The sequence below is a fragment of the Pipistrellus kuhlii genome, unplaced genomic scaffold (genome assembly GCF_014108245.1).
Source record: "Pipistrellus kuhlii isolate mPipKuh1 unplaced genomic scaffold, mPipKuh1.p scaffold_m20_p_1, whole genome shotgun sequence".
In the NCBI taxonomy this organism is placed as follows: Eukaryota; Metazoa; Chordata; class Mammalia; order Chiroptera; family Vespertilionidae; genus Pipistrellus; species Pipistrellus kuhlii.
This window is the reverse complement of record NW_023425404.1, coordinates 77,190,722-77,312,617: the sequence shown is the minus strand read 5'-3', so window position 1 is coordinate 77,312,617 and position 121,896 is coordinate 77,190,722. Positions and strand designations below refer to the sequence as shown.

General features: G+C 41.7%; 1 protein-coding gene and 2 pseudogenes across 1 annotated transcript; 1 reads left to right on the top strand and 2 right to left on the bottom strand.

Moving 5' to 3' along the window:
• Positions 1-20,664: 20,664 nt before the first annotated feature.
• On the bottom strand, positions 20,665-118,580 carry CCDC3 (coiled-coil domain containing 3). Its single transcript, XM_036432414.2, has 4 exons — positions 118,199-118,580; positions 115,666-115,840; positions 21,591-22,794; positions 20,665-21,397 (listed from the first exon to the last, which is right to left on the bottom strand). Exons 1-3 carry the CDS (start codon positions 118,573-118,575, stop codon positions 22,519-22,521), a joined length of 828 nt encoding a protein of 275 aa, XP_036288307.2. The 5' UTR covers positions 118,576-118,580; the 3' UTR covers positions 20,665-21,397; positions 21,591-22,518.
• On the top strand, positions 86,320-91,283 carry LOC118704191 (annotated as a pseudogene).
• On the bottom strand, positions 106,878-107,883 carry LOC118727193 (annotated as a pseudogene).
• Positions 118,581-121,896: the final 3,316 nt, after the last annotated feature.

Here is a 121,896-nt window from a genome sequence, read left to right as displayed (position 1 = left end):
GAAGCAGGGCCTGAGGTGAGCTGGGAGGTCATCCCGAGAGCTGACACAAATGATGCCCTGGCTCCAGACAGGGCCACCAGATGCAAGGTGGGCATAGGGCTTATGGCAGGGAAGATAGCTAAGTCAGCAAGCCCAGGTGCATGGCAGGAATGGCTGAGTGCCTGGTGGGCTGGGGGGAGTAGAGATATTGCATGGACAGCTTGGAGCTGGGAACATGGAGAGGAGTGCTAAGACCTAGTCTGCTGAACTTGGCCAGTGCTCAGAGCTGCTGGCAGGCTTGGATGGAAATCTGTTCACAGAGGAATAAAGCATGAGATAAGTTTTGTGGTGGAAGGAAGCTATGATTCTCAGTCAGAATTTCATAATTAGAGGGAGACAGAAAGCTGATCCAATGGAACTTGGGCTGGTAAGGCTCTGGCAAATCTGAGGCAGAAATTTGGGTCTGGGGTAAAACCTTGTTTAGTTTATAGGGAAGTGATCCCAGAGAAAATAGAGTTTTAGAGATTTCACGGTTGACTAACATTTAGGCCACAGACCTAAGAATTTAGTATTCTTTCCTTCCCCCACCCCCATCCCTTGATTCTTTTCTTTTGGATTTTATTTAAATAAACTGTGTTTAGTAGGAGACTTGCAAATAAGCAAATTCTTACTTTTTTAAACTTAGCAATATAGGTTTCACCAGGAGATGAGGATGACTAAGATGTGAACATATAGTACTTATTAATGTGTTACTCATGATTCTCCAGAGAAACAGAACCAGTAGATGGATGGATGGATGGATGGATATAGAGCTATAGCTGTATCTATGTGTCCAGATAAAGAGATGTATTATAAGGTATTGGCTCATTCAATTATGGAGACAGAGAAGTCCCACAATCTATCAATACCATCTACAGGCTGGAGACCCAAGAAAGCCAGTGGTGTTGTTTGAAGGCCAAAGAGCAAGGTAATGGTGTAGATTCTCATCCAGCTCTGAAAGCCTGAGAACCAAGGAGATAGAGTAATATTGATGAGGAAGAGAAACATGGATCAGCTACCTCCTGCACGCCCCCTATAGGGAAATAGTTCACACCAGGGTATGTTTCCTGACCAGTAATTGAACCAGCAACCTGCTGGTGCGCTGGATGACACTCAACCAACTGAGCCACACTAGCTAGGTGACATTGGCATTTTAATAGAGATTGCATTGAATCTGTATATTGTTTTAGATAATAAGGATATCTTAAAAATATTAATCCTTTCAATCCATGGGCATATCTTTCCATTTATTTCTATCTTACTGAGTTTCTTTCTTCAGTGTTCTATAGTTTTCAGAGTACAGGTCTTTCATATCTTATTAAATTTATTTCTAGATATTTTATGTATTTTAGTGTAATTGTAAACAGGACTGTTTTCTTAATTTCCCTTGATTGTTTGTTATTGGTAGAAAGAATTGCAATATGCTTCTATATCTTTCTTCTGTATCCTGAAACTTTACTGATTTCATTTAATTCTAATAGTTTTTCAATGGAAACTTTAGGGTTTTCAATACATAGTATTATGTTTTCTGCAAATAGGAGTTTTGCTTCTTCCTTTTTTATTTGGATGGTTTTTATTTCTTTTTTATGTCTGATTACTGTGGTTATGACTTCTAGTATTATGTTAAACAGAAGTGGTGATAGTGGGCATCCTTGTCTTGGACCTGATCATAGGAAAAGAAATTAGAATTTTTCACCTTTTAGTATGATGTTAGCCATGGGTTTGTCAGATATGGCCATTATTATGTTGAAATATGTTCCTTTTATACCAATTTTATTGAGAATTTTTATCATGTAAAATGTTGAATTTTGTCAAATGCTTTTTCTGCATCAATTGAAATGATCATGTGGTTTTTATCCTTTATATTATGATTATGATTTGTCATGTTGATTGAGTAACAGATGTTGATCGATCTTTGCATTCCTGGGATGAATCCCACTTGATCATCTACAATATATATTAGTATATAAAAGGCTAATATGCTAAGTGTCCCTCCACCCATCCAACTGGTAGCTATGATGCACAATGACCACCAGGGGGCAGATACTCAACGCAGGAGCTGCTGTGACATGTATTGGCCATTTACAGAGAAATGGCAGTATGGACCTAGTGCCCACAAAGCAACACTCGGCTTCCCCCAAGTGGACACAGGCCCTGCCACCATCCCAGAGCAACACCCCACCAAATCACAGCCGAAGCTGCCATGGCACAAAAATGCAGCCCTCAGCCCAGCCCAGAAATGGTGGCTATGGGCACCAGGTAATGATGTCACATATCAAAGCCCGGCTTTCTCTCCCTAGTGACTAGCCTCCTTGGAGTTTCTTCAGCCCAGGAACACGATTTGCTTTATAGCCAGGTGGAAACATTTTATACTTTAACCAAATGTTTGTGAAATGTTTTTCCATGCCTCATCTCATTTGATTCTCAGAATTTCTGGAGTAGGTAGCTAGGAGACTTGGAAGAATCCTATTTTCTTTTCATTAGCCTGAAAATGGAGATTTAGAAAGTTTAGAAACTTGACCTGACTGAAAAGAAGTAAGAAATGATGGACCTTGAAAATGACTTCAGATTTTCTCACTGGGAAGAATATGTCAAACACTGCTGCAATTATCGGGTATAGTAATAATTAATGTCGTTTTTAAACATTCGTTTAAAATCTTGCTTGGCATTGACTTGTATTGACATGACCTTCAAACACGTGGTATCTACAGAATGTGTGAAGTGCAATTAACAAGTTTTGCTTGAAAAAGTTTGTGTTTGGTTTGGTTTTTGTTGCAAAACTAGGGCTAAGAAGATGGCGGATGAAGAGCATATTCGGCACTGCATGCTTTATGAGTTCCAATTAGGAAGAAAAGCAAGTGAGGCTGCAAAAAACATCTGTAGTGCTCTTGGTCAAGATGCAGTTAGTGCCAGAAAATGCCAGCGTTGGTTTGAGAAATTTCGCGAGGGAAATTTTTCGTTAGATGACAAGAGTGGTCGAGGCCGTGTGTCCAATTTTGATCAAGAAGCTCTTCAAGCTCTTTTGGTGCAAAATCCTCAAATTACCCAACAAGGGCTTGCGACAACTTTAAATTGTTCACAAAAAACAATTTCCAATCAATTGCGTGCACTTGGCAAAGTCCAAAAGTTTGGAAAATGGGTTCCTCATGAGTTGACCGACAATAACCGTTATCAAAGAGTCACAATTTGCAGTTTGCTCCTCTCTCGTCAAAACCGTTTGCCGTTTTTAGAGCAAATTGTTACCAGAGATGAAGAATGGGTGCTGTATGTTAATTTGAAAAGGCGGCCTCAATGGTTGGACAAAAATGAGGCTCCGCAGCCCACGCCAAAACCTGACTTGCATGCGAAAAAAGTTGTGTGTTTGGTGGAATTTTAAAGGAATTCTTCATTATGAACTTTTACCATCTACCCAAACCATTACAAGTGCAGTGTATAGTGCCCAATTGGAAAGGTTAGCCCAAGCTTTAAGAGAAAAAGAACCCGCACTGATTAATCGGAAGGGCGTAATTCTTCACCATGATAACGCATGATTGCATACTGCAAGAATCACTGCTGAAAAACTGCACCAGTTGGAATGGGAAGTTCTCCCTCAACCTGCATATTCTCCTGATATTGCCCCTTCCGATTACCATTTGTTTCGTTCTTTGCAAAACTTTCTTCTTGGAAAAAAATTTAATAATGAAGAATGCCTCAAAAATGCATTGACCGAATTTTTTGCATCAAAATCACAAGAATTTTACAACAGAGGGATTAAAATGCTTCCTGAGCATTGGGCACAAGTAGTAGAAAACAACGGAAACTATATTGTTGATTAAATTTTGTTGTATTGTTTAAATAAATTCGATTTTAAAAAGTATTAGAAAACGACATTAATTATTACTAGACCTAATAAATATTTTACTCTTTTTTCTCCCTGTGTGATTTACAATAATAATCTGCTTCATGTTTATATTTATTGCTGTGTTGCTGAAAATAACCTGAAAAAAAAGTTGGGGTGCTTCACTGGGTTGGGAAAAGTTTAGCTAAATCAGAAAGCAGGTCTAATTAATAAAGTGTATTCTGTTTCCATAAAAGGCTAAGTTGACTCACATATGCGCAATACATATAAAGCAAACTCTCACTGGTGCCAATCACACCCATGTGTTTCAGTCTGTCATTGTCGATTATGAATTTGGTTGACACTTCTAATATAGAGAAAGGGCGAACAGCGATATTAAAATATTTCTTCTAATTAATTTTCTTTCAATGTGCACGAATCTGTGCTCCGGGCCACTAGTGGTATATAATATTTTTAAAATATATATATATTTTATTGATTTTTTACAGAGAGGAAGAGAAAGGGATAGAGAGTTAAAAACATCGATGAGAGAGAAACATTGATCAGCTGCCTCCTACACATCCCCTATTGGGGATGTGCTGGCAACCAAGAATCGAACCTGGGACCCTTCAGTCCACAGGCCAACACTCTATCCACTGAGCCAAACTGGTTAGGGCAATACTTTTAGCGTATTGTTGAATTTGGTTTCCTAATATTTTGTTGAGAATTTTTGTATGTATGTTCATCAAGGATATTGGCCTGTAACTTTCTTTTCTTGAAATGTCTTTATCTATTTTTTGTATCAGAGTAATACTGGCTTCATGGAATGATTTTTGGAAGCTATTCCTTTCTCTTTGATTTTTTGAAGTAGTTTAAGAAGGATAGATTAATACTTCTTTAAATGTATGGTGGAATTCACTTGTGAAGCTGTCTAATTCCAAACTTTTATTTTTGGGGAGTTTTCTTTATTTCTTATTACTGTTCAATATCATATCTAGTAATTAATCTATTTACATTTTGTATTTTTTCTAATTCAGGATTGAAAGATTATATTTGTCTAGAAATTTATCCATTTCCTCTAGATTGTCAAATTTATTGATAATACTTTTTAATGAATCTAAAATACCATTGTATTTCTATGGTTTCAGTTGTAGCTTCTCTTTCATTTATGATTTTATTTATTTGAGATCTCTCTCTCTCTCTCTCTCTCTCTCTCTCTCTCTCTCTCTCTCTCTCTCGTGAGTTTGGCTAAAGATTTGTCAAATTTCTTTGCTTTTTTTCCCCAAAACACAAACTTTTTGTTTCGTTGATCTTTTTTCTGTTCTAAAATTTCTATTTGGTTTATTTCTATTCTGATTTTAACTATTTCCTTCTTCTGTTTACTTAGGGTTTTGTTTGTTCTTCTTTTTCTAGTTCCTCTAGGTGTAGTTGGGGATATTTTTTTGTTGAGGTGGACCTATGTAACTAAGAACTTTCCTCTTAGAAATGTTTTGGCTGTATCCCATTAATTTTAAAAAGTTGTATTTTCATTTTCACTTGTTTCAAAATAGTTTTTGATTTTCTATTTGAGTTCTTTGTTTCATGGCTTGTTTAGTCTTCATGTGTTTGTGTTTTTCTATTTTCTTCTTATACTTGATTTCTAGTTTCATGCTATTATGCTCAGAATAGATGCTTGATATGATTTCAATGTTCTTACATTCACTGAAGCTTGTTTTGTGGCCTAATATGTGATCGATCCTAAAGAATGCTCCATGTGTGCTTGGGGGGGAAATGTATATGCTGAAGTTTTTTAATGAAATATTATAAAAATGTTATATGTCCATCTGGTCTAATGTGACAATTAAGGCCATTATTTGCTTATTAATTTTCTTTCTGATCTATGCATTGATGTAAATGGGATCTTAAATTTCCCTACTATTATTTTCTTACTGTTGATTTCTCCCTTTATGTCAATTAATAATGTCTTTATGTATTTTAATGCTTCTGTGTTGGGTGTGTAGATAGTTACAACTTTTATATCCTTTTCTTAGATTGTCCCCTTATAATTATGTAATTACCTTCTTTGTCTTTTTTATTTTTAATTATTTTTTGTTTTAGCCCTAGCCAGTTTGGCTCAGTGAATAGAGCATCAGCCTGTGGACTGAAGGATCCTGGGTTCTATTCCAGTCAAGGGGACATACCTGGATGTGTTTTTTTTTGTTTGTTTGTTTGTTTGTTTGGGGTTTTTTTTAATATATTTTATTGATTTTTTACAGAGAGGAAAGGAGAGAGATAGAGAGCTAGAAACGTCGATGAGAGAGAAACATCGACCAGCCGCCTCTTGCACACCCCCCATCGGGGATGTGCCCGCAACCAACGTATATGCCCCTGACCAGAATCAAACCTGGGACCCTTCAGTCCGCAGACCGACGCTCTACCACTGAGCCAAACTGGTTTCGGCCCTGGATGTGTTTTTAATCCATTCAGCCACTCCGTGTATTTTATTGGAACATTTAATCATTTGCATTTAAAGTAATTACAGTATTTCTAAGAATAGCTACTTATTATAGTTTGAGTTGAGTTTAATGCTTTTTTCTTTTGACTTGGCTGTAGTTTTAAAAATTGTCTGATCATTGTATTTATTAAATATTTTGCTTACTTGTGAGATTTTTTTCTTTCTCGTATTTTCTTATTTCTGGTTATGGCCTTAATTTTTCTGCTTAAAGAAGATCTTATAAAACTGGTTTAATGGTGATAAATTCCTTTGGTTTTTTGCTTATCTTCAATTTTGAATGATTTCGTTGCTGAGTAAATTATTCTAGGTTGTAGGTTCCTTTATTTCAGCACTTTAAATAGTTTCTGGCCTATAAAGTTGCTGCTGAGAAATCATATCCTCTTCTTTCTTAAGATTGCTTTTGTGATTCAGCATTTTTTTTCAGTCCATACAAATTTTGTGATTATTTGTTATTACTATGAAAAGTACCATTGAAATTTTTATAGGAATTATAATGAGTATGTAGATCACTTTAAGTAGTATGGCTATTTTAACAATACTGATTCTTCTAATACATATGCAAGAGATATCTCTCCACTGGAGTGTTCTTCAGTTTCTTTAATCAGTGTTGTACAGTGTTCAGTGTGCAAGGTCTTTCACCTCACTGGTTAAAATTATTCCTAAGTATTTCATTATTTTTTTTACACTATTGTAAGTGGGAATGTTTAAATTTCTTTTTCAGATAGGCTGCATTCATGTATAGAAATACAACTGATTTTTAATGTTTATTTTGTGTCTTGTAACTTTATTGAATTAATTAAGAGGTATAAAAGTATTTTGTGGACTCTTTAGCATTTTCTGTATATAATATTATGCCATCTGCAAATAGAGACTATTTTACTTTATCATTTCCTATATGGATGCCTTTTATGTTTTCCTGCCTAATGTCTAGGACTTCCAGCACCATGTTGAATAAAGTTGGTGAGGACAACCTTGTCTCGTTTCTGACCTTAAAGGGAAAACTTTCAGCTTCTCACCATTGAGAGTAATGTCAGCTCTGGGCTTGCAAAAGTGGCCTTTATTATGTTGAGGTACATTCCTCTATACCCACATTGTTGGGAGTTTTTATTGTGAGTAAATGTTAAATTTCTTCAAGTCTTTTTCTGTATCTATTGAGATGATCATACGATTTTTATCCTCCATTTTGTTAACATGGTATATCACATAGATGAATTTGCAGATACTGCACCATTCTTGCATCTCTGGAAGAAATCTCACTTGATTGTGCTGTATGATTTTTTTAAATGTATTGTTGAATATATTAAATCCATGGGCTGAGCACCTACTGAAAAGCAGGCATGTCGGAGGTTCTTTACCTACCTGGCCTCATAGGCACTTGATGTAGAGCTATGGGCAGCTATCAGTATCTCTAGTATATATATTTCACTGCAGGGTGTTTCTGGTCCTTTTACTACTCTAGTTTGCCTCCTCTCTGGAACTGAGATGAGACAGCCAAGATGCAAGGATAGTAGAGAAGTCACCATTTCTGCAAGGAAAGAGCATATATGTTCCCATTATCTCTAGTACTATCATTCCATTGGCTTTTGTAAAAAGGGAGGAAGACTAGTGTAATAGAGTAAGAAAGCTCCTAGAGGCCCAAGGAAAGTTCTCGGCTCTGAAATTATCTAGTTGTATAACTTCATTATTAATAACTGCCGTAGACTGACTTTTGTCCCCATCCCCAGATTCATATGGTAAAAACCTAATCCCCAGTGTGATAGTATTTGGAGATGTGACCTTTGAGAGGTAATTACACTTAAATGAGGTCATGAGGGCAGGGCCCTAATCTGATGGGACTGGTGTCCTTAAAAGAGGAGGAGGAGAGACCAAAGAGCTTGCTTGTTTGTTTTCTCTCCCTCTCTCTCTCCCTCCCCCCCCCCCCTCCCTCCATGCATAGAGGCGTGGCCCTCTTTTCCCCATTCCTCTCTCTCTCCCTGTCTCCTCCTCCTTCCCTCCTTCCTTCCTTTCCTCCCTCCCTCCTTCCCTCCCTCCCTCCTTCCCTTTCTTCTCCCCAAAGGAATGGTCATGTGAGGACACATGAAGATGGCTGTCTACCAGCCAGGAGGAAAGCTCTCACCAAAAAACAAATCTGCTGGCACCTTGATCTTAGACTTATAATGTCCAGAACTGTGAGAAACTGAATTTCTGCTATTAAGTCACCCAATCTGCAATATTTTGTCATGATAGCCCAAGCAGACTAATAAGGATTTTATTATGAAAAAGTTGAGTACTGCTGTAACAAATATCTAAAAATGTGGAAGTGGATTTCAAACTGGGTAATTGGTAGAGACTGGTTGCTTTAAAGAGACCATTGATAGAAAAATGAACATTAAAGATGATTCTGGTAGGTCTCAGATAGAAGTTAAGAACATGGCATTAGACGTTGTGGCTCAGTTAGTTGAGTGTCATCTCAGGCACAGAAAGGTCACTGGTTTAATTCCCAGTAAAGTCATATGCCCAGGTTGCAAGTTTGATCCCTCATCAGGGGCAAGGCCATCACAAGAGCTGAGAGGAGGGGCTGATGCCTAGAGCCACAGAGGTGACACTGCCACCCCAGTAGGCCTGCAGAACCGACCATCCAGTAATAGAGTATTATTCTAGAGCTGTAAGATCTAATGGAATTTGTCATGCTAGCTTCTGGACTTGCTAATGACCTGCTACCTCTTTCTTCTTTCCAGTTTCTCTTTTTTGGAATAAAATGTCTATCCCATGCCTGTCCCACCATTGTATTTTGGAAGCACATGACTCGTCTGATTTCACATGTTTATAACCAGAGAGGAATTTTGCCTCAGGATAAAACTTACACCATGTTTTCTCCATATCTGATTTAAATACTTAAGTGAGATGTTGGACTTGGAATTGCTGCTGGAATGAGTTAAGACTTTGGGGTTGTTAGGATAGAATGAATATGCATATAATTTAAATTCTTTCTTGTTTAATGTATTATGTAAGTCTAATTTTCCCCCCCATGGACCATTCCCTGGCCATTCCCAAACCCCAGCACATGCCCTCACGGCCCCTCCTCATCTGTGTCCATTAGTTTTCCATATGCATGCATACAAGTCCTTTAGTTGATCTTATATCCTCACCCCCCACTTTCCCTCATATGTTGTACAGTTTATTCGATGCTTCTATGATTCTGGTTCTATTTTTGTTCATCAGTTTGTTACTCATTATATTCCACAAATGAGTGAGATCATGTGATATTTATCTTTCTCTGACTGGCTTATTTTGCTTAGCATAATCCTTTCCAGTTCCATCCGTGCTGTTGCAAATGGTAAGAATTTTTTCTTTTTTACAGCAGTGTAGTATTCCATTCTGTAGATGTACCACAATTTTCTAATCCACTCATCTGCTTATGGGCATTTAGGCTGTTTCCAAACCTAATTTATTGTAAATTATGCTGCTATGAACATAGGGTGTATATATATACTTTCTGATTGGTGTTTCTGGTCTCTTGGGATGTAGTTTTAGAAGTGGGATTACTAGGTCAAATAGGAATTCCATTTTTAACTTTTTGAGGAAACTCCATGCTATTCTCCAGATGGCTGCATTACCACCAGCAGTGCAGGAGGGTTCCTTTTTCTCCACATCCTCATCAGCACTTGTCATTTGTTGATGAAAGCCATTCTGACAGGTGTGAGATGGTATCTCATTGTTGATTTGATTTGCATCTCTTGCATGATTCAAAAATTTATCTGGAATAAAAAATTAAAAAAAATAGACCCCGAATAGCTGCAGCAATCTTGAGAAAGAAGACCGAAGTTGGAGGAAGTGCATTACCAGATACCAAGCTATATTACCAAGCCACAGTTCTCAAAACTGCCTGGTACAGGCACAAAAATAGACATATAGACCAGTGGAACAGAACAGAGAACCCCAAAATCGACTGAAGCCATTAGGCTCAATTAATATTTGACAAAGGCGGCAATAGCATACACTGGAGTTAAGACAGTCTCTTCAATAAATGGTGTTGGGAAAATTGGACAGACACACCCCCCCCAAAAAAAAAAATGAAACTAGACCACCAACTTACACCATACACAAAAATAAACTCAAAATGGATAAAGGACTTCAATGTAAGATGGGAAATCATAAGAATCTTAGAAGAAGCCATCAGCAGCAAAATAGCAGGCATTTGTTGTAGCAATATGTTTACTGATACAGATCCTAGGACAATGGAAACTAAGAAGAAAAATAAACAAATGGGACTATTGAATACATCAATATAAAAAGCTTCTGCAGAGCAAAAGAAACCATCAACAAAACAACAAGAAAGCCCCCTGCATGGGAGAACATATTTGCCAATGTTATCTCCAATGAGGGTTTAATCTCCAAAATTTAATAGGCAACTCATACAACTTAACAAATGGAAGATAAACAATCCAATCAAAAAATGGGCAAAGGACCTAAATTGACACCTTTCAAAAGAGGACATACAGAAGGCTGAGAGACAAATGAAAACATGCTCAAGGAATGAATATATGTTGTATATGAGAAGGACAAGAATTTTGGGGGCCCAAGAGAGGGAATGTTATGAACTGAATTGTGTTTCTTTTAAATTCATATATTGAAACCCTGACTGCCAATGTGATCATATTTCTGGATAGGGCCTTTGGGGAACAATTATGGACAAATGAGTTACAAGGATGGGACTTAATGCAACTGGACTGGTGTCCTTACATGAGGACAAAGAGCACCAGCCTATCCCTGTCCCCCTCTCAGGCACAGAAGAAAGGCCATGTGAGGACAAGGTAGGAAGGGAGCTGTCTACACCAGAAAATGAATCTTTGGCCCTTGATCTGGGACTTGCAGCCTCCTGAACTGTGGGAAAATAAATTTCTGTTTTATTAGTCACATCTATGTATTTTATGTCAGCCCAAGCAGACAAACACAATAACTAGCACAATTATAAGCAACTATTCTAATGTATATGCATATGAGGAAGATAACTACTTTATCACCTACATAATAGGGATAAGAAGCCTGAAGCTTGGAGAGGTCAGATACCTTATTAGTGAAAAGTCCTTCAGGCACCCAAAAGTATAGGCACTAATGGAAATATCAGTATTTGTTTGATGCCAGGACAATGGGAATTGATTGAAAAGTGGAACAGGAAAACTTTTAGGGAGGGGGTGGTAAAAATAATTCTATATCTTATTTTGTATCATGGTTCCATAAGTATATATACATAGGATGTCCCCAAAAATGTATACACAGTTTTAATTATTATAAAGCCAGTGTTCGTTAACATACAGTTCTTTTTCAAAATTTAAAAGAATCTACAAAAATGAGTAATTTTTTGTCAATGCCTGTATTAAAACTGATGATGGTCTGGTCCAGAAACTGCTGATAAGGCAAAGCAGTGGAATTGTGAGCACCAAGAATCATTTCATTCAGTATTTGTGCACCCTTAATTTGTCTACTGTTGCTGGGTTTGTACTGTAAACTTTATCTTTTATGTATTTGCATAAAAATATATTGGATAAATTTTCTTTGCTCAAAGCTTAGTCTGGCTTCACACATTATTTAAAATCAGTTAAACCTGAAAAGGAGTGAAAATTGAGTTATCAGCTGTTAAAGTGAGTATATAGTCCCCTCACAAATGTATACACACTTTGAGTAATTATAAAGGCAGTGTTTGTATTTCACCTGCATTTTTTTTTTTTTTTTTTTTTTTACTTCCAGTAGCATTCTAGCATGAATTTCTTTTGTTCAAAGCTTAGCCTGGCTAAAAAGAAGCATCAATTAAGTGTGTATACATGTGTCTGGGACAACCTGTATTTGTCAAAACTTACCAAACTATATACTTAAAATGGGTACATTTTATTAATAATTTATAACTCAATAAAAATTATTACATTTTTAAAATAAAATGCTCTTGGTATTAAAAATTAAAAAACGTAACTGGAGTCAAATTTCTGGGTCTAAATCCAAGGTTCATTACAGATTAATTGTGTGATTTTGATTAAGTTACTTCATCTCTCTGGGTCTCTGAGCCTCCAGTTCCTCATCTATAAAGTAGGGATGAGAATATTTTTGTAATATGTATTTTGAGAGTATCATAAAAATATTGTATACTAAAAGAAATTTTATACTAAAAAGGATATTTATGCATTTCTCCAATAAATACCTAATGAACACCTATTGTGTGTCAAGTACTGTCCTAGATAGGAAGGATGGAGCCACCATTCTGGGCAGGGGTAGCAGTAAACAAAACAGACAGGGTTCCCTGGAGCTCATTTCCCTGGGGGTGGGGGACACCAGGGGGGAAAAAAGATAATTTCAGATCAAAATATATGCTATTAATGAGATAAAACAAAGTATTGTGGTTACCTAGGGAATATATTAGATAGTGTGCTCAGGGAAAGACATCCTGAGGGGGTAACTGAACCAAGTTTTAAAGGCGGAAGAGGAGGAGACAAATATTTGAAAGATAAAGGTGCTAGGCAGAAGGAATAGTATATTCAAAGGCCCTAAGGCTGGAATGAGTTTGGACAGTCAAGGAATAATAAAAACAAGTGTGTTTGGAGAGTAGTGATTACAGTTGAGAAACTGGAGCAAGGAGAATGATTTGAGATAGGCTGGGTTGGGGGGATCGTGTATGGATCAATGGTTTTGGGGGATTATGAAGGCAATGAAAAGCCCTTGGAAGGTTTACAAAGGAGTTAAGATATGACTTTACATTACAAGTGATGCTGTGGAAAATTGGTTGTAGAGGACATATTGATAATTATAGAAGCCAGGAAGCTTGTAGGAGGCATTACAGACACTGGAGGTTTGGACCATGGCGGGAGCTTTCAGAAGGAGAGAAGTAGGTTGATTCTGGATTTACAATATTTTGGTGATAAGAGTCAGTAGGTCTTGCTGATGTATTACATGAGTGGATGAGAAAAGGAAAAGAATGAAGAGTGACTCAGGATGTTTGGGGCTTATATAACTGGGTAGATATCATTGCCATTTGCTGAAGTAAGGGAGTCTCAAGTAGAAAATCAGACTTCTGTTTTAGACCTGATAAGTTTGAGATGTGTAATAAATAACCATATGGAGATGTCATATATGCAACTGGATATGAGAGTCTGGAGCTCAAGGGCAAGATCAAGGCTAAAGATATAAGGAGATGTCCACAGCAACATGAAGTGTGTTGTTATGCCTCCCTGCAATTGCAGAGGGCACCATTTCTCCTGTCTCCCTCTAAAGTATAGTTCAGGGAGCTGAAGTGTGCAGGGTGGAAGGGAAAACAAGATCAAAGTTTGTTCTCAGTAGACACTGAGAGCCAATCACACATTTCAAAAAACATTTCTCTTTCCTACGGGATCGTGTATATTTATAGACTGCTTCTAACTTCTCATTTTTCAGGTCTCATGTTAAAGGTCACCTTCTCTAACCATCCTATCTAAAATTAGCTTATGTGTTTTTGTTTCCTCTGTTGGAGACAGAATTAGTCCCCATGGTTGGAACCTGCCTATCTTGCTCAGCCATAATTAGAAGAGCACCTGGCACATAGTAGGTACACAATAAATATTTAACATTTACTGAAGAAGTGAATGAGCTGCTCCTGCCTGAGATATCATTGGTGCTCTAAGCATGGGCTAGAGTAGCCTTCAAACTCTCAGCTCAAGAGAAGGAATGGGTTTTGTTTTGTTTTAACATGAGATCTACCTTCTTAATTAAATAGTCAAAGTCACAGAAGCAGAGAGTAGAATGGTAGTTGCCAGGGACTGGGATGAGTGGGGGAAAGAGAGCATTGCTATTCAAAGAATATAAACTTTTAGTTATGCAAGACAAACAAGGTCTAAGGAACTAGTTTTTAAAGACTATACATGAAATAATTATCAGGGAACGTAAACACAAGCAACACAGAAATATCCAAGAACCACAGGCCCAGGAGCCATTTGTACCATTCACCAAGCCCACGGCATATGCACCCTTGTTATGAATCAGATTCCAGCACAGAAGTGGATCCACTCCAACTCCCCACTCAACCCCAGGGGCTAGAGATCTTTGTAAGCTTTTTGAGTTGTTCTCATGAGACATCAGGGCCAGCAAACTGGAAAACCGTGTGACTATTTGCCAGCTGCCTGGTTGAAAAATCTAGTCCCTTCTATGGAAAAAGAAATGGAGAAAGTATTTTAAGATTTCTAATCAGGATATGTCCCCCGCAGGGGAGAAGGCTATTTTTATGTTCGATCTCAAAACACTAGAGAGTTCTGGGAATACAGCACGTATCCTGCTTCTCCGAGACTAGGATGAGAAGCCAAGTACGAGGTTTGCTCCTGAGGAGAAAGCTGGAAATAGCCCGGGGTCTCTGGGTCTCAGCAAGAACTGTCCTCCAGCTTTCCTGAGAGACAGACTGGGACACAGTGGGTCCAATAAGAAAGTAAACAGTGAAGTAGTACAAACATTATAAAGGAGGGTAGAAATTTTTTAATCTGAACTATGGATCTCATACTGTTCTGAAGAGTATTCATTTATGCATGTCAAATAGCCAATAGGGATGCATAAAAGCCAAGGGGAAACCTGGCAAAATCTCCATCATTACAGAGGAAGGATGTCAGAGTTCATGAGTAGAGATAAATCATGACATATGCAGGGAGATGTTAGAATTTTTCCTTTTGAAATACTGTTTATGTCTCTTTTTAGTCTGATGAAAGAAACTGTCTCTTCCTCACTAAACAGTTAGTGTGATGTGCTAGTAACATCTGTCTATTATCAGTCACAGTATTTCAGAAGGGAAAGGGAGGGCTTACATCTTTGTAAGGAAAGTTGCCAGGAAAGAGGCACTGGTGAGCCTCCCAGCCAAAACCTTGCTGACATTTCATTATTTGAGAACCAGTAAGTGGGAAGCGCCTGATGTGTATAACCTGTTGGCTTGTTGGCACTTGGTGTCCGATGCCAACACAGTAAACATGAGCTGAGATGAGAGTCTTTTCCTTGGAGATGTGATAGTTCTTTGTGAAATGCTGTGCAGCTCCTGTTTGTGTGTTCTGCTCTGAGGGTTATAATGTTCATTTTTACCACCACCATCCTTCAAAAATTAAAGAACAAGAATCCAACCCTTGAGAATCCCAGTGCAAAAGTAAAATCAACAAGTGATCAATGGCATGGATTGAAAATGTGTTGACATAGCTGACAGAGGGCTTTTAAAGCAGAAATAGTTTCTGTGGGATGGGAATTAGACTATGGGACAATTCTAGTCATTCCTGCTCTTCCTGAGCTGAAAGCCAGTGGCAGCTTCTCCACCCTCAATGCCTCCCACCCCATAGTGACGCAGCTGCATGTCACCGACGTGCTATCCATCATGGTGTACAGGTGGGGAAGACAGCCTCAATGATGGGTGGGATGGAAATTCTGTGATGGTGGGACAAATACTCTACCCATCATCACTGATGCTCATGATCAAAACAAGAAAAAATTATGGAAATTTAAAAAGAAATATTTCAGACTGATGTATTTCTTTTGCCTCTGAAGTCCCAGGGTGTGTAGTTCTTGGCAAGCAGGCGAACTGGGTAGATCTGAAAGGCTTGTGCCTCTGGGACATTGTCAGGGTACCTGGAGAAGAGCCGCGGAAGGGCTAGGCTGGTTCTCCCTCCAGTGGATGCTTAGAAAAACTTTCCACTTGGCCTTAGATTGGGTAACCCAGAGATTTGCAATAGCCTCCTTCTTCCAAACTAAATACTTGTGTCTGAGTTATTAACTCTAAGTAATGAGACCTCCTCGAGGCATCCAAAGTAAAATCTAACTGAACAAAGAAAGTGGGTTTTAAACCCTGCCTACAAATAACAAGTGCAAAAGGTACAGCACTTGAGCAACTATAAAAAAAAAATTAGTCCTTTTGACTTTTAGAAAGATCAATTCTATTTTCAGGGGCTGTGTTGGAAAGCAAATCTATAATAATAAAAGCATAATGTGCTAATTAGACCAGACAGCCAAAAGATCTTCCAGACAAAGTCAGGGCTACAAGGGCCAAGGGCAGCAACCACAGCTGCAAGGGTTGAGCCCCTTGCATGAATTTCATGCATCGGGTCTCTAGTATAGATATAAAGATGATCAATAAATAGATTGGTTGACTTTAAATTTACTGATGGGAAACTATACAGAGAAGCTAAATCATTTTCACATCATAGAGAAAAAATTTCCAGGGAACAAGAATAAAACTCAGGCCATCATTGTTTGCCTCTCACATGATGGCCTTCAGCTCAAGCTGTTCTTTCCATCTTTGAAGTCCCTCATGGGTTCCTGAGCCATCAGAGAGAGTATTATAGACTGAATGTATGTGTCCCCCCCAAATTCTTTGTTGAAATTCCGAAAAATCCCAAGTGTGATGGGTTTGGAAATGGGGCATTTGGGAAGTGATTAGGTCATGAGAGTGTAGCCCTCATGAATGGAATTAGTGCTCTTAGAAGAGACACAGAGGGCTGCTTCTACTCTCTGCTCTCCTTCCTGAGAGAATACAGGGGAGTAACAGCCATCTGTAGACCAGAAAAGGGCTCTCCCAGACACCAAATCTGCGGACTCCTTGTTCTTGAACTTTCCAGTTCCAGATTTGTGAAAAATAAATGTTTGCTGCTTAAGCCACCTAAACTATGGCATTCTACTGTAGCAACAAGAACTAAGAGAGCAAAATAAGGGATTTGAGCATGGGTAGAAGTTGGCCTGTGGAATCCCTCAGCATCCCTTTTACCCTGGATTTCTATATGCTCTTAATGGACTCTTATAGACTCTTTGTTGAAAGTTGGTTCCTTGGAGCATGGGGTGGCCTGGGTGAGGGGCCTGTCGTGGTTTGCAGGCCAGCCACACACCCCGGTGACCCAAGCAGAGGCCCTGGTATCTGGAATTTATTTACCTTCTACAATTGAAACTTTGTAGCCTGGAGCAGAGCCAAGCCTCCTGCTTGCTCCGTGACTGTAGCCATTTCTGTTTGGATTTGTTTACCTTCTATAATTGAAACTTTGAAGCCTTGAGTGGTTCTCAACCTTTCTAATGCCACGACCCTTTAATACAGTTCCTCATGTTGTGGTGACCCCCAACCATAAAATTATTTTCGTTGCTACTTCATAACTGTAATTTACTGTTATGAATCATAATGTAAATATCTGTGTTTTCCAATGGCCTTAGGCTCTACAGCATTGGTTCTCAACCAGGTTCCCACAGGTTGAGAACCACTAGCAGGGTCACCTAAGACCATCAGAAAACACAGATATTTACATTATGATTCATAACAGTAAATTACAGTTAAGAAGTAGCAACAAAAATAAACACAGATATTTATATTATGATTCATAACAATAAATTACAGTTATGAAGTAGCAACAAAAATAAATTTATGATTGGGGTCACCACAACATGAGGAACTGTATTAAAGGGTCATGGTATTAGAAAGGTTGAGAACCACTCAAATACAGAGAAGCAACCAAAATGTGGAGATAAAGAAACATGTCACAAATGAAAGAAATGGAAGCAAGCAAACTCCTGGACACAGAGTTCAAAACAATGGTTATAAGGTTACTCAAGGATCTTGATGAGACTTTTAAGAACCTTAGTGAGACTGGAAAGACATGAAAAGGGACCAGTCAGAAATTAAGCATACACTAACTGAAATAAAGAAAAGTTTACAGGGATTCAATAGTAAAGTAGAGGATTTGGAGAATCAAATCAATGATTTGGAATATGAGGAAGCAAAAAGCACCCATTCTAAAGAGCAAAAAGAAAAAAGAATAAAAACATATGAGGATACTGTAAGGAGCCCCTGGAATAACTTCAAGAATCCAAACATTTGCATTATGGGGGTTCCAGAAGGAGAGAGAGAGTAAGATATTGAAAACCTATTTGAAGAAATAATGACAGAAAACTTCCTCTACCTGGTGAAAGAAATAGACTTACACGTTTGGGAAGCATAGAGAGTTCCAAACAGGAGAAACCCAAAGAGGCCCACCAAGACACATCATAATTAAAATGCCAAATGTTAAAGATGAAGAAAGAATCTTAAAAGCAGCAAGAGAAAAGCAATTAGTTACTTACAAGGAAGTACCCTTATGACTGTCAGCTGATTTCTCAAAAGAAACTTTGCATGCCAGAAGGGAGTGGCAAGAAATATTCAAAGTAATGAATATAAGGACATACAACCCAGATTACTCTACACAGATAAGCTCTCATTTAGAATTGAGTGCCCAATAAAAAGTTAAAGGAGTTCATCACCACCAAACCAGTATTATATGAATGCTGAAGGTTATTATTTAAGAACATAAAGAAGAGATTTAGAAAATATGAACAATAAAATGGCAACAAATACATATCTATCAATTGAATTTAAAAATCAAAATGAACAAGAAATCTAATGAACAAAATAAACTGGTGAATACAACAGAATCAGAGGCATGGAAGCATGGAATAGCCTGAGGAATCTCAGAGGGAATAGGGCAAGGAAGTGGGAAGAGATTAACCAAAGATATTACCCTTGGTCATAGACAGTAGGGTGGTAAAGGCCTGTGGTGGGACAGGAACCAGATAGAGGGGGCAATGGGTGGGGGAAGGAGGACAGCTATAATACTCTCAACAATAAAGATTTTTTTTAAATGTTCATGTGTACAAGATTATTATTCAACATCTGTATATTCTACTAGTATTATGTGGCCCCACTCAAAGTCTAGTTTTCTCCTATTACCATATACAATACTTTATTCCCTTCACCTACTTTGCTCCTCCCCCTTTCCCTTCTGGCAACCTCCCTCCTCTTGTTTGTAGTTAAGAGTCTGCTTTTGTTTATTTTATTATTTGGTACTTTTTGTTTATATTTTACATAATCTATCGAACAAACAAATCTAAAAATCAAAATGAACGAGAAATCTAATTAACAAAATAAACTGATGATTAAAACAGAATCAGAGGCATAGAAGCATGAAACAGATTACAAGAATCTTATACACCTGAAATTATGAGTGGTATATGATTTTTGTCTTACATTTTCCATCTGACATTTCATTTAGCATAATATTCTTAAAATCCATCCATATCTCATCTTCATTATAGCTGAGTAGTACTGCATTATGCACACACACACACGCACACACACACATGTATTGTGTACACACACATGTGTATATATCACATTTTCTTTATCCAGTCATCCACAATGGACACAGATTGTTTCACGTGTTGGCTATTGTAAATAATATTGAATTGAATATAAGGACACATATATATTTACAAATAAGTTTTTTTTTCATATTTGGGCAGTAAATTTCCAAGATATTGATTGGTGGATAATATGGTAGATCTATTCTTAATTTTTGAGAAACCTTCATACTGTCTTCCATGGTGCCTGCACTAATTTACATTCCCACCAAGGTGTAATGTAATAAGTTCCCTTTTCTCCAACACTTCTTATTTCTTGTCTTTTTTATAATAACCATTCTAATGAGTGTGAAATTATATCTCATTGTGGTTTTGATTTTCATTTCCCTAATAACTGGTGATGTTGAACATCTTTTTATAGGTCTGTTGGCCATTTCTTTATGTCTTCCTTGGAAAAGTGTCTATTCAAGTTCTCTGCCCATTTTTTTAATTAGATTGTTTTATTTTGTTGTTGAGTAGTATGAGTACTCAAAATGGATTAAAGACCTGAACATAAGACCTGAAGCAATAACTACTCAGAAAAAAACATAGTCATTAAACGTATGGACTTTGGTCCTAGAGGAACTTTTATGAACTTGACCCCAAAGGCAAGGGAAGCAAAAGCAAAAATAAATGAATGGGATTACATCAAACTAAAAAGCTTCTACACAGCAAAAGAAACTGTCAACAAAAAGACAACAAACCAAATGGAAGAAGTTATTTGCTCTCTTCTTTTTTGATTTGATGATTTTCTTGGATTCTTTTCTCTATTTTTTAAAAATCCTACTAATACAATGAACAGCTGGCAAGGACTATGGTTAAGATAACACAGCAGATAACAGGGATCCTGGGAGTCCCCTGTGGTAACTGATCTGGGTATGCTTTTGATGACTTTGATTAATGAAGCTGCCATCCCTTCTGAGGAGCAGGCTAGCAAAGCTGTTTTTCTGCAGGTGTACTGAGAGATGGAAACCCCAGGAGAGGCAGGGTTAGGCCACATCTCAACAGTGAAAGCAAAGTAGGCTTGAGCTCGGTGTCCTAAATGCCCCAGGTGTTATTCACACATGCCCTCCCTTCCACTCCTCCTCCCCCACTCACCCATCCCCACCCCCACGAAGATCTAAATTGCCTTTCCAGGGCAAATCTTGATATTTCCCTGACCCAAAAGGAACACTTGCTTTACTTTTATGACTGAAATATTGCTCATATTTATTGAAAAAGAACATACTGCAGCTGTAGAGACCCAGCTTCCACAGTTCTGCAAACAATGACTGTAAATCACCTTTCGGCTTGTCATTCCCTTCTGTGAAAGCAAAACTGCCCTAAGGAAATGTCCCCAGAAAGACTAACCTAGAAGATGCATCTTCTCTCATACCCCACTAGGAAATATACAGCTAATAAAGTGCTGGCAGAAGCTTTGAAATAAAATACTTTTGAGCAAAAAATTCCAATGCGATTCAGTCCAGGGCATATGTGTCTGAGGCAGGAGCCTGGCACCAAGACCCCAGTGGCACAAAGTCCACCCCTGAGACTGGTTGCCAGTAGGACTGAAATCTTACAGGAACTGCCATTGCCAATGTCAAAGGCAGTAATCAGGGTGGCTTATGGGCAGCTGACACCCCCCCCCCCCCCTAGTGAAAGGCCAGAAGCTTCTCTCTGGAAAACCGAGGGAGGGAAACGTGGCTTGGAGGTCCAGCAATAGAGGATAATCAGGAGAGGACCCTCAACTGACCTCTCACTAACACAACGGGGACTTGACTGAATGTGCCTAAATCAAGAACTCAAATGGCAGGTATAGTGAACCTTCTACTTTTTACTTGTAGGACTGTCTTTAAAGCTTTCTATCCCAAGAGGATGAGTGTTTTGATTGTATATAGGTGCAGTTACTATAGGTGCACAAATGTACAAACATTACTCTAGGGCAGGCGTCTTCAAACTGCGGCCCGCGGGCCACATGCGGCCCGCAGAGGAGTCTGATCCAGCCCGCCAGGTTTTTTGGGCAGTGAGCGCAGCCAAGGTGTTACAGTAGGAATTAGTAGTTCATATAGTCCGGCCCTCCAGCTCTCTGAGGGACCGTGATCTGGCCCCCACTTTAAAAAGTTTGAGGACCCCTGCTCTAGGGCAAGGTCAGTCCTGGTGGTGGGGAGTGTTTGCATAAAGAAGCAAGAGATTGGAGCACCTGGAACAAGCCCTTTGGGAACCTGGATGGGAATAAGGTAAGGTCATCTGACCCCAATATGTAAGGAAGTGTCTTTATAGAAAACAGCTCACCTTGAATTTGGAAAAGCTGAAAGAAATTACAGAGCCAACAGAAGTTAAAATTTAGAAGAGGCAAAAATATAATTTTGGGTTTTCCAACTTCAGAATGCAGTGTGATGAAACCTGACAGGCCCCTAAAGGCCATGTCTCTCTTGATTAGAGCTGGTATTGGAAATTGGATATAATTTCTCTTTTTAATGACTTACTGCCCAACTCAGTTCCCCTACCTGTGCTGAGCTCGTTAAGTCTAATGTGCCTCAGCTGTGAGAAGATGCTGGCCGGAGGAGGGACACCCTGCACATGTTACATGCAGGCATCCTTGAGTGCTTAGCAAGGCCAGCATCCTCTTCCAAAGATCAAAAAATGAGACACCAGATGGTTCCATGATGTGATTCAGATCACTCCTCAGAACTAGTAGTTGTTCTGTAGCTCAGAGCTACAACCATACTACCTTCTCTTTGGAAATAAGCCCAAGTTCGCTGATGTCTCATACATTTAGAGAATTTACAATAAAATGTTCTCCCAGAAGCTGAGGACAGGCCTTAGGCAAGCACTCAAGGATGCTGCCACCTATGGACTTCGAAGCACTGTGTCTGGGACCAGGCCAGGTAGGGGCAACAAGACTTCCCTTTAAACCAGCTAGACACTACCAAATGCCTAGTAAAAATGTCTTCTACAGGATCTGAAATGTGTGTATGTCCAACACGAGCACCACCCTCCATTCCCTGGAGAGAGGCAATGCACCCAGCAGTGTGGCTGAGGTCCGGTGGGGTCCCCGCTATCCCCGCAGGTAGGTGCTGCCTGCAGGCTCCTGCCTGAAGGCATTGATGTGCGGGAGGGCTCCCGCTGTGGCCGCCAGCTTCTCATTGAGCTTCTGGTTCACCAGTTCCAGGTGGCGGCCGTTCTTCCGCGCCTGCCTCAGAGACCGCTTGACCTTCTTCACCCGGTCCCGGAGCTGCCTGTTCCGCTTCTCCAGTGTGGCCACCTTCTGCTGCAGTTTCTTGACATGGTCCTCCTCCTCAAACAGGGCCTTCTGCACCGAGGAGCACATGAGCTGGGGAGATAGACACCACAGAGGGAGAGACAGGTGAGCTCCAGGAAACCGGCCCAGGTCAGCCCCAGTGCCCAGCCACCCAGACCTAACATCACCCATAGCACTGACTCCAGCACACGGACACCCCTCATGACTCCCCAAAGAAAGCTAGTGGGGCTTGTGTCCACCAGGCTACAGTGAGCTGAGAAACAGTTCTTACAGGGCTCCCACATGGACCGCCCACCCCAGACCCAGCACAGAGGCAGCAGACTGAAAAGCACCTAGCCTTCCTGTGAAAGGCCTATTTGCTTATCTTAATTAGAAGCCTCTTGGGCTGCAACTTTAAGTTCACATGTAGAGGCCTACTGCAAACTCCTCCAAACACTGTGGGCTCAGGACTCTGCCTTGCTCCAGGTGACTGGTACCACCCAGAGAGGAGCCTGGGCACACATTTGATGCCCCAGTGGTTGTGGCTGTACCCAGGGAACACTCCTTGATCACTTGGTTCTGGTAGCTAGTGGGGCTCATGCTTGCAGATCCCATAGGACTATAGAAAGTAGAAACACAGTTTTTAACCGGTTACCCCACTCAGCACCATGGGGCGATGTTGTAGATTAAAACTCTCTGTGATCTGGCATAGTGAGAACCCCAGGGCCTTCGAACATATCAATAAACACGCACACTAAGAAGTCTTGGATGGCCCAGCTTCTCTTCCAAGATGCCTTCCTGAGTTGTTATGCCAGCAAAATGGAAAAGTATTATGAGGGGAATAACATACCTTTCAACGTTTTGTTTATTGTGGATACTGCCCCCAGACACCCACCTTTTACTGATCTTCATCCCAACATCAAACTGGTGTTTCTACCTTCAAACACAGCACCTCTTTGATCAAACAATGGATCAGCTTTCAAAGCCTACAACACCTGAGGAAAACCTTTACCAAGGCCATTGCTGCAACTGAGGAAGACACTGATGCAATTCTGGAAGGATTATAATATTGATGACTGAATCAGCACCCTTGCTTGGGCTTGGAATGATGTGACCAAAGAATGTATGAATGGCATTGGGAAGATACTCAAGGGGTTCATCCAGGACTTCAAAGGATTTTCCAAGGATGAGGTGCCTGCAAAAATCAAAGCTGTGGGTGAGGATGACATTGAGGAGCTCCTAGAGCTGGTTCCTGAGGAACTGACCCATGGGGAACAGGAAAGCTTTGCTGAAGACGAGGCATGAGAAAAGGAAACTGCAAGAAAAGGAAAGAAAGAACCCTCAAGAGAACTCACAGAGGAGGGCTTAGCAGAAGCTTTTGCAGTCCTCAGGAAGCTCCTTAAAAAATTTGAAAACATGGACCCCCAACACAAAAAGGTTTTCATTGATAAAGAGGAATGTTCATGTTGCATCATCTATGACTAAAATACAGAAAGACCATCCTGAATACTCAACTGAAAACTAGATGGAGCAAGGATGGAAAGTGGAGACTGCATAGAGACTAGTAGAAAGTGGAGAGGCACAAAAGGGCTGGCTGAGCTCCCATGGACAGCAGCTGAAGTTTTAGAGAGATATCTCAGCTATGTGTGTTGTGGAAGTGGGGAGGTTGGGTTCTACTGAAAACTCTGGGGCTTAAATACCAAGCTGGGCTCCCCAGTCCAGAAAAGCAGCAGGGGTGCTGTATGCCAGGGAAACATGACTGGAAATGCAGGCACACTCTTAAGGGCAACACACAAAATGTCATGTGCAGCCATTCTCCTTGGGCTCTGTCAGAGGGAGAGCAGAATGGACTGGAGCTTTGTGAGGGTTGGGGGCTCTAGGGTTAGATCTCAGAAGGCAGACACCACATTTCCAGTGCTGAGCCATTCTCTCTTACTGCAGAGCAGTGGTGGTCCGTGAAGTCCGAATGTTTGGCAAACACTGCTGCAAAGGACATCTTTCTCCAGTAGACCTCTACCATCCCGGTAGTTTTTGCTGTGGGGGGAGGGATTGAACTACCCTATTGAAAACCCCTTGCCCCACCCTATGAAGTTTCTAAGGCCCATTAAGTGACTGAGAATAATAGTCGGCCTGTAGGCAGAAGCATTTGCCTACCCTGTTGGAAAAACTCTCACCTGACCAGGTGGTTGATATCCTGAGGCTAATCAAGACTGAATAACAATCAGACTGCAGGCAGAAGCAGATCTTTGGAGGCTTTGAGTCTTTGCCTGGTCTAATTCAGGGCCAGGCTAGGAAAAGTAGACCCTGGTCCTTTCTAAAGATATCTATCCCAGCAGGGGGAGCCACAAGCTATGGATTGCTGACAGCTCCAAACAGGGTACTCAGGACCAGTCAGAAACATCATCTGGCATTGTCCAGCATTAGACATTGGGAGTGATAGCAGATCTATCTAATACACAGACATAAACCCAAATAGGCAGCAAAATGGGGAAAGAAACAAAAAAGCCTGAAATGAAAGAACAAGAGAATTCTTCAGAAGATGAACTAAATGAAATGAAAATATAAAATTTATCAGATATAGAGTTCAGAATAATTTTGGAAAAAATGCTCAACAGCATGAGGAAAGGTATATTAACTATAAAAAAAGACAAGTCAGAAATTAACAGCACTAAAAAAGAACATATTGGGCCCAGCCGGCATTGACCTATGAACTAAGGTTGACCTATGAACATGGTTCAATTCCTAGTCAGAGCACATGCCCAAGTTTCAGGCTTGATCCCCAGTGTGGGGTGTGCAGAAGGAAGCCAATCAATGATTCTCTTTCATCATTGATGTTTCTATCTCTCCCTTTCCCTTCCACTCTGAAATCAATTAAAAAAAAAAAAATTTTAAGAACACATTGGAAGGAATACACAGCAGATTAGGGGAAGCCAATGGTTGGATCAGTGAATTAGAAGACAGGCTAGGAAAAAAATTACTCAGAGAACAAAACAAAAACAAAAAAAAATTAAAAAATAGAACAGTGGGATACTGTGAAATGTAACAATAGTCACATAATAGGAGTACCAGGAGGGGAAGAAAGTCACCCTCAGAAGGCATCCAGAAAATAATTTGTGGTCTTTTGAAATGTTGTGAAAGTGAAAATTAGCCAAATTAGCCTAATAGCTTATCTCTGGACAACAAAGATCCAGATAGCCACTGGGAGCAAGATCAGTTGGTAATATGCTCTGTGGGGAAGGTCTTAGCCAGAGCATCCACCCATTTATAGGGCCCTATAGACACTCAGCCTCACTTTGGAGTTGTATCTGCCTTCCAGTGCTTTGTTTATTAGTCTGCTGGCTACCTGATGATAAATCAAGTGGCTGTTTCTATATGAAAGTGCCATCATTCCTTATCATGGTGAACTATAAGAGCCTGCAAAAGCACCTATAGGTCTGGGCTCACCACTGGCCCCAAACCATTAAGCTAGTGCCATGGTCGGCAAATTGCGGCTCATGAGCTGCATGCAGCTCTTTGGCCCCTTGAGTGTGGCTCTTCCACAAAATACCATGGCTTGGGTGAGTCTATTTTGAATAAGTGGAGCTAGAAGTTTAAGTTTTAAAAATTGGCTTCAAAAGAAATTTCAATCATTGTACTGTTGATATTGGCTCTGTTGACTAATGAGTTTGCCTACGACTATGCTAGTGGATCCCCACTCCCTACCCCAGGCTGCTCATTAGAATCACCTAGGAAATGTATATGAAATACTTGTGCCTGCACCCCACCCCAGACCAGTGAAACAGGAATATCTGAGATGGAGGCTTGGGCCTCACTTTTTTTAAGGGGCTTCTCAGTAATTTAATAAGCAGCTAGGCTTGAGGACCATTTCTCTAAGATTTTAATCACTGTTTTTGCTGGAAACAAAATTTATACAACTAAATAACTGTAAAAGTGTTACAGCTATTCTAACTACCATCAATTCTCATTGTAAACCTCACTCAGCCTGCACTTCACTTCATTAGCTATGCTGTAATTTTAATTTGCTGCTTCCAGTCCTTTGTGTACAGAAAACCGGAATACCACGGTTATTAGGACTGTAATCATCTGAGATCTCACCAACATGTAAAACATAGAAACTGATATGTAGATGTTAAGGCATCCATGCTAGTCGCCTAGAGTGGTTTTTTAATTATTCCTAGGTCTGGGACATAGGTGAAATGATTAAGTGAGCTCAGGGTAAAAGAGATGTTAGAGCCTTTCTCCAAAGGGATGAAAGTTTCTCTTGATTAAAAGAGAATCTGGGACACAGATATTCACATAAAACTCAGGGACTGATCCTGGCTTTACCAGCTGCATGGCTACTATCTCTCTCTTTAAACTTGACAGTTTCTGTGTTTATATCCTAGGTCGGAATCTAGTTGTATCTTAATTTTTCCAAACATTTTAGCCAATTTCCCAAACACTACTGTGTATGCCGTCAATTATCTTTCCACACGAGATTTCTGACACAGCTGCTATTGAATGGCAAATTCCCATGTAGAAATGAATCTGTTCCTGGGCTATATTCTGACCCATTTGTTTGCCATTATCCTAAAACCACTCTTTAAAAAAAAACTATGAGTTTGAATTTGAAATACTTGATGGGTTAGGCCTCTCTTTTTGTTATACTCTTTTGCATCTCTGTATTTTTTCTTAATAATTTTAGGATTTTTGGTATTTCATTGAATTTGTATAGTTTAGGAAAATCTCTTGTATTCCTTAATAAAATTTTATAACTTTTCCCATAAAAAAAAAGAATAAGGTTTTTAAAGTAAGGCTTGAGCTGCAAGTTACCTCTGCTTAGAAATATCCATCGATCCCCAACATATACCTAGCAATACAGTAAAATGGAGAAGTGTCACCTGCCTTGGTTTGAGTCCTGCTTCTTCCACTGAGGAGCAGTGTCACCTTGGCTAGCTTCTCAAGCTCATGAGAATGAGATCTCTGCTGCACCTGCCAGACCCCCTGAGGGAGGAAAGGTGTTTCCCCAGCTTCCTGGCATGCTGACAGCCCTCAGCTGAGTCTCTCTCCAGAAACTGCCCTAACTTAGGAGAGCTGCCTCATTCCCATATTCATTCCCCCTTCCCAGGGTGCCCACATCAATGACTGCTTAACCAGGGATATGAAAGCCAGGGCCCTCTTCCCAGCCCGGATCATTTCTGAAGGGCCCTCCCAGCCTTGAGCACACGTGAGGTAGGCCATGGCCTTTGGTGAAACTGCATCTCAGTCTAGCTTCTCCCGCTGCTCAGTCCTGCTCTTCTCTCTCCTTCCCTTCCCCCACTCAGGTGTTGAACCCAGGCATACTCAATAGAAGAGAAAAACTTCCTTCACACTACTCAGCTCAGTCTGCTTCCCTGAGGACCCAGCCTGTAGCACTCACTGCCCTCATGTGTGCAATGGAAGAATCCTGATCCTATCTTACGGAGTGTTTCAAAGATTTAATGTGCTTTGCTTGTAAAGTACTCAGTACCATACCTTGTGCTGAGAACCATACCCTATGCTGCTATCTGAATCTCTCTCACCAAAATTCATATGTTGAAATCCTAATGTCTGATGTGATGGTATTTGGAGGTAGGGCCTTTGAGATGTGATTAGGTCTTCGGGGCACAACCCTCATGAGTGAGATTAATGTCCTTATAAAAATAAAAATAAAAGACCCCACAGAGTTCCCTCATCCCTTCTGCCACATAAAGAAAATAAGTCTGATACCTACTCAGCCAGTGTGACTCAGTGGTTGAAGTAGGAGGTCACAGTTGGATTTCTGGTCAGGGCACATGCCCAAGTTTCAGGCTCAATCCCCAGTAGGGGGCATGCAGGAGGCAGCAGGTCAACAATTCTCTCCCTTTTGATGTTTTTCTCTCTCTCTCTCCCTCTCCCATCCTCTCGGAAATCAGTAAAAATATATTTAAAAAAAGAAGTCTGAGACCTGGAAGAAAGCTCTTAGAGTTTTCTTGGCACCTGGATCTTGGGCTCTAACACTATGAAAAAATAAATCCCATTTATAAGCCATCTAAACTGTGGAATTCTGTTATGGCAGCCCTGTGCTGATGTCTAAATAGACTAAAATACAGTAAGTGTTAAATGTATAAATAATAAATGTTAGTCATTATTATGGCATCTTTTAAAACCCTTTGTGATTAGACGTGGCCTAGATCTCCACTCTCATTTTTCATCCCTCTGTTCATCCACTTTATGCCCAAAGCAACTGGCTCCTGGTTGTCCCCAGCAATCCTGTTCTTTTCGTCTCTGGGCCCCGCCACACTCATCCTTCCTCCTGGAGGCCTGTCTCCCTCGCCTCTGTCTGGCAATGCTATAGCCATCTGTGGGCCCTTCCGTGACACTTTCCACGGGGTCTCCAGGAGTGCACCACCTTTCCTGCTCCCGTGTCCACAGGGCCCCTGTACATGTCCATATGACACATATCAAGCACCACACAGCATGGAGCATGCACTCACGTGAAGGCCAACTCCACCTTGCTCTTTGTAGCCTTGTTCCCTGGCCATTTTAGGGATACAATACAAAATCTGAATCAAGTTAAATGTTCCAAAAATACCTGTCATTTACTAAGGAGCTTTGGCCTCTTGGGGTTGCCACGGTTCTGGGGGAGACCACAAGTGCAGCATAGTCCTCTTCTGGCCAAAATGAGCCCCATCAGAAAGAAAGAGAACAGGAGACACCCTTGAACAATGTAAGGGTTAGGGGTACCGACCCCTGTGCAGTTAAAAATGTGAACATAACTTTTGATTCCCCTAAAACTTAGTTGTCTGTTGATGTCTATGGGGGATTGGTTCAAGGACCCCTCTCAGATACCAAAACCCAGGGATGCCAAGTCCCCTGTATAAAATGGTGTTGAACAATGCACACAGTGGGCCCTTCACATCCACAGTTTCCAAGACACAGGTTGAAAATAGTACAGGTAGTTTTTGGTTTTTAATCTGCATATAATATTAGTGGGCCTGTGTAGTTCAAACCCATGTTGTTCAAGGGTCAACTTGGAAGTGTGTATGTATGAGGGTTGGGGGAGTGAGGAGGATAGTGTAGTTATTAACTTGAGTTGGCTTTAACAACTAAAGATCTGAGTGAAATTTGTCATTCTCAATTCCCACAGTCTCTCTTTGATAGGGATAAAGTTTGAATAGCAGCAGAAAGACACAGAAGGACTCTTAGTAACTTGTCCAGTGACCAAGGACCCTTAAGTAAGCCCAAGGTCTTCAACTCCACAGAAAAGTGGGCTGTCACAAGTAGGGAAACCCTAGGCCCTAGGAATAGAGGGTAATCCCATAATAAGATGAAGCCACTACCAACAGTATCTCAATGAGCACCCCCTGAATCCTGACCATTGCCTCAAAAGAAAATTCTTTTTCATCAAGAAAGCAGGAATTTCCACATAAGAGCTGTACTTTCAAATAGATGTGTTTCTTTAAGAAACTGTGCTTTCTCTGGAATACTTTCAAATGGCATCAATCTCTTTAGAAAACATATATATAGTCAAGGCAGCATTTGCTTATTTAGCTTTGTTGTACCTTTTAATATACTGAGAAGAGGAGGGGGGAGGCCAGGCCAAGCTGAAACAGGTACTGCCACATTTTCTTTGGACAGGAACACAAGAGAAACAAATGATCCCATCAGGGGCCCAAAGCAAGATTCCTAATGCCTGTCTCCCTCGCCTCTGTCTGGCAATGCTATAGCCATCTGTGGGCCCTTCCGTGACACTTTCCACGGGGTCTCCAGTAATGCACCACCTTTCCTGCTCCCGTGTCCACAGGGCCCCTGTACATGTCCATATGACACATATCAAGCACCACACAGCATGGAGCATGCACTCACTTGAAGGCCAACTCCACCTAGTGTGCAGGAAGTTTTTCTCTTCTATTGAGTATGCCTGGGTTCATACCTTCCTCAGGCCCCAGTCATACCGGTGCTGATTGGCTAAGGAGAAACACGCACCTGTCAGATGTCTGAGCACCCCCAGCATTCACCTGTGACAAGTCTGTTTTTCCTATAAAGCTCCATGCCTGTGCCTTACAGAGTGCTTGCTGCAGGAGTGTTTGGATACTGAAGGTTGTCATAGGGGAGCCTGTCCTTTTATTCTCAGTAAGAAGAAAGGTAGATTGGGATACCCATTCCTTCTCTTTTTTAAATAACATATTTTGAAACTATATAAGCAATGCATATTCAGAGTACAAAGTAGGTGGGATCTCAATACCAGATATCAAGCTGTATTAGAAATCCATGGTTCTCAAAACAGCCTGGTACTGGCACAAGAACAGACAAATAGATCAATGGAATAGAATAGAGAACCCAGAAATCAACGTAGGCCACTATGCTCAATAATACTTGACAAAGGAGGCATGAACATACAATGGAGTCAAGACAGTCTCTTCAATAAATGTTGTGAAAATTGGACAGATACATGCAAAAAAAATTAAACTAGACCACCAACTTACACCATACACAAAAATAAACTCAAAATGATTAAAGGACTTAAACATAAGATTGGGAAACCATAAATATATTAGAGGAATCCAGAGTCAGCAAAATCTCAGACATATGCCGAAGCAATTTCTTCACTGATACAGCTTTTAGGGCAATGGAAACTAAGGAGAAAATACCAGGGGTCCTCAAACTTTTTAAAGTGGGGGCCAGATCACGGTCCCTCAGAGAGCTGGAGGGCAGGACTATATGAACTACTAATTCCTACTGTAACACCTCGGCTGCACTCACTGCCCAAAAAACCTGGCGGGCCGGATCTGACTCCTCTGCGGGCCACATGTGGCCCGCGGGCCATAGTTTGAAGACGCCTGAAACAAATGGGACTACATCAAAATACAAAGCTTTTGCACATCAAAGAAAACCATCAACAAAACAACAAAAAAGTATCCTGCTTGGGAGAACATACTTGCCAATGTTAACACATATATGGGCTCAATCTCCAACATTTACAGGGAATTCATACAACTTAACAAAAGGAAGAAAACAACCCAATCAAAAAATGGGCAACAGATATAGAGTCTTTTCCAAAGAAGACAGAAGGAAGGCCAAGAGGCATATGAAAATATGTTCAAAGTCACTAATCAGCTGAGAGATGCAAATCAAAACCACAATGTAGTACCATCTCACACCTGTCAGAAGGGCTAGCATCACCAAATCAACAAACGACAAGTGCTGACAAGGATGCGGAGAAAAAGAAACCCTCGTGCACTGCTGGTGAGAATGCAGACTGGTGTAGCCACTGTGGAGAACAGTATGGAATATCCTCAAAAAACTAAAAATGGAACTCCCATTTGACCCAGTGATCCCACTTCTAGGAATATATCCCAAGAAACTAGAAACACCAATCAGAAAGAACATATGCACCCCTATATTCATAGCAGCACAATTTAAAATAGCTAAGATTTGGAAACAGCCTAAATGTTCAACAGCATATGAGTGGATTAAAAAACTGTGGTACATCTACACCACATGTGTCAAACACAAGGCCCGCGGGCCAAATCCGTCCCGCCAGGCCTTGCAATGTGGCCCGCACCGCGCTGTCATCACTGCACTCCGCTGCGTTTCCATCACAATGACAGTTTATGACTGTTCAGTAAACCATTCGGCCCGCGATTTAGGCTGGATTTTAGATTTTGACCCCTTCTCTGATTGAGTTCGACACCCCTAATCTACACAATAGAATACTACACTGTGGTAAAAAGGAAGTTCTTACCATTTACAACAGCATGGATGGGAACTGGAGAGCATTAGGCTAAGTGAAATAAGCCAGGTGGGGAAAGATAAATATCACATGATCTCACTCACTTATGGAATATAATGAACAACATAAACTGATGAACAAAAATAGATCTAGAGACAGAGAAGCATGGATCAGACCATTAAACCTCAGAGAGAAGATAGGGGAGGGTGAGGGTAAGGGGGAGAGATCTACCAAAGGACTTGTATGCATGCATATAAGCCTAATCAATGGACACAGACAACAGGGGGGTGAGGCCATGAGGGGGATAAGGGGTGTAATGGGGGAATAAGGACACATATATAACATTGTAATCAATAAAGAAATTTTTTAAAAAGAAAACATTCATTATAAAAAATCGTTCTAATTATAGAACAAAAAAAGGACAATTAAAATCACCTAATTCTATTACATAGAGGTACTGTTGACATTTTAATATATTCTTCCTTGGATTGTTTTTTTAGGAGTGGAGATAATATTTTAAGCAAAATTAGAATTGTGCCATCATTGGATTTTCATCCTCCCATGTTCCCTTTGGCACCTCAGGTGACTTTTTGCTAGACTTATGCTTGTACACTTCCCATGAGCACTGCCTGGGAAGCTGGGGAGGCTGAGTCAGCCACCATGAACTGCAGGACTCAACCCCAGTTGTTAATCTTCCTCTCTCTTTATGGCCACGAGCCAATGGGAAGGGTGCTGAGATGGGTGTTTTTACATCAGTGAAGCTGAGTGATTTGTGTGGCTTTTTTTTTGGGGGGGGGGACATAGAAGGTGTCTCACCTGAACCTTTACCTCAGTTTCCTGTGTGTTCTCTGGTCTGCCCAGGAAACTTGCACAGTCAACATCATGAAAGGTAAAGGGGCCATTTACAGTTGTCTCTAATGATTTGTAAAGAAATCATTTCTAACATTTTCAGCTTCCATATGTTTATTCATTCCAGCAAGAAGCATTTATTATTCCTTACCTGGCACTGTGTGTTGCAGAAAGGTTTCCTGAATTATTCTGCAATATACTGGAAATCTCTGTACCTAGCTAAACAGAATGTATAGTAACAATTACTATTTCACAACAGCAAACCTCCTAAATGCTGTAAAGGATTATTGCCTTCACGAATGCTTTCAACTTAAATCATCACCTATAAAGGCAAGACAAAGTGTACTTTCTGAAATGTTAAAAATAAGTGGAAGAGAGTCCAAAAGCAACATCATAGGCAAAAGAGCTTGCCTTTTTAAACACTTGTTCCCATTACTGGATTCAAAAAGAGAAGGGAGGTAAAAGGAGAGAATTAAAATCTAAAGCATGGGTAGTCAACTATGGCCAAGTGCAGCCCAATACCTGCTTTTACAAATAAAGTTTGATTGGAACACAGCCACATTCATTTGTTTATATGCTGTCATGGCTACTTCCATGCCACATGGCAGAGTTGAGTATTTGAAAAACAATCTAGTCCAAAAAGCTTAAAATGTTTACTATCTGACACTTTACAGAGGGGAAAAAATCCTAAACCCTAACCTTGGGAGGGGCTTAAAGCAAGTGGAGATGCCAAGGCAGCAACTGGATGGATTTGGAGGGGAAGAGCCAAAGGATGGAAGGAGGGTAAAGGGACAGGGAAAACACCTGGCACCAGAGGCTCCCAGGACCTTCAGCGCCCACCTCACCTTCTCCACTCCACTCTACTCTGATCTGTGATTACTGCTTTCGGTTGCCAGGTCTTAGATCAAGTTCTCAACAATCCCTGTCAGCAAGGATCCTTTTGACTCCATCTCAACAGACTGCTGCCAATTTCAAGCCTCCGAATAGAGATGAACAAAACAGCTCTTCCCAAAATGACTAGCAACTGTTTCTAAAATGCTTCCCCAGCAACTGGAAAGATGAGCTTTCTCGAACCATCAAATGTGCACGACCCACGAATACCAGTGCTCAGTGTGAAGATCAGGGAATCGGTGACTCTAGACCTGCCCTTTGTCAGTCCTGTAAAGGTTACATTAAGCTGTTTTCTGGGCCGAGAGCAGACGCCAACATTCCTTCATTCTCTGTGAGATTTGGGATGTTCAGGGTTGGTGGAAAGCTCCCAGACCTCAGCCCACGTACTCCATGCCATTGTCTTCAGCCCGCAGACAGATGTGTGAGAAGGTGGCGGCAGGGTCACGAAGTGCAGAATGGTTTCCTGATGGATTCAGCCCCACCAGGCTGGATAACAAACACCCAGAGCTACTGAAAAAGCTTCCAAACCACAGAAGTGACAGCAAGGCAGTTCTCCTGAGGACTCTGAAGAAACCTGCGACTGTATTTGACTTGGTAGCTGGTTCTCTACTCCACCCAAAGGTTAGAGTTGTTTCCCTGTGCCAGGAGCCCGGAAGAAGGGGAAGAGAGTGCCCAGACAGGCTGTGGCTGGAAAGTGAGGGGAGTGAGAACAGGAGAGCGGGGACTGGGGTCAAGCAGGGAGTCAGGAGGGAGCTGGGGTGGGAGTGCTCTCCCCCCACCCAGGCACTGACCCCAGAGCGCCCCTCCCACCACTTGGCCCCAGCAAGCAGGAGGCTATCTAGCATCTGGAGTCAAAACATGGGCAAAACTGTTCAGAATCAGGCAATGTAACCCCTTTCTGGCTCCCCCATTATCTGCCAGTGAGGCCCTACATAAGTCAGTGAAGCTGCCTTAGCTCAGTCTCCTCATTTACACAATAGAGATGATAATGACTCTGCCCCATTTGCTTTGAAGATTAAGTCAGATGGCATAGGTACTGCATTTGACCTTGGCATAGAGTGAACAATAAATGGAGCTTTTATTATATTATTATTCATTCTGAGTTTGAACTTTCCTGATCAAATTGCTACTCCCTGACTCTCTCAACTGGCTACACCTTTGCATATGTAGTTAGGTCCTGCTTAGAAAATCTCTACCAATTCACAATCCTCACACTTTAATCTAACTCATGAAATTCTATTTATCCTCCAAATCTTAGTTCAAAGGTCACCTCCTCTTTGAAGAGTTCCCTGATTCCTCTAGGCAGGGCCATGTGAACTAACCCCTGATTCCTCTATCAAATTTACTGCATCGTGCTCATTAGCAAGTCTCACTCTTTCCTAGACCATAAGCATACCTTTACAAGAATTCTACCTTTTCATCTTTGCATCCAACACCTAACACACAGTAAGCATTTAATTAATGGAGGAGGGATGCAGGTTGAAACAGAAATAAGTTCAATGACTTTTAAACGGGCAACAAACGGAGAAGCAGGAGCTGTCATTGGAAAGTGGGTGCTAGGTTCCCCATGATCCTTGTGAAGTCTTGTTTCCCAAGAAGAAAATCAGTTTTGACCAGTTGTTCTGGGAAGATCAGAAACTGGCTAGTGCTTTTATTTTCTATACTCTCCTTACACCCCGGACTGGATTAGTTTGTAGAGGCCTGTCCCAAACCCCACAAAGGTTGCAGGTCATGATGGAGATGAGAAAGGACAATGAGTTTTAGGGGAGTGATGCCAGGTTACAGAATACATAGGTAAACTTAGAAGATGGGATCACATTTCAGAGTCTGCAGAGAGAAGGGAAGAAGGGGCCAGTTCTTAGACAGCCAAAGCATGAATTGTGAACTGACCATTATGAAAACCAGGAAAGACTGCACTGCGTTGGGTCTCTTCCTACCATCATGGAAAGAAAAGTTCTCGGTTAAGTTCAGTTACAGAGAAATACCTTTGTATCTCCAGATAAATCCACTACAAAGTATTGCCCAACTTGGGTCTACATAATGCTCATCTTATGAGATGCTTGCATGGGGACAAAGGGATTCTTCTGCCCAAGAAAAGTTCAGAAATGCAGCATATTATGTTTCCCTTTGATGTAAAGCTCATTAACATATGTGCCACTGCACATTGGTCCTAGATTACATAAATCTCTAACTCTGCTTTATTCCATATCTCATTTGACCATGGCAGAGCCCTCCAACAGACAAGTACTGACTACAGGCTCAGAGATTTTTGATCCTCTTGGCCTGGAGATGCCCCAAGTCCCTAGCCAATCCATTCAGCTATGGGCAGCCTGCTGCATTTATCCCAATGTTTTTCAGTCCATAACAAAAATCTTACTGTTATAGCTGAAAATGGCTGGAGTATAGAAGTTTAATAACTTTTTAAATAAGTTAATTTGAAGATATTTTAATCATCAGTTGTAAAAAATAGATAAATAAACAAATAAATAAATAAATAAATAAGATTTTCTCATTGCATCCCACTGCTCTCTCTCATATATTATTACTAGAGGCCTGGTGCATGAAAATTCATGCATTGGAGGAGGGGGTCCCTCAGCCTGGCCTGACCCCTCTCACAGTCCAGGAGCCCTCAGGGGCAGGTGACCCGGGCAATCAGGGGAAGGCGACACCCCATCACACCTCTGATGCTGCCATTGCTGGCAGCGCAAGCCTTGGCCAGCCCTGGTTACCTGAGCCTTGGGCAGCCCTGGGCATCTGGGCAGCTGCCATTTGAAGCTTGCCTGTGCCTCGGGCCACCCCTGGGTGGCTGGGGGGCTGAGGAGACTGGGGAACTCCAGAGGCAGGCATCCCAGCAGGGCTGAAGGGAATGGGTGCTGCCATTTTGTGGCTGTGGGCGCTGCCACTTTTGAGGGCATGGCATTCAATTAGCATATTCCCTCCTTATTGGCTGTGGGTACCACCATCTTTGAGGGCAGGGTAGTCAATTAGCATATTCCCTCCTTATTGGCTGTGGGCACTGCCATCTTTGAGGGTGGGGCAGTCAATTAGCATATTCCCTCTTCATTAAATAGGATTACTCAACTAAAGGCCCAGTGCACAAAATTTGTGCACAGGTAGGGACCCTAGGCCTGGCTGGCAATCAGGGCTAATCAAGTTCCCTGCCTCTCCACCTCCTCCTTCCCTCACTCCCTCAGCACCCTTCCACCACCGCTGGTCACCTGTCATGTTCCATGATGCCCCCTTGTGATCAGCACATGTCATAGCAAATGATCAAACTACCGAGTGGACAATTTGCATATTAGCCTTTTATTATATAGGATTGTATGCATGTGGCCTCACTGACAGGAACTGGACTTGTCCCATTCTGTGGCATTTCCGTCTAAGTTCTGAGCCTCTGTCGGTGAATCTACATCTCACCCAGGGAGTTTTACAAATATAATTTCATTGTTTATGATATAGAAGACTGGGAAGCACTAGGCCAAAGAATACTGACTCTAACCCACAATGCTTTTATAGACCTACCAAGGGGAGGAAATACTGAAACACAGCTCTCATTCAGTGTCCAGCACTTTCCGTGGTGCAGTGGAGAAAAAGACTGCAAGTAAAGTGAGAAGGAAGCTGTTTTAGTTTGTTAGGATCCCAAAGAATCGGGATCATAGATGAGTGAGTGAGCTTACTGAGTCATGGTCCTCTCTGAATCTCAGTCACAGCCTCTGAAAGACATCTTCTGCCTCTAATGCCTCTGAATGTTTGCACAAAGCTTCCTTGGGCATCTCAGTCACTATCTGGCCAGTCATCCTGGGCTGGGATTCCCTCTCATGAACACAGCAGGCAGGAAACAGGCCCGCTAGACTTGCTGATGTGGGAATTCCCTTCAGAGGGATTGGTGCTGTTCATACTCACTGGAATCTCAGAGATTTGTAAAGATCTGCCCACTGGCCTTCCGATGTGTGTGTACTCAGCCTCCAGGGTATCTTGAATTATGAGAGAGGAAGTATGAAAGGGTTTATAATGTAGCCTCCTCCTCCAAACTCAGCAGTTCACAGATGTGCTACCATTGGGGATGGGGGCCAAGTTCACTGCTGAGTGAGGTGCTCTGAACCACTGATTGGCTTTCTAAGCTCCAGGCCTCAGGTCACTGCTGTTGCCCCAGGGAACAGGAGTAGGTCATTAGCTAAGTAAAAACTTCCATTTTACCCTGTGGACCTCTGAACTCGTCCAGGGTGAGCTCAAGGCAGTCCCATCAGATCTCAGTGCATATAGTGAAGTGCTGAGACTGGGTAGGCTGGACCATTGACCACTGGGATCCACAAAGGAGGGGGAAGCCTGTAGGAAAGCTGGCCCAGAGCCAATGTTGGCCTGCTCCACCCTGCTCTCTCTCCACCAGCACTGTTGGCCTGACCCCTTCTGATCTGATGTCCATTTTACTGGGGCCTTTCATGGTCATGGGTTCCAAGTATTTGGGGTTTAGTCGCCAGTCCTTCTCCTGCAAAGGGCAGCTAAGGACTAGGCTCCACTTTTCCTCCTGATGGTTGTGTGTTTTCCTGGCATGGTGACCACTGGCTGGAAACCCCAAAGGGCTCTGCCACCCGCCCTTCTGGGGAATGTGCTGGAGATTTACGAGCTGTGAGCGCACTCCTGTTTACTTCGCAGGGACTGATGACTTGTCCACACGGCCACATCCAGGGCCTGACTTGGCTGTAATTCTGTTTAGGAGATATTTTTCAAACCCAGATACTGGCTTTTCTGCTACTGAATTAAGACAGGTGGCCCTGCATATGCAAAAGAATGAAATGACACTGTTTGACACCATACACAAATATTAACTCAAAATGGATTGAAGGCTTAAATATAAGATCTGACATAATAAAATATTAGAAGAAAACATAAGCATTAAACTTGTGGATCTTGGTCTCTGGGAAGCTTTTGTGAACTTGACCCCAAAAGCAAGAGAAGTTAAAGCAAAAATAAATGAATGGGGCCCTAGCCAGTTTGGCTCAGTGGATACAGTGTCAGTCAGCTCATAAATTGAAGGATCCTGGGTTTGATCTGGTCAAGTGCACATAACTCAGGAGGCAACCAATCAATGAGTTTCTCTCACATTGATGTTTCTCTCTCTCTGACTCTTCCCTTCCCTTCCATTCTCTCTAAAAATCAATGGAAAAAATATCCTCAGGTGAGGATTAAAAAAAAAATGAATGAATTGGACTACATCAAACTAAAAAGATGCACAGCAAAAAAAAGCATCAACAAAACAAAAAGTCAACCAATAGCATGCGAAAATATATTTGTGAACATCACCTCTGATAATGGGCTAATATCTAAAACATACAAAGAACTCATACAACTCAACAACCGCAATAAAAAAAATCCAATTAAAAGTGGGCAAAGGACCTGAACATACATTTCTCCCAAGAAGACATGCAAATGGCCAAGAGACATGTGAGGAGATAGTCAACTTCACTAGATATAAGAGAAATGCAAATTAAAATCACAATGAGGTACCATCTCACATGGATTCGAATAGCTATTACCAATAAGACAAGAAATAACAAATGTTGACGAGGATGTGGAGAAAAGGGAACGTTTGTACACAGCTGGTGGGAATGTAAATTGGTTCAGCCTCTATGGAAAACATTATGGAGGTTCCTCAAAAAATTAACACTAGAACTACCATATGACCCAGCAATTCCTCTGGGTACCTGCCTGAAAATTTTGAAAATACTCATTCATAAAGATATACACTGAGTGGCCAGATTATTATGATCTCTGAATGCATAATATGGCCACTCAGTGTATATCCTATATAATAAAAGGCTAATATGTAAATTGTGCCCTCAACTGGTATGACCAGGCAGACCGGCCAACTTCCCAGGCTGGCCAGACCCCATCCATGCGTGAATTCTTGCACTGGGCCTCTAAAATATATAGGTAAGCCAAAACTGGTTTGGCTCAGTGGTAGAGCGTTGGTCTGCGGACTGAAGGGTCCCAGGTTCGATTCCGGTCAGGGGCATGTACCTTGGTTGCGGGCACATCCCCGGTAGGGGGTATGCAAGAGGCAGCTGGTCGATGTTTCTCTCTCATCGACATTTCTAGCTCTCTATCTTTCTCCCTTCCTCTCTGTAAAAAAATCAATAAAATATATTTTTTTTAAAAAAATATATATATATATGTAATATATATATATATATGCGCATGTATACACACACTCGCGCGCATACACACACATATATATATTACCTAATAATAGACAAACATGTAAATTGACTGTACCTCCACTATGCCCACAGCCAATCAGAGTAAGTATGCAAATTAGAAGGCCAAAGATGGCAGCTGCCCAGCTGCTCCAGGAGCAGAGTGGCCAGGCGGGGCAGGACAGACGCCTGCTATAATAGGGAGGGTGGGGGGCAAAGGGATCTATAGGAATGGAGTGCTGTAGTGAGGATAAGACTACAGACTACAGAGTCTGCAGCAAAGACGAAGATAGCAGTGTGTGGCCCAAGTGAAGGCCTAGGTCCCAGGTGCCAGAGGAAAACTGGTGCTGGAATCCAAGGGAAGGAAGGCCTAGTGCACGAATCTCTTCATGCAGCGGGCCTCTAATACACACACACACACACACACATACACACACACACACACACATTGCAGCATTATTCACAGTAATCAAGACATGAAAACAACCCAAGTGTCCTTCAATGGATGAATGAATAAAGAAGATGTGGCACATATATACAATGGAATGCTATGCAGCCATAAGAAAGGTGAAACACTGCCATTTATGACAACATAGATGGACTTGAGAGTATCATGCTATGTAAAATAAGTCAGATGGAAAAGGACAACTATATGATTTCAGTCATATGTGAGATATAAAACAGAAAGCAACCAATGAACAAACAAACTCCTAGGAACAGACAGTAGTGTGGTGGTTAACGAGGGGAAAGGGATGGGAGACAGGCTCTGGGAGGTGAGCACACAATGCAATATACAGGTGATGTGTTTTAGAATTGTGCACCTGGAACTTACACAGTGTTATTAGCTAAAATCACCCCAATAAATCTAATTTCAAAATAAGAGCTGGGGGAGGAGTTTGAAGTGAAGCAGGACCTCACTTCAAACCTGGCTCTGATACTGCTGGCTTGGCAGCTGTTTATCTTCTTTCACAAAGTAGAGATACTGATAATATTGTTCAGAATATGCAGATTCACTTGGTAAGCCTTAAAGCCACCAAATATTAATTATACGGTTGGGCTCTGTCAATAACCTCATGTCCAGAAAAAATTCTCAATTAAGATTTTTTTAGGGAAAAAATTATTGAAAAACTTTGAAACAACAAATGGCAAATGGATACTATAGCACTGAAGTGACATGTTTCTGCCAACTCTCAACGACTGTCCTTTCTGGCTTGGTAGATGGCACAGTCCTCGCAAACTTGAAAGTTTCAATAACATGGTCAGGGCAAAATTTACATATGAAGACATTAGATTACAGTGCAAGGTTCTAAACAGACTCTTGTGGCAAATGAAAAATGGGTATTAGCTGTGAGTTATAGATATGCCTTAATTCTTGTTCCATTATACAAACAACCTAAGTTGTTCCTAGCAACCTCTTCAGCAGTTTGCTGTTCCATCTTTCTGAGATGCTGTTCCATGATGCTGCATAGCAAACTTATTCTTACCTCTGTTACCTGTCACCTTCTCAGTTGTCTTTCCCTACCTCCCTGTGGGTGGCCTCTTCTAATGACTCTACGTCAGCACTCTGCTTGTGGCACAAGTAGCTGAAAACTACCAGGTTTACTTTTAATGGTTAACTGCCTTTCTTCTGCTCTATGGTGACATGGTGACTTCATCACACTGGTACTGCTCCAGCCTTATTGCCTAACAGAATGTTTTATCACAATAAGTGCTCAAAGGAGTCACTGTTGAATGAAATAATAAATTCTAAAACTATCATATGCTAGTTATTTCAAAAATTGGACTACTGAAAAATAGGGGGGAAAAAAGTTACCTATGGTTTCACCACTCAAAGACAATCTTCATTTCTTTTTTACTGGCATGATTTTTTTGACCTGGTTATAAAAACACTATTTTCAATTTTGCTTTTTTAAGCTTTAATTTCTTAAAAAACAACAACAACAAGGATTTCATTATTCTAATGTCTGCAACTATATTACTCTTTAATCTATTGTATTTAGCTGTAATTTTTATTGGACACACAGGCTATTTCTAAACACTGTACTCTTTTAAATAATGTTAAAGAAAATAAAACACCACATTTTTCTTTATCAGGATAATTTCCTTAGGGTTGACACTTGGCAGTAAAATTATTAGATAACTGCCCAAACCGGGAGTTTGGCTCAGTGGATAGAGCGTTGGCCTGCGGACTGAAAGGTCCCGAGTTCGATTCTGGTCAAGGGCATGTACCTTGGTTGTGGGAACGTTCCTGGTTGGAGTGTGCAGGAGGCAACTCGTCGATGTTTCTCTCTCATCGATGTTTCTAACACTCTATCTCTCTCCCTTCCTCTCTGTAAAAAATCAATAAACTATAAAAAATTAATAATTAAAAAATAATAATAATAAACAAATAAAATAAAATTATTAGATAACTAGATTTAGTAATATTTCTAAGAATTTTGTTTTATGTATCAATTTGTTTTCTAAAAGTATACTAATTTAAAGTTTAATTTTTCATAGTTATTTCTTCAACTTACTAGAATTAATTTGAGTAAATGGTGTGATGTAAGTATATACATTTTTTTAAACAGCAAATCAATGTACTCGTCTGCATTTTATCAGATACCCTCCTTTCCCCACAGGTTGTATACCCACCTCCCTAGGCTTCTGACCTATACTCAGGTCTGCCTGGACCTACTTCATACTGTTTCGCTGTGGGTTAGTATGCCAAGCCCATGTGACTTTTATTACATTAATTTTAATATGTGATAGAATAGTCCTCTTTGGCCAAAATTGTTTAAATCCAAAAGGATTCTATAATAGTCTTGAAATTATAGTATAGAAACTATGCAGCTCTACACATATTTTGAATGGATCAAAAACTATAGACTAATATTTAATAATGACAATTTTAAAAAATAGATTAAAGTATATGCTTTTCTTATCTGTCTTCCTGCCCATTACGTTTTCTTCTATACACTCTTGATTTTATCTCTGTCTTATTCCTAGTCAGGGAATAAAGCCATAAAATTTTATGTTTCATTCTGCATTTAACCTATAAAAGTTGTATTTTCCACCCTTCTCATTACCCATCTAGGAAAATATGCACAGATGTGCCTGGTGGGAACAAACAAGGATAGTCACTGCAGAATTATTTATAAGACTGAAAAAGTGGAAATGACTTTCATGTTCTTCAAGAAGGGAATGGCTAGACAACACAGATGGACCTAGAAGGTATTTTGCTAACTGAGTAGGGCAGAGAAAGACAGAACCATATGATTTCACTTATATGTGGAAAATCTAAAGAACCATATAAATGAACAAACAAAACAGAAACAGGCTTACAGGGACAGAGATAGACTGTGTTTTCCCAGAGGGGAGTGGGTTGAGAGGCTGGATGAAAAAGGAGAAGGAAGTAATAAGTATAAATTGGTCCTGGCCCTTGTGTGCCCAGTGGTTAGAGTGTCGGCCCACCCACTGAAGGGTTGTGGGTTTAATTTCTGGTCAAGGGCATGTACCTGGGTTGCAGGTTTGGACCCTAGTCCTGGTCAGGACACATGTGAGAGGCAACCAATCGATGTGTCTCTTTCAGATCCATGTTTCTTTCTTTCTCTTTCTTTCTCTCTTATTTTATTTTTTTCTAATTACAGTTTATATTCAATTTTATTTTATATTGGTTTCAGGTGTACAGTATAGTGGTCATGACAATCATATACCGTACTATTATTGTAACTATTTTTAAGGGTGTAATGTACTATGTAAAGCCTTGGTCAGAAGCATCTTCAATGTCGCATAGTCATCTCTGGGGAAGGTCTGAGACTGAGCGTGCAAAGGAAGCTGTGTTTTGTATTTGTAATGCTTACACTTTTGTACAGATAATATATCCACACTTGCTTTTCTCAAGAAAGTAGATATTAGTAAAGAGTTTAAAAATCATTCTCTTTGAAGAGATTAGCAGCTCAAGGACTGCATTTCTCCTGCATGCGCCTCGAGGCCACAGACCACTCAGTTCCTTCTGCAGGTGGCCAGCGCACACCCCCACAGATGCCCGGGTTATTAGCACGGGCACTGGGTCCCAGATAGATGTGCTATGACTGTGTCCTGGCCCTGCAGGGGTCACAAGGACTTGCAGATGCCATTTGAGTAAGAAAAGCCAAGCTCAGGGAAAAATGGAGGCTTGACCAGGCACACACAGAATCTAGGCTTCCCAACCCAGCATCCCACAAAAGCAGTCCCAAGCATGCTTGCTGCTGGGGACATGACCATCAGAGCTGGTTCATGGTTGTGAGTGGCAGTAGTCATATACTCAAGGCACTAAGAGCCTCAAACTTGGGACCTGATCTTCACTCTATTCTTGCATTTGAGAAAAAACAACTATCATTAACTGAGCATTTACTATGTGCCAGGCACGGTAGGTGCTTTGGACACATTCTTTATTAAATTCTGACACCATATGTGTGATAGGTTGTACTACCTTCCCTATTTTGGAGATTATAAGAAGGAAGTTCAGAGAGCTGAAGTAGCTTGCTCCGTACTATGTAATGGAGCTAGAACTTGAAGTCAGACCATCTACTTAAAAGCCTGTGCCCCCATGCTCTAAGCTCTGTGATGGACTCCTGAATACTTCAGATCAGGAGATTTTATTTGCAAACCAGAGCTGCGGTGGAGTTGTGGGCCTCCGCTGTTCCTCGCAGCTCTCCCTGACCCTGGCAGCACACAGAAGGCATGCTCCCACAGAACCTTCCTTCCCACTCCCAGAAAGTCCCAGGCAAGCCACAGATGATACTATTTATTGGGGACACAGAGGTTTTAGTTCCCAAAAAGTAAAACTTACAGCCACCATTTCAGATGACTGCCTTCTCATCCTCTTTCGTAACCCCACTTGCAAACAATCTAGATATTTGATTTAAAATGAATTAAGGTGGCAACTTAAGTGAGGAAGAACAGCAGCCCCAGATTTTAAAAACTCAGTTTTAGTTCTGATAAGTGCATTTCTAGTAGCACATGATCTCACTCATCTAGGGGAAATGATGAATAACATAGGCTGATGAACAAAAACAGACCCGGAGACAAGGAAGCATAGATCAAACTGTCAGACCTCAGAGGGGAGGTAGGGGAGAGTGGGGATAAGGGGGAGAGATCAACCAAAGAACTTGTGTGCATACATATGAGCCTACCCAGTAGTCACAGACAACAGGCGGTGGGGGCATGCGTGGGGAGAGTTTTGAGATAGGAATGGGGGGGATCAGGACAAATATGTGATACCTTAATCAATAAAGAAATTAAAAAAACACACTCAGTTTAACCTGTTAACCGAGCGGGACGTATAAATATGTCAAACGTAAACAATATCGGGTACGGGTAGGATGTATGAATACGTCCTTGAAATATATGTTGCGCCCTGAAACGGGCAGGACATATATTTCTGAACAACAAAGGTATTAGTCATCCATACATGTCTCGACATGAATTTAAGACAAGGAGGGAATCAGTATAATTTCGCTATTGAGAGTGGTGGCCGGGTTCTGGGTGAGCAGTGATGGATACATACTTACACTTACCTACCTATTTTCATATTATATATTATTGACTTATATTTTTTATATCTCCAACCTTTAAATAATAGAAAAACATATAAAATTGATCCAATCATCAATAATTTGTCAGAAAAGTTTAAAAGTTTTTATGTATGTGAACGAGAAATATGCGTAGATGAATCTCTTTTATTATGGAAAGGGAATTTATCTTGGAAACAATATATATCTACAAAAAGAGCTAGATTTGGAATGAAGTTGTTTATTTTGAGTGAAAGCCAATCTGGATATGTACAAAATATAATTTTATACACAGGCAAGGACAGAAATTATGGTTCGAACTACCCACAAGAAAAACAATGGGCAAGAATTGTTTTGGAGTTAACACATGACTTACTGAATAAAGGGTATAGGATTTACTTAGATAATTTCTATACATCAATTCATTTGGCTGAACTCTTGTGTCAAAACAATATAGACATTGTTGGAACAATGAGGATAAACAGAGTCGGAATCCCCAGTAAAATAAAAAAAAATTACAGAAAAATGAACATATAGTAAGAATCAAAGTCAAACTTATGGTTTTAAAATGGAAGAATAAAAAAGACGTATTGATGCTCAGTTCTATTCATAGTGACAAAAAGACAATGATTGAAAAGAGAGGAAGAAGGCAAGAAAAACTGAATGTTGTCCTGGATTATAACAAGAATATGGGCGGCATAGATTTGGGAGATGGAGTTATGGTGGCCTACACGGCTGCCGGTAAGAAGGTAAAAAAATTTTATAAAAAAATTTTTCTACGATTAATTGATATGTGCTGCTTCAATGCATATATTATATACAAAAAAGATAAAGGTCATTTGGATCGATTACACTTTTTGATAGAGTGTGTAGAGAAATTGGTAGATAACAACATAGTGAAAACCCACCCAAAGACTTCAATAAGCAGCTCTACATCTAAACCATCAAGCTTAGTTGAAAGGCATTTTCCAGAACAAATAAAAGCGATATAGGAAAAACTAAATACAGGAAATGCCGAGTTTGCTACAAAAAAGGTGTTAGAAAAGAATCTACATACTGGTGTCTGGATTGTAAGGTAGCACTATGTATCAACAATTGTTTTAAAATATATCACAAGGAAGTCGAGTTTTGAATTTTTACATCTATATTTCAATTTTTTAAACTCAATATTTCTATTTTATTTGTGTGCTTTTGTTTATTGTTCTGTAATTGTTAACTTTTTTGTATTTTTTATTGTGTATAGAAATAAGAAATATATATTTTTTGTTATCTTTATAATTGTTTATAAAATTCATAATTTTTTAATTCGATGTTTCCATTTTTTTGTTAGTATTCTTTTCTATTTGTTTGTAATTTTGTATTTTCCTTTGTGCTTTATATATAAACGAAAAAATATATATTTCATTTATTTTAATTAAGTATAAATAAAAATAATAATATAAAATTACGTCCACTGGGCGTGACGTACTGACACGTCCTAGTGAAAGAGTATGCGCCCGTTGTACGTTGCGTAATTAAAAAGGGAACTCCCAGGTTAACAGATTAATGAACATCAACCTCCACTCTACTCCCTGAGAAGGGGACCCTCTGATGCATAAACTTTCCCCATCCTCTGTGGCCCAAGCCGCCTCTGTGCCGTGACCCTGTTCCCAGGGCCCAAAGGCATCCCTTCACTGAACAAACTTACCGCCAGGAAGCCCCGCCCCCGACAGACTTCACTGACCAGTGGGAAAACCAGGCCTTTTTTTAAATTTTTTTATTTTTGTTGTTGTGGTAAAATATGCTGAACATAAAATTAGCCGTTTTAATCATTTTTACGTGCACAGTTCCCTGGCACTCGGAACACTCACACTCCTGTCCGGCCACCGCCCCACCCATCTCCAGGCCTCAGCTTGGCCTCTCTGAGTGTTTTTATCCCAATGCCCGCCGTCTGTTCCCCTGCTGCCCTTACAAGCGGTGACCACCTCCCCAGGCGCTTCTCTGCCTGACCACCTTGCAGACTCCTGAGTGGCCCCCGCTCTGATGGTTCCCGGGCCTCCTTCCTGACCCAGCTGGACCGCTTGCCCCAAGGGCTCAGCATCTGCTGCAGGTGCACCCGGAGCCTCCTCCACCAGACCTCACAGCCGGCCTCCCTTCCCCTTCCCTCCTCCAGATCAGCAGACGCTGGAACCACATGCCCTGGCTTACACCCGCCTCTTCAGCAGCTACGTGGCCCTGAGTGTTGACCACACCTCAGGAGCCTATTCACCCCTCCCCTAAACCGGGCCATGGATGTCACACTGCGGGTGGCTGTGAGGACTGGAAATGAGGCTTCTCGCAAGCCCGCATCACATGCTGACGGTCACGTTCTCCCTGAAACTATCCTGACCTGCTGCTGCCTCTCCAGTGTCCCCTTTCCATCACTGTCCTCATTTCCTTCTTCCCACAACGTCTCTCCACAGCCTCCTCACTCTCTGCCTTCCATGGGAACCCAGAAAGTTTACATTATCCCAGGAAGTGGTAGAAACTAGGAGTCTGGTGCTCTGTTGTCTGGGCTCCAACATACTCCCGTTTTCCCCCTTCCCTTTGGCTGAGTCTGGCTGAAAATGCCCTCTTGGATGTCACACTCCATAGTATGGAGAGTATGGAAGGATGATCCCAAAAGCTGGTTTACAGCCCGGAAGGGGAGCCTGATGTCTGGAGAACACACTCTTGTTCTTGTTCTGATACTCGCCAAATGTTCTACAGACAAACACAGGCTGTCCTTTCCTGGCCTCCGCTTGGTGAGTGAGATAAGAAAGACAATCCCTTGACAGGCTTGAAGAATAAATCACTTACTTTTAAAAGCTAGTCAGGGGAAGGAGACCATCTGGAGGCTTTTTAAACCTCAGAACACAGGAAAGAGACTGAGTAGACGAAACCAGACTAGAACGGCCTTCCACAGACATCACTCGGCCCGCATCTGTAACTTTAATTTTCTATCAAGGAAAGGAATCTCTGGGTGACATCCCCTCCTTGGGAAGCACATGGCGGCACACTTGCATTATGTCATGTCTCTGCTCAGAAACCTCAACCGGAGCCCCAGGAGACAGGGCTCACTTCACTTCCAGATGTGACAGCCTTACTCTTTCCCAAGCACTAAATTACAGGCACCTGAACTAGTCTCACTGCTTCCTAAGCAACCCTGAGCATCACTTCTGAGTCTCTGTCCCCGCACCTGGCATATCTCCCACCATCACCCTTACACAACACCCTTTCCAAGGCCAGTCTCTGATGCCACCTTCACCAAACCTGCCCTGGGTCCCTGCACTGCATGGAACCCACCCCTCTGGACTCCCATGGTGCTTGGGCCCTCCCTTTCTGCATATTATCTTGCAGAGACAAGGATTAAGACAAATTATGTTACATTTTGTTATAAGATACGTAGATGGGTTTGCCTTTGGGATACATATCCCAGTCATGTACATACTTGTCTTCACAGCTATTCTCGAGGTTGAGCTCTTTGAAGGCCACATGTGCATCTGCCCTCTGGTCTCCATCACTCGCCACCCTCTCTATGCCTGGAATGAGTGGGTACTCAATAAGCCTTTGTCTGTTAAGCTTTACAAGTCAACACGCCTATTCTGAGCGCACAGTCTGTGGACAAAACCTCCTCTGCCATGTGTATCTTTGCAAACACTGATAAGAGTGCCTAAACTCAGCAATGCAAATACCCGCCAGGAACAGCTGCCCTTTGCAGTGAAACCAGGGAGAGTGGAATGTCCTTCCTTTGAGAGACTGAAGAGCCACCGGGTCTGGTGTGGGATTCAGTTGTGAGCTCAGTGTTGTGCCTCCAAGGAGACTGCTTTCAGATGCTGAAGAATTGTCACGGCCTCACTTTCTACTTTAAGCACCTGGTATCATTAGCTCTGGCTATGCAACCTACAAGGGAAGCTCTACGGTTGTTTTTTGTTGTTGTTGTTGTTTTTCCCAATCTCCCAAAAAACTGTCAAGAAGCCATATGTCCAATTCTGTCTTTAAACACCTTGCCGCACAGAGTGGCTTATGCTGCAAAAAGCATTGCACTGAAAGGCTGCAAAGACTTTAGAGCAGAAACAAGCTCATTAAATTCTTGGTATGTTTTAGGAAATCCTAAGCCTGTGGGTTGAAGCAGAAATCCTAGAACGCCTTCCGAAGTGAAAATCTGTTGCCAAAACAGAATTTAAAACTGTGTTGCTATGGCAGCCAATCTGTCATGTTTCATTCAGCCTAAGAATATCTAGACCCTGATGATTCTGAGAACGGGCTAAGTGGAACAGCCAGGTGTGATCTCCAGGGCCTGCGTGACCACTCAGTTTCCTGCTCTTAATGCACTGCTTTCTGTGGATCTCAAAATCCCTGACATCTGCCTCAGAATGTCATTATGGCCTTCAAACTGCCATGTCCTGTGTGTGTGTGTGTATGTGTGTGTGAGAATTCCCAAAATATGTGTTCAAAATATGTTTGGGGGTCTCAGGAATATGGGGGGCTGTGGAGAAGAATGGAAGAGAACACAGTGAGAGTGGCTAGAGATTTTCAAGGAAGACTTGCAGTTCTGGAAAGTGAGAACCAGATGTGACTGCAGTTAGCAGCCCTCAGGTAACACTGAGCACAGATGTAGAGGATGGAGTTAACCTGAAGGTCTAGAGCTTCCAGGTGCTGAGGAAGAGGAAGCCTCCCATCTTATCCATGGAAATAGGCAGGTTTGGGAAGCACAGATGGACCTAATAAAACACATGGTCTCCGGAGATCCTAACAAAGTGCAACAAACCTAAGTCCGACCAGTGGGTCTCCATCAGGAAGCAGGTAGGTGGGAAAGGGACTCAGAGAGGCATTGAGAAGCAGAGCTTGTATGGTATAGATTAGGGGTGTCGAACTCAATCAGAGAAGGGGCCAAAATCTAAAATCCAGCCTAAATCGCGGGCCGAATGGTTTACTGAACAGTCATAAACTGTCATTGTGATGAAACGCAGCGGATTGCAGTGATGACAGCGCGGTGCGGGCCACATTGCAAGGCCTGGCGGGACGGATTTGGCCCGCAGGCCTTGTGTTTGACACATGTGGTATAGATGCTTTGAGCTGCTGAGAAATCCAGCCAGTGGGAAAGCTATTAAGGTCTCCAAACTGGGGTGTACTGTTTGCCTCTTTGGTTTATATTCAGCTAGAGGCCCAGTGCACGGAATTCATGTACTTGTGCAGAGGAGGGTCCCTCAGTCTGGCCTGCTCCTTCTCACAGTCCAGAAACCTTCAGGGGATATCCGACTGCTATGGAGTCAGAGAGGCTCCTGCCACTGCCATTGTAGTCACCAGCCCTGTGCCCACTTAAGGGCTTCTGGCTGAGTGGTGCTTCCACTGTGGGAGCGCACTGACCACCAGGGCGTAGGTAGCTCCTGTGTTGAGCATCTGCCCCCTGGTGGTCAGTACATGTCATAGCAACCAGTCATTCTGCCATTTGATTGATTTGCATATTAGCCTTTTATTATATAGGATAAGTAATTTAACTGATTCTAATAATAAACCACAAGATCTCCTTTTCACTCTTTAAAACCCCTTCTTCTTTCTCTGAAAGTCAATGGAAAAAATATTCCCAGGTGAGGATTAACAACAAAAAATTTCGAGCCTATGAAACTAGGCTAGAGCCATGTATTTAAAGCCATTGTATTTAAAACCATTCATATGTTTCTCAGGAAGGCCAAGAATTGTGGCTGAATGAAACCTAAGACTGACAGGCAACAGCAGCCTTCACAGCCTTCACTATGCAGTGAAAAGCAGGCAGGCTGATACGATGCCCACTCTAGCGAGCCTCATTCATGGAGCACAGGAATTGTGCTCCAGGAACTCACATCTCAAACAATGTGCTATGAATGATGCTCCTGGAATTCTTCATCTACCCATAGGGAAAGAGACTACTTTCTTCACTGTGCAGCCTCTCTTTCTATTAAGGTGGAAACAAAGGTTGTATAACAAGTAGCAAAGATGGTAGACTTAAACCCAGCCACTAAATATGAATGAACTAAATACTCATTCAAAAGATGGACATAAGCAAACTGGATATAAAACTATTGTAAAATCCAACTATATGATATCTATAAGAAATGTACTTTAAATACAGTCACAAGCAGTTTGAAAGTAAAAAGATGGGAAAGATATATAGGTATATCATGGAAACACAGCATAAGAAAGTGGGTGTGGCTATATTGACAGTAGTGAAAGTAGTCTTGAGGACATGAAGCATTACTCAAGAAAACAGTGGACATTTCACCAAGCTGCACCTCAGTTATATATGAAGACATTATAATCATAAATGTTTTCACCACTGAAAACCAAAAATACATGTAGTAAACTCAAGAACATTTACTTAGTACTGTAAGCATTGGAAAGATAAAAGTCACTTCCCCCAAAGAAATTCCATCTTGTAAAGAACAAGTATTATAGACACAGAAAAGTCTTTGACAAAATCCAACACCCATTCAAGATAAAAACCCTCAGCAAAGTGGGAATAGAGGGATCATACTTCAACATAATAAAGGCCACATATGACAAACCCACAGCCAATATCATATTAAATGGGCAAAACCTAAAAGAAACTACTTTCTTCACTGTGCATCCTCTCTTTCAAGAACAAGACAGGGATGTCTGTTTTCACCACTCTTATTCAACATAGTACTATAAATGCTAGCCACAGCAATTAGAAAAAAGAAATAAAAGGCATCCAAATTGAAAAGAAGGAAGTAAAACTGTCATTATTTGCAGATGACATAATATTGTATATAAAAAAAACTACTAAAGACTCCACCAAAAAAGCAAACTGCTAGATTAAATATATGAATTCAGCAAAGTGGTAGGATACAAAAATAACACCCAGAAATCAATAGCTTCTTTATATGCCAATAATGAACTTTCAGAAAGAGAAATTGAAAAAACAATCCCACTTACCATTGCAAAGAAAGAAGTAAGATACCTTGGACTAAACTTAACCAAAGAGGTAAAAGACCTGCACTCAGAAAACTATAGGACATTGGAAAAGGAAATAGAGGAAGATATAAATAAGTAGAAACATATAACTGTTCATGGATTGGAAGAATTAACATCATTAAAATGTCCATACTACCCAAAGCAATCTACCGATTCAACACAACCCCTATTAAAATATCAATGGAATTTTTCACAGAACTAGAAAAAACATTCCAAAAACTTATATGGAACAAAAAAGACCCTGAATGGCCATAACAATTTTGAGAAAAAAGAACAAAGTTGGAGGGATCGAAATAATAGATGTCAAACTATATTACACAGTCATTGTAATCAAAACAGCCTGATACTGGCACAAGAACAGGTATATAGAAAAGTGAAACAGAACAGAGACCCCAGAAATCGACCCATGCCAATATGGTCAATTAATATTTGATTAAGGAGGTGAGAATATACAATGGATCAAGACAGTCTCTTCAACAAATGGTGTTGAGAAAATTAGACAGGTACACACAAAAGAAATGAAAGTAGGACATGAACTTACACCATACACAAGAATAAACTCGAAACAGAGAAAATAATTAAATGTAAGTTGAAAAACAAAAAATCCTAGAATAAAACATGGGCAGTAAAACCTCAGACATCTCACATAGCAATATTTTCATCACTATTACATCTCCTAGGGCAAGAGAAGCAAAAAAAAAAAAAAAAAAAAAAAAAAAAAAAAAAAAAAAAGCAAAAAAAAAATTAACTAATGGGACTACATCAGACTAAAAGCTTCCACACAGCAAAAGAAACCATCAACAAAATGAAAAGGGAACTTACTATGTGGAAAAACATAATCGCCAATGATACATCTGATTAGGGGTCAATTTCCAAAATATACAAAGAATTCGTACAACTCAACACTAGGAAGACAATCCATTTGGAAAATGAACAAAGAACTGAATAGACACTTCTCCAAAGAGGACACACAGATGGCCAATAGACATGAAAAAATGCTCATCTCTAATCAACAGAGAGATGCAAATTAAAACCACAATGAGGTTATTACCTCACACATGCCAGAATGACTATTATCAATAAATCAACAAGTGCTGATGAAGAGAAAAGAAAACCTTAGTACACTGCTGGTGGGAATGCAGGCTGGTGGGAATGCATACTGTGAAAAACAGTATGGAGTTTTCTCAAAAAACTAAAAATGGCTGAAACCGGTTTGGCTCAGTGGAGAGAGCGTCAGCCTGCGGACTGAAGGGTCCCGGGTTTGATTCCGGTCAAGGGCATGTGTGTTGGTTGCGGGTACATCCCCAGTGGGGGGTGTGCAGGAGGCAGCTGATTGGTGATTCTCTCTCATCGATGTTTCTGACTCTCTAACCCTCTCTCTTCCTCTCTGTAAAAAATCAATAAAATATATTTAAAAAAAAAAAAAAAAACTAAAAATGAACTTTCCAATTGACCCAGTGATCCCACTTCTGGGAATAATATATCCTAAGAATCCTGAAACACCAATCAGGAAGAATATTTGCACCCTATGTTCATAACAGTGTTATTTATAATAGCTAAGATCTGAAAACAGCCCAAGTGTCCATCAGTAATCCAATCTAATAAAAAAGTAATATGTAAATTGACTGTCACTCCAACACACAAGATGGCCACCTCCATGTGGTCAAAGATGGCCACCACAAGATGGCCATCAGGGGAGGGCAGTTGTGGGCAATCAGAACAGCAGGGGAGGGTAGTTGGAAGGGATTGTCTCTCAACATCCCAGCCTACAAGGGAGGGTAGTTGGGGGCGATCAGGCCTGCAGGAGAGGGCAGTTAGGGGGGAGCAGGCCTGCAAGGGAGGGCAATTGGGAGGGAAAAAGCCTGCAGGGGAGGGCAGTTGGGGGGACCAGGCCTGTAGGAGAGGGCAGGTGGGGCGACCAGGCCTGCAGGGGAGGATAATTAAGAGTGATCAGGCTGGCAGGGGAGGGTAGTTAGGGGTAACCAGGCTGGTGGAGGGTGGGGGGACAGTTAGGGGTCGATCAGGCTGGCAGGGGAATGGTTAGGGGGTAATCAGGCTGGCAGGCAGAAGCAGTTAGGGGCAATAGGCAGGCAGGGAGGCAAGTGGTTGGGAGCCAGCAGTCCTGGATTGTGAGAGGGATGTCCGACTGCCCAGTGGGATTAGGCCTAAACAGGCATTCAGACATCCTTTGACGGGTCCCAGATTGGAGAGGGTGCAGGCTGGGCTGAGGGACACCACCCCTCCCCACATGCACAAATTTCACGCACCAAGCCTCTGGCTGAGTGGATAAAAAAGCTGCGGTACATTTACACAATGGAATACCATGCAAAAAAAAAGGAACTTTTACCTTTTGAGAAAGCATGGAGGAACTCTTACCCTTTGAGACAGCATGGAGGAATGTGGAGAGTATCATGCTAAGAAAATAATCCAGTTACAAAAATACAAGTATAATATTGTCTCAATTATATGTGGAATCTAATGAACAAATAAACTGACAAATTATGTCCTGAGGTATGACTGCATAGAATGGAACAGAATAACAGATCTCAGAGATGGTGGGGGAGGGAGGGTGAGACAGGAAGAGATTAACCAAAGAACATATATACATATATGCATGATCCATGAACACAGACAATAGTATAGGGAAGGCTTGGGGTGGAGCAGGGGTTGGGTGGATGGTGATAAAAAGGAGGAAATAATATAATGCTATCAACAATCATAAAAAACAAACCTTTACTAAGGAAAAAAATTAGTATTTAAAGATTTTCATAGAACAGTATTAGCAGCAAAGAAAGATATCTCAGCATCCTGGTCTTGATAGCAGCTGGTGTGATATTTCCCACACCCTATTTTCCATGTTCACCCCAAAAAAATATTTGAAAGATCCCTTTTTTATTATGGAAATCTCCAAACAAACATAAAATCAGTGAGATTAGCATAATGAACCTCCATATATTCATCACCATCCACTTTCAACAGTTCCCAGCACTTTGTCTCTCATATTTCATCTAATCACTGGCCCTTCCCTAACTATTTTCTGGAAGAGTATTTTAGAGGGAATCCCAGATATCACACCATCTCACTTATGAATACTTCCATAAGCTTCTCTAGCTGAAAGGTCACTTTGAAAAAGCATAACCACCATTCCTTTATCTCACTCAATAAAATTCATCGTAATTCCTTAATATTTGTTAATACCCAGTATAATAATTGCCTCACATATTATTTTTTTTATTTTATTTGTTCAAATAAGGCCCATATATTTGGTGGTTATAATTCCCAAATCTTTTTTATGGTATAATAATCTTCCTTACTTACTTTTTAAGCCATTGGTTTCTTAAGAGAAACTGGGTTATTTATGCTACAAAATAACCAAAAAAGAGCTCTTTCTGATGTAAAAATCTCTTCCAGAGGTGATTATTACCACTATATAAAGAACAATAATATGAAAGTTTGGAAGTGATTTCTCTAATACATACTCTGCTTCAAAACACTCCAATGACATCTCATTGTCCAAAAAGATTGATAAACCCATATAAAACAATTTGAACCCCATTAGAATCCAGGGACTCCATTAGAATCATCAGGAGCAAAAATTTATTTCAAGTCAACTTCAAGTGAAATTCAATCTCCATTTCAAAAGCATTAACAAGACACATAGGTCCTATCAATCTCATCTGACAGGTACAGTCCAGAAAAGCAACTAAAATGGAGAAAAGACGGCCCCGAGGTCTGAAGGAGAACAACGTTGCCAAGTCATAAGTAACTGTTTTCTTCTAACCTCAAGGCCTGCTGGGGTGCATGGGAGCCTTCACGGAATGCAGGTATGCACACCCTGGGCCTCCGCATGTCCAAACACAGCCAAGCAAATGAAATCATAATGCTGTTCAAATATGCATAATACAAAGTAATCAGAGCTTGGAGGAGGTGCTCATGAGGAGTGTGGCTCAAGGCACCTGAGGTGAGTCTGCCAGGGGACCATTTCCAACGCTTGCCCACAGCAAACCCAAACTTTGCTTCCTCTTAGAGAGCTTGGAAAGCCAAAATCATGGGGCGGGGGGGGGGGGGGGGGGGGGACGGGTAGACAAGCCCAGGCACAGAGGAGAAGAATACAACAAAAGGAAAGAAAGGGAAAATGTGACATGACTGCTGTTCCTCAGCAGTTTTCTGCTCCGGGTTTCCCTCCAGTCCTTTTAGGAATGACCATACTTGACATCCTCAGTAGGACATTATCAGTGAATTAAAATGAACCAGTTCCAGTTTTTCATTAGCTATCTGTTTTCCTGCCTTTTTCCAGGACTTCACTTGGCCACCACAGAGAAACAGACACACAGATCAATAAAACAGAGTTCAGAGCCCAGCTATAAAATCACATGTATATGGACAGGTAATTTTCAACAAAGGAGCCAGAAACAAACAATGGTGCTAGAAAAAACTGGAAAGCCACATGCAAATGAATGAAACTGGATTACAGTTTATCCCCATGTACAAAAAATTAATTCAAAATGGATCAAAAACCTAAATACAAGACCCGAAACAATCTTATAGAATAAAGAGCTAATATGCCAGTTAGACCAAACAGCAGAATGACGGTCCAGATAACCTTCCGGAAGAAGCTGGGGCTGTGAGGGCCGAGCCCCTTGCACAAATTTCGTGCATCGGGCCTCTAATAAGTTACATCAAAGAAAATATAGATACGTGTGGGAACCATGCCAGAGACACCAGACAGCCAAAACTAGTTAGAGTATAGAGGCTTTGCTGTTAGTATGCCAGACAGCCAAGGCCACTCTGAACATGGGAATCTTAACCAGAAATGTACAAAGACTACATAGCTGCAAGGCCACAGCAGTCTCACAGTATGCTGTGCCCTTCTGCAGCCAAATGATTGACGTCATTGTGGCCACCTTTGTGTAAGTAGTATTAAAAGTATATTACTTTTTCTCCAGCTTGTTTTGATCCCATATATGTTTTACATGGGTGTTTTGCTGTTAGCATTACAAATGAAAGTTAATTTTCTAAAGTAAAAATTTTCTAGATGTAATTTACTTACAGGATATTTTTCCTTACAAGAAAGAAACTCACTACAGACTGATTCATTTTCCTTTCAGCATAACCATTATTTTCGGTTCTTATAAGTGTATTTCTAGTAGCACATGATCTCACTCATCTAGGGGAAATGATGGACAACACAGACTGATGAACAAGAACAGACCCGGAGACAAGGAAGCATCGATCAGACTGTCGGACCTCAGAGAGAAGGTAGGGGAGGGTGGGAATAAGGGGAAGAGATCAACCAAAGGACTTGTGTGCATGCATATGAGCCTAACCAGTGGTCACGGACAACAGGGGGTGGGGGTATGCATGGGGAGGGGCTTGGGATGGGAATGGGGGGATGAGGACAAATATGTGATACCTTAATCAATAAAGAAATTTAAAAAAATAAAAATAAAATAATTTTAAAAAGTAAATTACTAAGGCTAGAGAGTTCAGAAGGAGCTGAGAGCTAGTACTGCTATGATGTAAAGCTGAGAGCTAGTACTGCTATGATGTAAGGCTAAGAGCGCATAGAGAGCTCAGATACAGCTACCATGTTAACCAGACAGTGTGCTGGGAGAGAAGTCCAGAGACAGTTACTATGTGAGGCTCCAGAGACCAGCCGGTGTGCTGGGCAGAGGAGTGTGCTGGAGAAGCTGAGGTAGGCACAGAGGATGTAGCTACTACCATGTTTCCCCAAAAATAAAACATCCTCCAAAAATAAGACCTACTTACAGGTTTCCTTCTGAGTGAAATATAAGGCATCCCCCGAAAATAAGCTCCCTGCTAGGCTCTGTCTCAGAATGAAAATTAATTTACTGTAAACTGGTCACTAGGGCCGCCCTGGCTGGCGTCTAGCAACCAGTGATGGTTACGCAGAGTCCTGACGTCACTGCTGTGTGGAGGTGGAGTGGAGGTCGGAGTGAGCGGTGAGTGCGGGGCGTGAGAGAGGAGGAGACTTTCGAAGATGCGTGTAGAAGAACAGGAGGATTAGAGCAGATGGGACACGGCTAAGGTGCTGAGTGCTGGTCTGTCTCTGATGACACTACCTGATGCTTGCGGCCGCCCTCATGATGACTGAAGATTCTCAGTCAGTGGCAGACCCTGCTCCAGCCCAGATCCAGGCCCCAGCAAGCCCAGTGACAGTCCCCAGGCAGGCCCCAGAAGGTAAATGTCTGATAAAAGGGTAGGAGGGGATGTCTGCTGAAGGTGTTCAGTGGCACAGGGGTAGGGGGAGATCAAAAGGGGTTTCTAAAATGGTAATCCCCCCTCTGATTCTCCTGTGCCATTTTGATTTCCCCCTCTGATCCTCCCTGTGTCATTTTAAGTGATCCCCCTCCCCCCACCTTGATACCCCAATTCCTTTTTTTTTTACCCCTAGAAATGAGCGCAAAAAGAAAAAGCTACTCTGTGGAGTACAAGAAAGGAATCGTGGAAGACTCTTGGGGCCAAAATCTTACTGCTTTCTGCAAAGAAAAGATGTTGAGTATCCGATTGGTCCAAAAATGGCAAGCAGAGTATGGTAACCTCATTGAACAAGTGGACAAGGGAAATGCTATAAAGCGCAAGTGTGGATCAGGTCAGCAACCATTATTTTCCGAGCTGGAAGACCTGATCTGTGAATGGGTTGTTGACAGGAGAGCAAAGGCTTTGGCTGTGAATAGGGCTCAGATTCAAGAATTTGCCCTTGCAATGGCACCACATTTTGACATAGCCCCCGAAGACTTCAAAGCATGACAACACTGGCTGGATAATTTCCTTCAGCGAAGTGAACTGTCTTTAAGAAGATCTACAACCTTGTTTAGGTTGGAAGATACTCAAGTTATTAAGCGAGCACTTGCATTCAAGTCCTTTATTGATGATGCTGACTTCTCTAAATACAATCTTTCCAACATGATTGCTATGGATGAAACTGCAGTGTTTATGGGCCAATCATCTCAAACAACAATTGAACAGCAGGGTGCCTCCTTAGTGTACATTCTCTCCACTGCTTATGAAAGTTGCCTCTATTTTGGCAATTTGTCTGGATGGCACTAAAATCCCACCTTTAATCATTTCTAAGGGCAAGAAGGAAAAGATTGAACATGTTTTGGGCATTTTTATTCTTGAAACTGAAACAGCCTGGGCCACACAAGCAGTTATAAGGAAGTGGGTCGATTTAATGCTGCCGCTTGTTATGCGAGGGAGCCAAAGAGGTCTTCTAGTCTGGGATGCAGCCAGCACTAATCTCACTAAAGACATGAAGACATTTCTTCACAAAAAAAAAAAATAGATCAGATAATGATTCCCGCAGGAAATCTCCAGACTCTTGATATTGCAATAAGCAAGCCATTCAAAGACAATTTGTACATGGAAATTAATGACTACATTGAAAATAGAATGGAGAGAAATCAGCGTGGAAACTTTGTGAAACCTAAACTGCAAGAAGTTGTGACTTGGGTAAAAAATTCATTGGAGAAAATCACTGACAGTTGCATTGCAAATGCACTGTGAGCAGGCTACCTTGACAAGAAGTACTCCTTTAAAGACAGTGCTATTGTTAAACATGAGAGATTTGGTCCACTGATTCTGAAAGAAATGGAGTCACAAGAAATTCACCAGGAAATTCAGGAATTGGATTGTTATGATGATGTTCCAGAAGATGATGACATGATTGTCATTGAATAAATGAGTAAATTCTTGATACTGTAGGATTCACAGTTTGTCTGGTTTGTGTTGACAACTACCGTATTACTGTACCATATACAGGTAATAAATTTCCTTTATTTTCATTTAATAATAAATGTGTACCGTATTCTTCTTCATGGAAAAATAAGACATCCCCTGAAAATAAGACCTAGTGCATCTTTGGGAGCAAAAATTAATATAAGACACTGTCTTATTTTCGGGGAAACCGGAAATGTAAGGCTGGAGAGGTTGGAGAAATTGCTGAGACAGACAGTTCAGGTGCTGCTACTATGTGAGACAGTAAACCTAGGGGGCAGTGTGCAGCTGCTCAGGTACCCTGTTTCCCTGAAAATAAGACAGTGTCTTATATTAATTTTTTTCTCCCAAAGTTGCGCTAGGTCTTATTTTCAGAGGATGTCTTATTTTTGGGGAAACACGGTAATAGCTGTGGGTGCAGAGACTGCTACTACTGTGTGGGAAAGATATGTATTTACCAGCCAGTATACGGCTATTTATATGGGATTGCTGTGAAGGGCTGTTTTGTCTGATGGCAATATGGCCATTGGCTTCTGCAATAAAGACTCATTCTTAAACCCTCACAACTTCTCATGGCATCTCCATCTAAGACCCAGTGTCCAAGAAGGTCCAGCCCTAGACAGCGGGGCTCAGACCCAACAGTTAGTATAGTGGGCAGGATTTAAGAAAGAGCCTGCCCTAGAATTTGGCATAATAGAGGAGGATTTAGAAAAATATAAGAACTCAGAGCAACTCAGAGCAACAGTGCTCTTGCTGTCTCTGACAATACCAAACTTATGGACCTGAGTCATAGAGAACATTTTATGAACTTGACTCAAAATGCAAGGAAAGTGAAGGCAAAAATAAATGAATGGGGCTATATCAAACTAAAAAGTTTCTTCACAACAAAAGAAACAAACAACAAAACAAACAGGCAACCAAGCAGATTGGAGATGTCATTTGCAAACAAAGGTTTAATTTCCAAGATATATAAAGAACTTGTAAAACTCAACTCCAAACAAGCCAATCAAAAGTGGGCAGAGGACCTGAAAATATGCCTCTCCCAAGAAGACATATAAACAGCCAATAGATATATGAAAAGTTGTTCAACTTCACTGGCAATTAGGAAAATGCAAATCAAAACTGCAATGAGATACCACCTCACACCTGTTAGAGTGGCCATTATCAACAAGACAAGCTATAACAAGTGTTGGAGAGGTTGTAGGAAAAAGGAAACCTTTATTCACTGCTGTGAGATTGTAGACTGAAAAACCACTATGGAAAGCAGTCTGGCAATTCCTCAAAAATTTAAAAATAGAGCTACTGTATGAACCAGCAACCCCACTCCTGGGTATATACATGAAAAATTTGAAATCATGCATTTGTAAAGATATATGCACCCCTATGTTCATTACAGCATAATTCACAGTGGCCAAGACATGGAAACTACCAAAGTGTCCCACAATAGAGGACTGGATAAAGAAGATGTGGCATATATATATACAATGGAATACTACTCAGCCATAAAAAAAATGAAATAGTGCCATTTGCAACAACATGGATGGACCTTAAGAACATTATGCTAAGTGAAATAAGTCATTCAGAAAAAGCTAAGAACCATATGGTTTCACTCATGTGTGGGATATAAAACTGAAACTTGTGAACACAATAGCATTGTGGTGGTTGCCAGAAGGAAGAGAGAGTGGGGAGAAGGGAGTCCTAATACATGGTGACAGAAGATCTGACTTTGGGCAGTGGGCACATGGTGCAATATACAAATCTTATAACATAGAAACTCTCACATGAAACCTATATGTTCATGTTGATCAATGGCAACCCAATCAATTTAATAAAAAAAAAATTTTTTAAAGGACAAGTTGAAACCCCTCTCCCCAAAAAAACTTGTCTCTTCAATAAGGGAGGTTGAATAATCTCAGTAATCTCCTTCTGGAATTCCTTTTTGGGGAACATAATTTATATCGACAGCTGAGTCTTAATATTCACCCAAGTCACCTGATCTGCCTCCTTGCAGGAGGCATTCTGCAGGAGCCCTGGAGCAGTGCAGTGGAAAGTATCCAGATATTCTGTTCTTTGACTATCACTTCCTCACTGGAGCAACAATTGTGTAGTTCAGTCATCCCCTAACATAGCTGGCTCTGATGCAACAAAGAGTTCTTATTCCAATGAAGATATTCCAACATCCAAAATGAGGGGACAGGTAGGGTTCTATGATACACAGCTTCGTTAACACACACCCAAAAGAAAACAAGAATAGCTTTGCAGCCACCTGACTGACCTCAATGAGTGTGATGGGTAATCTTCTGTGTCAATTTGACTGGGCTAAGGGATACCCAGATCGCTGATAAAAAAAATTTCTGTTTGTGTCTGTGAGGGTGTTTCTAGAAAAGATCCGCATTTGAATCAGCAGACTACTAAAGATCTACCCTCACAACTGTGCACAAGCCTCTTCCAATCCTTTGCGGGCCCATAGAACAAAAAGATGAAGGAAGGGCAAGTTCCCACTCTCTGCTGGAGCTGGGACACCCACCTTCTCCTATCCTCAGACATCAGCTCTCCTGGTTCTTGGCCTTTGGACTCAGACCAGGACTTACGCATTGGTCTCCTCAATTCTCAGGCCTTCAGGCTCAGATCCAACTTACACCATCACCGCCCCTCATTCTCAGGCCTTTGGGTTGGGACTGAACTACACCACCAGCTTTCCTCCAGCTTGCAGACAGCAGATTGTGCAAGTCAATCCCTTATAAGTAGACTTTCTTTAGAAATATAGACATTTTTAGAAATACAAAATTTAGAACTATTTCTGTTTCACTGGAGAACCTATATGGAGAACCCTGACTGATGCAGCAAGGGACCATCCAACTAAAGGATGACTCTAAAGTTCAACCTGAGAATGTTGCCTAAACAGGACCCCTGGCCAACTCTGAGTTTTATTTTTGCACTCTGTCATGTTAGACAAAATACTGAAACTACCTCTGCCTATTCTGGAGGTCACTGATGAGTTGGGAGAGCCTTGCGGTGCTCTGATGAACAACTTCCACAGAAACAGAGCTATGAGGAGGAAGTGAGACAGCTGCCTCAGCTTTAGTGGCTCTACCATTTTCTATCATTTTCTCCTGAGGCCTGAGTCCTGGCATTGATGGATGACACCTACATGACCAATGCCAATTAGTGTCCATGGGATTCAAGGCCACTCTGCCCCTCTCTGCCACAGATTTTCTCTATCGCTATCAACCACATGACATTCAACACCACAGTGACCCACAAAGACCCCTCATTTTTCCTGGCACCACAGTACTGATTTGTACCCCTTCTCCATTGGTCCATTAGACAAGCATGCCTCAAGATTGACCCATTCAGACAATCCGACACCATTTGATGTTGAGCTGGTAACCTTTATTTCTTAAAGCTGATCCTTTATATTTAAAATAGGAGTAATTATGCCAGTCTGATAGACTTAGAGGGATATCAAACGTGAAAAATATATGTGGAAGGTCTTTGAAAACTGTAAAATGCTATACGAAAGCTAAACAGTGGGAAGGAGTAAGGCTATATTCTGCAGGACACAATCAGAGAAAAAGCTAGACAGGGAAATGATTTTCTGTCTTCGATCTGGCCCCTGAAATTTCTTTTGTAATGAGTAGATGAAAGATGGAGAATATTAGAAAGCAGTCTTCAAATATAAAATGGGAAAGCAATAATGCTTAATAGTTATGTTCATTTTCAAATAAAACCACTGTTTACATACCTATATTATAATTGGAGATGCTAACTTGGAGCAAGTTGTGAGGGTGACTTTGTAGTTTTCCATAATTGCACAGTGAATTCCGGATGTCATCAAGCTCAGGCTCCAGGAAGAACTTCAGCCAAATCATCTGCATCAAATAGCCTCTCATCCTTTGAAAAAGGCTTTCCAGGAGAAGTGTTTGTAAAGTTCCTCTACAAAATGGTTTAACATGTTTCAGTTTCTTTTCTATTCAGTGATAATAGGTCACCTATTTGCAGTGTGCACTCTGAAACTTATATGTCACAAAAGCCATTTGCTGACTTTTAACAGAGGAGTATAATCAGATATTATTCTGAGGGAAAGTATTGGGAGAGTTCCCTTTTATTTGTAAACATTTCTCTGCATTGCAGGTAATAGGTCAATATGACCTTAAGGATGTCATTCTGATGTGGGCACAATAGTGAACAATAGTGATGTGGCTGCTGCTCCTGGGTTAACAGCTGAAACCATGTCCTAGAGCAGTGGTTCTCAGATGGGGGCCACTCCACCCCCAGAGAACATTTGACATTGTTTGGAAGCATTTTGTTTGAAATGATTTAGGGCAGTGGTTAGCAAACTCATTAGTCAACAGAGCCAAATATCAACAGTACAACGATTGAAATTTCTTTTGAGAGCCAAATTTTTTTAACTTAAACTTCTTCTAATGCCACTTCTTCAAAATAGACTCGCCCAGGCCGTAGTAGTTTGTGGAAGAGCCACACTCAAGGGGCCAAAGAGCCGCATGTGGCTCGCAAACCACGGTTTGCCGACCACAGATTTAGGGTATATGCTACTGCTATCAGTGGACAGAAGTCAGGGATGCTGTGATACAGCCCACAATGCACAGGACAGCCTCTGACAAGGAATTTTCCATCCCCCAATGTCCACGGTGCTGATGTTGAGCAAGTCCGTTCAGGGAGATCAGGAGCACAGAGCCAGGTGGGCTCTTTAGAGTGAAGCCTCTGTGAGAACTTCAATGACACAAGTCTATCCCAGGCTCTGGTCCAAATCACACTCTATGCAGTGAGAGGCACTGATTTAAAACCCTGACAAGTATACTGTATTCACAAACCTTTATGAGTAATTGGTTTCTAATTATTTACTAGATATACTGAAATGAAGGGAAATTAGAAATTCTAAACTATGCATATATCAAGAATTAGGTGCTACGTGAGTGTTTTCTCTATGTAGGGGTTCATAACCTGGGGTACCCACCACCCAAAGAGCTGTGAGTAGAATTCAGAGACTATGTGCATTTGGGTGGTAAAATATTACATGTTTATTTTCACTTATTTCTAATTGAAAAATACCATTTTCTTCTGTTATACATATGATCAACAAGTCATAGCAGTATTAGCAGTTCCTGACGTTTATCACTGATAGATATCACAGATATCTTCATCTCATACCATATCTTAACATATTACTTATGCTCACCATTATTTTGAAATTATAACAGGTATTAGATCTGCTGATAGTTCTTACTTTATACTATAAAGTGTTAATAGAGTATATTTTTATATCACAAATTTTTTTATATTCTGATAACCTAGTTTCCCTTGTAGGTTCTTATTCATTTAAAAACATTATTGTGAAAGGTGGTCCATAAGCTTCACCAGACTATCAAAGAGCTTTATGGCACAGAAACAGCTAAAAATCCCTATTGGGTGGGAATGTGGATTGACGCAGAATAAGCCCATTCATAACTTGTCATAGTGACTAAGGGAATATATATGGTCTTGTGGAAAGTGTGTCCACTGGCCTGGCTCAAATGGAAGGTCCACCTGGTCCTCTTGGAGTCTTGAGGCTCAGATAATGGCCATTACCTAGGACTTTGACCAACACAGAGGTCCGTACAACTATACCAGGGCCCTACATGGAAACTAGAAGGCACACATTCTGCCAGTGTCTCAGTTATCACCAAAAATGTTGGCTCCTTCAATCTCCCATCTTTGCCCTACTCTCATTCCAAATTTCTCTATGTCCTTATGCCTCTGATATAGGCTTCCCAAATCTCTCTCCCAAATTCCTAGAACTCTGCAGTATAGAAAATAAATCCCCAAACATCTTCAATTCACATGGAGTATTCTCCTTCCATCTGCCTACTTAGTTGAAGCTCGGCTCTTCCCCAAGAGCACAGCTTCCCAGGCCTATAGGCTTCAGGGTTTGGAAGAGGAGTTAGCATTTTCCTCCCCAAAAAATAGCATTTCCATACTATTTCTCCTCCACTAACATACAATAGCCTGGAGCTATGGACTCATGTTATCTAATTACATCACCAGCTCCACCTCTTTGTTTTGCCATTGACTAGCCTTCTAATCACCAGCCTACATATGTGAATGCTTTTTGCCTCAGCACACAGTTTTCTCTCCCTGCAGTCCTGCCATTATTCCAAATGTGGCATCAGTAATCACATGGATAATGCACCCACCAGTCTTTCCTCCAGTGACCTTTACCCTCACCTGGCTTTAGCTACTTTCTCCTGTGAATATTTCCAAACTGGGTTATCACATAGAAGCTCTTTACCTCCAATGTCCTAAAGGCAATATGGGACAGTGGAAAGTTTAAGCTTTAATAACAGACTGCCTGGGCTCAAATCCCAGATCTTCCCTGCCCTAATGGGAGACCTTGGGCAAGCGGAGACCTTGGACAAGTTCTTCAGCCTTTCCATGTTAATAAAATGTGAATAGCCCTAGCTGGTTTGGCTCAGTGGATAGAGCATCAATCTGAGGAAAGGTCCCAGATTCAATTCCAGTCAAGGTTGTGGGATAGATACCCAGTAAGGGGCATGCAGGAGGCAACTAATCAATGATTCTCTTTCATCGTTGATGTTTCTATCTCTCCCCCTCCCTTCCTCTTTGAAGCCAATAAAAATATATTTTTTTAAGTGTGAGTAACTTATGCTGCCAGTGTGGGTCAGTGGTTGAGTATCAACCTATGAACCAGGAGGCCACGGTTCAATTCCCAGTCAAGGTACATGCCTGGGTTGCAAGCTCCATCCTCATTGGAGGTGGGGAATTTGCAGGAGGCAGCTGATCAACGAGTCTCCTTCATCACTGATGTTTGTATTCCTCTCTCCCTCTCCCATCTTGTCTCTGAAATCAATAAAAACTTATTTTTTAAATGTGAATAACAATAGTCCTTTCTCATAAGATTACTATAAGAATTAAGTGAGTTAATGTGTGCAAAGAATCTAGAATAATGCCTGGCTTACAAAGAGAGCTATTTAAATATTGACTTCCATTATAATCCTTCCAGTTTCTCATGGCCTCACTTCCTTTGTTGGTCCTCAACCACCTGAAGTTTCTAATCTGATCCTCTGGTTTCTCTGAAAGTATCCATTTACTTCTCTACCCACCTCTTTCCTTACCCAGCCACTCTGTCTCCCATGGTTGCTTAATAAATGTTTGTTTAATGGATGAGAAAAGTAATGATTTGTAACTTCAACTATATTCTCATCCATTCCCTTAATCCCCTGCCCTCTTGACCTTTCAATAAATATACTCAATGATACACCAGCCACAGATCTAAGCAATAGTCTATATACTCTTCTCCTACCCTTGAGATTATTTCCACTACAAATTCAGCATTTCCAACTTCAACTCTGCTGTCATTTCTTTGTGTGTCCCAGGTCAACTCTCTTTCTATTCCTTGCAACAGTGACTTTCAGTTTTAAACACTATCCTCAAATCCCCTCTTTTCCTTAATCTCTCTTTTCATTCTTGACAGACAGCTGTTTCCTACTATATATTTAAAAAAAAAAAAAAAAAAAAGGCTTCTATACATGCACGGAGAGAGGACACCTCAGCTTTCTTCCCCATTCCTTAAGTGTATCTGTGTCCTCTAATCTCCCCATTCCGATAAAAAAGAGGTCCTTCCAAGTAAGGTAAATTCCTACCCCAGAGCTTACCTGTCCAGCTCATCTGACTAGTAGTTCTTTTAAGCTTCAAAAGAAGGAAGCTTTATATTTTATAATGAAGATTAATTTGTAAAAAATGTTAAAAGTAGATCAATTCTACCCAGATATCAGCTGACCTCTAAGAATAAATTAGACACTCTGGAAAGATCAGTCTCTCTTCCACAGAAGCTATGCAGAAAAATTATTGCATCGCAGCAGAGATTCTGACCAAATCATAATAATTCCCTAAGATGATGATGAAATAAAAGCCTGGTCAATCCTATAAAGAGTGACAAAAGAATAACTTTATACAGCCAATGATTTAATAAAAATGTTAACTAGTTGGCTGATCCTAAGAATTTCCTTAGCACATAGTTTGCTAGATACTAGCACAGTTCATCAAAGAAGGTTGGAAGCCTTGAACAATAAAATAAACCTTGCCAGGGTGGATTAATGTCCATTCCAGGGCCTCTACCATTTCTGATTTTACTTTTGAGTTAATACCTCAGACCTAAATGTCTAAACACTTGGATTTTTCTGACAACGTACAGGACCCTGTTGGCAGATGTTTTACATTGTAAAGGAAATAGCTCAAAATACATCAGACTATTTCAGTTACAGAAGCAATGATGCAAAAAAGAAAAATAAGGCATCTGGAAAAAGAGTAATTGAAATGGTTTTTTCCCTAAGCCAAGCCCAAGTTTACTATTTCTCCTGGGAATGAGATTTTTTTTTTTTTTTTAATTTATTTTTTTTTTTACTTTTTTTTTATTTTTTATTTTATTTATTTATTTTTTTTTAAATAAGTTTTTATTGTTCATATTACAAATGTTCCTCTCCCCCCCCCCCCCACACCATTGCTCTCCTCCACCAGGTTCCCACCCCACCCTCTGCCCTTTCCCCTCTCCCCATTGTCCTCATCCATAGGTGCACTGTTTATGTTCAGTCTCTTCCCACTCCCCCCTCTCCCCTTTTCCCCAAGAATCATCAGTTCACTCCCCTTCCATACCTCTGATTCTATTATATTCAACAGTTAATATTGTTCATCAGATTTTTTTAATTTCCTTGGTTTTTATATTCACTTGTTGATAGTTACGTATTTGTTGTTCATAATTTTTATCTTTGTTTACTTTCTCTTCTGAAAGAACTCCCTTCAGCAATTCATATAATTCTGGTTTGGCGGTGATGAAGTCCTTTAGCTTTTTTTTATAGTTGGGAAATGTAATGGGGAGATAATGGTTGTATTTCAAATATTACATGATTGATACTCAGGAGACCACAATAAAATTGTCTGCAAGGACTTCAAAATCGCATGACCTTATGAGAGTTACACTAATAAAATCCACAAAATGGATGAGCTTTGATATCTCCAGAAGTGACTTTAGGGTCAAGGTGTTTCCCTAATCAAAGGGGGAAAAGCAGTGTGAGGCTTTTGGTATAGCAAAAATAACAGATAGTCTGGGGTCAGACTCATCTGAGTTTGAATATTACTCAACCATCAACTAGTTGCATGACTGTCCAATCACTTCACCTCTTAGATCCTCAATATATAATCCCATTCATTTCCTATATTGGTGGTGAGGGTTAAGCTAAGTAAGACTGTGAGTCAAGTGTACATAAGACAATTTACCCCTTTCCTTTGTCTCCTGGCACTAAATTGAAATATGGCAGAATTGAAGGATAAAGAGCCAATAGTCTAACCTTTGGCATTACCAGTTCTGAAGAAAGTTGTGATCAACAACAGGGAGCAGTTGATGGAATTCTGCTAAGGGGAATCTGTGAACGTGATAGGGGTTTTCTAACGTTGTCCAGTGAAGGGACAGGGAGATGCTGCATTTAGGGAGCATCCTTGAGTCTCTGATCCTGGAGTAGAAATTACTCATCTCTAACCCCTGTTGTTCTGGGAGTGGGCTTCAGACAAGGAATGAAAGTACAGTACGTACATAAATGTATTTTTCTGAGAGAGGGTTCATTGCATATACCAGATTCCCAAAGATATCTGTGATCAAACACTTATTAAAAGCAGGATCAAACAACTATAAAGCTAGTCAAAAGGTTAAAAGGCAAAAGGTGGAAGATCATATGTAATTACATCAATAGATTAAGGGACACAAAAACACACACACAAAAGAAATAAAAAGTAATGACTACAACATAAACATAGCAGAATTGCATAAAAACCATAATGATTTTTGAATGTGTTTGAACTTAACCAACAACTTAAAATAGAATGCCACAAACATAACTTGGTATATATGAAACACATAATAACCACAAACCAAAAATTTGCAAGTGCAAATTTTATAAGAAATAAGGAGAAAGGAAGCCAAACAAAACATTATAGAAAGTAATCAAAATTAACATGAGAACAGAGCAATAGAATAAGAAAGACAACTACAAAAACAATCAGAAAACAATGAATAAAATGGCAATAACTACATACCTATCAATAATAATTTTAACTGAAAATGGATTAAACGCTCCAATCAAAAGACATAGGGTGGTTGAATGGGTAAGAAAATAAGATCCATACCTATGCTGCCTACAAGAGACCAAATTCAGATAGAAAGACACATTCAGACTGAAAGTAAAAGGATAGGAAACATATTTCATGCATATGGAAATGAAAAAAAGCTGGGGTAGCCTAGCCAGTGTGTTTCAGAGGTTGAGTACTGACCCATAAACCAGGAGGTCACAGTTTGATTACAGGTCAGAGCACATGCCCTGATTGCAGGCTAAATCCCCAGTAAGGTTCATGCAAGAGACAGCCAATCAGTGAGTCTCTATTATCAGTAGTACAATAATAATGGTGGGCTTTAACACCCCACTGACATCAATGGGTAGCTCATCCAGACAAAAAAATCAACAATGAAACAGTGGCCTTAAATGACACAATAGAGCAGATGGGCTTAGTTGACATTTTTAAGACATTTCAACCCAAATCATCAGAATATAATTTTTTTCAAGTGCACATGGAACCTTTACCAGGATAGATCACAGTGTTATAGCATTATGGCCACAGGCTTGATAGATAGATAGATAGATAGATAGATAGATAGATAGATAGATAGATATAATTATTAAACTATACACCTGAGAGTAAAACAATATTGTATGACATATGTAATTGAAAAGTAAAATATTTTTTTTAAATGTAGTCTGGCCCAGAAAGCACTAATCCAGTTTCATGAAGTACCAATTTAAGTAAGACCTTTCTTATTGCCCTCACCTCTCATCCCCCAATTCCTTGCACTCATCTCTGGAAGATCAAGACACCAGTTAGTTAAAAATGGGAAGGGAGAAAAAAGACTTGTGGGATGAATAAATAAATTAAATATGATCAATAGGGCCTCAGGCTTCCGAGTTCAATCTAACAGGAAACTCTCCAAAGCACCCCAGGAAGCCTGAGGCAGTGTACTAGCATATTTAAGAGCAAGAGAGAATCCACCTGAGAAGTCAGGTTGTTTCAGTTGAGAATAAAGAAGGGGCACAGCTCTGCTGAGACACTAAGCCAGAATCTAGAGGGCAGTCCTCCATTGCCCTCAGATTCTAGTCATTGGGAGTGAGATCAGCTCCGGGGCAACCAGCAGAAGGAGAATTGTTCTCTATCAAAACAAACAACATGAAATGCTTTAACATGTTGGAGTTGGCAAACCCTAGAAAAATATGCATTTGATTGTCATTTCCCCTTTATCCTGGGTTTTCTGTACAATTAGAATAGGGAAAGACAAACATTTCTAAACCTACCACCTCTTCACCCTTCCTTAGAGGAGCCCATGAGCCCCAACCAGAACAGGCTGCACAAGCTCAGACTTGTGGTTCTCTCTGGGGAAAGGTGTCCCATCATGATCATTTATTCAGAGCTGACAGCAAGATTTTGTGGAAGGAATAGGAGGAGGGAGAGACATGAGGGGGTGTGTGGATGACTTCCTATCCACCACATCTGACTCTATTTAATGTTCAACTGGAGTGATTATGACAGGGCAGCTAGGGTCACCTCATGCACAGAGCACAGGGGGTATGTATGACTGGCTTCCTGGCAATACAGCCTGAGTGACCCATGGCTCAGTTTGTGAACAGTGGGTTAGGTTATAAAAGACCAAGTAGAGGCTGAAACAATCCATCAACAAGTACTCAGTGAGAAATGGGAGAAATAATGTTTAAAACCCTGCTGGCAAGGAATGTTCAATTGAAGGCAGTTTTTCTTAGCTCAGGGGCTATGTGTGATCCAGGTGCAGTGGGCTGTGAAATCAATGTAGCAGGTCTCTACCAACATTTGTAAATAAAGCAGGATATAATAGACAGAGTATCAGGGCATCACTTTCATAATTTTGTGAAACATCTGTTTGGATCTAAAATGTTCTTTCTGCAAGCCATCACCAAAAATGGTTTAAGCCAAGATTGAATAAAGAATGGATACCTTGTGTTCTCTTGAGAACGCCTCTTTTTAATTCAACCCCCATCTACACAACATCTGATTCAGTCTCTGGCTGTTTTCACCAAAGACGGCCATGATTATGCCCATTTGACAGATAAAGAAACACAGGTGCAAAATAGGAAATGACTTGAGGCCACACAGAGATCAGAGCCAAAATCTGTGTGCTAAAATCCAGCAAAACCAAAAAACAGGCCTGTGCGGTCTTTCTCAAACCTTCTATGTAGTCAAACAATGAACAGCCAAAAATAGTGATTTAGGGTGTGAGCCCCAGGAGGGAAAGGCTTTATTTAGCTCACTGCTCTCTCCTTGAGTTCTAGAGCAGTCCCCAGCACAATGTGGGCCCTCAATAAATATTAGTTGAATGAATAACTTAATGAAGTAATGAATTAGGACAATACCCAACCTCAACAATAATTACTACTGACACAGACATTTAGCTAACCCTACACTGAGATGCAATAAGTATCCTCAGCTGCACTTAGAGAACTAGTTAGCAATAGAACCAAGATTATTCATCTCTTGCTTAAAATGTTTTGATGACATCAGCTGGATGAAGCACTAAACTAGCCTGTGCCATCTTTTATATATACATTTATTGATTTTAGAGAAGGGAGAGAAAGATAGAAACAACAAAGATGAGAGAGAATCATTGATCAGCTGTCTCCTGCATGCACCTCACTGGGAATGGCGCTCAAAACCCAAGCATGTTCTTGATTGGGAATTGAACTGTGGCCTCCTGGTTCATAGGCTGACACTCCACCACTGAGCCACATTGGCTGGGCCCAGGCCATCTCTTTATACTCAAGTTCCTATCTTTCTAGCTATTCCTTTTCCTTCCCTCTACCACATCTTGAAATGTATTCTTTAGCAATGTTGAACTTATTTAAAGTCTACAAATGCATGTAAGTGTTTTATGACTTGGTGCCATTGCATATCCAGTGTCCTTTGTCTTCTTTGAGAGCCCAAGTCAGGCATGACCTCCTCAAAGCCATCCCTGATGATGGTTCTTAACCCCAACCTTACAGAGGGGAGCAAGTTCTTGTTCATGCAACCTCTGCACTGTGTGCGCGCTGCACCTCTGATCCAAATGATAATCCTCCAGGGTCCCTCACCTCGCCCTTATCACATCTCATCAGTTCTAAGGAGTACAAATGTGGGGACTACTGAAGAAGTAAAAGAAAAAAGATTAAAGTAAAGTGCTGATTTGGACTGAAGCAAGAGGAAAATAGGAAGTGGTTGATCACCTTCGTACAGGCACACCATGGAGCAGTTACTAGTCTGCTCCTCAGCACCTACTGTGTAAACGTGGGCAGGAGCCTCTCCCGAGCCTCATCCTGGCTTGAGAGATAAGGAGCTAAGTGCATGGCTCACTCAGGTGGTTTGTTTTTTAAGTATTTTTAAATTGTTGATGCTATTAGAGTTGTCCCCCAGTCTCCACCCCTTTTGCCCACCTCCACCCTGCCCCTGTACCCCCTCACTCAGATTTTAACCCTGTGGGGCTGTGGCTCCGAAAAGCCTCAGGGAGCTCACAGCCACTCAGCTGAGGGACCATTCAGAAGGACTGACCCCCAGAGAAAGGACCTCCCATGTGGGAAAAGAAGAACAACAAAAATCATTGAAAGGGTCTAGCGGGAGTCAGCAAGTGTTTGGGGGAAAGAGCCAGTTAATAAATACGTTCAGCTTTCAGGCCACATGGCCTCTGACAGCCCCTCATCCAGGGCACCAGGCCCAGAAGGAGCCTCACACATAGGCAATGGCCCAGCTGCGAGCCCAGAAAGCCTGATTGATGTACACATGCTGAAATGTGAATTGCACACAGTTCTCATGAGTCTCAAAAAAAGGTTTTTTCATGTAAGAATCCTATTTTGGCCATACAAAAATAGACAGTGGGCTGGATGCAACCAGCTGACAAGATGTGGCCTGAGGGTCCAATTGCTGATCTGTAGTCTAGTGTGGGAAAATCATGCTAGGTAGTGTCTGAAGTTCTTCACTTAGAAAATAAATACTGTGCCCTGACCGGCTTGGCTCAGTGGAAAGAGCGTCGGCCTGCAGACTGAAGGGTACCAGGTTCTCTTCTGGTCAAGGGCATGTACTTTGGTTACGGGCACATATCCATGAGGAGGGGTGCAGGAGGTAGCTGATCAATGTTTCTCTCTCATAGATGTTTCTAACTATCCCTCTCCCTTCCTCTATAAAAAAATAATAATAAAAAATATATATTTTTAAAAACAAAAGAAATACTGTAATAGAATGCCCATTTTCTGACCCACTCTAAGTCATCAGAATTTGGATATTCTGACTCCAAGCAAACACAGCATTCATAAAAGACTTCATCCAACCCAAATATTTTTGTTTTGAAATGTTTTGTTTATGTTTCCATAATATAAATTATTGAATGGGATATACAAAATATATTTGTCCAATTATAATCCAACACTCTAAAACCACTGTTATAAATGAAAACATATAAGGGACCAAGACAGTCTTTTTAAAATATATTTTTATTTATTTCAGAGAGGAAAGGAAAGGGAGAGAGAAATATCAATGATGAGAGAGAATTGTTGATCAGCTGCCTCTTCCATGCCCTACAATGGAGATTAAGCCCACAACCCAGGCATATGCCCTGACCAGGAATCAAACTGTGATCTCCTGGTTCATAGGTTGATGCTCAACCACTGAGCCTAGTTCAATAGATATTTAGGTCCATTTCCCCTCCTTCAGTAATACTGAATGAAATCTGTCTTTACCACCTAAAATTAATGTCAGACTTGGTTTTTCTTTAACAGAATCATAAAGGCAATTCTGCTAAAGGGCTGACAGTAGAATTTTTTCTTTCTGATCTAAAATAAAACAAAACTAGGCCTCACAGGTTTGGCTGGTGGATAGAGTGTTGAGCAGCATTCTGAAGGGCACCAGGTTCAATTCCGGTTAAGGGCACAAACTATGGTTTAAGGCTGGATCCCCAGCACTGGTTGAGATGGATGTGGGAGGCAACCAACCAATGTATCTCTCTCACATTGGTGTTTCTCTTTGTCTCCCTACCTCCCTTCTACTGTCTCTAAAAACCAATTGAAAAATATCTTCAGGAGAGGATTAAAAATAATAATAATAAAATGAAATTAAGAAGAAAAAAAAAGCAAACAAACTGAAGAAAACCAACAATCCAAGACTATGAAGGAATTTTGAGAGAAATTACCATTTTGGGTAAAGCAGCCACGTGAGAAAGCCATTTCTAGAGCTGCAACTTTGTACCATACAGAGACAGACTTAAGGCCGCAGGGGTCCTCAAACTTTTTAAAGTGGGGGCCAGATCAGGTCCCTCAGAGAGCTGGAGGGCCGGAATATATGAACTACTAATTCCTACTGTAACACCTCGGCTGCGCTCACTGCCCAAAAAACCTGGCGGGCCAGATCAGACTCCTCTGCGGGCCGCATGTGGCCCGCGGGCCGTAGTTTGAAGATGCCTGCTTAAGGGTAACCCAGCAGGTGCCAGGATCCTGACAACCTGAAGCTCTGGTGACAATAAGTACCAATCGTGGACCCATGCTGCCTTGGCTTGTTATAGGAGATTGATACCACCTGCCATTTATGCTGCTTTGGGTAAGATCTTGAAGTCAAATGCATCCTAACTGACTCAGATGCATCCTAGCTGGTTAAAGGACTGCTCAGAGAATGTGGCAGGAAGGCAGTAGTGCCTAAACAGTAGTGTTGACTGTGACCCAACTGTAGTGACATCAACTTATCTAAAACTTCAGTGGGAAAAAAAGAACAGTATGCTGGCCTACATGACTGACAAGTCCTGGCCTCGTTTTAGATGCGGGCAAAGCTGGACTCAGGTGAGCTGACAGTGCTATCAGCAGCCCCTCCCTCTTCCTCTGCTCTGCTTCCCCCTGTGACAACCTCATCTCAGTAGGTCTGCCCCCTGTCTTGGTAAGACGGCCAGCAGCAGCAGCAGGCATACATTTCTCTAGCTTGGCAACCCCAGTGGGAATGGGAGCCAGGGAGAACTCTGTTCCTGTAGCTACAACGAAAGTTTAATTGGCCTGGCTTAGGTTTCTGCCCATTTCTTTAACCACTGTCCATAGCTAGGCCAAGATCACAGGAATGTGATCAACCCAGTGGGAAAGGGTGGCCACAGGAAAGTCGGGGTGCCATTGCCAAAAGTAAGAGACAGACAGAAACAGCAGATATACACACATGGGGGACTGAAGAATTAAATCTTAGACTCTAATCAATAGATTACCACAGCTGCCCCACTTCACTGTAAACTAGCTATGGCCCCCACTGCCACTTCATCCACCACATTATAAGCTACAAAGAATAGAAATATGCTTTATGATTTCCTAACACAGTGCCTGGCTTATCATAGGCACTAGAATACTAATTAGTCAAGTGTTCTACCCTGTTTCCCCAAAAATAAGACAGTGTCTTATATTAATTTTTTTCTCCCAAAGTTGCACTAGGTCTTATTTTCAGGGGATGTCTTATCTTTCCATGTGCTAGGTCTTATTTTCGGAGGATGTCTTATTTTCGGGGAAACACGGTACCATTTAAATATACAGCATCAGGGTGAGCCCAGAATCAGCCTGTGAGAAACCATCCCGGGGGACACATCTCCTCTGCTCAAACAACAGAATATCAGAGCTGAAAGATACCTTCAGGCTACAGTAAAAAAATAAAAATAAAAAATAAAAAACTTGAGCCCCAGAGCGGGTTAATGATATGGCCTGGATCTCAGGGCTGATCAGGGTCAAACACAGGGCTGGAGCCTCTTCCCAGCTCAAGCTTACCACTGTGTTGCATGCACTCAGAATGCTTGCATGTGAAACCCAAGGAAAATTAAAATTTTCTCCCCTTTTTAAGGGTTTTCTCAACATAACTGTACTGTCCTTGAGGGGGATAGCAATGAAAAGAATAGACATATGTCTTTTGAATATCTCTTTTGTCTGTCCTTCAGCTCTCTAGCCCTTCATATTATTGTATTGTTTTTTAGTGTTTCCTTTGTATATGTTTGGGAAGGAGAAGAGGGCATAGGGAAGGGAGCCAGAATGGAGAAAGACCAGGACATGAGAAGGTCCTGAACCAGAAAGATGTGTCTTGGTCCTGGTGCCTTACAGGGTGGAAATTCCCCTCCCTGGGTTCCAGGTTCCTCTGCTTATTGGCCCAGAGAAGGCACTTCCATGCACAGAGGTTTAGAATGTGATGTTCCAGACTTGATCCATGTGAATCCAATAAACTAAAGCCCATAATACTCCAGTGTATGTCCAGTATTTTTGTGGCAGGCTCAAGAAGCATTCCCACCACAATGACAAACTATGCAGAGTCAAAACACAGGAATGGCAGGAGAACTTGGTAGTGGGGAGGTGTGGGAAATGGCCAAGAGGCCCCTGGAGGGGTCAGGGCTACATAACCCTTCCCGAGAGCCAAGGGTTTGGAAAGGTCAACATAGATCCAGAGTAACTGCTGCCCAAGCTCCGCTCCTAGGTTGCTACTTCTGACCTGACACCCAGAAGGAGCCCTATGGACCAAACCAAGGAGGACAGGAAACAGGGAAGCATTCTGCAGGTATAAAGTGCTCTGCACAAACACAAAGGGAGTTTGGGATAACCTTCCAGCTTTCTTACTCTTTACTGTTAGGTGGTATTCTTAGAATATGATATTTCAGTGGGAGGAGAGGAGGCAGAAGGGGGAACAGAAGTGTCTAACAGCAGGGGAGAAACCTAGAAATACAACCTCCACTTAACAATATGAGTGTCCTTTGAGGAGTTAGCAGACAGCGCCACCACCCAGAAACAGCTCTGAGTGATGCTACACATGGTTTTGTAGCATGGTTTTGAAATCCCACAGACCCAAGCCCCAGCCCAGATTGTGGCCTCACTAGCTCAGAGGCTTGAGCAAGTTACTTAATCCCACCTCATCTCAGTTTCCACCTCTATGACACAAGAGTAGTAACAGTACACACATCTCTAGGCTGCCTGCCCAAGTGCCTGCTACCCACTAAACCTGCTGTCACCAAGAATGTGTCAGGAAAGGAAACAGCAGGTGGGGCAACTCCTTGCCAAAGATTAACATTTCCTTGAAAGAAGAATAAAGTCACGTAGCATGGAAAGTGGAGAAAGGAGGAAAACTCCCACCAGCCTTAAATTACCCCAGCTACAGTCTACAGAACAAACCTATGAGTAGATATGGTCATTGTGAGCCTTTGGAAAGATGTCGGCGTACATAATTTGGGCGTTTATTCTGTTGCTTTTTCCTGAAGGCTCTGTGATCACTGTATAGATATATCCTTGCCCTGGGCAGTATTTGCTCTCAAGCCCGGAGCAACTCAGGACAGCTGGTTGCTATAGTCTGATAGATTGATGACCAAAGGAGGACTTTGCATTAGGAAGTTAATGCAGCTAAAGCCCACAGCACCAGAGAAGCAGAAAGAATCTCCTATCCCAAGTAATCAGCTGAAATCAGTACAGTTTCCATTTCGATCCTCTCCCTGGGGATCTGCAGCTTGGGGCAGTCTCAACTTCAAAGACAGCACTCTGCAATGTAGAAAATACCCCCCTGACTCCTCTGTGAGGAAGTATGACTGGGAAGAACTGAAAACCTCTGAAAAAGGAAGAAATTAAAATTTGGACTTGTAGATGCTCCATGCCAAGCCAGAGAGAATTGACAAACATCAGCTTTACAAGGTTGATCATAAATAATGAAACGTTGCTTTCTGAGAAGGTTGGAAGTAAACTTTGGTAAAAGGCCAAGAAGGATGAAAACAGAAACACTGTTTTTATGCCAGAATTAAGAGCTCCAAGATTTCTCTGTGCCTTCTTTGGTTTCCCTGAAGGAAAAGGATTTGATATGACAAGTTCTCCTGTCAGATGGACACGCTCTCTTTAAAGTAATTTGCTTTGTATTTAAGAAAAATACATAACCATCAGCAAACCTCCAAATCTCTTCAAGGCTATCAAAATAAAACTTGAAGCATTAAAATGAAACAAGCTTTTACCTTTAAATCTGCATCTTCCTTTTTTCTTTTAAAGACATGAACAAGTTGTTTTCCAGTTGTCACTCGCTACATTTAAAATGCCATATCAAGTGGCCAGAACAAAAGCCTGTCTCAGATGGTATAAAATGCTATCAGATACAGCAGGGACTTTCTCGAACTCACCCAGAATGACAAATGAACTCTAAAACCACTCAGGGTACACAGAGTAAATTATTTTCTTGAGTAATGTTTCAAACATGGACTAAGAAGATTATTTTTAGTTATAGCTAAAAGCTTCAAGAAGCCAATTTTTTTTTCCTGTTACTTTTTCTTGGCTAGGATTGCTATAGCTTTCATATAGTTTCTTATAAGTTTGTGTGTGTGTGTGTGTGTGTGTGTGTGTGTGTGTGTTTCATAAACAGACATTTAAATTTACATACAGGGACACACAACACACGATTTTCCACCTCCATTCTCCCCACATCAAAAGTAATAAAATCTAAACTTTTTATTTGGTTAAGAGACCGCCAGCTGTTTTAAAAATACTTCAGCAGTTAAATGCCATTTTCAACTAGTGGGGGGGAAAAATAGCTGTGGGAAAGAAGAGACCATTGGGACTGGAATTCATTAACACATTGGGCAATCATTTTCCTTTCTTTAGAAGGCTGCCCTAACTCCTCCCAGTATAAAGACTATGCCCAAATATGAACCAAGTACTCACTGTCTTCTCTTTGCCTCTGAGCATCAGCTAGATTTCCTCTCTTGTTTATCTTTGACATCCATCTGTTTCCTTTTACCTCCAATAAAACACCAGCCATATTACTACTTCATATTGGTATGTACCTTTGAGACTTAACCAATGAGATATTTATTTATCGCAGTAAATTAATATATATAACGATTCTCATGTCCTAAGCACTATTTGAGGAGTTTTATATATGTTCCCTCATTAAACAATAGATTGTATCATCTATACCTCACAATAATCCTATAGGGTTTATTTTGTTGTTTAAATTCTTCTTCTGATCCTAATAAACCAAAATTTTGTTAAAGTTTCATCTTTTTCCACAGGGCCATTACTTCAGGAGGGACTGACCTAAGAGGTCTTTAGCCCCTTGGGTGTGGCTCTTCCACAAAATACCACAGCCTGGGCGAGTCTATTTTGAAGAAGTGGCATTAGAAGAAGTTTAAGTTTAAAACATTTGTCTCTCAAAAGAAATTTCAATCGTTGTACTGTTGATATTTAACGCTATTGACTAATGAGTTTGCCAACCACTGATCTAAGCTAATCAAGTAGGCCCACCAGGTACAGGCATGTGACACACTTCTGGCCAGTAACATGCAAAAGAAAGTCAGTTGGTTGTGGAGAGGGGGAATTTGTTTGTGACAATACTGTTTTTGTTGTTCTTAATAAAAGCCACAGAGGAAGAGAGAGTATTTCCCTCTTTGGGATCTAGATGGGTCTGAAGTTGATGCCTGGAACTGCTGCAGCCTTCTTGCAACCATGAGGGAACAAAGCCTCAGGACAGAGGCACCATAGAGAAAGCACCAAACACAGAGAGTCAACCAGAGAGGACCCAGAGCCTTGATTCTGTGTCTGGAACTGTTGGAGCTTTTGCTTTCTTACTTCATGTGATAATACATTTCTCAAATGTTTTAAATTAGCTGAGTCCAGATTTTTCTCTTACTTGCAGCCAAAGGCATTCCTAATTATATAATTAACTCTACAGATAAAGAAGGAAAGAGGCTATGAGGGCAAGTGACTTACCTACAATCAGGTTTAGTAAATGTCCTAAACACATGCACACATTAGGATCTAAAGCTTATACATAAAACTGAAAAGAAGTGCTAAGAGAAGGAATTCCAAACACCAACATTTTTATAGTACATTATATGCTCATATACTTTTATAACCACACATACACTGTCATGTCACAGCTAATCTTGAAATAGGTTACCAAATCATCAACTAGAGCTCAATATATATTTTTATTCCTACTCCCAAAGATAGTTAGATTTTTATTTTGTTTGTGAGAGATTATAAGTCATAAGCCCTTAGAAAGGCAAATAGATGGTCATTTTTTATTAAACTCTAATAGTGTTGGCATTAACAGTTCATCTTACTAAAATCAAGTGATTAGTCATGATAGTCATATATATAAATACTAGGGGCACGGTGCACAAAATTTGTGCACTGGGGAGGGGTCCCTCTGCCCAGCCTGTGCCCTCTCACATACTGGGAGCCCTAAGGGGATATCCTACTGATGGCAGTCTGGCCTTCCTCTGCGGGAGAGGACCGGGCTGATCAGAGAAAGGTGCCAGCCCCATCACACCACTGCTGCAGCCATTGCCAGTCACCGCAGCCGCCAAGGTATTTTCATCAACAAGGACTCCAGTCCCTTCACCATGAAAAAATGACTTTCTTTAGGCATTTTCAAGATGTGTCTTTCATGGGATATGACATTCTGCTTTTTTTTCTTTTTATCCTCACCTGAAGATATGTTTCCATTTTTTCCCCTTCCCTCCGATCCCAGGCTTGGTCACTTACCACCCCTCACCCCTGTCCCTCTGATCACCAGTTCAGGATGCCCAGGCTTTAGGCTTGGGCAGGGGGCCCCCTCCTCGCCCCTCCGATGGCCAGCTGGGAGTGACCTGGGTGCTGATGAGGTTCCTGAGACCCAAGTATGTATGCAAATTAATTGCCATCTTTGTTGGGTTCATTTGCATACTCTGATTGGCTGTGGGTGTTGCGGAGGTACTGTCAGTTTACATGTTTCTCTATTATTAGATAACAGCAATGTTTCCTTTCTTGTGCAATCACAAGTCATTAACTTGTGGACACCAGCACTGTGTGGATTTCAGCTATGAAGAGGAATCCAGAGATGTCTCCCTCCCTCCCTCCCAAAGAGAAAGCTTCATTACTCTACACGAACTGTAAAATGATACATGAAGGTACACCCACCCAAGTGGGACTCTAAATATAATTCACTTTGGATGAGAAATTTTTGAGTTCTATGAAAGCAAAGAGTTCATTTTTAGTGACCACACATCAGTAAGTCTCCAGTATAGAAAGGAAATTTTCCATCCAAGCATCTTATTTATATGTCCTCTTTGCCAACCTTTCCCCAGATGTTCCTAAAGCAATGTCTCAATATATCTGCCACGGTCTATGGACAGGAAACATCTGGAAGTGGAAATATCTGCAAATGGATTTTAATGAATTCAGAGCCCATAGCATCAGCTCGTGGAGGCTGAGTTCCTTCTAAGTGGCAATATCTGTTGGGAGAAATCTCCTCCCTGTCATCTAGTTTCTATGTAATGGATTCCTTATCAAAGGTATGACTCTGGTTTCTCCAGAACCCCTCAGTCACCCCACCCTGGGGATAGAAAGTGAATCCAGACTGGTGGATTAGGAACAGGAACTGTACGTGCTGCACTCAAACCCACCCTTTTTCCTTGTCCTCTTGGGAGCTCTGGGACCAGTCTTCTCATCAAAGCTAACAATTTTAGAGTGTCAGAGCACAAGGATATGAGCTCTGGTTTTCCAGGACCACTTGTGCCTGCCTGGATGGGCAAGTCCAGCAAATCCTGAGTTTGCGTAATAGCCCTCTTGTCTGCAGATAGGAACCATATTTTCCAAACACATCTCAATCAGTTTTTTTAAAAAAAAAAAAGAAAAAAGCAATCTTCAATGCAATTAAATCAAACATGGGGGAAGTGGCTGGTGATTACTTACCGAGCTTGCTGAAACCCCAACATTTTCTAAAAATGGACAGACTTTGCCATACCTACATGTGTATAATGCTTGATGGCACTGAAGCTCTGTCCTGTATCTTATCTCTTTGAGCCTTCTCAGCAAACCTGGAGGAAAAGGAGGGTTTCTTACCCCAAGAGGACTCTGGCATGGGAACTGAGACCCAGAAATGTTAAGTGATCTTGTCCATATATTTTCCCAGATCTCTAGCTGCCACGCTTCTGTTCATTCTTTCCCTCTCAACTTCCTCCAATGCTCTGAGACCAACTAGTTGACTTAGCAAAGATGGGGCAGGATATGGACCGACCTCTCTCCACCTCCCCACAACATAGCAGTTCTGCGCTGTAAAGGCTGCGTTAGTGCCCTACACAACTTACTGACTTTGGTGCCATTTGGTAGAGAGACTAATTTACTGGAAGCCCAAACTTTAATTGTTCTGAGCTTTGGAGGCTTCTGCCAGGCAGAGAAGATAATTATATTGATTCCTTTGTTATTTTAATGACCTATTTTTCATTCTTAAGCACTATGTCTCTACCCAAATTCGAAATTCTTAAAAGTTCTTTAACAGTCGCTCCACAAACTAAATAAACTAAGCAATTATAAAGCACTTTACAAAGTCAGACAATTCATTAAACCCTTTTACTTCTCAACTTCTCTGTGTCTACAGTTTAAATAGGGAATGTCTACTAAGCAGTGTAGTGTCAAGGCTAATTACTTCAACACATAAATCTACCAAGTTCTCTCATTTTGAAGGAAAGAAGAGTCTTTGCCTGGCTCAGTGGTTGAGCCAAGAAGTCACGGTTCAATTCCCAGTCAGGGCACATGCTCAATTTGCAGGCTGGAATCCCCGGAGAGGGCATGCAAGAGACAGCCAGTCAATTATTCTATCTCCTTCTCCCCTTCTCTTTGAAATCAATAAAAACATATTAGAAGGAGAAGAAGGATTAGGAAAAGGCGGAGGGGAGGGGGCAGGGAAAATGGGAGGGGGAGGGGAGAGGGAGGAGGAGGGAGAAGGAGGGGGAGGAGAAGGAGAAAAGGAGGAGGAGAAGAAGAAAGAGGAGGAGAAGGAGGAGGAGAAGGAAGAGAAGGAGGAGGAGGAGGAGGAGGGAGGAGGAGGAGGAGGAGAAAGAAGAGTCCCTGACTGTCACCATGTGGAATCAGACTCCAAGCCATCTACTGACTTTAGATGCCTGCCACCCTCCTTGTCCCTGGGACCTGGTAGACTATTTTTACATCATGGAGTAAAACTCTTGTTGCTAAAATGGGCAAGACAGGGACCATTGTTGTCAACTGAACCAATGCCTGGGCAGAAAACACAGAGGCTGGTATCTTTTCTAAAATGAACCAGGACATCTTCTTGCCTTAACTGGTCCTGCACAATGGACACAACTCACTCCCCAAGGACCTCAGAGCACACCTTCTCACTGTGCGATTGATTGTAGGTAGGGATGTGGAAAAGTGGGGCAGAGCTCCCTGCGGTCCTCAATGACTTCTTCCTTCCCAAATCCAGTGTCCCTTCTGCACCTTGAATTTCAGCTTTTGGCACTGCTGCCCTCTCCCTCCTGGCTGTCTCTGCACATGGGTCCCACCACCCTCCAGTCTTCTGCTCTCCCGCTGTTTCCTATGGCTCCCTCTCTGCAGAGTCTTGCCCCTCCTTCTACCCCCTGCAGTCAAACTCCTGAGGCTGGTTCTCTCCTGCCTCCTCCAAGGACTCATTCCCACTACAGCTGCAACCATCACCTCCCAGGCTGGAAGTGTTATCTCCCCACTTCTCACCCCCAGTGTCTGCAGATCAGCAATCTTCTCTATCAAACTGTCACCTCACACCATCTACAAACCCATCCACACTCATGGATCCTCCCCAAAGCCTTAAATGCAACCCCTCTCCCCAACTTCACTTGTGATGTTGTTTTGCTTTTGTTGTTTTATTTTTGTCATAGTGTTTACAGCCAAGTACGCTTAGACTCTAAGAATGCACTGTGTACTTGGGCTTCATTTATAGCTCACCCCCTATTTCTAAAGCTGGTCAGAAGCAAATCCCCCTAAACTCTGCTAAAGGTACAGGCCACACAGTCGGCTTCTGCCTTGTTTTTCTACTGGACCTGACTCCGTACCCTAAGCCATGTCCCATTCTAAGCTGGAGCTCTGATACCTTCCTACTTCTTGCCATGTCCCATAGCTACTTAGACCCAAGGCACATTCCAGACTCTTTTAAAATGAGGAATCCCAGAAATCAGCTTGACCTGGAGTGAACAAGGCAGCAGGGGTATAGGCTGGTACAGCAGCAAGAGCCCCAACTAGGGATGTAGATAGGCTTGGGTTCAAATCTCACCACACCAACTCACTGACTGAGTGACTAGGCAGTCTTCTCCAAGCCTGGTTCCTCATCTGTAAAATGGGGACATCATCACCTTGCTTTTGGAAGTTCCAAGGAATAAGAGAGATCATAAGAACAATGGGCTGTGATTTACTGAACTGCCATTAGAGAGCCCTTATTCTGTGCCTGGGGCTCTGCTAGGGGCCAGGAGGAGACAGAGAGCAAAGTCCTCTCTTAAAGACATAAGGTCTCTTTTGCTAATAAACAGTCTGAAGGATCATCAGGGAAAATAGAACAGCTGAGATCAGCCCTTAGGGAAGCAAGATACAGAATATCATAACACGGTGCAAGCCCTGCCCCAGCCCTGAGTCCTGGTGTGGAGCCCACTACAGCAGTCCAACCCACAGGTGAGCTGCATGGCTGAAGAGAGGATGCTCCAAAGAGACCAACCAAGGATTTTCCTGAGACCATTCCTGAGCAATTTCTGAGCAACAGGAAAGGACAGGGAAGCAAGCAGCAACACACGGCCTGGCCTCTTTCCTTAGTCCTTGGGAATGCCACCGACTCATGCCTGTCTGGACCAGCAATGTCTGTGCAGGAAAAGGTAAGGGGAGCAAAATATGCTCTTGCAATACGGAAGTCTCCAGAAAGGTCAAAGGCAGCAATTATTTGGTGGTTTTCTGGTACCATCGAAAAGCTGTTGCTGCCTCCATCTCAATGAGAAGGTATATCCTTCTCACGCACTGCACCTTACCCAACTTCTACTGTACAGGCACACCTTGGATATGCTGTGGGTTCAGTTTCAGACCACTGCAATAAAGCAGATATTGCAATAAAGGGAGTTGTAATCTTTTTGCTGGTGGAGGATTGTGCCTTCAATCTGTAAAAATACATTATCTGCAAAGCACAATAAATCGAGCTATTTCTGGTCTTTGGGCTTCCAGGTAAACCTGACTTAGGTCTCATATCCCCAAGGTCCCTTGCACATGACCCCAGCTTTTTCCCAAGTAGTATGAGGGCACCAGGCCAGACATTAGCGGACTTGAGTTATTTTTCTTTAGCTGCTAACAACCTCTGTGACCTTGAGTGGGTCATACCCCCATGTTCTCATCTGTCATGATATCTGTGGGTATAAAGGTCAAAAGAGAAGAGAAATGAAAGCACCCCAAGAACTAGGCAGCATCCCAGAAAGGTCAAAAATGGTCAACAGCAGGGTCAACAGCCCTCCAATAGTGGGAAATATGGGGCAGTGGACAGAGTGTCCCAAATCTGAAGTCACCTAAGCCACTAAAATGAAATATATTGATAGGAAAGGCCTGCTGGGTATAGTGGGGGGGGGGGGGGGGGGGAATATTATCCCATGCAGAAATCAGGGCAAGGTTTTCAAACTTCCTGTCTGGAGTTTCCATTTGTGAGGCCAGATGTTTTCTGTAGCTGGCCACACCGATTGGCGATTGGCGTGTTCCACAGGGGCATCAGCACTAGAGCACAAGGACAGGACAGTTGAGAGAAGGCCAGAGGTTTATTTCCATTGTTTCCAAATGACTGTCCTACTGGCAGGGACTGGCCACATTCCTCTCCTCCTGGTTTCCTCTCCAAGTGTTTTTACAGTATCTCCATTGGCTGAGAGGGTGGAACTGACTGATGGTAGATTGGTTATATTTCAACGATTTCATCTATTCAGAATTGGAAAATCCTGTATGTGGCCATTTTATTCACCTAACCTCATAACATTCTTCAGATGGCACAAAAGAGGGAAAGGGCGGGGGCAGGGCTGGAACAAATGCTACTGGAAGCCAAGGGTGTGGAGCAGGATGGTAAATTCCACATGAGCCACAGAGGAGCCTCAAGCCAAGCTCAGAGTCAGGAATACTCAAGTTGTGTGTACCCCCTGGTCCACCAAGTCACTCCATATTTCTGGGGAAAAGGAAGGGCAAATGAGTTGGTCAGGGTCAAGAGGCCTAGTTTTTCCTAGTGGTAGGACCTCCACCCTAAATCCCATAAAAGGAGTTGGCAGAGTGTTTTATGAGAGCTCTCCTTACTGTCCCAAAGAACCCCCATGCACACCTGACCCACGGCTCTGCTCATCTCCCTTTACCCCTAAGGCCCAATCCTCAATGTCAGACAAAGATACTCTTTTGCCAGCTCCTGCAATGGTAGGGGCCAACCTCATGGAGAGCAAGACCTGATTGCTGCCAGGCTGATAGGAAGGAAAGTGGGCTGGCTCAGTAGGTCAGGACAGAGGTGGGCAGGTGAGAGATGAGGACGGGATGAACTATCTTCCACATGACAGTCCCTACAAGTACCTGCTCTCCCTGGAAACATTTTGGAACCCAAATCAAAGGTACGGGATGGAAGGAAAGGATAGAGTTGTAGGGGGAGAAGAAGGTGGAAGAAAGAATAATCATAGTAATAACATTACAGCCAGTTTTTATTGAGCCTTTACTATAAGTACAATAAGCAGTTAACATGTGTTAATCATTCAACCCTCCCAACAACTTTATAAAGTAGGTTCTATTATTACCTCATTTTTTTAGATGAGGAAACTGATCCCACAGCCAGTATTGAAAAAAGTCGCCAGGGCCTCCAAGATACAGCTATCACTCTGAGTGGCCACGAAGGAAAGCCAGCATGTCTGGGAAATGCCATTCCGTGTGGCAAAATGGGAGCCTAGCAACCTGCTGTTGAGAGCGTTTGTCAGAGTATCAAGAAAGAAGACACCTTGGCTCTGAGGGTATGGGCACCTTGTGGTGCTGGCCCACCAGCAGAGGCACCCACTCCCTGAGCAGCAAAGTAGGTGTCCATCATCCTAGATCACTATCTAATTGGAGGGCTTTCTGGGAGCCTCTGGTCCTTCAGCCTCTTGGATGGTTCTTACTACATAGCACATGGCACAACCAGATCCTCAAATCCCATCCAGAGATGAAGGTTTGAGGACCAGATCTGCATCTCCTTAGCACTTCACTACACCTACAGCACAACACCCCCCAAAAACATGTCTCCCAAAACTGATAATCAACAGTTACCATTTTTTGAACACTTACTATGTATAAGAGACTTGTAATATCTGATGTTTTATATGCATTGTTTCATAAAATCCTCAACCCTTCCAGATAAGTATTGTCACGCCTTCCATGCATGTCCCAGGACAAATGAAGAGTCTGAGACTCCCCTGTTAAGGGATTCCCAGTGGTCAAACAGCTGGTAAGGTCAGGAGTCAAGTCTATTCCTGATTCTTCCCTTGTCATTCATAGGCTTCTCTGATGGGTCCCATTCTAAGATTTAAATTGTTTTAGATGCTATAGGCTTTGATTCCACCATTCACACCCTCTTCCCAGGCCCCTGACCCAGTAGGAAGCAGAGGCCAATCCCCATATAAATGTTTTCCACTAGGGTCTTCCAGTCTTCTGCCCATATCACCTCAGAGGGCTCAGTGAGGAAGGTGCTTGCTGTTCACCTTCCCTGCACCTATCCCCAACACACATGCTCATTCCAGGCCTCCCCACACCCACCAATCGAAACAACCAAGGTTCATTTTGCACATAGCCCCAGTCCAAGTTCTGAACAGACAGGAACCTTCCCATGTTCTGCTCAGCCCCAACTCCACCTACTAGGCATTAGTTGAGCCTTATAAAGGAGGAAGAACATGATGGATTTCAGCAGCCTTTGAAGAGGAAGGCTTAAAGAGAAATCAAATCCACCAAATCAGTTCACCCCTGGTTGTTTTTCAACTAGAGGAAAGATGGGCAAATCATTACTGAGCCACTCCTCCGATGGTCCCGGACTCACAAGTCCCCCTTTGCGATGGCCAGGCCTGCAGCAGAGTGCTCAGAACAGGCAGGTGCCCACCTGCCAGGCATCACGTGGGCAGGTCCTGCTGACAGTCTTCTTACCAGCACACTCTGATAAGAAGAGGTGCCCCCTGGCAGTTGACAGAAGAAAATGGACATTGTGCATTTAGCCAGAATTTCTTATAGGAAGATCTCAAAGCATTTTATTCTTATCATCTTTTAATCATGCTACAAGGGTGATATAGTTAACCCAATCCAAATTTCCAGGTGCAAAATTTAATTTCCTCAGCTTCCAGTGAATTGAAATGAGACCACCTAGATAGGGAGGAGGAGATGTGACACAGGGGCAGAACGTGGGCCTTGCCCAGTGACTCAGTGGTCCACAGAAATGACAGTGTCTGTGTATTACCTGGGCAGTAAGCACCGCAAAGCAAAGTGCATGGTGGAAAGGACGTAGAGATTCTCTTGGCTGCAGTGACATGGATATGGAATGCCTTTTGTCCAGAAACAGAAGAAATTGGAAGTGATGTCACAATCAAAACAAGCTGGGACTTGAGTGCTGTGGTGCATTGGTGACCCCAAATGGAAAGATCCCACTCACTGTTGGCTATGGAAAATGGTCGCGAGGCCCTGCACTCCCACTGGGTGGGCCTTCACCTGCTGCCTTGTGACTGCCCACTGCGGATATTTCTTAATATCCAAACTCCAAGAATACACTGGGTCCCACTGTTATAAAACTAAGGGGAAATTCTGGAGAAATGTTTACATTACTGGAACTACAGTTAAAAGCATGCTACAACAGCAAATCTAGATACTGCAGCCCAGCTGATAGTGGAAGAGTGTCCCAAAAATTATGGTCCAACTGGCATTAAAATAGAACATCAGCTGGAGTCAAATGCAGAAGCATCAGCTGAGAGTGTTGCCATGGAATGAAATTCATATTGCCTCGCTGATTTGATATGAGCATGTGTTCTCGATCTGTGAAGTCCTTATGAAAAGGATAGTGAAAATATTCAAGAACAAATAAACTCTGACCTGGAGGTGGCATCCGTCCTATTTAAAGCTGAATACAATATTCATACATCTCCCTCTGGGAATCCAAGAAAGGCATGTCTACACTCCCTCTACAACAAAGCACTTCTCACCCATAAAACAGTCAATTACTCTAACCAATAGACACAGAGGAAATGAGGTCACAACCACATCTCTGTTAGCAAATTCTTTATCTGTCCACCAGTTGACTGCTCAGTGAGAGATGCTCTACCTGCTACTTGAATGGAACAAGAAAATGATATCGTTCACATGGATGAAGACAGATTTACTTTTCTGACATGGGCTGGAGTACACAGGCAAATAGCTGTGGTAAAGTTTCTAGTTCAGAAGGGTGCTGATCCCCAGCTTCTAGGAAAAGGTCAAGAGACAGCATTGTCTTTGGCCTGTGCTAACGGCAACAGAGCTATTGCCAAAGTGCTGCTTGATGATGGCACTGATGTAAGGGAATCATTTTGGAGGCTCTCTTTTGCTTTGTGCTGTACATGGAAATCATGTGAAATGTGTAAAAATGCTTTTAGAAAATGGAGCTGAACCAACAATTGAAGCCAACACTAGATATAATTCTATGCATTTAGTTGTAGCCCTGAGCTATGGAAGTGTCCAAGAGGTGACTGAGTCACATTTATGGAAGCTGTTCAAAAACCAAGGAGCAGACAGTCTTCAGAAAGTGTTGTCTGCCCTTTCATTTACTTTTTGGCCCTTATAAACAATAGTTTTGTTTGCTTATCAATTTTTAACTCAGGTGCAATATCTACTGATTTTTAGTAAGTTTTAATAAATATTCCTCTGAATAATTTATTGGTTTATAATAAAATTAATGTTGATGCTGTTTTTTTAAAATGTGTTTTATAGCACCAAAACCGGTTTGGCTCAGTGGTAGAGCATCGGTCTGCAGACTGAAAGGTCCTGGGTTCAATTCCAGTCAAGGGCATGTACCTTGGTTGCAGGCATATCCCCAGTAGGGGGTGTGCAGAAGGCGGCTGGTCGATGTTGCTCTCTCATTGACGTTTCTAGCTCTCTATCTCTCTCCCTTCCTCTCTGTAAAAAATAAATAAAATATATTTTTAAATGTGTTTTATAGCATATTTAAAATGATAAATAAATGTTTTGTGGTATGTAAATGTTTATGGGATAGATAGTTATCTGTCTTTGTATAGAGTCCTATAATTTAACATTTTCAGGAATTATTCTACTCTATTCATCTTCACTCTTGTATTAATTTACTGACTTTAAATAGAGTTTGCTATAAATTCATAGAAAAAGTTATTACTGAATTTAAAGTGAACAGTATGTTTACAAAATGTTATAAATAAAGTACATTTCCAGTTTTTAAAAACCTTAGAGACGTACACCTGAAAGCCCGAATTTCTTGATCTGAAAGACTACCCCCCACACATCATTCTGAGATGGCAATTTAATGGCCCAAAATGCATTTGGGACTTTACCAAATTATAGAGGTCCCATTCACCAACTGGCCACTCCTTACTCTTGGCCAAGCTTTTTGCATGAATATATCTTTAAATCTCAAAATAACCCTGTGAAATACCCAGTTTTACACACACACACACAAAAAAAGTGGAGGCTCAAAGTGGGTGAATGACTCATCAACTGTCGCAGAATTCATTTGGAGGAGTGTTAGGCTTCAACTGCAGGGTCTGCTCCGATCCAATGGTATCCACCCCTTTTAAGTGTCCACAAGAAGGTAAGCAGTGCCTCCTACGTTTCTCCTCGGCATCCATAAATGCCTGTCGATACCAGGGTCCATAAAGCTTTTCAAAGGAAAAGAGGAAATCCACGCCCCATAGAGTTAGTGGCTGAGTGCAGTGCTGACAATGAAAGCACCTGACACTAATTTCAGGGATAGGTCTCCCCATAAGCATAAAATCCCAGCCCTGAGAGACACATATTTGCAACATGAATTGGCTAGAGGGAAAAGCAATGACCTTCACTGAAGGGTTTTAACTAATTAGTGTTTTTTCTAACACAGAATCCAAGCCTTAAGAGGGCCTTTCCAATAAGGCTGTATAAGCAATTTTCAAACAGTAGGAAAGACTTATTGCTGACTCCTTCAGCCATAGTAGTACTTCATTTTTGACAAACACATATTAAGTTCCTATTGATTGTGTAAAGAATTGGATTTTTGATGCCTTTTCATTAGTAGCTTATGATGACCTAATTAGGGATAGATAAATACTCATAAAAGACACCTGGAGTAATGTAAGTATAGCCTTCCTTAGAAAAACAGGACAGAGGAAGAGACTGGTCTGGGCTTGTGTGTGGATGGAATATGGATGCTGTCAACTATATAGCTTCAGTGATTTGATGCACCATCCAGAACAGAAAGGCTATTTTCTTGAATGGTCTGTTGCACTCACATGTTTTTTGTTTGTTTGTTTGTTTGTTTGTTTGTTTTTACTTAAGGGATCAAAAGCTTTAAAACGCAAATGTTTATGAAGTAGTAATAAATAATGCCACTGCTACTCTTTATCACTTTAACTTGAATTATTTCTTGGGATCAGCTTCAACTGTCCAGCAGTTTTGGGGTTGGTTACATGGCCCAGGTCAGGAAAAGAAATATGTGTTGCCTGGAGAATGAGACACTGATAAAGAGACAGATAGGAGGCATCAGGCAGGTGGATAACCTGGGCTCTGCTGGGAGAACACAGAGAGGAAAACAAGACAGAAAGATAGATAGACAGCACAGAGAGACCACCCTGGTCTCCAAACACAGCTACAACCATTTCCCAGAAAACAGAAATTGGCACTGCTCTCCAGCCACAGAATTAGAAAACGGAAAAGGATTCTCTTCTCAGATCAAGTAAACAGAAATAACAAAGAAAGAGATGCTATCTGATGCCAGACAAGAATGCCTTTCCCTTCCCTGAGAAGTGTCCAACAGGTTACTGAGTCACATTTATGCATAGAGTGTCAGCATGCTCCTGTAAGTATGTATGAGTCTGTCCACTTCCTCTGACTTTCAGTTTTGCTTTACTACAAAGCTATAACAAAGAATTGGACACTTTTGAAACCTTCTGCTGGTTTCTACTAACATTTTTAAATAGTCTTATCATTGAGATCATGATTATTTAAAGTCATCTCAGCAGCACTAGGCCACATGCTAACAACTAACAGTTGTAGCTGTGGAGTTTTTGTTTTCCTATAAAATCATTTTGTGATGTGGCAGTAAGGGGTTGAGCTAGATGACTTCCTAGCTCCCTCCCAGCCCTGCATTCTTCATCCTGTGTCGGTACAAAGTAAATGGAATGGCCTTGTGTGCACTCTGAAGACAACGACCCTGGAACATGCTGGCAGCATCTGGGGTTGCCCAGGCCCTGGGGGGAAGCATGATTCTGCCAGATGTCACAACTGGTTTAAGTAAAAGAAAGATGAGAACCAGCCAGAGGAACTGATGCTTGACGGCGTCCCTGAGGGTCTGTCCAGTGAGAGCCAGCGCAGTGTGGGGGAGACAGGGGAAATCTCCTCTGCCCAGGATACACAGGCAGTGCTTGCTGCAGCCACTGTGATCAGTGCCCAAATATGTCCCTATTTGTCTGCAAAACCACAATGCAGGCTGAGAAAGGCGAGAGCTGAAGCTGCTGGGCAAAGAGACAGGATGATGCAGAAGTGGAGGGCCTGCAGAAAGATAGAGGGGTGTGGGGAAGAAGAAAGCATAAAGGAGAATCACTTTTTCCCCTCCCCAAGAGAAGTTTGCATGAGCTAGGATGTCCACAGAGAGAGCTCAGCTGGTGACAGATGTTCTGCTTCCAAGACAGAAAGGAGATAATGATCATCTTTTCATAATTAAAACCACAGCTTGATGGCCAGAGACCTTACACACCTCTGTGTCCCTCTGCAAAGCCTCTGCAAGGACAACACATTCGGCCTCCACTTCCACCTGGGACAATGAAACTCTGAGAAAGAATTTAATGGAGAAAGCAATCACAGACTTCGGGAACAAAAGTGAGAACTTGTATTTTCTAGAAGGCAAGACTGTCAGATTGCTTTATTTGATTTCCTTTTAATACTGGAGCACGTCTCCATAGTAACTCCAAGAACCAGGAGCCTCCTGAGGCAGGTAGCTGGAGGACTCTCCTCTTGGGATCACAGAAGACCTCTGATGGAGGACCAGACTTCATTTTGACTTCCTCCCTCATCATCTCAGTGTTTATGAACTAAAGTGCTCTAGAAAGGCTTTGGGATTGAACATTATTAGGCAAGAAAACATACAAAATTACGGAAGAAAAAAAGGATACTAAATGAAGTCTCCTAAACAAACTAGGGTGAGAACTTCCTCTTGCTGACTTCTGAATTTGGGGCACAGGAGCTATACCTGATGGTAAAGAGGAAGCTATCTGCAGAACTTGAGTACCAATTATTTACAAAGCTCTGAGATTGATTAGCCTCCAAGTTCAATGCCATAAGGACCTACTGTAATCCATTTTGCTGATGGAGAAACTGAGTTGTGGTGAGATCATGTGATTATCAAAATGAGATTATTAAAAATGAGAATTGACTAGCATGGATCAAATCTACAGCTATGATCACATATTACAACATGAGTGAACCTTGAAGATTTCATGCTAAGTGAAATATGGAAGTTGCAGGAGGACAGACACTACATGATTCCAATTATATGAGGTCTCTAAAGTAGTCAAACTCATAGAAGCAAAAAGTAGCATGGCATTTGACAGGGACTGGGAAGGGCCAGGATGGGGAGTTGCTGCTGAATGGGTCCAGAGTTTCAGTCATGCAAAATGAAAAAGTTCTGGTGATCTGCTGTATAACTGCATATAGTAAACAATACTGTACTATACACTTAAAAATTTGTGAAGAGGGAAGATTCCATGTTATATCTTTTTACGGCCATAACAAAACATCTATAGCTGTGAGTAGCTTAACAGTTGTGTCTGCTCCTTCCTAGTGCTGCTGCAAAAAAGAGTTTGAAGACTTTTCACTTATACTATAAAGGAAAACGTCTACAGCCATAGATCTAGTGAGAAGAGATGACAAACATGGCCAAAGACATGAAGAGACATTTCATTGAAAAGGCAATATAGATGGTAACCGTGCTCCAATGAATGGGAGGACATGATTGTAAATTATATATCTAGTACCCAAGATATGTAAGGAACTCATGTCATTTTGCAAAGCAAGGACAGTCAAACATTTAGCCCCCATGTCCATATGGGGGCAATGAAAGCACTGAGAAAGAATAAAAAGAAACACAATTAGCCCTGGCCAGAGTGGCTGAGTTGGTTGGGTGTTGACCCATGCATCAAAAGGTTGCTAGTTTGATTCGCAGTCAGGGCACATGCCCAAGTTGTGAGCTTGACACCTTGTAGGAGGCATGCAGGAGGCAGCCAATCGATGTCTCTCATATCAATGTTTCTCTCTCTCCCTCTCCCTTCCTCTCTAAAATCAATTTTTAAAAATGTAAAAAAAATACTGGGCAAAGGACTTGAAGATACATTTCTCTAAAGAAGATATACATACGACTAGTAAGCATATGAGAAGGTGCTCAACATTACCAGTCATTAGGTAAATTCAAATCAAAACCACAATAAGATACTACTTCATTCCCATTAGGATGCTTGATTCAGTAAGACAGAAAATAAAAAATGGTAGCCAAGATGTGAAAAAATTAGAATCCTCATACATTGCTGGTGGGAAGGGAAATCGTGCAGCTGCTTTGAAAAACAGTTTGGCAATTTCTCAAAAGGCTAAACATAGAGTTACCATATGATCCAGCAATTCTACTCCTAGGTATATACCAAAGAGAGATGAAAATATATATCCACATAAAAACTTATCCATAAATATTCATAGCACCATTATTCATAACAGGCAAAAGTGAAAACAACCTAGTGTCCATCAACTAATGGATGGAGAAGCAATATGTGGTACACCTATACAATGGAATATTACAACAGGGATGAACCTTTAAAACATTATGTTCGGTGAAAGTAGCCAGACACAAAAGGCCACATATTATAAGATTTTATATAGCTGAAACCAATTTGGCTCAGTGGATGGAGCATCGGTCCTGCAGACTGAAAGGTCCCAGGTTCGATTCCGGTCAAGGGCATGTACCTTGGTTGCGGGCACATCCCCAGTAGGGAGTGTGCAGGAGGCAGCTGATCGATGTTTCTCTCTCATCGATGTTTCTGACTCTCTATTCCTCTCTCTTCCTCTCTGTAAAAAAAATCAATAAAATATATATTTTTAAAAAATATTTCATTTATATAAAATGTCCAACATTGTCAAATCACTAGAGGCAGAAGGTGGGTGGCTGCCAGGAACTGGGAAGAGGGCAGAATTGGGAGTGACTGGTAATGAGTTCTGGGTCTCTTTTTAGAGGGATGAAAATGCTTTGTAAATAAATGATGATGGTTGTACATGTCAGTGAACAAAGTGTGCTTAACTGTATACTTTAAAAGGGTGAGTCTTACATTATGTGAATTATATCTCCAGGGGGAAAAAAGAATTAAAATCATGGTGAGAATATTACACACTTATCAGAATGGATCAAAAAAGTGATAATACCAAGTGCTGGCAACAATGCAAAAAACTGGATCACACATTGTTGGTAGAAATATAAATGATCCGGCCACTTTAGAAAATAGTTTGAATGTTTCTTTAAAATGAAAAATTGATTTACTATATGACCTAATAATGACAACCTTGGGCATTTTACTGCAGAGAAATGAAAACTTAAGTCCACACCAAAACCTACACATGAATGTTTAAAGTAGCTTATTCATAATAGCTAGTAACTAGAAATTAGCAGTAAATGTTCTTCAGTGAGTGATTTAACAAAAGATGGTACACCTACAATGACAAATATTACTTGCCCTTCTACTGTATTCTCCACTCAGCAGTCAAAAGAAAGACAACTTGGATTAACCTCAAGGAAGTTTACTGAGTGAAGAAGACAATCTCAAAAAGCTACATACTGTAAGGTCCTACTTATATAACCATTGAAATAAAATTCTAGAGAGAGAACAGATTAGTGGCCACCAAGGTTTAAGAATGGGTAAGGATGAAGGTGTTGCTATAAAGAGTTAGCATGAGAGACTCTGGGGTGATAGGATAGTGTATATCTTGGTTGAGGTGGTAATGACAAGAAGCTACACATATGACAAACTTGTCTAGAGTTTTATACACACACATACAGAGAAATGCATGTATAACTGGTGACACCTGAATTATCTCTGTGGACTTTACCAATGTCATCACTTGGTTTTGCTATTGTACTATAGTTATATGAGATGTTCACCACAGGGGAGAATGAGTTCCATTTCTTTGCAGCTGCTAGTGAATCTATATTTACTCCAAAATAGTCTTTTTTACATTAACTATATAGTAAAGCATTACTCAATGTTTAAGAATAATTACTGTGTTTCAATAAGATTCATAGTTGATGGCAAAGGTAGAAAAGAAATGACAGCCAGCACAGTCAGCCACAAACCATCCCCTCTATGTGTATGCCCATAAGCAAAAACAAGGCAAGAATATCCAGTGTGGACCACACATTTATCTTCATTGGCCCTCTATTTCCCTGCATGCAGCTCAACTACCATCTCTGGATCTTCATTCTTGCTCTTCTCTGTCTGAATTCATCATTTTCTCTTCCCTCCACCTATCCTAATCGTTCTCACTTCATGAGGATCAGAAGCAATATCCATCTTCCCATGTGGGTAAATTATATCCCTCCAACTACCGTGTTTTCCCGAAAATCAGACATCCTCCGAAAATAAGACCTAGCGCATGGAAACATAAGACATCCCCTGAAAATAAGACCTAGCGCAACTTTGGGAGAAAAAATTAATATAAGACACTGTCTTATTTTCGGGGAAACCAGGTACATACTGGAGTTCAGACACCAGGTGCCCTTCTACTGTATTCTCCGTAATACATGTAGGGGGCACTCAAAAATCCTTGTTGATGGAATAAAAGCCTGTCTACCTTAAGTTCTTTTATTCTTACTCTCATGAAGGAGAGTGGGTACATATGAAGACATATGATCCATGACAAACGTTTCACATATAACCAGTACTTTGTACTTTCAAATGTCATTTCCATTATTTTCATGGCAGTGCTATGAATGAGGCATAGTATAACAGATATAATTAGACTGCTTTTATATGTCAGGCAACTGAGTTCAGAATGGTTCAATAATTTCCAAAGTCACAGTTGATAGTGATTCAGGTTTAGAACCCAAGACTCATTCTAAATCCCTACCAAGTTGCAAATTGCCACATTAAAATTTTATTTTTAAGAAGGTTAATTATCAAGATTTAAATCTTCACAGAGGAAGTTTAACATTTTGCAGCACAAGATGTGGTATTTAGCCAACACCATGAAAGTGGCTGAAGCCCTGTAGGAAGAGGACAGAGAATAAATGTCTTAAAAGACATCTGATCGAGGACAAATTAGAAGAACACAGGAAAATGTCCACTTCCAACATAGAGCCTAAATCCAGGCATTTCTCCCAGCACCACTGCTATCTATCCCCTCCCTCAAGCCTCTAGCCCTCTGATCATATCACTCCATTCAATGGCTTCCCAAAGCACAAAGATCTAAACTTCTTATCCTTGCTTAGGAAGTTCTAAATAGTGTGGCTCCTGCTCACCTCTCCAAATTCATCTTGTTTCATTCTTCCTCCACCAACAATGCTCACACATACTTTTCCATCCCTCAAGTGTGCCAGGCATCTCTGTCTTGGCTTTCTCTTCTACCTGGAATGCTTTTCTGCCTGACCTTTGTTTAGCTGGGCATGTTCCATTCAAATTTCAGTGTGTTCTCACTTTTTCCAAAGTAGTCACCAGTTCCTATCATGTTACTTTCTTTTAATATTTTGCCAAACACCTATCACTATCTAACATTTGTTACATTGACTGGTGTATTGACTGTCTCTCCCTCATCCCACTGCAATGTAAGTTCTAGGAGGAAAGGGAGAGGTTTACTTTTGTTCTCTTTTGTATTCCCAGGGCCTAACACATAGTAGGTATTCAATAAATATGTGTAGAGGAAGGCAGGAAGGAAGAAAAAGACCACCACCCTACCTACTTCACAGCTCTGGCTCTATCTGGCCAAATGAATGGCCTAGTAATGACAACCTGACAGCAGAGTAATAGCCTTCACCTAAGAAGTAAATGAATTGCATGATCATAAAAACCTTAAAAGCACTGTGAATGCAGTATAGTTATAGGTCATCATCTTACAAGGTCTAGATCAAGCCCCCTCTCTTCCCTGAGATCTTACTGGAATATTCAAGGCCTCTCTACTCCCTCCATGCTCTGACTTCCTAAAGCTTTATTGCCCACAATACCCATATGATATGTAATAATCCCCTTATTTTCATTGGTATGAGTGCCTACTATGTGAGGGAACCCTCCTAGGTCTTGAGAATATAACAATGAATAAAAAGTTTATATATATAATTTACACCCTGGTTCCAGGCCATAGATATTAAAACAAGATTTGCATAATTTATTACTTGACTGTATTTGTGATAAGTGCCACAAAGAAAAGTAAGTGTGTGCTAATAGCATAATTGGAGGACAAAACCAGGCCAGCTGGATAAAGGAAGGAAAGCAGGTAGGAAGTGGGTCAGGGAAGTAACAGTTACTCTATAAGCAGGCAGTCTCTCCAGTGTAGGAGGCAGAAGACCAATGAGCCAAAAAGTCAGGACACCATGTCTCACTTCCAGTCCTGTCACTGTCTACCCACATTCCATTTCACTTATCAGGCCGCAGTTGACTTAACTGTGATTATTAATAACAGAAATAATTAAAGTGTTTGTGGGACCCTCAGAAAAATAAAATATTAATTTTCCAGAGATAAAATCATTTAATTTCAACAAACAAAACATTTATTGAGCATCTTTTATGTGATTAACACCAAGATCCATAAAGGTGAATGGATTTGCCCAAGATTACTATTAGTTAACAGGGATAGTGCAGATTAGAATCCAGATTCTCCTGAATCCCAGCACTGGATTCTTTCCAAAGGTATCCACAGCCCTCTACAATCTGGTCCAACTCTAACTAGGCAATTTCCCACCATACTCAATGCTAGAGACCCAGTGGCTGAAATCATTCCAATCAATGTCTACTCCATGACTTCTGAAATTCTGGGCCCCATTAAGAGGTCACACACACCCCTTTCATAGCTCAGATTGTGAAATGGTCCCTAACTTTGAGTGTTTGTCTCAAGTACCACCTCCTCTTTTTTTTAAAATATATTTTATTGATTTTTTTACAGAGAGGGAGGAAGAGGGACAGAGAGTTAGAAACATCGATGAGAGAGAAACACCAATCAGCTGCCTCCTGCACACCCCCTACTGGGGATATGCCTTCAACCAAGGTACATGCCCTTGACCAGAATTGAACCCGGGACCCTTCAGTTCACAGGCCGATGCTCTATCCACTGAGCCAAACCAGACTAAGCATCCTCTTGTACCATCCTTCTATCACCAAGTTCATCTACAGCAGTGGTTCTTGAAGTCTGCAATTTCTGGGGGATCCTAAGATCCTTTCAGGGGGTTCATGAGATCAAAACTATTTTCAAAATAATACTTTTTAAGATGTCTTTTTTACTGTGCTAATGTTTGCACTATTGGTGCAAAAGCAAAGGTGAATAAAAATGCTGGCACACAGAGCAAGTCAAGGCAATGACAGCAAATTATACTAATAGTCATTATATTGTTGAGTGCCTTGTGTGGGGGAAAAAGAAAAAGCCAGTTTAATTTAAGAATGTCCTTGATGAAATAGTAAAAATCACTCATTAAATACTGACCCTTGAGTAAACATGTTTTTAACACTCTGCAAAGAAATCAGAACCACACACAAAGCACTCCAGCTGCTTTTCAAAGTGCAATAGTTATCAGGAAAAGCGCTATATAGCTGAGTCCTGAGCTGAACTAGTGGCTTTCTCTATGAAACACTATTTCACTGGAAAGAGTAAACAACAGACCAACTAGAGTTATTCAGATTTGAGTATTTATAGACATTTTCTTGAAAATGGACTAAGTAAGCTTGTCACTTCAAAGAAAATAACTACCAGTATTTGATACTGTTAGAGAGTGAGAATGTTGGAGCATGCTTCCAGAGAGGCCGTGGACTGTGCCCCAGATAGAGTTATCAGTGCTGACACCAGGCCAGGCCTTGAGATATGGTCTCATGGCCCCTTCCCAGCAGGTAGGCCTTCTTTCAAGGGCAGAGCAGGACTGACTCCGTTTTGTACTGTGTCTTCCATCTTATAGAAAATGTATCAATTACCCAACCCACCCTTAAATCAGCCAATAGAAATACAGAGGGAAGTAACCCAGTGTAACCAGACCCTGGCCCTCACCCCACCAATCAGAACCAGCCAACTCAGTGGCCAACTCAGCATCACTCCACCATCCAACCCTAAAGCCTATAAAAAGACCACACTTTCAGAGCTCGGGGCTCTCTGCATCCTGCCGCTGCTTCGGTAGAAGCAGGGAGATCGAGCTCAAGTTTGAACAAAGGCTCTTTTCTTTTTGCATCGGACTCGGCTCCCTGGTGGTCCTTGGGGATCTTGAAATCTGGGCATAACAGATACCTGTGATAAAATTTAAGTTTTTAAATAAACATTAGAATTTTAGAAAATTTGACACTGTGTTTGACTTTCTTGATGACATCGATAAAATATTAATGAATAGGACTACTAAGATTTTTAAATACCATTTTAGAGCAACTTTAAGTTTATAGCAAAATTGAGCAGAAGATACAGATTAATCCTATCTAATAAAAGGGTAATATGCAAATTAACTGTCACTACATCACAAAGATGGCAGCGCCCATAGCCACAATATGTGTTGCCCAGTCTTCTCAGTACTGCCAGAGTCCCCCAGGCCTGGGGGAGCGGCCACTGAGATAGGGCAGCAGGTAGCATGAGCAGCCTGACGAAATGCTTGCTTTGTCACTGCGGCGATGAGGCAAGCATTCCACCCTGGCCACAGAGGGCCTCTGGGCAGCGAACATGGAGCGGCTGGGAGGTGGGGGTAGCGAGGGGAATGCCACTAGTATCATAAATTAAAAGCCTTAACTTATGCAAAATCTGTACAACTGAATTTTCTCAATAGTAAATTCGTTATGTTACAAAATTATGCATGGGGGTAAAAATCCAACGTGCAAGACAGACTAATGGATTTTCATATAGGAATACAAAAAGTTCATTGATAAAATTTCAGATTCTGCAGTGAAACTAACTTCTAAGAAAATACCACTTTTTGGAGTTTTGAATGTGTCAAGAATACAGGTGCTAAAATATCTGTTAAACTGAAGTTACATTCCTCCATCCCTAAGAGATCTATGTTCTTGAACAAATAGCCTGGTGAACCAGACTGTCTCAGCAAACTTCCAGAGACATTTTAAATCAAATACTTCTAGAGCAGCATGGAAGATCTCGATGAACCAAGTTCTGACTGTTTCATCCAAACCTCACTTTAGAAACTACAGATCACCTTTCCCATTCCTATTTGCTTTTGATAATCAGAAATGATTACTGTTCTTTTCTTCCCTGCAGTATATTCTACCTAAGTTTGACCAAATATTCTTAATGGGCCTAGTCAAAAAGAAACATCAATTTCCAGTGCCAATGAAGATGAAATAAGCTGGAAGCCTGATTACAGTTAAAATTCTCTGCACATATATAATACCAAAAGCAACTACCTGTGGACTCTGAAAACTACTAAAGGCAATAGGACCTGAACAAATGAGGCTGAATTATGGAATTACACAGCAAAATCTCCAGGGAAAAATCTCCTATCTAACCAGAAGACCCAGCAAGAGGACCCCAAAGAAAGTCCCTAGTTTTCTCTCACCCAGCCTTGCCCTACTGCCTTAGTGGCACAGGCCAGAAGAAATAGATAACCTGAATAGAAATTGAATTATTTGCAGATACCATGATTCTTTATGTATAAAACCCTAAATGCTCCCGCTCCAAAAAAATTAAAAAAAAAAAAAAAACAAAACATTAGAACCAATAAACAAATCCAGTTAGTTATAGGATACAAAATCAATATGAAAAAATCAATTGCATTTCTTTATACCCACAATGACCTATCTGAAAAGAAATCAAGAAAACAATCCCATTTGTGATAGCATCAAATGAATAAAATACTTAGGAATAAATTTAACCAAGAAGATAAAAAGCTCTGTGTACTAAAAACTTTAAACCATTGATTAGAGCCTGGCCAGTGTGACTCAGTGGATGAGTGGTGATCTATGATCCAGGAAGTCACGGTTCGATTCCAGTTTGTGGGCTCGATCCCCAGTGTGGGGCATGCTGGAAGCAGCTGATCAATGATTCTCTCTCATCATTGATATTTCTGTCTCTCTCCCTCTCTCTTTCTCTCTTAAATCAATAAAAATATATTTAAAAAAACATTGGTGAGAGAAATTTTAGAAGACAAAAATAAATGAAAACATATCCCAGGTTTATGGATTGGAAAAATTAATATTGTTAATATAGGAACATTTTAGCAATATTAATTTTGGATTCTAGAATACTAGAGTCCAAAGCAATCTAGAGAGTCAATACAATCCCTATGACAATCCCAATGGCATTTTTCACAGAAATTTAAAAAAAAATAATTCTAAGTTTCATATGGAATATAAATAAATAAATAAATAAATAAATAACCTGAATAGCTAAAGCAATATTGAAAAAGAAGAACAGAGTTGGAAGCATCATGCTTCCTGACTTTAAACTATATTACAAAGCTACAGTAATCAAAATACTATGGTATTGGCATAAAAACAGACATGTAGGTCAATGGAACAGAATTGAGTATCTAGAATTAAACACATGCATAGATGGCCAGTTAATTTACAACACAGGAGGCAAGAATATACAGTGGGGAAGAAACAATCTCTTCAACAAATGGTGGGGAAACTGAACGACCACATGCAAAAGAATGAAGCAGGACCACTGTTTACACCATTCACAACAAATCAACTCAAAATGGATTATATACTTAAATGTAAGACCTGTAACCATAAAACTCCTAGAAAAAAATCTATGCAGTAAGCTCCCTGACATGGGTCTTGGCAATGATTTTCTTAGATTTAACACCAAATGCAAGAGTAATAAGAGCAAAAATAAACAAAATGCCTATATCAAAATGACTCTATGCAACAAAAGAAACCATCAAAAAAGTGAAAAGGCAACTTACAGAATGGGAAAATATTTGCAAGTCATATATCTGGTAATGGGTTAATAATCAAAATATATAAGGAATTCATAAAACTCAACAGCAATATATATATATATAATAACCTAATTTAAAAATGGGCAGAAGATCTGAAGACATACATATAACCAACTAATCATCAGGGAAATGCAAGCCAAAACCACAATAAGATATTACCTCACACCTGTTAGGATGGCTATTTTCCAAAAAATAAAAGATTACATATGTTGGCAGGATATGAAGAAGAGGAAACCCTTGTGCACTGTTGATGAAAATGTAAATTGGTACATATACTATGGAAAACAGTATGAAGTTACCTCAAAAATTTAAAAAGGAACTACCATAATATACCATAATATACCCCCCCAAAAAAAATTAGGTGAAGGTGAAGGGACATATTCCCTCCCATGTTTATCGCAGCCTTATTCACAATAGCTAAGATACAGAAACAACCTGTTTCTGTTGTCAGGTGAATGGATAAATTATGGAATACTAGAGACCTGGTGCACAAAATTCGTACATGTGAGGGTCCCCTCAGTCCAGCCTGCATCCTCTTCAATCTAAGACCTCTTGGGAGATGTCCAACTGCCCCTCTTGCTGGCCTGGTCATCCCCAACTGCCCTCCCACTGGCCTGGTTACCCCTTAGTTCCCCCCCACCACCAACCTGATGACCCCTCACTGCCCCCTTCTGCCAGCCTGGTTGCCCCCAACTATCCCCCCCAGTGGGCCTGATGGCCCAATGCAGCCTACTGCTCAGTCATTTGGTTGCCCCTCACCAATCCCCCTGCCAGCCTGGTTGCCCCATGCAGCCTGCCTGTTTGGTCATCCGTTCAGTTGTTTTGGATGCGATAGTCACTTAGCCTTTTACATATATATATATTGTAGATATAGATATAGATATAGATATAGATATAGATATAGATATAGATATAGATATAGACATAGATATAGACATAGATATAGATATACAATAGATATAGATATAGTATATATATACATACATATATATATATATATATATATATATATATATATATAATTTAGTCTTTAAAAAGAACAAGATTCTGCCTTTTGAACAATATGGGTGGATCTTGAGAACATTATGCTAAGTGAAATAAATCAGACAAATACCATATAATCCCACCTATATTTGAAATCTTTTTTTTAATGAGATACTACCACACACCCATTAGTATGTCCACTTTTTTTTTATTTAACACCAAATACTGATGATGATGCAGAAGTGGAGCTTTCCCACATTGCTATTGCAAATGCAAAATGATAGAACCACTCTCAAAAATAGTGTTTCAGTTTCTTATAAAGTTGAACATACACTTACCTATGATTCAGCAAACCTATCCTAGGTATTTACCCAAAGGAAATTAAAATTCATGTTCACCAAAAAAACTGCACATATATGTTTATAGAAGCTCCAGTAGCCTAATACTATAAACAGCCTACATATATCTCAGCTGTAAAGTAAAGAAATAAAACTGTGGTCCATCCCTACAATAGACTACTTCTCAGCAACAAAAAGTGACCTATTGACGCACACAATATGGACAGATCTCAAGTGCACCCTGCTAAGTAAAAAAAGCCAAAGTAAAAAATGCAACATACTAACAAACTGCATGATTCCATTCATATGACATTCTGGAAAATGCAACCCCAGTGATGGAGAACAAATAAGTGGTTCTCAGAAGTTGAGTTGGGTGAGAGTCTGACTACAAAGGGGTGATACATGGAAGGTTTTCTGTGATGATGGAACTTTTCTATTTGTTTCCAAATCTTAGCTATTGTAAATTGTGCTGCTATGAACATAAGGGTGTATACATTCTTTCTGATTAGTGTTTTGGATTTCTCAGGATATATTCTTAGAAGTGGGATTACTGGGTCAAATGGCAGTTCCATTTTTAATTTTTTGAGGAAACTCCATACTGTTTCCCATAATGGCTGAACCAGACTGCATCCCACAAGCAGTATACTAGGGTTCCTTTTTCTCTACATCCTCATCAGCACTTGTCATTTGTTGATTTGTTGGTGGTAGCCATTCTGAAAGATGTGAGGTGCTTCCTCATTATCGTTTTATTTTTTATTTTTTATTTTTTTAGAAACTGTTTATTTTCCATCAACCTTATATCCGTTCTGTTAAAAGTTTGTGGAAGAACAGCTTAGGACCACTCAGTGGTAGTTCCTATCCATCTGGTGACCAGAGCAGTGGAGCTGCAGACCAGTCTTCAGTGGCAGGCTGAGTGCTCCTCTTCAGGAGGAAACTGCTGAATGGGCACAGAGGGCGCCTGTGCCTTCAGTCCAGTCTGCGACCTCAGGCTGAGCAGCAGTGACCTCAGGAGCAGGAGCAGTCCATTAGCCCTGAGATTCCTCCTTGGTCACAGCCTTTTCAGCAGCGGCCTGCTCTTCCTTCCCAATCTCTTCAGGATCTCTGCAGACGTAAAGATTAGGCATGACCTCCCACGGGTGTTCACGGGAGATGGTACTTTCTGGGCCAGCACATCAGACCCATTGAGTGAGCCCCCTTGTTGTTGCAAGGGATGGCAATGTCCACATAGCACAGAGCAGAGTGTGTGTTACATGGAGCGATGGTGGGCAGGTGAACATAAGGCGCCTCTGTGAGAGGCTGGTGGTCAGCCCTGGGGTCAGTAACCACCAGAAGCCTCGGCTCCTGGAAGGTTGCCTGGGTCTGGTTGGTGAAGGTTCCAGGTGAAGCTGCCGGCAATAGGAGTGGCTCCAGTGGCAGCAGCAAACATCAGTGCAGCTCACTGGCAGGATTCCTGGGCGATATGACAGACGTCAGCGGGGGTTTTTTATGGCAACAATGGCCTGAGCTGCCAGCAGAACCTTCTCCCAGGTCCTCTCAGGTTGATGATGTAGATGCCATCGCTTTTCCTCTTGTAGATGTACTGCTCCATTTGGAAGTCAAGGTTGGTGCCACCTATGTGGGTTCCTGCTGCAAGGAATTTGAGGACTTCCTCCTCCTTCATTTGCAGGACATCAAGGGCTCCAGACATGGTGAAAAGTTTCCCTTTAAGTAACCTGGGAACCGAAAACAATGACATATGGAGCCCTCCCTGGGTGTGCAGAAAGCTCTTCATTGTCATTTTAACTTGTGTCTCTCTGATAATCCATGACTTTGAGCATTTTTTCATATGTCTCTTGGCCAACTTATGTTGACTTTGGAGAAGAGTCTATTTAGGTCCTTTCCCCATTTTTAAGTTGGATTGTTTGTCTTCCTTTTGTTAAGTTATATGAGTTCCTTATATTTTTTGGATATTAACCCTTTATCAGATGTATCATTGCCAAATATGTTCTCCCATACAGTGGGCTTCCTGTTCATTTTGGTGATGGTTTCTTTTGCTGTGCAGAAGCTTTTTATTTTGATGTAGTCCCATTTATTTTTTCCTTAGTTTCTTTTGCACTAGGAGATGTATCTGTAAACATATTGCTATGAGAGATGTCTGAGATTTTGCTGCTTGTGGATTCTTCTAGGATTTTTATAGTTTTGTGACATATTTAAGTCTTTTATCCATTTTGAGCGTAATGGCTTGGGTCAAATTCTGGGGTCTCTGTTCTATTCCATTGACCTTTATATCTGTTCTTTGCCAATAACCTGGCTGTTCTCATTACAGTGGCTTTGTAGTATAACTTGATACCTGGTATTGTGATCATGCCAACTTCATTCTTTTTTTCTCAAGGTTTCTGTGGCTATTTGGTTCTATATAAATATTTGGAGTATTTGTTCTAGATCTGTAAAATATGCTGTTGGTATTTTAATAGGGATTGCATTGAATCTGTAGATTGCTTTAAGTAGTATGGGCATTTTCATGATGTTGATTCTACCAATCCATGAACATGGTATATTTTTCCACTTGTTTATATCTTCCTCTCTTTTTTAAACATCCTCTAGTTTTCCAAGTACAAGTCTTTTACCTCCTTGGTTAAGTTTATTCCTAAGTACCTTAATTATTTTTGTTGCAATGGTAAATAGGATTATTTGTTTAGTTTCTCTTATTGAGAATTAATTATCCTACATAATAAAAGTGTAGTATGCAAATTGTCCCTTTGACCAAATATGTCATCTGTTTACAATTCAGTATACGAGGTGGTTTGTGGTGTTTTTGTTTTTTGGGTTTTTTTTAAGTTCTTTCTTCATGGAATCCAACAAATTATTTTATTTTTTTAATATACTTTATTGATTTTTTTACAGAGAGGAAGGGAGAGAGATAGAGAGCTAGAAACATCGATGAAAGAGATACATCGACCAGCTGCTTCTTGCACACTCCCTACCGGGGATGTGCCCGCAACCAATGTACATGCCCTTGACTGGAATCGAACCTGGGACCTTTCAGTCTGCAGACCAACACTCTACCACTGAGCCAAACCGGCTTCGGCTCCAACAAATTATTTTAGATGAATGGAGGCATATATGATGGCTTGTCTGTCACCATTCCCATCCCTAGTACATACTCCATCACCACTGCTGCCACTGCTCTGACACTCCCCTGGGAAGAAACAGGAAGCTTGTAATTTTTAAAATATGTCATTTAAAATATGTTATTTTGAAGTCTTACTTTAAAATGGTCAATTTATAGTAATAAACACTTCCATCACCTTTTCAAATCCTATCTAATGAAAGAGTAATATGCAAAATAACCATCACTCCACTGCACCCACAAGCCATACCCACCAGCTAATCAGGAGCAAGTATGCAAATTAAACCAACCAACATGTGAAAGAGCAGGAGGCTTGGGTTTCCCCACCTATGGAGGAAGCAAAGCTTTTCACACACCCTGGTCAGCCTAGGCCTTCACTCAAGGCTACAAAGTTTCAATTAAAGAAGATAAATAAGGAGCAAGCAAGAGACTTGGCTCTGCTCAAGGCTACAAAGTTTCAATTATAGAAGATAAATAAATCCCAGATACCAGGGCCTCTGCTTGGGTCACTGGAAGGTGTGACTGGACTATAAACCGCCACAGGCCCCTCGCCAGGCCACCCCACACCCCAAGGGAACCGCCACCCTGATCTGGAACACCCTTCAAGGCAAACCAGCCAGCCCTCACCAATGCACCAGGACTATATCCTATCTAATCCTATCTAATAAAAGAATGGTATGCAAATTTACGATCATTCCAACACACAAGATGGTTGCCCTATGTGGTCAAAGATGGCTGCCCTCATGTGGACATAAGATTTTCACCACAAGATGGCCAGCAGGGGAGGGCATTTGAGAGAGACCAGGCCTGCAAGGGAGGGCAGTTGGGAGTGATCAAGCCTGTAGGGGAGGGCAGTTAGGGGTGACCAGGAGGCAGAGGAGGGAGGTTGAGGGCAACCGGGCCTGCAAAGAAGGGCAGTTGAGGCAGAGGGAGAGCCCATGCCTGCAGGGGAAAGCAGTTGGGGAAGACTAGGCCTGCAGGAGAAGGCAGTTAGGGGTGACCAGGCCTACAGGGAAGGGCAGTTAGGGGCAAACATGCTGGCAGGGGAGCAGTTTGGCATCAATAAGGAATGGTTAGGGGTGATCAGGCTGGCAGGCAGAAGCAGTTAGGGGCAATCAGGAAGGCAGGTAGGCAAGCAGTTGTGAACTAGCAGTCCTGGATTGTGAGAGGGATGTCCGACCGCCCTGTATTGTGAGAGGGATGCCCTACTGCCTCTCACAATACAGGACAGGATTTGGCCTAAACAGGCAAATGGACATCCCTCGAGGGGTCCCAGATTGAGAGGGTGCAGGATGTCAGAGCTGACTGGAAGCTGAGAACAACATGTGCATGAATTTCATACACCGGACCTTTAATATGTTATAATTATTATAGTTAGGTTCTTATAATAATCTTAGATAGTGTGTACACTGTAGCATTTTATAGATGAGAAAAGAGACATGGTGAGAAATGAAGGGCCCTTCCAAACATTATTCCTCTGGAAAGAGCAGCGCCCTCTAGACTTTCAGATTACAAGTTTATATTCCTTCTAATGCAGCTTGGACAATAACTCCCCCATCCTTCCCAATTCCGAAAAAGAGAAAACAGAGATGGCAGAGGACTCTCACAAACTTTATTTCAATCCCATGACATTCTGTGACAGACCTAGACAAGTCAGGGCCAGTCTGGGTCTTGGTCCTAGGGGACAGTACTTGCAGAAAAGGGAAAATATCCAACTTTCCTTTTGACAGTTATACTCACACAGCAGGATAGAAAAGAAGAAAGAAAGATGTCCGCGGCTGTAGCGGAGAGAATCCTGCCAGGAAATCTGGTGGATGCTCCAACTTGCCAAAGACATCCCCAAGGCCCCATTAACACCATGACACTGAACCAGAGCAGCACTGAACACTCAGTAACACTGCTGACGACCTGGCGACTCTTGAAAGATTATGTTTCTAATTATTGAGGCACGGGTGGGATGCTTGAAGGTGGGACCAGAGAGGGGGAGGATTTTGCTGCTGAGGATGAGGTGAATGTGGCCCTTGGTGTACATCACAAAAGCTTCCCTATACACTCTTTCCTTTCCTCCTCTACTGCTTAACCTCTGGACTGACTCCAGAGTCGCAGATTTGCTGACACCCCCCTCCCCACGATAGATAAAGTGAGAACTATCAGTAAAGAGAATAAAAGATGCCTTCCCAACCACAGACCAGATCACTGTCAGAGCTGACTGGAAGCTGAGAGCAACAGCATAAACACTAGAAAGCCCAAGAACTCACCAATCTTGTAATCTAAGATACAGCACATAATACATGAAAGGTGTGTAGTGTGCAACACCCAGGCCATTTGCAATGATCTTGGACCATGCAAACATTTGTGTGTTCTGGTTTTTTCAAAAGTGTCCTCAGACCTCTTCCTTCTGGAATAAAAAAATGTGACCTGAACAGCTCTTCTGGTCGAAGGGACCACCAAGAGAAAAACACAGACTGGATCTGACATAATATATTCATCCTGGGAGGAACAATGTGATGCTCACCTTCACACAGAAAAGGCAGGAAAAGGTTAGCATTCTTTGTAAGAAAGGAACAAGTAATTATCCACAATTCTTCATCCAACTCTGAGATCATCAATTCACAACTACTTTAAACACTGCAGACTACATAAAAATTTCTCAAGGAGCATAGTAAAATGTAAATCATAATATTGACCCCAAAAAAGACACTTAATTTTAGTTTAAAATTAAATTCTAAACTAGCTAGCTAACTTATTACTGATGTGCTGCCTGTCATAGTGGGCAGGGATAAAATGGAGGAGGGGTTGAAGAGGAGTTGCAAAGTACAAATACATCAGATCTGACTTCTAAGCCCAGCTATGCAGGAGCTAGAGCAACTATTTTCCTCCCCGAAAGCTTCTGACTCTTCCTCAGAGTCACCCAGCATGCCCTTCGTTTGTTATCTAAGTGGTCAAAAGGACTTCTCCCCAAGACCAACATCTGACCACCAGAAATAGGACAGCCTTCACATTGAAGCAATTCTCAACAGTCCTATTGTTCTGCTTTTTCAGATGATGGAAAAATCTAATTCCAGGAAACATTAATAGCTTCATTATGTGACCATAGGACTAATGAGTTGTATAGCCAAAGAGGATTTTTTTGGGGGCGGGGGGGAACTAAGATATTTTTGGGAAAATAGCTGATCTCTTGATATGAATTTATCGTTATCAGGGATCTAGGAGTATAAGCAAAACTCCTACAAAAAGGAGAATCACACAGCCGGCCGACCTAAATTTGGAATGTGCTAAGACCTGACTCGGGCTGGGGATACTCAGACCTACACTTGGAAGGTCCAGGCTGATGTGGAGTGGATTCTGGTGACCATGTTGGAAGCAAAATACAGGACAAGTGTCCAGAAAATTCTGACGACCCATGGAGGAGATGTTAGAGGATTCTAGACTCTGTTCATAAAGTAGGTCTAGGGGAGAGTCTCTTGGTAATACCCCGGAAGTAAAAACAAACAGTTTTCCTTAGTTGGATTCCAGCCCATTGCGCTAACAGTTTCTGTGCAAGCACATGAAGAAGGTCTTCAGGTGCCAGGGAGCCCTGGGCAAAAGATAGGAAGTTTGAAAGAACAAGAAGCTACCCTATCATGTGCGCAGGACAATAGCCTAAGAAGACACTCAGATCTTCTAGGCCCTAAAGTGTAAAATAATAGTGATGCCATTATAATTAGCTAGTTATTAAAAATAGGAAAGGAGCAAAAGGGAGGACAGACATAAGCATGGCCATTCGGGCAGCTTCACTAGGAAGCTACAATTTCGTACTCGCCAGGGAACCACTGGCCCATTGCCTGCAGGTCACTGGGGGAAAGGGAGGTAGACTCATGTGCAGTGAAGGTGAGGTGACTAGGGAAGGTGCCTGTCAGTCAAACCTAGGAACAGAGATCTTGGTAAGAATGGGAAGGACCACAACAAGCTTGTGAAAATTTGGGGATACATAATCCCCCAAACAAAAGATTCCATGCTTTTGGCTCATGGCTCCCTTAGCTTTCTGGTTCCTTTGGCTTTGTTCCTGCCTATGTTCCTTCCATGGCTCTGTAGTCCTGTGGACCCCACACACTATGGATTGATGAACTGCAGCAGGGGACACAAGCTAAGCTAGCCTGATGCTGGACTGGACACTGCTCCAATATGGAACAAAAACTCTCAACACTGGCTCTGATCTTAATCCCATTAAAGGAAAAATAGAACTTCTTCCTTGGTAGAACAAAAAGAAATAGGACCTTATAAATTCAGGTATTATAGAAAGTTTTATTTCCATATTTTACATGGAAATAAAACTTTCTATAATACCTTTTCCTCCCATGCAAGTCTTAGAAGATTCCTTTTCTCAGGATATTGCAAGAAACCTACTCCCATCAGCCATTGTTATGGATGGGGATGAGGACTTCTCCTCCCACCATAACAATAGCATCCAAAGGTCAACATTGGCTTTTCTTTCTCCATTCCCTTTCTTTCTTTTTACTATATCTTTATTGATTTCAGAGAGGAAGAGAGAGGGATAAGAGAATTAGAAACATCGATGAGAGAGAAACATCAATCAGCTGCCTCCTACACAACCAAGGTACATGCCCTTGACCAGAATCGAACCTGGGACCCTTCAGTCTGCAGGCTGATGCTCAATCCACTGAGCCAAACCGGCCAGGGTTCACCATTCACTTTCTATAGTCACTTTTTTCCTAATAAATGAAAGAATCTCTAAGAATTGTGTTGATCTCTGATGAACTCTGACCATGTGAAATGAAATTGCTACCCAGGAATCTACCTTTGCTGTAATATATGTAAAAAAAAAAAAAAAAAGTATATAGTGCTTTTACTGATTTAGAGAGATGAAAGGAGAAGGAGAGAGACAGAGACAGAAACATCAATAATGAGAGAGAATCATTGATCGGCTGCCTCCTGCATGCCCCCTACTGAGGATCAAGCCCACAACCCAGGCATGTGCTCTGACCAGGTATTGGACCATGACCTTCTGGTCCATAGGTTGACACTCAACCACTGAACCATGCTTTCTTGTTGTCTCATGTTGTGAGTACAGCCCTAATGCTGAGAATAATAGTGGGCGGGAAACCCTGTAGTCCACCTCTAGCTTAGGTTATCTCCCAGTGCGCGTGATAAGGTGACATTGGTGTCCACATTGACAAGGGTTTTCCCATTGGTCAGAGACAGAATCAGGGCCATCTGCCTCCTCTTGGTGCCACAGTGGTACCCCCTCTCGGGTAGTGGGTGGTCTGAAGACAGAGAGGCGTTCTGAGCTTGGTGCGGTCTCTAATTTGTTTATGTTTTCATTTAACTACATTGTTAGCATTAAATCAATATGGATGATTTTTGAAGAATATAATCTAGAAAATTCAATTATTTAGAGCCAGGAGCATTTTTCAAAGATTAACATGCTGTGTAAAAATGTGTAAGCCTTTACTATTAAAAATTAAATAAATGTTTGCTCCATGCAATTAAAAAAAAGAGAGAGAGAGAGAGAGAAAAGAAGCTACCCTAGGACAATGCACCAAACAAGAGAAGACCACTTCACCCAAACCCATCATGTGAAGATGGAAGGAAGGAAGCTCCAAACATGTTCATTAACTCATGTAACAGTCCTTTTCCCATGAGTCCCCACATCCCCACAGCAGGACCCTCTGCAGCAGCCTGTCCCTTTCCTTAAAAGTCTCAAGCAGGGGACTGGCCTGGTTCCACAATCATCCCAGCTACACTGCTGCAGTGCCATTGCTTTGGGAAAGTAACAGTCCTCAGAATTTCCCCACAGCTCTGGCATCTGCCCCAGGCAGGAAGACTCCTTTGATAGTTTCATCCCCCAAATCATCCTGAGCCTTACATTTCCCAACCATCTTGGCTATGCCTTAACAACTACTGTGAAAAACCATAGAAGTGTGAGCTATGATAATTATTCCATTTTGTTTCCTTAAGGACATTTCTTTCTTCCTAGAAAATTTCTTAGAGTCCTATGCTATCAATAACAACACCAACACACAATAATAATGATGATAGTCACAATGGCTCACATGTGTAGAGTGCTTACCCTGTCAAGCACTACGCTAAGGGCTTTACAGATTTAAACATTTTACATAGTGAAATCATATCACATCAGCCCTAAAATTGTCTCCATTTTACAGAAGAGAAAATTGAGGCACAGTGTGCCAACCTTCCTCTCGTATCACTCCCTCACTTAGTGAGGAACCCCATGCCAACAGTAAAGCCTCAGGAATTCAAAGTTTCTGAGCAGTATTTTTTAACTGCTGGCAGGGAGGATAATATTCTGGTCTGGGCTTTGGGAAGAATATTCTTGACTCCTTTGGTCACAAAACCCAACAAGATGTGGCTATTCTATTATTTTGCTGCTGCACAGGGTACAGCCAGTTCTTACCCTGTTGTCTTCCTGGATCTCCCAGTCACTGGAGAAAGTTGCCAGTTGCTGCCCTTGGGAGCAGTTTGAAAACTGGAAAAGGCTGGAAAACATCCTTCTGTTCTCTTGAGTGTCTGGAAAGATGGCATCTTGGAAATTGACTCCATGAGGCAAGAGGTTATAATTTTCATCCATCCTAGTGAGGAAAAAGGGAAGCAAGCAGATGCAGAAGAAACACTTTATGGGGTGTACCAGCTTTAATCAGAGTCAGAGAAGACTGACAGTCTTGCCAATTACACAACCCTGTCTCACATGGCTCTCATCAGAGGGGTTACTGTCACTAATTATTTCTCTGCCTCAGGTACATACATCTATTCTTAAGGTTTTCAAAAAGATGGCTTTGGGTGAAGCAGGGGGGAAAGTGTGTACGTTTGCCTATTCATATATCTCCCAGGAAGCACTCCTTCTCATAGAGTGTTTCTTGTTTCTTGGTGAAAGGAAGGCCAGTTGGAATAGCCTGGGTTCAAATTCTACCCTTACTACTTATCATCTGCCTGACATGAAACAACTTTTTAGAATCCTCTGCTTTCGTATTCCAGTCTGGAAAACCAGGGCAATATTAGCACTTTACTCCTTAGTGGCAGGGTAAGGGTTGTGTTAGGACATGTGAGTAAAGCATTTGGCATGAAGTGAGCGTGGCATAAATGTTAGCTAACGCTTCTACAGAGCCTAGTGGAAACAGCCTGCTGGAAAGACAGTCACAGAAAGGAAAAGGGGTGAAGGGAGTCACTCTCCAGCTTACCAGTGAGTCCCCATGGCCACTGTCCACTGAGAAATGACCAGAATCTGTCTCAGTGGGTCCCCAAATAACAGAGTGGGAATGATTTGTATGCAGCTGTTATACACTCAGGACAACACAGCCCCGTGAAATGGAGATCCTATCAGACTACTGACTGCCTCTGTATTTCTGCCCTAATTCTTTGTACATATGTCAGAGCAAAAGGTGAAAGAGTTGGCTGACCACCATAGAGCCAGTGGTCAAAACTGTTTTCATGATAAAGTTGGAGGAAGAACAAACAAACAATATCTACTCAAGTACTCTGGCTTTTTCCTTTGGGAAAAAAAAATGTTTTGTTGTTGTGTAGTTTTATAGATGGATTCTCAATGTCTTTCCTAAATAAAAATATGAAAAACCTGAGTTAAGCTTTCCTGTGTAAGAAAGGTACAGTCTCAGTTCTCACTGACCTTATTTAGAAACTATACTTCCCCAGCAATGAGAAGAAAAAAAACAATCAATTGAGTCTAGCTAAGTCACTCAAGCCAACACAAAGCACGCATGTATTCTAAACTTAGATGTTCTGGCTCCAATATGGAAAACATGTGTTGCCATGGGCTTATGGACGCCCTCTGTGGAACTTACTGTTTTCCGTCTCAGATAAATCTCAAAAGCCCAAAGTGAATTTGCAGACCCAGGTCTCAGTCATTCAAATATCTCTATTGCTACATCACACATGGGGCAGATCAGAACCAGTACCAACCAGTATAACTTTGGATAACTCACTCTCTGGCTATAGATGTTAGATTCCATTTTGATGTTTCTGTCTGTTGCTCTGTATCACTCTCCTGTTTCAATCGGAAACAACCAATGCACTTAGGGTTTCACCTGCTGCTCTCCGGTTTCAGACTTCAGTGGAAGCCCTTGACTGAATTCTTACCCACATGCACTCCATCTGGCCCCCGGGCCATCTTTCATGGAACATTACAAGATTCCAGGTGTCTCCAATCAGAGAGGACCTCCTGCCTGATTCACCTCCACCCTCTTCAAAGATGAGGTGAATTGGGGTCTTGCGCCCAGAAGCCCACCCCCCAAATCTTGGCTATTTTGAATAGCTTGGCATTGAGGTCTGTCGGCAGCTGATATGAGACTGACCCCGATGAATATGAGAGAAACTAGGACAGCTGGTCTGCATTCCGCACCATTCACTTCCTGACACTCAAGCAGGTGGGGAGAAGAGAGTGCAATACCCCTGCAACTAACCTGCACCAGGTGTTTCCAGCAGTTACTCCGTTTTAGTCTCAATCAGCCTTGCCTTTCACATTACTAACGTGGGGATATTGAGGTTCTGAGGTCAGTAATTCGCACAAAATCAGGAGAAGCAGAACCAAAATTCCAACAGTCTGATTTCAAGGTTTTTCTTTTTTTTTCCTCATCAGCTCAAGACACTCCCACTGAATCCCGTTTTTGTTTGTTTTGGTTGGGTTGTTTGTTTGTTTTTAAGTTGACTCAAATGAAGAATTGGGCATTTGCCTGAAACATCTTCTTTGCATGAAGAACAGAAATCACTCCTGTTTTATAACCACCCTGAGCCAGAGATACCTGGTATCCTTATAGAGACGTCGAATAAGGAATAAGGGGAGGACCTCAAGGCATATTCTCCTATGGCAGGGACAGGATTCTGTGGGAGTCCTGACCTGGCCCCAGATAACTGTGACCTTGGGAGGTCACACACAGCTGTGCACAGGAGGCGGTGAGGGTTCGAGGCGCCGGGCTCACCTGAGGAAGAAGAAATAGGAGTAGTCCTGGACCACCGTGTGGGAGTGACAGGAGAAGTAGCCCAGGCCGGTGAGGTTGAGCCTGGAGCCGGCGGGGACCTCGAGCATGCTGCCCCACGCCTGGTCGCACAGCATCTCGATCTCTGCGGAGTAGAAGAGCCCCGCCGCAGCCTCGTACTGCCAGGGCAGGTAGTTGTAGAGGCCGGGCACCTCCCGGTGCAGCGCCAGCACCTTGGCGTACACGATGATCTCGGCCAGCTCGGCGCGGCAGCCCTCGCTCAGTGGTCTCCACTCCGACGGCAGCTGACAGCCGCGGGCGGGAGGGAGCCGGCCGGCCAGGCAGAGCGCGGCGAGCAGCAGCGGGCGCAGCACGCCCATGCCCTTGCCCATGCCCATGCCCTTGCCCATGCCCATGCCCATGCCCATGCCTATGCCCATGCCGGCGGCGGTGGGGCGGCCCGGGCGCACTAGCTTGGGCGCATGGCCAGGCCCCCAGGACCCGCAGGGCGGAGTGGGGCGCGCCGCCTCGGGGCGCAGGGGGCGTCGGGGAACTCGGAGCGCCTGCCTGACAGGGAAAGGCAGTTCTGGGCACTGGCCTGGTCCCTGGCCCTGTCTCCCGCTCCCGGAGCTCCGCACACCGCTTCCCGGCCGCCAGGCTCACCAGCCCGGCCGCGCCCGGGACCGGATGCTTTAAAAGGGGCGCGGGGCGGGCCGACCCCCGCCTCCTGCCCGGCCCCTCGCGGCGGGGCGGGGGCGGCGGCGGCGGCGTTGGCGGCGGGAGAGGGCGGGGGCGGCTGGCGCGGGGACGGGGCCAGGGACGCGCTGGAAGCTCTGGAGCCGCACGGGCTGCTGCTGCGCCTGGCGCGGAGTTTAGAGGGGAGACGGAGCGCCCCAAAAAGTCGCTGCTGGGAACACCGCCCAGCCCTCTTCCTGCGCCCCTGTAAGGTACTAGGGCAAAGTTTTCCAGAAGTAAAGCGTGTTCCAAACTCGTGGCATCCTTAAAATAATCTCTGCTTCTCAGCATGACTACTCTTCGTTCATTTTTACGTTTTCCATGTAGTTCATTTAGAGTCAAAATACATAGAAATCAAATCTGACTTGACCTTCACAGGGGTAAACTAGGAAATTCAATTGAACTAATAAAAATTCTCTCTCTCTCTCTCTCTCTCTCTCTCTCTCTCTCTCTCTCTCTCATTTAATCATGATCTTAGAAAAGCCATTTACCCTGATGTTTCTAAAGGTACATAATTCCTACTTCCAGATTCTCAACACCCTAAACATAAGAAATAAATTTTGGGATCAATTCCAAACAGCTTTTCACAAGGCAATGGGTGATTCTTGAGGAGACCCAGACTCTGACAGTTCTCTTTATCTCCAAACTTAGCAGTTCCTTTTATCTCTAAATTGCCTTATTGTTTGTAGCGTAGTGAATAGAAGAAAAACGAGATGCTTGCTATTTATAAATATATTTATAATATGTATGTATACTATACATAAATATGCACATATAATATTCATGTTGCTGTACATATATCATGCATGCTAGTGACCCATTGCAGGAAGATTCCTGCAATAGGGCTTCCTGCTGTGGTCGCTGCCCCACCTGCTTCCCTCCCTTCTCTGCAGTTTGGCTTCTTTCTATGACGTCTTGATATGCAAATTAACTGCCATCTTGGTTGGGTTAATTTGCATACTGGCCCTGATTGGCTGGTGGGCATAGCTTGTATAGCAGAGTGATGGTTAATTTTCATATTACTCTATTATTATGTTAGATCATATCTAATATATATGTATGATAAATGTATAAGCAAAATTGCCTTAAAATTGAAGTCTCTTTGTTCTGCAAGCAGCTTATGAATTAAGGTTTCTGCAAGTTGGTGCCTTGGAACCCAAATGAATTCTTCTAGGCACTGGCGGGAAAAGAATTCTTGGGGAATTCTAGAAAGAAAGATAAGTAAAAAAGAGACCACAGAAGTGGGCGAAAAGATTCCAAGCTGGACCTCACCTCCCATGACTCCCCAATCTTCTTTCTGAGATCTCTCAAACGTCAGTTAAGATGAATAAATGTATGCATGCTTGTTATGAACTAAGTTTTGAAAGGCATCTCTGGGGTATGATCCAGCCCTTCGGGACAGGGACTCAGAAGGAAGAAGACATGGAAGGGGATTTGGAAGACATGTGAGGAAGGGCTTCAGGCAACATAAGTCCGGAAGTGGAATGATCAGGACTCCAGTTGATCATTTTAATAAACCCAGTTATTAATAACAAAACAGAGCAAAGGGAAGTTGCAATTTAGATGCAAGCCCAATAAAGTCTGGGTGATATGGGGGGGAGGGGGGTGCTTGTCTGTCAGTCACACCTGGGAATAGGTCCTTGGCAACAATAGCCATGCCAACTGCAAGCTGGGGAAGATTCAATACTTAAGTGCCTGAACAAAGGAGTTCCCTCTCATGTGTCACTTGGCTCTGGCTCTCTTGTTGCAGGGGGCATGCTCCCCTGCATTTGCCCACACAATGGACTGGTGGGCTGTGACTAGACTAATGCTACACTGGGCCAAGCTCCACTGTGGAACAGAAACTTTGGACACTGGCCTTGCTTCTAGCTCTGCTGAATCCTCAGCTGCACCTCTTCCAGGACTGGAGTAACTCGTTAAGCACCCAGCCTGTTTTGTCTTCTGGACGGAAAGTATAGTGTCAGTCACCGGTGACTGACTGGGCGTTTAACATGTTAAGGGAATTGGGACTGAAGAACCTGAGAAATGGTCCAGCTGGTGTAGACCTAAGAACCAGGTCGTGGTTTGATGCCTGGCAAGGGTACATGTCTGAGTTACAGGTTCAATCCCGAGTAGGGGGCATGCAGGAGGCAGCCAATTGATGATTCTCTACATCATTAATATTTCTATCTCCCTCTCCCTTCCTCTCTAAAATCAATAAAAATATATTGGTTATATATTTTTATATTTACAATAATAAAAACATATTGATTATATATTTTTATATTACAACCAAAGGATGTAATTCCATGCAAATAAAAATCACTCATTCTCCTGTTCGAGTCTTAGATATCTCAAGATATCATAAGCACCCGTTCCCCAGCACCCTGTAGGAAAAAGGATCCCCCACTTTCACCAGTGGACACCCTATTTCCATTGACAACACAGCAATGAAGTTCAGCTAGTGCAGAAAAAGGCCACAGCTGACAATAGGTCACATTAGTCTAGAATCTGGTGACTTAATCAACCAAATTCTTATTCTTACAAAATCCTCTGGGATGGGTCTAAAAGCAGAAAAACATAACAGAGAGAGCTCCTTACAGGAACTAACTGATCCCTGCTCACCTGTGGGTCAGCTGAGGGCCCCGATAAACTTTGTTGAAAAAATTATTCGAGGGAAACAAGAGGACAGCAGTTCTGATAGCATATGAATCCCTGCTGCGACACGCCCAGCACCCTGCCCCCTCAGATCCCAGACCTGAATACAACCAGTAACTGGTATTCAAGGATAACATGAAACACTGTTAGAGTGCTCATTTGTCGCTCATTTAATATGTGAATTCAGAAATTTCAGTGTCATTGTTTTAGTTTGCTAGCACGAGCATAACAAAATACCAGGGTCTTGAGGCATAAACAACAGACATTTATTTTCTCACAGTTCTGGAGGCTGGAAGTCCAAGATCAAAGTGCTATCAGAGTTGGTTTCT

Excerpts from the sequence above, each read along its gene's own strand:
- CCDC3 (XM_036432414.2), bottom strand. The coding sequence starts at position 118,575 with ATGGGCGTGCTGCGCCCGCTGCTGCTCGCCGCGCTCTGCCTGGCCGGC. Across the intron at positions 115,841-118,198 it reads TCCTATTTCTTCTTCCTCAG|GATGGATGAAAATTATAACC; the intron begins GTGAGCCCGGCG and ends TTTCCTCACTAG. Across the intron at positions 22,795-115,665 it reads AGATCCAGGAAGACAACAGG|CTCATGTGCTCCTCGGTGCA; the intron begins GTAAGAACTGGC and ends CTATCTCCCCAG.